Source organism: Scleropages formosus, chromosome 2 (genome assembly GCF_900964775.1).
Source record: "Scleropages formosus chromosome 2, fSclFor1.1, whole genome shotgun sequence".
Lineage (NCBI taxonomy): Eukaryota > Metazoa > Chordata > Actinopteri > Osteoglossiformes > Osteoglossidae > Scleropages > Scleropages formosus.
In genome coordinates this window covers 36,332,657-36,472,916 of record NC_041807.1, presented here as the reverse complement: position 1 = coordinate 36,472,916, position 140,260 = coordinate 36,332,657, and the positions used below count along the sequence as shown (strand labels likewise).

Genomic DNA, 140,260 nt, shown 5'->3' with positions numbered 1-140,260 from the left:
TGTGTCGGCAGGTGGGCATTAATACAGAGTTGGACCCCCTTGATGTTGTAACAGCAACCCCTCTTCTGGGAAGGTTTTCCACTAGATTTTGAAAGGTGGCTGCAGTGATTTGCTCCCAGACACAAGAACAGCAGGCACTAATGGTAGGAAACAGGTCCTGACTCACAACTGGCATTCCAGTTCATCCCAAAGGTCTTCAAACGTGGGATTTGAAATAGCCAAACAGATTAATTTGAATACATGTCTACATACTGATGAGATTGAAGTGATAACCTTCAGCTCAAAAGGCAGAAGATCTAACCTCTACTTATCAGCCACCCGCCTGCTACTGGAGGGGTGAGACAGGGCCCCTAGAGGTTGACTGTGGAAAACACTAGAAGGACACATAACATGCGCACAGATGAATTTCTGACCTCTACCAACCATGTAAAGAATGTGAATCTTGCTCAGCTGTTATACCAGCTAGGCCTTGGAGCTTGTCCACGGGTGCAAGGAACTTGACCTTCATGGCCTACATAACATATCACCTCTATGAAGCAAAAAAAAAATACTGTGCATTTTACCTGATGGGGGGGCACGGTAGCGCAGTGGGTTGGACCGGGTCCTGCTCTCTGGTAGGTCTGGGGTTTGAGTCCCATTTGGGTACCTTGTGGCGGACTGGCATCCCATCCTGGGTGTGTCCCCTCCAGCCTTGCGCCCTGTGTTGCCGGGTTAGGCTCCTGCTCCCCGCGACCCTGTATGGGACAAGCGGTTTCAGATGATTTTGTGTGTGTGTGTATTTTACCTGATGTATCCATATACTGGTTTAATAGAGAAACTGGTAGTTACCACACATTCTGATGCCGCGGCCAACAACATGCAGCCTAAACACACACACACACACACACACACACACACACACACACACACATTTTCAGAACCGCTTGTCCCATACGGGGTGGCGGGGAACCGGAGCCTACCCCGTAACAGAGGGCGTAAGGCCGGAGGGGAAGGGAACACACCCAGGACGGGACGCCAGTCCGTCACAAGGCACCCCAAGCGGGACTCGAACCCCAGACCCACCGGAGAGCAAGACTGCAGTCCAACCCACTGCGCCACCGCACCCCCTCCAGCCTAAACACGTTCATTGAAATGAAAGAGGCGATCAAACATGCGGCCGTTCGTCGCTCGGCTGCGCTCGTGTCGGCTGAGGCCGGCACACTTTGCTAGGCGCCGCCAGGTGCTCCAACCACAAACTGGCGCGACACGTTTTTGAGGAAACCGCGTGTCTTGGCAATATATACAGCTGCATATTTTACTGATGCAAATATGTGTTCGGTACATTTCTCAAGGGTACAACTGCACGTAGTCACCTGGGATTTCCTCCAGCAAGTGGATGTGTTTCATTTGAATTTAACTGTTGTGTCACATCAGGTGGAAGAAAATTAAAACACTCCTCTGCTGCTGCTGTGAGAACGTTTCCCAAGGAAGCACAGCCCCACCGTCCAAAAAAAAATGCCTAAGGAACCGGCGCTGAAAACCGAGAGCAAAAAGAGAGGACCAGATGAAGGGTTTTGACAGACCGGCAGGTTTAAAACATGACGTCACTTTTGATTTCAGTTCAGCTGAGTTCAATTCAATTCACCTTTATTGTCTGAATAAGGAGTCCGAGGTGCTGTATGAGGCGACGAGACGGCTCGGTGCGGCTCATCTCCTCCTCCCCTCCATCTCAGCACCTTTCTTCTCTCCGTTGCACACGTACCCCGACACGTGCTCCAGGGGAGGAGAAGCACTCGACCAAAGTTGGCCATGCAAGTTGGGTTGCTTATGAGTTCCAAGGGCTTTTAGCTGCCTCCGGTACAGCTGATCGCATACACTGTTTACAGCAGGAGTGCTTCAGCAGGAGCTTTTAACAGAAGAGTCTTACGTAACATGAATATTTTATTTCACATTTCATCCCTTCAAGCATTGGGCTGTTTACCTTGAGCACTTTGCTGAAGGTAAAGCAGAAAACCCACTCCAGCACCACCCGCTCCTTCGTGAGCACAGGTGTTTAACCGCTCCTCTGCCCCGACACTCGCAGCACTGCGTGGTCCCGCCAGGTACACCATTTAATATTCCTCTGAGGTCTTTCGCAGACTTCCATAGTCCTTCTGCTCAATTCATAAATTCCATCAAGAGGGCTGCTGGTGGCATAGTGCTTAGAGGCATCGTCTTGCAATCCAAGGACCCTGGTTTGAATTGCCACTCCTGCTGTCTCATCCTTGATGCTTGCACTTGTTAAATTTATTTATTTAGACCCAGAACACCGAACGAGGCTAGGGTTTGGGGTAATCCAAAAGTAGTGTCACAATACATATAAGTAAATAAAAATAGAGTTAGCCAACTGGCGACAGTGGAGAGGAAAACAAAAAGCTCCCAGTCACAGCCAAAGGGATCAAAATAAATCTCTGGAGGTCCAAGTACCAGCGGCTGCCCACATCTCCTGGTGATTGTACTGTGTACCTCGAATTGATACAGTAAAAATCGTCACGCCCACGTCCTCCCACCAAGCGGACGCACCTGCAGCGGATCAGGGAGACGGGGCACGAAAGGGGGCTGCCCCGAACATCCGGGATCACGGAACCTCATCCGAGCAGACCGCAGTCTCTACGCCAGCAATCTCCCGTGATTTCTCCCGTGTCCCTGTTTCCTTGTTTCCTTGTTTCCTCACCCATCTTCCTACATCTACCCGGTTTCCCGACCTGCGGCTTTGTTTCTGGTCCCCGGCTTTGGATTCTCCCTCGTACGACGTTTGATCCTCGGTGACCTCCTGCCTGTTTTTCAACTATTCTTTAAACCTGCTCCTTGTCTGCCGACACGACACAATAAAAATTGCACCTGCGATTGGGTCCGGTGCCTCTCTTCCTGTTCGCAAATATGACAAAAATGTCCTGTTGTGAACGCAGGTAAATAATTATGAGTACCTTCATATAAACACATACTAGTCATTGTCAAACATTTAAAGGTTTTTAAATCCGAGGCCTTATGATTTATTAACTTACTTAACAACCATTATTTACGTGCCATCGGAAGTGCCTTCATTATGTTTATTTAGTTGATACTGCAAATTCACTTATAATCAAAAACGTAATAGTCATATTCTGATTAATTTTGATTATATATAATCAGACATATATATAAAGAAACATATGAATGAATGAATGAATGTTTATCCCTTTGTCTGCGATCAAGAGTTCTTTGTTTTCCTCTCTACTGTTGCCAGCTCTGAAAATATACATATCAAAGTCAATATTTAGTTATTGTTCCAGCATCAAAACCAACTAAAGAAACATGTAATGAAGGCATTGTCATTTACGCATAATCACGGTTGTTAATAAGTTAATAAATCATAAGGCCTTTTACTTTTAAAATGACCAATTCATAATCCTCTAGACCTGTAATTTTCAGCAATGTTCAGCATGGAGACCGATGGTCACATTAAATTAAGCGAATCTGCACTTTACCCTGCAGAAAATAAAAACATGACTGTGGTACACGGAGCAGAGAGCCCTGATTAGTAGAGAAGAAGATAAAGAAGAAGCACATTAATCCGAGTCCCGCAGGAGGAGACGTGCTGCGCAGATAAGCCCCGAAAGCTCCTTCTTTGGCAGTCCTGCACTGGAGACGAGAACCGGCTTCAGCAGCATTTCTGTTTCCGGTGCCTCGGCGGCTTCGGTCGTGCGGCACAGCGGGATCCGCGCTGCACCTGTGGCGCGTCTCAAACGCAGATGAATTGCTGTGCATCCTGTTCACCGGCTGAAACGCATATTTCTTTGCCGTGCCGAGCAGATAAAATCATATTTTCAATTCTAACTGTGATTTATTCAGCTTGACTGACATAACCGAGCGATCCAAGTTCTAGACTGCAGACCGGCCCTTTAAAGGAAGGCAGTCGAACCCACAACCCTCCTTAGTTCATTTAGCTCATGCTTTTCTCCAAAGCAACTTCCAATGATAGGCTACTTACACTTATTTACCCATTTATACAGCTCGGTAGTTTTACTGCAGCAATTTAGGGTAAGTACCTTGCTCAAGGGTACTAGAGCTGGAAGTGAGACTCAATCCTGCAACCTTTGGGTCTAAAAATAGCCGCTCTAACCCCTATGCTACCAGCTGCCCTCTTATTCTTCTGTCCAATTTAAGAGGACACGGATACTAATAAGATATAAAGTTGTGTTGTTATGGTGTGTAAAATAAAACATATTTTTGGAACAACTAATATTTCCATCCATAACCGCTTGTCTAAGTCAGGGTTGCGGTGGTCCAGAGTCCATCCTGGAAGCACAGGGTGTGAGGCAGTGTGACAGTCACTCATATACACACACTGAGGGCAATTTACAGTTACCAGTTCATCTGAAACACATCTTTGGATGGTGGGAGGAAACCAGAGCACCTGAAGGAAACTGCACAGGGAGAACATGCAAAACTCCGCACAGGCTGATCCGGATTCGAACCCACGTCGAAACACACATCGCAGGAGCTGTGAAGCACCGTCGAACACAACAAACACCGTAAATGGACTTTAATTAATTGGAAATAAGGTTAAATGGAGTTGTGCTGCTGGGCACCAAAACACATTATACAGTAACAGGGGTGTCTGTATCATGTCAAAGGGGTGTGTGTGTGTGGCCAAGTGTATGATGGTGGGCAATACCAGCGCACACCTATCTATTTTGAGCAATTCTGGCCGGTGGGGGGGTGGATAAATGAACTGCTCTCCTTCTGCACTGCGGGCAGTGTCAGCGCAAATTGCAGCGATATGTCATTGTGACAGCGGGGAGCGGCAGGGACCCTCGGCACGCTGGATTTCACTGCCGCCACGAGCACACGGAGTCCTGTAAACACTCTGGCCCCACTCGGAGTCACATGGCTTGAGCCCTTGCTGAGGGCACGCTCGAAAAGTGGCAGCAGGTTCAAATCACGCATCTCAGCTTGTTGCCGTTGGAATAAATGTATTTCACCTTGACTGTACCTTCCAGTAGGTATTGCACTAGGTGACCGTACTTCCAAAGTCTCTTGTCTTTATCTGTAGTTCTGCGTCTGTTAGCGAAATGCGCTTTTGTTCGCTCTCAGGATCTGCTAAATGCTGAATGAATAAATGCGAATGCAACTATTACTACAGTAGCGGTACTATAGTATAGTATAGTACCACAGTGTATACAGTTGTATCACTTTAGAAGATTTTTTTTTGGAATTTCCGTCATCCCATCCGTCACTCTAGACGTGTATCTCGCACCAGCCCAGTGGCATTTACTGGAAACAAAGTAAAAATTATGGTTTGCGGACAGAGGAGGGAAGAGAGTCACATGACGCGTGACGGCGGCACGGTGGTACAGCGAGCAGCACTGCTGTCTCACAGTGCCTGGGTGGTGCAAAAGGATGTGGGTTTGATCCCTTCTCAGTCTGTGTGGAGTTTGCATGTTCTCCCTGTGTCTGTGTGGGTTTCCTCCAGTTGCTCTGGTTTCTTCCCACAGTCCAAAGACATGCTGTTCAGGTTCCCCCATAGTGTGTGAGTGTCACGGAGTGAGTGTGTTTCACTGAGGCATGGATGAGCGACCCATTGTAAATTGTGTATCTAGCAGTGTAAGTCTGTGGGTGCTCTGGTTTCCTCCCATAGTCCAAAGACATGCTGTTCAGGTTCCCCTGGAATGTGTGAGCGAGACAGAGAGAATGTGTTCCACTGATGTATGGATGAGTGACCCAATGTAAGTAGTGTATCTAGCAGTGTAAGTTACCTTGGTGAACAAGGTGTGTGGGCTGATAACGCTACATAGAGTTTGTTTGAAGTCGCTTTGGAGAAAAGCATCTGATAAATAAATAAATGTAAACAATGCTGTGTGTATTCATAAGGCCATCAGACCTACAAGGTGGGAGCAGCACCGTCAAAGTACGCACTCCATTTCTCAATGATCGCACAGATGGGCTCTCTTCAGAAACTGCAAAATTACAAATGTATTAATCGCAAAGAGATTTCACTCTTCGTTTCGTGCAAAGACTTCTGTTGACTATGAACTAATCCGCCATAAACGGGGTAACTAAGCAGGAGGGCAGTTACCACTAGTTTGTGATTCGCTCCTCTTTTAGGATGGATAGGAACTCATGGTTTATTTGTCACCATGGGAAGCAAGGAAATAATACCATGTGAAGCATATTTGCTTTTGCGTGTTATTTGTTATTGTTTGGGCCTCAGTCAGTGTTTGGTCTGTGTTTAGTTTTCAGAACTTTTAACTTGTTTGTTGTTCATTTGTTGTTTCTCGATTGCCTTCAAGGCACGTTTTATTTAAAATGATCAGCACGCCAAAAAGTGAGTGTTCCGGTGCTGCTGAAAAGAAAAAGACAGTGGATTTAGAAGTGAAAGATTATTTCAATTAAATTTAGTTTATTAGTATATTAATAATAAGTCATTAATCATTAGTACAGCATGAAAACAGAATACTGTACTGTATTTATGCTACTATTCTATAGCAGTGTTGTTTATATATTCTGTAATGCGTGAAAAAATATTAGGAAACCCTATTATACAATGTTGCATAATTGTTTGTATATCTTTATGTTTCAGTTGGACTGTACTTTGTTATTCTTTCCTCAATTATATAACTATTTACTTTAATTCATTATTATGACCATTATGATTTACTTTTACTTATATTATTCACCACATCATATTCTCTGTTTCGGTGTGTGCCTATGACACACACCCCTGCTGTAGAAAGTTCTAGAATACAAAGCACTCCTGTAACTAGGTACTTTTCCACTCGGGAGAGGAGGCGACCAGGCCTCAAGTAGCTTTTGTTTTGAGAACATGCCGATAAGTCGGATTCAGGCTGTTTTAGAAGACGGACGGAGGCGTGCTGGGTGCGAGTGCGAGCACACCGGACACATGGGCAAATTAATCAGTTCAATTCGTTTTTATTCCAGATGTTCAGGTGTTCACCTTTTACAGAGCGCTCTTCTCATTTGCGATAAAGCATCTTGATGAGAACTGCAACAAACCAACCGTTTAAACTGTCTTGTGCCTTGTTACTGAAACTGCAGAGAACCTCAACGTGTAAAAAAGATTAATTCCAAGAGCTCACGTGAGAGGATTTTGGTTTTGCGACGAAGCCCACTCACATCCAGGTCGACGGAACGGAACCCTGAGGACCACCTATGTTTGTGCGCACACACACACACACACACACACACACACACACACACACACACACACGCTGTCTACAACAACTTGTCCGGAGTGGGGTTGTGGCGAATCAGAGCCTAACCCGGCAACACAGGGTGTGGGGCTGGAGGGAACACGCTCAGGGTGGGACGCCAGCCCAGTCGCAAGGCACCGCTAGTGGGGCTCGAACCCCAGACCTTCCAGAGAGCAGGATCCAGTCAAACCCTCTACGCCACCACATCCCCCGGAGAAATATCTGTGAAATCCATCTTTGCATCTGATGTTCTGTTAAGCCTCTTCAAAAAGGCAAAAAAACAAGAATTCATGTTCTGGAAATCGCTGAGCTCCTGCAGAGGCGAAGGGTGCGTCCCTAATGGTCTTATTAATTTCACGACATCCTCTACGCCGTTGTTCTCTCAGACATCACCAAGCTGAATAAAGCAGCCCTTGTGTACTGTTACACCTACAAGGCGTATACCTTCTTTTGTTTTTACCTTGTGCAGCTTTTACCGGCTCTCTGTGTATCCGAGATACAGGAGAGCGGGTCTACATGAGGCGCAGTGATTTATTTTTTGTGAACTTGTGATAACCTGGTCAATTCCAGTCTGCAGATAATAGGGTGGGATACTGGAGTGTCCCGTATAGCACAGACCTAGTCGATGACATGACCACACTGGGAAGAACATGGGGACAGCTGGAACTTACCCCAAATTGCTCCAGTAACATCACCCAGCTGTATAAATGGGTAAATAATTGTAAAAACCTTAACGCTCTAAGTCGCTTTGGAAAAAAGCATCAGCTAAATGAATAAACGTAAGGAGGAGGAAGAGACCCCCAACGAACCAAAGATGAGGCATTGAGACCGTCTGCTCACCTAACTACCTTATGAAAGAAGAACAAGACTGAAACTGACAACTTAAAACCCTAAATCATATCAACCACTAATGCAAAACATCTAATATCAAAGCCCCCGCAGAACACTCACAGTAGTGAAATATGGCCATTGCGGAAGTATCGGGAATATTGACTCGCACTGCGTTTTTGCTGGAGGGAGTAAATTAGATGAAGATTAGTTAGAATATCAGACGAGTCCTGCGTAGCAGCAGGCCACATGAGGTCATTCGAGGAGAATTCATTAGGAATGCGCTGCCGGCTTGGCAGCACCGCCACACTTCATCAAAGTCAGATTTATGCAAAAGACACCTCTGCAATCCTCAATTGGCGCCGGCTTCATCATTTGCTCTCGCCCCGGCGAACGAACGCCCAGGCCCTACTCCCTCCACTCCGTTCCCTTTGTTAATAGCAGTCGGCACAGGACTCCACGGCATTACAATTAGCGACGAAAGTAGCGCAAAGCGCCGCACGCCGAAAAGAGAGGGAACGCAATAAGCTACGTAGCGTTCGTTAAACGAGAGAGCCTTTTCAAGACAGATTCATAGTGGAATGCAACTGAATTCCTGCATTCTCATATAAACAGGTTACGCCTTTTTGTAGAAAAATTTGCAAGATTCCAGGGATCTCTGGAATGCGTCCCAAGCAACTTCCACCAACGAGGGTACAGCTGTTCCCTTGTAGTAACTACAAATGATAAATTGAGGACAAGCAAATTCATTTAGCTGACGCTTCTCCCCAAAGTGACTTACAGCGTTAAGCTACTTAATTATTCACTCATTTATCAGCTGAGTAACTTTTATTTGAGCAATTCAGGTTAAGTATGCCGCTCAAAGGTTCTACAGCAGGAGGTGGGATTCACACCTACAACCTCCAGGTTTAACCACTGCACCACCTGTTGTCCCCACCACCTAAGTAAGTCTTAAGTCTACACTAAGCAACGCTACACGTGGTGTTGGATTTGTGCTTCACGCTTCTCCTTGGTCAGATGGGCTTTCAAGATTGAAACATTCGCCGATGAAGGCACATGGGATAACGCCTTAAACAGCCAAGTGGGGCGGAAGATTCACGTTATTGAGATCACCGAAAGGACTGGAAGCGAAATCTCTTACAGCTGGACACAGTTGGTGCTTCTAGTTTGTATTGGTCATCCGAGAGGAGAACGTATCTCCGGCTACAGATGGCCTCTGCTTCCTCTTCCACCGGAGCAAGTAATGACTTCATTTGATGGTCCGTTTACTTCACTGGGAGAGGTAGAACCAGTGACAACTTGTGATCCTCGAAGCCTGGAGCCAGGAAGACCTGCTAGGAGAGCCTGATAAACACTTCTCCTTGTCCATCTGGAAATCCTGCTTGCATCTCCACCAATCACCACCTCATCTTTGATCAGGAGTGTTTTTACAGAGACACTGCTCATCTGGACAGACACACAAAAAGAACCAGGAGGAACAAAGATGGAAGCACTAGTGAAAAGGATCATGAAATGCACACTAAGGTTGAGCAAGTGTGGTGAATAGAGTGGCTGAGAACCTGTGCCGAATCATTTTTGTTCATTTCTTAATCTGTATAGATTCGCCTGCAGTGCAAGTTCTCCTCGTCTAAGTGAACGATCAGTTTAACTCTCATTTATCATTTGTTAAAAAGGGAAGTGCAGTGCCTGGGGAAGTGTGTTCCCGAGCTGCAAAAAGTTAGCCCTTTTCTTTCAGCAACAGCCAAAATTCACTTATGTTTTAAACCTAGAGAACATCAAATTCTAAATCCAATCAGAACTGCTCTGAACATCTTTAAATCCCAGCTTAAGACCCACATGGACAAAATTGCTTATACATATTGACTCCCTTAGTTCTATACTGACCCTCTCATCATTTATCTTGCCATTACCTTCTTTTTTATTGTGTTAGCCTAATGTTCTTAGGACAGTGCAGTGCCTCACCGCGGTTCAAACACAGCTCAGTGAGTACAATTTGTGTGCTCCCTCAAGGTGCCCAATGGTTTCCTCCTGCAGTCCAAAGACGTGTTTCAGATGGACTGGTGACTTAATTTCCTATAGTGTGTGAATGCATGACTGCATGTGAGTGCCCTCTGATGAACATGGGTAACCTGCCTTTCGCTCTGTCCTTTGGGGATAGGTTTCAAACCACCATGATCCTGGATTGCAAAAGGGTGTATGAACAATGGAAGGATCCTTTCACTGCTGTAATATTTCCATGTTTACATAAACATCTTAGCTTCAGAGTTGTAACCTAATACTGGAATACTATGTAATAAGACATTTAATAGTTACTATACTTACTTTCTGCTCTCTGGTGGGTCTGGGGCTCGAGTCCCGCTTGGGGTGCCTTGTGAGGGGCTGGTGTCCGGTCCTGGGTGTCCCCTCCCCCTCCAGCCTCGCGTTGCCGGTTAGGCTCTGGCTCACCGTGACCCCGCTCGGCACAAGCAACTTCAGTCAATATGTGTGTGTGTGTGTGTGTATATACTTTGAAGGCCTGTATCAACTCTCTGCTTACCTATTGCTGAAAGTACAATTTGCAGTAAGCAAATAGTAAATCAAATCATTCATTTGCTACCTTTCAGATTTCTGTAGATGACACTTCAAGTTTTAAAGAGAGACAACTTTGCTTTTCCTTTTCAAGTTCAAGTTTCTTTCAGTATTTCCTTTTTTGTTCCTTTTGATTTTTGGCTCATTATTTTGACAAGATGAGTGTCTGGCTCTATGATAAAAAAAAAAAACAAGATTTGTAGTTGCTTGTGAGCAGAACATGACTACAAGGCAACTGAGATGCGTGGGTGAAGCCAAGGCCGCTCGCCTTGTCTGGTGCTTGATATCAGCAAGACCCATATTTTGTATCGAATTTTCTGTTCTCCTCAAGAGGAAAAATTCTGCCCGAATTCTCTCAACAGCATTCATACCGTGAGGGAAGCCTGTATCGTCATAGATCGTTTTAAGTTTTGCAGTGCTACCAAACTGCAAATAATTTTTCATAACGTGTTTACATACGGAAGCATTACATTTTCCTGTGTTGACAGTTACACTTCTTGCATCCTGGATTCACGCGGTCCTTGCAGGGAAAGCCCACCCCCACTTGACCAAATTTAATCCCCAACAAGATTTCGTACACCTGTCTGCTGGTTTACATAATGCACCCATGGAAACTAAGAGCACCCACTTTGGTGCTAACGCAATAGGATAAAAGCAAGCTGTTGCATTATTACAGCATATATGTTAGTATGCTGCAGGTGGAATGGCAAGTCCACCTGTCACATTACAGCATGCATTACAATGACAAAACAACAGCCAGCCCACAAGAAAACAGAAAGGAGATGAGCATATACAGAAAAAAACTGGAGGAAAGTACAAGTGTGAAAACTGTCCTGCCTGGATCCATAGCAGAGTTGAAAAGAACCATTGTTTGTTATATGTGGGATTACAAAAGGATTATCAACAGGATGGTCGCAGCTTGTTCTCAAAATAAAAGCCCTTACAGCGTTAAAAAGAGGCATTTATTAGTACGCCTCTATGACAAGCATTCAACATTGCTTCTTCCCCTTAAGAAGAACACGGGGCAAAGTAAGAACACTAATAAATTAAATGTCAGCATGTTTAGAACAGAATCCCACAACAACCAAGTTTACTCTGCAAATGCAGAACAGCCATACCTGTGGACATGAGCATTAATGAACACAAGCGAAATAACAAAAAAGCCAAAGTAAAATGGGAAGAAAAGTGTTTTAATTATTTCATTTACAATTTGTGTTACACATCTGGAGATTCCTCCAACTCTTTATTCTGGTTTCAAACATTTTTTTTTTTTCCTTAAACCAAGCATCTCCCATTCATTTCACAAACTCTTAAGAAAATTAAGAGATGCCAACTTTACAACAAACATGTCCAAAGAGACACATGAAATGCTTTAAAATACGTCATCTATTTTACAGGCAGGCTTACGAAGCCCTTCTCATGTGTATCCTGGCAACATGGTTCTCCTCCCAGGAGGGCGCTATGTTAAATGGGAATGATACGGTTTTGAAAGAGAGACATGCAGAGTCTTTCAAAACAGCAAAAGGAAATTATAGTTGCGTCAGTTTGAAGTGCTTCAGAGGTAGATACAGCTGAGCTAATAAATAAAAGACATCACCACAATATAAAAACAGACTTCTGGTTTTACCCTTTTTAAATCACAATGCAAAAACTCTCCCTTAAGCAGTAACCCTGTAACGAATAACAATTTGGTGCAAATTCTGAAAAATTAACTGTTTTTGAGGCAAAAATAATTTGACTTTATTCAGTGATTTTTTTCCCCCTCACATAACAGATAGGCTATGAAATATTTTATACATTAATAACCATCTTTGGACGCATTATTAGCAACAATCAGATTTGCTAACAAGATGTTAATGAACAGAGCTGAGGGAAAATGCTACCAAATCTGATAGCAGATATTTCAAAATAGCAGCTCTACATATGCTAACAGTCTTGTGGACAACCTACTTCATGGTTACTTCTCAGCGTAACGGTTCAGCTGTGGGGGTCTAAACATCGGTGACACTGTGCAAGTTTATATTTTTAAAAATATACCTTCAAATTAAATATCTGGTAAAGAACAAATCACATTTAAAAATAATGTCTTAAGCTGAACAGAATCTGTCAGTATCACCATGCTGACAAAAAGCAGACAAGAAAACACACTTGAAATTTTCAACGATCGTCTAAGACGACACAAAGCAGCCAAAGAGATAAGTGCCATGTTGCACTTCCATCGTTTTAGACAAGACCATTCAGATACAATGAGGGAGCACTTGAAAGTCACATTATCTGCAACTGAATTTTCTGCTAAAGAAATATATATATATCATGAATACAATTACCTACAGAATACGCAGTTTAAAACCTCATCTGACATTCCGACAGGAATAAATGTTAAAAATGTAACATATTGATTCTTCACTGAACGCATACATATCAACTCCACTCTGAAGACATGACCAATGTCAGACATTAATGCTAAAGCAATGTTGTTATAGTACAATATTGCAATTTAATTTAAGCAACGTTTTGTATATTAAAAAGCATACTGCAATAATATTACAGAGAATTCAGCAGGTCTGCATACAGTAAAAAAAAAAAAAAAAAAAAAAGTGTTAAATTCCTTGTTTTCCATTCAACCTGAGAAACAAGGGTTTGGGGGAAGTTAATGCACAACGGAGTTAAGGTAAATTACAAGAATCAGCCTGAAACCAATTACTGTAATGTATGTATGTCATATAATGTGCAACTGCATCAAGCTTGATGAATAGTGTTGTCACTCAGAGAACTGACATGACAATTAATCGAGTCAGGTGCCCATTTCATTAACTTCCCACAGCCTCTGCAAAGGGTAGGAGGAAACAGTCTCCTTTTATATCAGATACAGGAATCTGTAAGTATATATATATGCATTCTCTAGACCATTTAATTAAATATATATAATGTAGAGCTTTTTCTTAAGTATGAATATTTATCTCATTAAATTGTATGTAAAACAAAATGTGGATTAGACAAATAGCATTCATTGAAGTCATACCACATATTCATCTCATGCATTAACCAACAAGCTGGGCAAACAACCAAATGACTGATCATGAACAGATGACATGAACCAATAAACAAACCAACATGCAAGGTGTGTGTGATTTGTGGGAAACTTTCAGTAAATCAGTATTCTTTAAAATCAGACTTTTTGATATCAGTCAAGGAACAAGCTGGGGATGTATTATTAAATCAAGATCAGCATAACCTTAGTGTATAAATCCAATATATCAAAAGTTATCTAACAAGTGCACAGGGAAGGGCTCCACCCAACTTAAACATGGCATCACCTTCAAGGTCCAACATATTGCCACAGCATGCAAAATTCACCCCACTCTCTTTCCATTTAACCAGCTGCCACAGTTGAGCAACTTGCTGGATCCCACTGTTTCTCAGGGGCAGGAAAGAAACTTCACACTGGCCTGAAGATACTCTCCTGCATCTGGCTTCCTCCAGTGTCTTTCAAAATACTCTCCCTGTGCATCCTGCGAGGTCTATTCCACCATTTTTATCTGAGGATCCTATTAGGAGACAGAAGACAAAGAGGCTTTTAAGCTGATCCATACACATCCTCCTGAAATCCAGTCGTTCACTGCTGTCCACTGAAGAGGACTTTATGTGAATCTAAAACTGTACAAACTACAGTGCTGAGTCCTAATGCACCTTGCAGAGGACATCTGTGCTTTTAAATTATATCAAATGTTTGAGTTTGGGACTTGGACAATTTCATAGAAAATATTCAAAACCTTTTTTTTGGCTGGGTCTGGAGAGGATATTAGTGCTTCTGAAATACAACAGCTCAGTGCAGAACAAAACAAGCATACACCCTCAGAGCCCCTTTCCCTGCCTTGTAAAAGACCATCTCCTGATTTATACCAAATGAGATGACAAGACAGTAGTCACGTGAAAAAGTACACCCTCTTTGAATTCTATGGTTTTACGTATCAGGACATTTAAAAAAAAAAAAAAAAAAAAAATATCTGGTCCTTAGCCGGTCTTAATCAGGTAAATACAACCTCAGGTGAACAACAACACATGACATATTTTACTGTGTCATGATTTATTTAACAAAAAATAAAGCCAAAATAGTTTTTCACATATGGCTTCTCTAAGTACACCTTATCATTCAATAGCTTGTAGAACCACCTTTAGCAGCAATAACTTGAAGTAATTGTTTTCTGTATGACTTCATCAGTCTCTCACATCGTTGCGGAGGAATTTTGGCCCACTCTTCTTTACAACGTTGCTTCAGTTCATTAAGGTTTGCGGGCATTTGTTTATGCACAGCTCTCTTAAGGTCCTGCCACAGCACTTCAATCAGGTTGAGGTCTGGACTTTGACTGGGCCATTCCAACACCTTGATTCTTTTCTTTTTAAGCCATTCTGTTGTAGATTTGCTGGTGTGCTTGGGATCATTGTCCTGTACCATGACCCAAGCTTTAGCAGTTGGACAGAGGGCCTTACATTTGACTCCAGAATACTTTGGTATACAGGAGTTCATGGTCAACTCAATGACTGCAAGGTGCCCAGGTCCTGTGGCTGCAAAACAAGCCCAAATCATCGCCCCTCCACCACCGTGCTTGACAGTTGGTATGAGGTGTTTGTGCTGATGTGCTGTGTTTGGTTTTCGCCATACATCTCCACTTTGGTCTCGTCTATCCAAAGGACATTGTTCCAGAAGTCTCATGGTTTGTTCAGATGCAACTCTGCAAACCTAAGCCGTGCTGCCATGTTCTTTTGAGAGAGAAGAGGCTTTCTCCTGGCAACCCTTCCAAACAAACCATACCTGTGCAGTCTTTTTCTAATTGTACTGTCATGAACTTTAACATCTAACATGCTAACTGAGGCCTGTAGAGTCCGAGATGTAACTCTTGGGTTTTTTGCAATTTATCTTAGCATTGCACGGTCTGGCCTTGGGGTGAATTTGCTGGGACATCCACTCCTGGGAAGATTGGCAACTGGCTTGAATGTTTTCCACTTGTGAATAATCTTCCTCACTGTAGAATGATGGATTTTAAATTGTTTGGCCTTATAACCCTTCTCAGCCTGATTGGCAGCAACAATTGCTTCTCTAAGATCATTGCTGATGTCTTTCCTCCTTGGCATTATGTTACCACACACCCAAATGTTCCAGACCAGCAAACTGCCAAAACTTCTGCTTTTATAGAGGTGGTCACACTTGCTGATGATCAATTAATCAGGGGCATTTGATTAGCAGCACCTGCCTGCAACTTACCCTCTTAATTCCTATGGAAGCAGTAAGGATGTACTTAGTTTTTCCACACATGGCTTCTCCATTTTGGCTTTATTTTTGTTAAATAAATCATGACACGGTAAAGTATGTCATGTGTTGTTGTTCATCTGAGGTTGTATTTACCCGATTAAGTCCTGCTAAGGACCAGTTTTTTTTTTTTATGTCCTGATACGTAAAACCATAGAATTCAAAGAGGGTGTACTTTCATTTTCACAACTGTACATGTAACATGTATACTCTAGAAACAAGATGTCTAAAAACCAGAAAAATTACCTGTTCAAGATAAAGTTTCTTGCTGCATCATCCTGGTTGTGTCCTACATTAGTGCAAAATGCTTGCAGTAAGAGCTGAAGTCTTACTGCAATTATGTCGTTACCTGAGATTCTCTCAGATCTTCACTGGTCTCGGCCTCTCCTGCCACCTCAGATGGGTTCTTGCCACTGGCTTGCTGAAGGCTTCGGGTGACTGGTCCACCGGACCTCATACGTATTGACACTGGACCACGTTCCTCCTTCTTAAGGAGAGGATTCTGATGGGCCGCATTCTTAGATGTGACTTCCTTAGCAATAGACTTCAATTTCGAGGCTGAAGCCACGGGTGGAAGTGCTGGAGAAGGTGCTCTGGAGTGCTGCGGCACTGAGCCGTTTCCCTTTGTAATGGTTTTGCTCTTCTTGCTGAACGGAACTGAACCTGCTGGAAAGGAGGCTGGTCTGTTTGCCCGGGTCGCCATTTTGTTTTTACTCACTCGAGGCTTCGAGGAAGACGCAATGCTGCTTGCTGGGCCAAAGCTTCTAGCCCTGGTTTTACCTATGGTTGTCTGCATGATGTTGCGCCCTTGCTGCTTAATCTCAGAGTCTGCTGTTCGTCTACGCAGGTTCCCAATGTGATCGTGGGCGAGGGCCAACCTGATGCCTCCTCTCTTGCGGGATTTTTTGGGAACAGGTTTCATGGGGCAGCTCACTGTCACATGCTTTTTGAGACTTCCCGGGTAGGTGAACTCCCTGCTGCAATGTGGGCACACATGAGTCTCCTGATCTTCCTTTGGTAGAGCAGAGCTTCTCTTAATTGTGGAAACAGTCTTATTCTTGTGGGAAATTGCTTTCTGAACCAGCTGGTTTTTCCTTTGCTTAAGCACATTCACTTTCACCTTTGAAGAAAACTTGCTAAAATGGAGTTTTTTGGGTTGGCCTATTCGTCGGACTCCATTTTGTCCAGTACTAGATGCTGCAGCTGCTTCTACAGGTGAGAAGGATCCATTCTGTGTCTTTGCAAACTGTTTCAGAGGGACCGGGTTCTTCTTAGGAGTGTACCGCTTCTTGTCGCTGGCATTCGCACAAACAAAAATGTGCTTGTGCAGCTCAGGCATGTTATCGAAACTCTTGCCACACTTTGTGCAACGGATGGCTGTGGTGAACGTCTGTGGAATGTTATGGGTGGTGAAGTTGGTGGCAGAGGCCACTGAACCCGCGGGTGTACGATTGTGATATGGAAATGGCGGCGGTTTAAAGCTGGGGTAGTGCTGGTTGATTCCGAGGCGTACATTTGGACCTTTTGGTTTGCCTCCCTCAGAAGCCATGATTTTTATTATAGTATAGAGTTCCTCCGTGGAGTCATCAATTTCTTCTTCTTTAACTTCACTCAATGAACCTTCAACAGAAGGCTGAAGGGCAGAAGAGGAGTCTGTATTTTGTCTGGTTGGACCGTTGTAATTCTGAGGTCTCAGCTTGCCATTTTCTACCTCTGTATATGTACAGTTCTGGCCAGGGTGCAGGTCCTTCTGATGCTGTTGAACATTACACAGGAATGCAAACTCTTTAGAGCATGTAGAGCAAATATAGATCTTTCCAACACCATGGAGAGATGAACGGTGTTCTAGCAATGAATCTGCATTTTCAAAGAGCAGCACGCAGAATTCACACTTAAACGGCCATCCTTCCGCATGCTCTAAGATATGCCCACTCAGTTCTTTTATGGAGCAGAAAGGTTTCTCGCATACATTGCACATAAAGCTCTTGGAGAATGTTTGCTGTTGTAAGGGCTCCACTGCTTCAGATTTATCATCAGAGGCAGAAGGTGTAGTTAGAAGTGAGACACCAGCTGGATCAGCAGACTTTTCTTCAGGTTCCTTGGATGCAGGTACATCTTCAAATCCAGTGGAAGTAAGAGAGAGAGCAGAAGGTGGGGGCATCACTGAAGAGGATGGCCTTTCAGATATGACAGCAGACTGGGACGAAGCAGTTACTGATTCTGGTAATGAGGCTAAAAGGACAGGGGGTTCAAGAGACTGAGGAAGAGGCTTCTGCTGCTCTTCAAGCCTTGTCTCCTGCTCAACAGCTATGTTATTTATGGGTGATTTCACAATATTTACAGGAATGGCCACTGGAGCAGTGATAAGATTCGGTGATGACTCAATCGAAAGTGTACATTCAATAAAAACTGCTCTGTGGGTAATGTTAAATGAAGTGATGCTACAATTGCTTAAAGCTGCAGAGGATGAACCACCTATGAAAGCACATTCTGAAGAAGTGTTACCAGTTTGGTTAACAGACTGATTTGTGAACAATATGTTGTTCTTAAGTTCAGAAGATGAGTTCAAGGGCTCTGACAACTGATATAAATTTACACAGTTTACTACATCTGGCACCATAACATGGGAGTCATGTTCTGATGAAGGTGAATGTTTCCCTTCAGTAATTTCAAGAGGTCTGGGGGAAGCTTTGGGGGAAAGAACTGGGAGAGATGTTTGAGTTGGGGAATATGGTGGCAGAAGTTCTGAAAATTGAGAAAGGAGTTGTGGAGAAGGAACGGTTGGCAGAACGGGAGGTGGAGGGGTTGGAGACCTAGTGTCTGGACCACTGGAAAAAGGAGGCTGCATAGTAACAGGCGTTAATGAGGGAGGTGGTGGATGAAGTGAAAGAGGTGTAGTAACTTGTCCAGGCAGAAGTTCCTCAGCATTATGAGACTGGGTATCAGGCAAGGAAGATGTAGTAATACCCACCCCTGCTGGAGAACTTGAGGTTCCTAGTACTCCTGAATTTCTCTCTCCTGTCACCTCTAAACCGTCATACTCATTCAGCAACACTTTTTCCAGCACACTGGTGTCTGGTTTTTTCTTCTTCATTAGTGTCTGTGTAGTCAGATTTCCCTTCATTTCAAGGTCAGCTGAGCTCTTTCTGTTCATGCTCAAGTCCAACACAACTTCTTCAGGACCCTTGTTCAGTTCATCATCTCTTTTACTTACAGCACTGGACAGGTCCAGAGGCTGCTGATTGCAGGAATTTCCCCCAGTCCTCAGTGAGGGCCAGTCCACAACTGACAATCTAAAGGAGTCCGTTTCAGAGGGACTTGTAACATCCCTGTCATCTTTGCCTGACAAGCTCCAGCTTGGGGAAGTACAATGGCTTTCTAGCTTTGGCACCTTAGCAGCATGGGAGACACCTGCCTCTGATTTTGTGCAATTAGAAGGGCTGTGCTGAGGAGAACTGGGAGGAGAAGCCGTCCTTCTTTTGAACCTTCCTGAGGCTGAAGACAAGACAGTGATGGGTGGGGGTGGACCTGGTCTGTGCCCCTCTGTAATTATGGTCACAGTGGGTTTATGACTTTCTTGTGTCTGCAAGAGCTGTTTCAGTTTAGGAGAGAGATAAATTGTTTTTTCCTTCTGAAGGGCTAATGTCTCAATGGGTTGAGATAAGACAGTTCCGACAATAGATGATGATGAAGATGAAGCAGATGAGGTGGAAGACAGGGAAGACAAAAAAGATCCAGACTCCAGCTCCGTTTTGATGCTGGGTAGAAGAGGTGGAGTTGCTGTTCTCCTTTTTGATACAGGGTGGTTGGGAACCTCTTTCACTGTGCAAGCAGCTGTGTCTACTTTGAGAGCCTGACTGATTTGTTCTGGGTTGATAATAAAGGCATCCAGGCCAAATAAAGTGGCAGAGCCAGAGTCCACTTGGATTACTTCACAGTTGCTGACAGCACTAGTGGACAGGATTTTCCCATCAATGTACAAGCTAAGATTCTCAGAGATGTTGCTAGAGATGTCAACCATGTATTCCTCTTGGGCTACCTCATCTTCCGCATCCCCACTGACCACATACACTGGTGGCGGACTGGCACTGGGAGACTGCCCTGGGGGAGATGGCTTCTGCAGTTGCGCTTCTTGGAGAATGCCGTTTCTTCTGACACCCTTAGGCAGCAAGTGGCGCTCATGGATCCTGCGCTGGTGCCGCCTCATATTGGTATGTGTGCCAAACACTTTCTTGCAGTACTTGCAAGGGTGAAGTTCTTTTGGCTGGCCGTTCTCAGCCACTGCCGGTTCTTGTCGTTCTAGGGCTGTGACACCCTGCTTCTGGTCTGGAGAGGCTACTTTAGGTTCCACACCTTTTGGTAAGGCGCTGATGACAAGGTTTGCCGAAGTGGCCGCAGGGTCTGGGCCAGAACTGTCAGACGGCAGACCAAGCAGGGCTGTGGGCACAGAGACTAAACCTGCCTTTTTCACCGACGCATTCTCATGCCTTCTTTCGTGGCGTCGACGGCCAACCTGTGAACCAAAGGGCTTGTTGCAGTACCTACATTTGAATGTGTACGTGCAGCGGTTTGCAGTGGCATGGATGTGTGTGTGCCGCTCTAAGCCCTGCTTGGTGCTGAAACGCCGCTCACAGTGCTCACAGGAAAACGAAGCTGACTCCTGCAGCTCCTCTTCTGGGGAATGATCCTGGTCAACCCCTGGGTGTGGCTGGTAGGAAGCTGACACAACCCCTGGAACAAAGCTTTCAGCATCTTCCTCTTTGAGCTTCTTGAAACTTGACATTCCGTCAGAGGGCTCTATGTCAGTTTCCCCGAATCCCACCTCCATCACGGATGATGTGTTCTGCTGTGGTGGCAAACAGAACTGTCCCTCCTCTGGCTCGCCATTTTTCCCCTCCTCCTTGACTGTCACAGCTGCACACAGCTGAAGAGAGTCCTCAGGTACGCCAGCGCACAGCTCCTTTTGTTCTTCATAGCACCCCTGAGACATTGCTGACTACTGCAGGGGCGGCCGTGAAGACAGGGAAGGTTTCTCTGTCACACCTAGAGATGAGTCAGAGTACAGAACAATAGAATGTCACTTTCATTGTTCTTCAGGAAATACTAATTGTTAAATTAAACTGACATTTGTGTAAATAACACAAAATAATTCTGCAAATAGGAATACATGCATACCACACGAAAACCACACATCAGGGAAAGAAAATTATGAAATATAGCACACAAATTATAGCCACAGCTTTGGTAGGGATGGTGACTGAAATGGCATGATCTGACTCTGATGATGATCTTCATTCCAAGCAGTCACCTCACTTTGCAGAAGCCTTGCACACCTCAGAATGGCATCTGACAGCTGCTTTCTGGCTGCAGGGAAAGCACATAATCATCTATGATAACCCTCTATTCACACATACAAAAAGTTGTCTGAAAATAAACAAAATTTGAAAAAATTACAACTGATGTCTGCAAAGTTCTTTAACATCTTACATCAGCATGAGAATATACAAAACCTAAAGCTAGTAAGGACAAGGGTATGAGTACATATCACCCAACAGACTCTTCGTTTATACCAAAACAGAGCTAACCCTTAACTTTGTGCAAGGACATTTTTGTTTTTATTTCATAATAAAAATCTTTTTTCTTTTCCCCCCCGTACAGAAAACACGATAAAATTGATTTTTTATTAAGGGTCCATTTTTGCTTGTTTAAATTCACATATGCCCTCTCACATTTCTCCTTTAATATGAATCATGAGCTCTGAGCTCTCTTAGTTAACCATTAAAGAGCAACTGTGTCTATAAGAGCCCCTTTTACATATTAGGATAAGCTAGTTGAACCTACATAAACATTAAGTATGGACTGAAATTCCATCAGGTATGTTCACGCGATGAGAATGATGATAAAATAAGTCTGAGCAGCACAGTGTACACATGTCAACAACAGCATTTAGACTGGGCGTGAGGGCCATAACGAACGTCGGTTTTACATGTAAAAGGAAGACCAAAGTTCAGTCCTGGATCCCTGCATTAACAGACACCAGTTCAGATATAAGAACATCTGCTATTTGATAAGCTAGAGCTTAATTTTTTGTAGCTGCAATACAAAAAACTCCAAACCTCACTGTAGTGAACAAAATAATACCAATCAAACATACCAGCATAACAGTTCAGTCCATTATGTTGAAAGGGTAAATTCAGTTCAAGAGTATACCAACAGCCACTCTACTTCAGCCAACGAGTGCCTCACATCCTGACCGACGGGTGGTGAGAGGAAAGAAAGCAAAACCAGCGCGTTGTGTCTTTGACAACACTGCCCAGCTGTACCTGCAGACAATGCTGCTAGTGCCAACTCCTTACCCCACAGTAAACAACACAAAGCTACACCGCTATCTCACATGGGTGCGAGACATAAAGCGGAAATATCTAACAACAGAGATCTATTTCTAAAAGGAGAGAAAGCCTGAACTCTGATACAGAAATGTCCTCATATCCCTGGAAAATGTGTTTCGATCAACCCCCCACCCTTTTCCCACAAACCAGGAGAGTGACAGTAGCACATGTTGAGACGGCTTATTGTACAGCAATATCTATTTCAACTTTAAACAGGTCCAGTTTTACATTCTTTTAAGCATCCAACCAATTTCTAGAGGTGACATGGCCAGGCTGCTGTTACATTTTATGCCATATTACACATATGCTCCATAAGTCAAAACAGAACAGAGTAAAGGGGAGACTAACTGATCACAGACTTGACTTTACTAGTAACTGCTAAAGCAACTTTTTGTTTTTACTCTGGACACTTTGGCAAACACAAATGGTGTCCCACACATTCCCCAAGCAAATTGCTGCAGAGAATAAGTAGTTTCACATTATATCCCTCTGAACCGTTCCGTTAGACATGAATCTGCCATTCTTAAAATAAAATAACCTGGAAACCAGCTATGAATAAATATTTTGTGATTTTAACCATTTTGCTCTTCAACACTTGCCAAAAGGAAACAGAAAAGAAGCAGTTTACTGTACTTTAGTAGAATTCTAGCAGCTCATACAGAGCATTCAATTCGTGCTACCTAATTTCTGATAAAATGAAGACTACTAGTTAAAGGTGCTCATCTGAATGTCACATAACACACATGAACACCTTTGCCAGGTATAGTCACCAAGTTGCCCATCTGACAAATCATAGAACATATAAAAACAGCTGCACGTCTTATGCAAATCTGGACTTTTTACTAGGTAAGTAAACTGTTATTACAGTTACAGCATGAACTAACCTGCACTGTGGATTTTTCAATCAGATTTCTACTTATGTCTGATAAATTAATGATTCTATAAGGAATCACTGGATTAATAGAACCTGCTGTGTCTGCAGACATGCGTCGCTTAAGGACAGGGATACGTTCTGAGAAATCCATCAGGCGATTTCATCATTGCGCGAAGATCAGTGTACTTGCACAAACTCAGATGGTTAAGCGGCACATGACTGTAGTTAAAAATCGTTCAGATTGGCATAAGCTGACTATCTAGATTCCTGATGACCATCTGCTTCAGTGTGTTACCTCTGGGCAGATATTTAAAGTGACTCTCTGGTTTAAAAAAAAAGCCAATATTTGCATTACAGGGCAATCGCATAATACACAGAACCAGGTAGACAAATGAGACACTTCTTAACTAGGCAGTTTCTAGAGAATCAAATGATGGAGAAGTAGCTGGTCATGATGGCGTAGTTTAAAAACCCCTTGACAGTGATCACATAACCATTTAAATCACTTATACCACTGATTCCGTTTTACATTTTTTCATTTAGCAGAACTCGGATGTCTTCATCCGAGTTCAGAAATCTGGATACTTTTTTTTTTTTTTTCTTTTTGAATTTGCTGTATGTTGTTTGGTGGGCATTTGTTAACTAGGGAGATGCACCTGGTTATGTCAACCCTCTGGTTCTGTGTGTTTTGAGTGAGTAAGTAGGTAAAAATAGTTTTGGTACTATATATACTGTATGGATAGTGACCACAGCTGTTATTGAACACACAGTGTTGTTTCTGCATTGTATTTATATGTAAGTAAAGCAATCTTAATAGCCTTGTTGCCTGCTGTTCTGCTAAAAAAAAAAAAAATGCCATGTACTAAACTTAGTAGAGCGACTTGATGCAGCATATATATTACTCATAATAAACAAAAGTTAGTTGGACAGTGGTTACCGTGCAAAGAGAACTCACTGATGTCTGGTAGTAATGTATTAATAATGTGTTTCGATTATCATCAGATTGGTACCTATTCTAGGCAGTCAGACTAAGTTAATACCAGCTGCTCAGCTGTTCTTTGTTATTTTAACACACCCAACTTAACCGGTCGTCTTCTTAACCGACTGGCTAGTTGAAAAGTGCTGTTTGACAAACAGATAAAGCAGCCACCACCAGCTAGTCAACTTAACCAGGCCATGATTTCAGTGACTTTGTCCGATGTGAGTGAGGACACCACCTGAGTGAGTCCTGACAAGTTCCGACTTGCGCGGCCAAATATCCAAATTCACCAATTCCAGCAGGGTGTGTGTGGAGACCCAAGCCGTACAACATTTCCACAACCGTTTTCGGAGGTCCACAACCTGTTATGGGGGCTACCTGATATTTACTTACTAAAAATAGCCACCTAGCTTGGCCTCGGTTAGCCGCCTGCTAAGTCAGCCACGTAAGGCGCTTATTCACGCACTTCGGCAACACACACGGTGGGCTAATATAAAACTGGCGGGGTGCTTTAATATTTGTTTTAAATGGCGGTTCGACTGTCGATACATGATTAATGCGACTTTTTCACGGGGGGGAGAAAAAAAGAGGAGGCAATTCCGTGTCACTGTCACAGCCACCGACTCGAGGAGGAAAGGTCAATCCTCACACACACAGGTAGCTGACAACTCGGCAAGACCGGTTTTCGTCACCCGACAGCCATTTTGAAGCTCAAAATGCTGTTAATACAAACGGTAAAAGATGTTTTCCTAAGGGGCCGCGGTGCTGTCCGGTCGCCTAACGCCGTAACGGTCACCGCGCGCTGGTAAAACACTACACCGAACTGCTGAGGTAAATGAACAGCAACTCCTACGGCCCCCGGAAACCGCGTTTCCCAAAATTCACCCAACACTGACCGCTGGGTTCCCTACTGAGTGTTTGTCAGACTGCTCCGCTTACCTTGAGCCGCTTTTAAGTGGCTCCTTTTCCCTCGCTGACCGTAGGGACTCCGGCAGTTATCCGTCTACTAGCAGCTGCTGTCTCGGACCTGCTGTCTTCCCCATTGTACCGCACCAGCAACGCGTCTTCTGCTCCGATTGGCTGGAATGAGCACAGGAGCGCGATCCTCCCACTTCGATTGGCTGAAATGTGTGGCAGAGGGCGACCTCGCAATTCCGGTTGGCTGGAATGAGCAGGAGAAGGCGATCCCCTTTCTCCGATTGGCCGGAACTGACGCGAGAGGAATGCGAACGCGCGCCAATCGCACGCGGGGTTGCTAGACGGCGGAGCGCGGGGCGCGCGGCCCAGGGCGCGGATTCGTTCTTCACTCAGCCCGTCTGTCAGCGTGAGGTGCGGAATGTGGAAGGACCGTGGTGTGCAGCCCATAGGCAACGGAAAATCCACAAATCGACATCATTAAATTTTAAAGAAATAATTTTTGCCGAGAGATAGCACAAGATAACACAAGCTGCAGCGCAACGAGCAGCAATGGCATGTTGGAATGAAATCCCTTTGTGTGCACCAGCAGTCCTTGTCGCAGCAGCTGTTCCCCAGGCCCCTAGAACCAAACAAAGAATTCATTCAAGTAAATATTACAGCCAACGGTATGTTTTTGGTAGCTAAGACACATTGGCCAAACCGAGGCCACAGGGGCGCTCCTACATGAGGCATTTCCAAGATACTATGTAATACGCATTTGTCACCCGTCCAACGGATGTGTTAATCCTTCCACATTCCTCCTCTTGAAGCATTCATAAAGACTTCCTCTTTCCTAAAAAGAACCTCTTTCAATAAAACCCCCCGGATGTGCGGTCGAGGACGGTCGAGTCCACTCAGCCTTTGTCCCTGCCTCGACTAAACCCGTTTAAATCCCATTCTGAGGTTTCCCGTGGTGTGGAAACCCAACTGGACTCAAGGATGTCTCAGGATGGATAGTTCTGCTGGGAGCCATGTCCAGCAAAGCTTGGGAAAGTTGGAGGACAAAGAACAAGCGGATGACCAGCAACCAGATGGATGGACTCCTTTCAACACCAAAGATGCAAGTGGAGGACTGAGCTTTCTGGGAGGATTCTACTTATGTGGTCACCAAGAGCCAATTTTGAGCAAACAGCACAAGATTGACACCACAGTGCGGTCCAGTGTTTGGAGAAGCTACTGATTGGTATCGCAAAGCCCTTGAAGTCCTGCTAGGTGTTGACTTAGAAAATAAATTTTGTTTGGATTTGATATGCCACATGAAAGTTGTGTCTAGTTTCTCTCCACTCATCTTGTAGTGTGTGGTTGCAAAACCCCACCAAGGTTATGTCTTATCTCCCCTCCTGTTTGTGGTTTTCATGAGCAAGATGTCAAGGTGAAGCCAAGGTTTGGACAGTCCCTGCTTTGATGGCATGGGGTTGCATCACAGTTCTTTGCAGATGAAGCAGTCCTGTTGGCCTCATGATGTCACAATTTCTGGAGGTGCAGTAAAAGTGAACGCAGAGCAGGATACAGTCAGAATGAGGCCTTCAGCCTGCAACATCTCTCCATATCTTTGGTCTTGGTTCCCCAGAAATTTGTGTGACTTTTTTTTTTTTTGGTCAGTTTTGAGGCTGAAAGATCGTGAGATTGACCAGCAGGTCATGGCAGCAGATGAGAGGAATCCTTGGACAAAGCTCTCAGTTTATTACTTGTCTTGCAAGGCTAAGTCAAAAAGTATCAACAATAACAGTCGTTTCCACAACAATGTCGTGAAATACAGACCCGTGTCTGCAATGTTGCCGATACTTTCTGACTTTCCCTCGTACATCCCTGTATGTGTAGATTTTGCATGTTCTACCTGTGTTTGTCTGTTTTTCTTCCACATGTGAAGTTCTCTTCGTATGGTCTAAAGATATGGCTGAGGTGAAAATGGCTGGATGAAATTCTGTCTGAGATCAGTTTTTTCCCCAAGGCCATCACTCTCATGAACAGTTAACACTCCCCTATAAGTCTCCAGTCAGGGCAACAATATTCCATCATTTTTGTCATTTATTTCTTAATTATTTACATTTTTTGTATTTATACTACTATTTATACTCTTGTCTTTGTATACTCTGCAAATATGTTACTTATTCTGTAATTCTGTGTCAGCTGTTTATTGTCTGAAAATACGGAAGCATCAAGAACCACAGCAAATTCCTTGTGTGCATCAGCACACTGACCAGTAAAACTCATTCTCATTTTCATCATTTTGGATTTGCGCAGTGATTTGTTTTGGTTTACCTCAAGGAGCTCTTAATAACTGATGGAAGCAAACATAGAAAACAATCCAGATAGACTTTTTATTATTTATGTTTAGGACCACAAACTAATATTAACCCTTCTCTTCCCAACACAAATTTGTGCCATTCCTTAGTACAGAGAAGCATATTGCATTTATTAATTTAGCTGACACTTTTCTCCAAAGCCACTTACATTGTTAAGTTACTTAAAATTACTTACCCATTTATAGAGCTGGGTAATTTTACTGGAGCAATTTTAGAGTAAGTACCTTGCTCAAGGGTACTAAAACTGGAGGGAGGGATCGATCCTGCAACCTTTTGGTTAATGTTATTAGGCTGCAGCTGGGGATTATCATGGACATCTGAAATTTGACGTTTTCTGTAAAAGCCATTTTTGTTTTCATCCAGTTCCACACACTTTACATTTCCAGTTCACAAACTGCACACATCAATTCATGTTTCCCTATGCTGATGCGTTCTCTTCACCCTCCAGTTTCTGTGAAATGCCCATATTTTTCAAGCAATAGCATATGTATTTTTAGTTGTAATTTTTAAAAAGGAAATACAACTCCTAGAAATGAATATTCTTTTAGGCTACGTGGATCTGAATTATTTTAATGAATTTTTCCCAATATTTTTCCCAACAGTTCACAAGGATGACCGCTAGAGGGCAGAACTTCCCCGCGCAAAGTAGCATCTTTTGTTAAGTGCGGCGTTTCAATATTCCACCGCCAGGGGGCGGAATCGCTCCGATTCGAGATACAGTACCGATCTGTAACCTTGTTTACTGTTTTAATTTACCAGTAATTCTTCACTGTTTTCCTCAGAAGCTTTTTGATTCATCATTCCAAATAAGCTTTTTTTTGACCATGTTAATCTGATTTGACCATTTCAGCTCTGTTGTTGATGTTCAAAATCTGAATGCCATAAAACAAAAAAGTGAAAAATATGATGCAATGCTTATGCATATCCTGTAATCTCAGTCATTTTTGTAATTAACATGACTCTGTCGGAATACGCTTCATTGAAAGATGAACTGCTTGCCTAAAAACAACATGTTCAAATTCAAATTCACTTTGTAATTATACTAAATGTAACTGTGAAATTGCTCATGATCATACAGTACATGAAACCAACAGATATCAGTGTTCTAGCAATTTTTATTTTTTAATGTGATTTTTCAGCAGGGCTTTTGTCCACAACAATAATTTAGTCTTTGCCTACTTGCACAGCTGGATATTTTCTCACCATTAATATTTATACTCTTTGCAAAGGTACAACAGCACTTATTGGTCCATCCAGAATCTACAAAGTGGCTCATAATCTACATCTTAACCACAGCATTTCCTCACGTCTCAATGGTCTGTGCAGTAGGTTATTGGAAGAGTGTATCTGGAAAGCCATCAACTGGATTCCTCTGGATTAAGAATGATTTTGAGGCATTTTTACAAGAAACAGGATGAGGGAAAGAAAAACAGCATTAGTTTATGATGAAGGGCTCAGTTTGATGTGGACTGGAGACGCATCTGTGCCCTGGAGGTGTGTACCATGTACCATGTACCACGATTGCAGGGGCGTGTGGAGGCACACGCAGCAGTGACGCCACGTCCACGGAGCAAGTGGGGCTTTGTGAGCAGGACACTGTGAGCTGTGTTGTGCTCCAAGAGTTGCTGCAGTGACCCCCACGATGGGCGCCGGGTAACGACCGATACGAACGGCCACGCCGGCGGACGCTCGACGATACGCATTTGCTGCTGCTTTAACCACGCTTTTCTCTGATGTACAAAAATATAATTATTATTTGTTAATTAAGATGACACTTTTCTCAGTATTAGGGTTCTCTGCTAAGTTACTTATAATGATTTACGAAAAAAAATGATACTGCTGGGTCGTTTTTATGGTATCAGATTTAAGTGAGTGTCTTGACCAAGGGTACTACTGATTTAGTGGGATTTGAACCCACCTGTTGTGTATTATTCTGTAGGAAGTAAGCAGCACTGTGGGCAGCATGGTGGCGCAGCAAGTAGCGCTGCTGTCTCACAGCACCTGGGTGGTGCAAGAGGATATGAGTTTGATCCCCACTCAGTCTGTGTGGAGTTTGCATGTTCTCCCCATGTCTGTGTGGGTTTCCCCCGGGTGCTCTGGTTTCCTCCCACAGTCCAAAGCCATACTGTTCAGGTTCCTCCAGAGAGTGTGTGTGTTCCACTGATGTATAGATGAATGACCCAGTGTAAGTAGTGTATCTAGCAGTGTAAGTCACCTTGGTGAGTAAGGTGTGTGGGCTGGTAACACTACATAGAGTTCATTGGAAGTTGCTTTGGAGAAAAGCGTCTGCTAAGTGAACAAATGTGAACGGATTTCCCGGCAGATAATCAGTCACCTTGTTGGAGTGTGACGCCTCATGTTCAGTTACCGCAAAGTGCCTCCGTTCCGGGGGGTGAAAATTGTGTTTTTAAGCTGTTCCCACCCACATTCATTAGCAGAACATAACAGCGCTGTGTTTGCTGCCCGTGCGGAGATGACAGAAACAGGGGGGTTGGGTTCTAATGTATGGAATGGTGTTTTGACCTCTGCATCCTTGAATTTTGTGTCCAGTGAAAGACAAGAATAACAAACATGAGACAAAAGGAGTACCGATAAGATCGCATGTGTCACATGTAAATGCCCAGGTTATTATTTGTGGAATTTCAGTTGGGTATGAAACAATTACAATAAAAAAATCAAAAATGTGACTCAGAAGTTTTTGCTAAGTCAATGTCGGCTAAAGGAACAAATGTAAATGTAAATAGTGTATGAATTACACAGATATTTGTAATACTTGAAAGATCTTTGGTGAAAAGTGTCGAAAATTTTTCTTTTATTTATAAAATTTTAAATTGCACTGACAGAGACAGGATCAGTATACTGAGAATTAAAGAGAAAATATAAAGGAAAATTTATAGAATTGAAAATAAAAGAAATTTATGAATGAGGAAAATATAAATACACACAGGTAAAGTTTTATAAATACAGCATACGGACAAAGGCGTTACGGTTAGAAATATTTGGAGAGATCTTCAGGATTTAAGATCTTGCTCCATATGACAAGTTTCATCTAGCCATTATCCAGCACAGGGTCACGGTGGTCTGGAGCCTATCCTGAAAGCATAAGATGTGAGGCAGGGCATGCCATGAACAGGTAGCCAGTCCATCACAGGGCAATCGCACACATACTAAGGATATTTTAGAGTCATCAATCCACCTGAAAATGACTTTGAACTGCGAGAGGAAACCAGAGTACCTTGAGGAAACACGCACAAACATGGGGCAACCTGCAAATTCCACACAACTCGAGTCGAACTTGAACCCATATCCAACCCCAACCCCAAGAGCTGTACGGTACCAGTGCTACCCGCTGTGCCGCCGCACAGCAGACAAGCAAAAGTGCTCATTTAATAGAAGAGCATGCAGACTGTAATAGGGTTGAGTGGAAGTGTTATTGTCCGTTTTAGCTTGAGTGTGCCTGAACACCGTGTGTGTGTGTGTGTGTGTGGCCCATCAGGAAATGACTACACCCCAGGGAAAAATACTGGGTTTTGCGACAGCGCCACTTGTATGGGGAGCCCCCGGGCTGGAGGGTGCATGTAGGGCCAGTCGATGCAGGATGGTTCTGGGACTCAGGCATCTCCCGCTTTCAAAGGGCCCCATTATTCCTGGGCTGGGGGGCGGCAGGGGTGAGCGGAGCGGGCTGGTGGACAGGGACGCCAGGGGGCTGTGGTCCCTGGGCCCCTGCCTAAAACCACACGGGGGCAACGCACGGCACACAAGCCAGCACTGTGCACCTTTACGCTTTACTGCCGGTGGACCGCCGCTGGTTAACGGCTCCTTGTGGAAAGGGGTGGGTGGCAGCGGGGGGGGTTAACAAGGTGAAACTACAACGAATAGCTAACGGTCAGAAAAACCTCCCAGGGAGTGCGCCTCTCCATTTGGACCGGGAACAGTCCGGACGCTGTGTTTCTGTAACGGCTGCATGCAAAGTAAAAACATAAGAATGCATCACACCCCCAGGTGGTGCAGTAAATAAGGATACATGCTTGCAACTTTTAGGTTTCTGCAAGTCCTCTTATAATAATAATAATAATAATAATAATAATAGAAAACAGCCACCTTTGGAGTTATTAGTATTTGAAATTACTCCAAAAAATGGGTAGCTGCATGAATGGTTAAAAATGAGACCGTAAGCACAAAAAAGAATGAAATCACAGTAAGTTTCACAAGGCTGGTTCTACGAAGGCTTCAGCTTGGGATGGTCATTCTTACGTGCAGTAACATCTAGAAGGTCATCACCATGGGGAAAGACTGGGGACTCCCTTCACTGGGGAAGGAAATTGTTCATTTGCCATCAAGTTTTTCTTTAAAAAAAAACGTAAAACACGACCACAGTTTTTGTTCACGCTGTACAAATCTGCAGTACGTCATTTCCGGCAGGAAAAAAAAAAAAGCAATTGTGTTTATAGGCTTTTATTGAAACAATGTAAATCAAAAAAAAGAAAAAAAAAAAAAAAAAAAACAGCAATTAAATAAAATGAACTTGAACAATCAGGCAGCAAATGAAAAACTGAATTTTGAAGCCAGAAGCGTAAAGCTCTTATGAAGGTATTGCAAAGTCTATACAAGTCTTTAAGATATTTATAATCCAGTGCACTTGGGTTTTTAAGTGAACACTGCTTACGAAGACAGAACGTGTGAACGCAGAAAAAAGATGATTAATGTCGATTTTTCCACCTGAGCGGATGCAAGTGTTTATTAGCTGGCCAAGATCAGATACAAATGTACCTTTGTCAAAAAACCTGTGTGCTCAACGTTAGTAAGAGTCGCAATCTGTAGCCGCCGCTGAACCGCATGTAAGACCTCATGCATTGAAACGAAGACCCGAATTTAGAAGTGATCCCTGCACAGGATGCGTGGACGAGCGGCGAAGGGTGCATTGCGCCGAATGCACACGGAAAGAAGGAACGGAGCAACATCCAAGCAACACCAGAGTAAACCCCCCCCCACCCACCCACCCTCCGCGCCCGCTGTGCGTCCCGTTACATTTCGCAGATACGTTAAAAGATATCGCTGTCGAAGCTGGAAGAATGTTGCAGTAGACGAGGAAATGAGGCACGCTGCCGTGACTCACAGCCGGTGTCGAGACCGCGGTAAAGTAGAGGAGCCGCTTCCTTCGGCATGCGGCGTACGGTTTGTACGGTTGTGTTACACTTTGGTTCTAACCCACAGACAAGGCCTGACGCGCGGTGCGAACATGAAGCCGGAGGATTTAATACGTCTTTACGATGGACCGCACGCTTCTTTTCCCACCTCTGTGAGCTAAAGCAAGCGACTGGAGCCGGTACCTCCTGCAGCCCTTCTGTAAAGCGTACGTCCCCCGCACACCCTCCGAGGAATTTACCGAAAAAGATCCCTCCGATTTTTCAGGTCCACGCACCGACGCAAGCTGTGAGCCACGACGACGCCTTCCTGTCCTATCTCCTTCTCAAAGGCTGAAACACAGGTACGGTTGGGGTACGGGTGGGTGCGGGGTGGGGGAGGGGGCATTCGGTTGGGGTTGGAGCGATGCTGGCATTTCCCGTGTTCGGCGAGGCTCCACGGTAGCTTTGGGCGATTTGGGGTGCTGGACGCAAGCTCATTTAGTGACAGGAAATGACATATTTCAGTAGTTCGGCTTCCAGAACCTTGGGCGCCCTTCCTGCCAGCCTTTTCTCGCTCCTCAGGGGCTGCAATAAAAGACACACAGATCTCAGGGAGCTGAAACACGCACTTCTCACCCGGTCGAGACGCTGAAAGAGCGCAGTTGTGTTTGGAGGAGCTCAACAGAGGTGCCGGATTCGGTTTTTGTAGAGATGGACAAAATTGAACAAACGCGGGTACCCTTCTTACGCTTTTAACACGGAAACTGTCCGAATGAAACGCGTCAGCCGCACTTGAGATGTTGCGCGGGGATAGTAAAATAAAATAAAAATAAAAGTGTTTCATAAAATCCATTTTGAACAAAGAAAAAGTTGCGTATGGAACGCAGCCTCCTTATGTCACAGTTCGAATAAAATGTAAAAATTAAAGGTCTCATTACGGGCACTTTTTAAATGTTTGGAATAAAGTGAAAAATCACATCAAGATCAAAACATCACAGTTGTACATTTACACTGGCTCTTCGACACTGGGACAGAATTGACACCGGAAGCTGATTTTGTCCGTAACCCCAGAGTCACTTTAACCACCAAGTCCCAGTCAATGAGAGCTACATAATACAGCAGTCACAAGTTAAGTTCCCTGAAAACCCTCAGATCAAGCAGTAAAAATTCGAAAAATACTCTTAAACGCCTTCACCCATCCATTCTTTTTCAATACCTGTTTGTCCATCGCAGGGTTGCAGTGGTTCAGAGTCTATCCTAGAAAGACAACGTGTTCGCAAGGGTACACCACCCTTTAGATGATTCCAGAAGGGTCTGACAACTCACTTTTCCCGGACTCATTTCGCCCGTGATCTCTCCAGCTCATGTATGGTGTAAATGTTCATGCACCGCAACTTTATGGTCATACCCAGATAAGCCTTTACACAGCCGCTACTCCGCGATTGTATGTAAATGTTTGCAGCCTTTAATTTAGAGAAAAAAAAATGTAGAAAGGTGACCAGGATTCATCTATCCTGAGTTAATAGATGATGGGCAAAGTGAGTGTGGAAGAGGTGGGTTTTAAGACCCTTTTTAAACGTGGACAGAGAATCAGCCGTTTTGAGCGAGAGGGGGAGGTCGTTCCGCCACAACGGAGCCATTTAAACGAAAGTGTTGCGCGGGGGCAACAAGGGCTCCTATAGCACACACGTGGTCACCGAGGTCGCTGAGGTCACTACTGGAGGAGTAAAGTTGGCTTCACAGGGTGGTGTGTGCCGCCTCCGGGAGCTCGCCCTTTGGTAGGCTTCGGTGTCGTGTTTGTGCAGTGTTTCCAAAACGTCTGCAAAGCATTTGTGAAGGTGCAGCCGCAGCGGAGTACTTACGAATACTGCCCCATCCGCCGCACCGCCATTGCTGCTACAGCAACGACGATTGCCAGGGCCAGTAGTGCACCAACCGCAATGCCAACCACCTGCCCTGTGGTCAGGGCCCCTGGGGGGAGAGGGGGGCAGATACAGGATACGATCTCAACAATGGCTAAGGAACAATACAGCAATGGACTCAACAAAAATGAGCACGGGAAGCATTGTGAAACGGGGAGTCAGCGGCACCTTACCCTCAGTTTCCTCCACCAGCACCGTGGGCATCAACAGGAGTTCCTCCTTCGTCCCTGTGTCCTCAGCAGGAGTTGTGTGGGCATCACTGAGGGGTGCCTCTGTGACAGCAGGGCCCTCAGCAGCGTGGGGAACCGCTGTGGTGGAGAACATGCTGGGCACCTCCCCTGTGCCAGAGGTCGAATCCATTGTAGTCTCTCTTTGACCCTCAGTTTGACCGTCTGTTGAACTCTCTGTTGAAACCCCCATGGGTTGCTCAGTGACACTCCTGCTGGTTATCTCCATGACCTGCGAAGTTGCTTTAGTGTCCTCCTCCTCAGCTGTTTTAGTGGCGGCACTTAAGGCAGACTCCTCGGAAGCAGCTGCACTAACAGCAGGGCTAGTGGGCGCAACGATGGTGCCTGAGGAAGAGCGAAAGCAAGAGAACACGATGCTGAAGACAGATGTGAAGCTGAACTCGTCATCAGGGTTTCTTTGACAAACAGTCTTTGGGTGACCTTTTAATCTATTTGCATCATAACGCGCAATTGGAGTGTAGGGATAAAAGGCTTTGCTGGTACACAACCAGGAGTGGAAGCCCTGCTACTGGACCCGAGATAGTCTTTAGAGGTTCCAGCTCAGATTTTTCAAAGACATTGTATTTCAAAGTAAGAGAAGTTAGTCACTGTTTTTAGTTCAGGAAAAATCAGTCCCAGTGTCTAGGATTGAGGAAAACTGACCTCTGCCAGGCTTTCAAAAACTCCCTGTTGAAAATAACCATCTGCGAGACGGATTCCCATTAGAGGAAAAATATATTAAAGGCCCAGGAACACTGAAGCGGACCCCATTTTTTAGACAGGACTGTATTTCGTGAGTGTTTTTCCCCCAAGTCATACCCATAGTTCAGGGATTTGAGATGCCCTGATTTCCCTGTGCTGGCGCTAATATTCTTCTCAGCAACATCCCTTGGTGAAGGATTTCCACCCCTTCCTGGAACAAGCCACTCCCACTTCTGCATTTCGCCTGATCCTGTCCAAGATGGCTCGCCTGCATGCCACATTCATTACTTCATTTCCTACACTGGCAGAAAGTAACAGTTGAAGTGGTCAAGCTGCATGAGAAAGTCTAAGGGAGAGGCCTTCAGAAACAAAAAGTAACATCTATGGCAAGATGTCATACGTCTTTATACGCAGCCTATTTGCAAAAATACTGTAAACTTCAGAAGAGAACAGTTCACATTTTAAGGGATGTGCATAGAAAAAAGTGGAAGTGTTAGCTCTGAGGGAAATGGGTATGGACCAAATAAATTGTCAGACTCTACTGTACATATTATTTTGATGAAGCAGAGTATACAAATGCACAATGCATAGATACAGCATGAGTCAAATATTTGAGTACACCTACTTGAATCCAGACCCATCTGGGCTAAAAAACACAAGAACTGGAGCTCTGAGATGTGGAAGACAGTTTTACGGTCTGATTAGTCAAAACTGAGTATTTAAGATGCTGAAAGGGTAAGCATATAAGTTGTGCTTGAAAGGTTCCCACTGCCCAGCATGGTGGTGCCAGCATCATGATATGGGGATGCTTTCCTCATCACACAGCTGGCTATCTTTACCAACTTCATGGTAATCTCAGTCAACTTGGATATCATAGCATATTTCAGAGGTACGCTGGTCCATTGGGATAATATTTAATTGGGCAGTCAGTCATTCAAACAACCAAAACACACCCAAGAGTTGTACAAGATCTATTTGGTAGAGAAGGAAAGTGAAGGACAACTTTACTTAGGAATCACATGTCTGCAACTATGTCTCTCTTTCTCCTAATGCAATGCACAAATTGTATTTTCTCCGAGATGTACGTCGCTTTGGAGAATAGCATCTGCTAAATAAATGAACGTAAATATAAATGTAAACTTAATGACCTGTATGTAAAACATTGTTATGAAATAAACTCGTTTTCAGCAAGCGTACTTAAACTTTTGACCGGGGCCATAGCTACAGAAGAATAATTGGTATATGAGTCAGATGCCTGGTCGGTTATAACAAATTCAGAGAGAATGGAACTAAGATAAATGTGCATCACTGCTTATAAGATTGATGGACAAAAAGATTGGGAATGTGGTGTTGTTTAAATAGAAGGTGATAAGGAATGGGGCTCCACCTCACCAACACTTTGGAACTACAATTTGGCGGAGTGGCGCGCCAAGATAAAACAGCTCAACACACAGTTGGAACCTGGATGATACTCCTGACAGTGGATGAGAACATAATTACTCCAATGAGAGCTATTAAGCAGAAGGACTAGAAGGTGCCGGTATCTCAGCTCTGTGCTAAAAGCTAAAAGCTGCTCGACTGCAAAGTGATTTTCTACCGAATTGTGAGAGGGTTGTCGGCCAGAGCTTGGATGAAATTCTCTACCGTGTGGAGGCGAAGGACTGCTGTGGAGCAGTAAAATATCTGAAAAACATCGGAACATCAGTGGATGACGGCTGACACTGGACAGAAAATCGGGGGAAATCCTTCAGCCCCCTCGAGCTACTAAATTTTGAAGTGATTCAGCCAAAGTTAGACGCGGCTAGATGTCTATCTTGCAATCCTGCTTGGCTCCATTTATGACCATGCAGACACACTTTGGATTCTTAATTTACCCTCGACTGAGACGGGCAACAAGCAGCGGGGGGGAAACAAAAATAAGGGAAAACTGGGCCGAACACGTTGCGGTTTTATTTAGAATTTGACCAAATGTCTTCGCGGTTCCGTGAATTGTTCTTCAGAGCTCCAGCACTGAATGGTCTGGGTGCTAAAAATGACCATGAATGCCTTGTGTTCCAGTTGTCTGGCACTGGGCGATTATTCTTAGCGTCCACCTTCAGCAAGTTATCGTTTGCACCAGACGGCCGAACCGTACGCTAACGCGAGCGTGACAATGGCTGTGAGAAACAATGACTAAATGGGGCTAAATTGGACCCATCTGAGCGCTCTGTTTTTCACTACACCGACTATAACGACCGTTTGGCGATGCTCGAGTGAGATCAGCGCGCCCCAAAATAACAAACGTCCCAGAAACAATTGCTTCATTATGAGTCCGTTTCCCGCGATCGGACCCGAGTGCCGTTTCCTGTGTACCGCAGGAAGTCACGCGTGCGTGGCGTTAGAAGGCGAGACCGTCGCCCGACATCCACCCATCCTGCCCGAAACATCAGAGAACAGGTCTGACACAAGGAGCAGGAGAACAAAAAGCAGGGCGGAGGCGGAGGGCGGTAAAAGGGAGGCTGCTCCTCGTGAGTCCCTGTCTAACTCTTCGCCTCCCGCTCCCGGGATGCCTCCCTCCAACGGCAGCTGCGGTTTAGTCCCCGACCCGGAACGACAGTGAGGTATGAAGCCCTCTCTTCGACGTTCTCCTTCACAAACCAACTCGCTCCGGCGCTGCTCACTGGAAGATCGGCACGTGTTACAGGGGGTGGAGGGAGCAACGGTCCAGTGAGCGCCCAGCGGATCCTTTCCACCAGAGCGGCTCCCACAGTTTCCAGTTTACGAGGATTATACAGCGGGATGTTGAGGTTAAGCGCAACGCTGAAGGGAGCAACCGCAGATTCCCTACCGGGACTCGAACCGAGAACCATCCAGATAAAAGCTGAATAGGAGGCAGCGAGGGATCGAGGGTCCACCCATCGCTGGATGAGTGGGTGAACAATGGGTGGGGGGTCAGGGTGGTCAACACAGAGCACGAGGACCCCCGCTACAGGGAGGCTGTTGCTAGGGAGACCTGCAGTACCCCTTAGCCTTGTCCCTGGAGCGTAGAGAATAACTCTGCGCTGGACGTTATACCTGGAAGACCAGCGAAATGGAGCATTCCGCACTTATTTGAGCAACAGGCAGACACACATGTTCTTCCTTGCTAGCTTTTATGCAGAGGGTAAGATCACACTCTACCACGACAGGAGTATTTATTTTCCACTCGGAGGTCGATGCCCCCCGAGGAGCATGACATCGTAACTCATCAGCATCACGGGCCTGCGATAAAATAGGCGCAGGAAAGCTCTCCGACGTTAACGACGGGACAGTCAGCTTGTTGATGTCCGGCACCCATTTTAAAATTAAGCTGCAATTTAAACTGGACCAGCCTTTGCGCAGCTAGAAAAATAACCCGAAGAGAAGGCCGAAAGCCCTCCCACATAATTGCCACGGGGGCAATAAGACTAATGGGCGTAAACAGTTCTGTCCCCGAGAGCCGAGCCCAGTAGGCGGGTCGGGGGGGGGGGTGTGGGGGTCCCGAGGGTTCATAGGGTTCCGTTCTGGACAAGAACGCTCTCTCGTCAGGCCACGGACGGACATCCGGGCCAAGTACGTTATTAGCGTACGCAGCCCGGTTTGTAGGGGGCGTGGCCAGCGTGACTGACTCTTTGACCGACAGCTTCTGGGGCGTGGCCTATGAAGAGGGAAAGGCCGTGGGTTAAAAATAACGTCCCACCCACTCTGACAGGAAAGCCTGATATGCTGCCAAAGATGGGTATATGTGAAGGGGGGGCATGTCCAAGCGCCGGGACGGTTCAAGGGGCGCCAGTTCCTGCTCAGATGACACAATTTATAAAAAGAGTTTTGTTCTATTAATACACGCGCAGGCAGGCAGATTGGGCCGGTGGCCCGCAGAGACGGAGAAGGGTCTCGCCGGCGACCGAGTCGCGGACGGCCCGCGAGGCCCGGCGCTCCGGGGCGGCTCTCGGGGAGCCTCCCTCTCGTAACCAGGCCAAGGCAGACACACCAGTCGCACGGCGGCATTACATCACCGCCAGGATGGCGTCCACACCCACACTCCCGTGGCAGACATTCCCTCCAAGGTTACGCGGAGGCTGGGAAAGCCTCAGAAGACCCCTCTCTCGGCACGCCCGGAGCCAGGCATCCTTGAATTAGATCTTTCCAGACTTTTCCGCACCTTTTCCGTTCGTCGAGAAGTCGGAAAAACTTGCGGAACGCAAAGCAAAAACCGCAAAAGCAAACATAAAGGGAAGACAGCGAGAAATATCCAGCCTAATCATATGAAATTCAGGGGGGGAAAAAATGTAAAATCTTTGCATCTCAACAAATTTTGGATGATGGAGTGAGTAGGCTGGGGGGGAAAGGAGGGCCCACTTGAGTAACAAGAGGGCAGCGTGGATCAGACAGTCATTCTCAGGGACAAAATCTCAGTGATGGAAGCGCAATGGGGGATCGCAGAGGACCAAGCGGGATGCGCGCAGGGAGGAAATTGCAGAAAAAGGGGAGAGAAAATGAGGAGCGCAGGCAGGTTTCACCGAGCGGCCACTTACTTGCTCGCGCGATTCCATGGAGCGGCCCGGTTAAGACCATCAGCAGCAGCAGGGTTTGGATCATGGTGATGGACGTCTTTACTCGCGGAGCCAGCCAGCCAACCAACCAACCAACCTCCCGGGCACAGGAGGAGTCCGCCAAGTCACGGAGCACCGGGCCTCAGCAGGGGAGAGTCAGGATGGGGTTCGGCGGGTAGGCAGAGGTGCGCGCGCACACATACACACACACACACACACGTGCGCTCACACACTCGCACACAAGCTTTTCCCTCGCAAAGTTTGTTCGGATGAATCTCAGTCAGACGCGGTGCAAAAGGTGTGCCGGAATCGGTACGGACGGAGAACGAGTGAGAGAGTGTGAGCGAGCAACTGTGTCTGAGTGTGTGTGTGTGTGTGTGTGTGTGTGTGTGTGTGTCGGGGGGGCGGGGTCGCCGGTTCAAATTGGTCTGACACACATCTCCAGTCCTGCCTCCTGCTCTGGCCAGACCTCCAAGGCTAGAGACAGTCCTTACGCAGCTGACATCTAATCCAGCTTCGCTGTTCCCACTCAAGAATGCTGTGAAGTCCACAAAGGGAAGGGCACGTAACGCACGCGTCAGGTGATTCAGAGCAGACTGGGCTCCTTTTCCCACCGCAGGAAAAGGGAAAAGGAGGGAAACGTTTCCAGCCGTCTGTTCATACCAAATGACATCTTCGAAGAGGAATTCGCATCGTACCCAAAGAAGAAATCTGTTTCAACCTCAACGTAAATCCACCCAGATCCCCCAAAGCCATATTTAGGGAAACTGTACACCGTTCGCTCGGTGGCAAGACGTTACCGAGTCATAACTCCAAACATCTGTAGCGTGTTTTCTGCTGAGCTCGAGTAAAATCACAGTATAGAAAAAAATATATGAAAATATTATTCCGTATAGGAAGCGGCGGGGTTCTAGATGCACAGTTATTACGTTTATGAAGAGATTCAAGTGTGAAGATGCTGGACACAAGTGATTTGGGTGCTCTTAACCAATAGTGACACCTGCTGGAAAACGCTGTTAAAGCAGCATAACTTGAAAATGATCATTCACGTCCATCCATCCATCTATCCATCATCAATAACCTTGTATACTGCACGTACACTGTAGTCCAGAACCTATCCTGGATACATAGGATGTGAGACATGGTACACCCATGATGGAGCACCAGTGTGTCACAGATTAGTCACACACATTTATTCACATACTCATGCGTCTAGACATATTAAGGGCAATTTAGAGGCACCCCTTCCCCGAAACGCATCTGCAACGTGTAAACGCGCAACTCCATCAAGGCTGAGCCACATTCGAACCCATGGCCGAACCCTCCATACAGAAGCTGCGAGGCACCAGCACTACCTGCTGCAGAACTGTGCTTCCCCCATGTACTCAGCAGACTGTTAATTTATTGAGAAGAACTGAAACTGAGCAAATGATACGTGAAAACAACCATTAAACACTGTAATTTTCACTTTGTATGTGAAGCCTTTGCCTGTTCTTATTGGTAGAGCTGCATTAAAGTGGAATTACGGCATCATTCGTGTTGTTGGATAAAGGTGACCTGTCTCGGTCCAGAAGGGGGCGCGGCGGTGCATCAGGTTTGGCCGGGTCCCGTTCTCTGGCGGGTCTGGGGTTCGAGTCCTGCTTGGGGTGCCTTGTGATGGACTGGCGTCCCGTCTTGGGTGTGTCCCCTCCCCGTCCAGCCCTGCACCCTGTGTTGCCAGGTTAGGCTCCAGTTTGCCATGACCCCACTTGGGGCAAGCAGTTTCAGACTCTGTGTGTGTGTGTGTGTGTTCCTCAGACGAGACCTGATGGGCAGTTCCCTTAAAATTACAATGAACATGATAAATTCACAGAATTCAGCCCCAGAAAAACACAGTGATTCATAGCCTGTTAAAATACTAATGCAATGAATGCAGGTTGACTAAGTGGTTCCACAAAGCATGATCCCCAGGGGACCATATGGATCAAATATTCTGCCTTAACTTCAAAGTACAGGTGCACTGGGTGTGTACGATGATATATTATATAACCTGCAAGGAAAAAAAAATCACAGATCATTTGCTTGCCTTATGAGCCATGAGTCATAGTCCCGTACGAACACAGAAGCAAAATTGCCAACCTCAACGTCAGCACCCCAAACGTCTGACTGTCTCTATCTGTAGCCCTCAAAAAAACAACGCTGCATTATTTTGTTAGTCACGATTTCACCTGAAACAGGGCTTTGAGCTGTGGAACGAAACCAGAGCTCCTGGAGGAAACTATCACGAACACAGGGAGCATTTAAAGACTCCACACGGATGAATCCGTACCGATGACCCAACCCATAGCTCAGCAGCTGTGTGGCACTACTGCTACCCGCTCTGCCGTACACTTTCTCGTTCACGCTCCACGATGACGCGCTATTCCCTACCCTGCCCCACGATGACATCCTCTAGGCTATCGTTATCGACGATGGCAGTCTGTTGGTTACTACTACGACTGCATTGCAATGGCTGCTTCTCTCCATCGTTACATCCTTATGGCTGCTAATCACTATAATGATATTCTAATAGCTACCACTACTCTTTATGACATCCCATTGGCTACTGGTCTCAGGGATGAAAGTTCCAATATCTATGAGGCCATATAACAATAACCTATAGGCTGTTGCTTTATTACATGTGAACGGTTGCCACTCTCCTCTTGGCTACCCTACGATCACGCTGTAACAGGTGCTACACTATGCAGCAAATGTATACATGTAAATGCATGCAACACAATGCAGCAAAACATTTTATGTGGATTTTTTGCATTTTTCATTGTTTTGTTAGATTAAGCATAATTTTAGTATTACTTTGTACTACATATCAGTTTTTAGAAAAATATTCTCCATTCAGGGGGGTGCGGTGGCAGTGGGTTGGACCAGGTCCTGCTCGCAAGTGGGTCTGGGGTTCGAGTCCCGCTTGGGGTGCCTTGCGACGGACTGGTGTTCCGTCCTGGGTGTGTCCCCTCCCCCTCTGGCCTTATGCCCTGTGTTGCCGGGTAGGCTCCGCGACCCCGCAGGGGACAAGCGGTTCCGAAAATGTGTGTGTATTCTATATTCTTGAAATGAGAAAATTATGGCAAATTTTCGCATCGGGTTCCAAACACCAAATATTCCAGTACCTTCTATTATCTGATGCTTTCTAGGACACACACACCGACTGAAGTCACTTGTCCCAAGCGGGGTCACGGCGAGCCGGAGCCCAACCCAGAAACACAAGGCACAAGGCTGGAGGGGGAGGGGACACACCCAGGACCGGACACCAGTCCATAACAGGGCATCCCAAGCGGGACTTGAACCCCAAACCCACCACAGAGCAGGCACAGGCCAAGCCCGCTACGCCACCGCACCCACCTAGATGGATGTATAAAATTGTACCTGTGCTGCTCAGATACTGCACCCCCATCCAACACCACCATTTGTGTTCGAGTGCATTTTGCTGCCCTCTAATGGAGGAAAATGGAAATTCGAGGTTGTTTTCGCTACAGAGCCGAGAAATTTTGGAAAACAAAACACACACACACACACACACACACACAAAACTACAAAAGAGATGCAATCAAACATATATAAACTAGAAATTATATCTTTGAAAATTCATAACTTAGATGTTAGTAACAACCAGAAATGCAATGTACTTAAAAATATACTCCCCCACTTTAAAATTATTAGAACCTATAAATTCTTTAAAGCGCACATGCTTCGTCGCCGCCGTTTCCAAGACAAAGATACTTATTGAGACATATTATAGAACCAGTTAAGACCTGGGTTGGTTTTCAGTCTGACCATTTTCAGGAGCAACTGTCTTATATCATAGTAGCAGACACCAAAAATTAATCACAGATACAGAGAGCACTTGGCACAAAATTCCACAGTGAAGTTAACATTTTATTTCTGCAAGTGCCATTCATGCATATTAGGCAGGGGGTCGCAATGACACCTTGAGTAATTTTACAGCACTAAACTGATAAGAGTTGCTGTGTCATTTTATTGGACAATCCAGGTAATAAACCGTGCAATAACGAAAAAGAACAAATACAACAAATACAAGATTTAAAGTAAAAACTAAATCAAAACTTTTTGCGTAGAAACACTGAAACATAGACCGTAGGACTGCATTACAGGTAAAAGGTAGTGTCACACAAAAAGCCAAAGCATTTTCATCACATATATACAATATAGATATATATACACACGGTATCATTTTCGAAATGAACAATAACAAAATACTCTGTATCCCCTTCCGTTTCTCAGTTTCTGAATTCTACCTCCTCCCATGATGCAATACTCAGTCAGAGAGAGAAAAAGGACAAACTAAAAGACATATTTACAGTAAGCACAACAACACACCAACACTGAATAAAATAGGCCCCAGATTTCTCTTTTAATGTAATGAGGCATTTTTATCCCCCATAATCTTTTCCCAACCAATATTCATGTATTAATATTTTGGTATAGGAAAAATGAATTTGTTTAAAATCACAAAATACACACACACACACAAATTTGAGAATCACAGTTTAAGAAATGGGTTAATTCTTTTTTTTTTTTTTTTTTTAAACCAAGTATCTCTGTTTGACACACCAATATTCTCCCTCTACATTCCCTTTTCCTCTCACCCCCGGCGGTCTGCGAAAGCCTGTATTGTGCAAAAAACAGTAGCCTCGCCCCATCCAAGGCACCGAAGGAGTGGTCTTCTTTTGCGTGTGAAACGGCCTGTCGATGCCACCGTTCACGTCGACGATCACACTCGTTTCTTGGCACATTGAGTCACATGCCCTGTGCTTACAGTTTACACAAAGTTTTTGCTATTTTAACTTCTTATGGATATCATTTTTCTAGCATCCATAACTGCACTGTAAAGTTTATCAAGGAGCTGGATTCTTGGGTTGCCTTACAACTAGGAAAGATCTGGAAGGGCTTTATTCGAAACGGTCTCACTTCCTACAATCGTTTTCCACTACGAAAAAGTTTTCTCGTTTGCTTGTGGACTGTGTAATACTGGCCAATGCAACGGCTCTTTGAATATGGCAAAGTTAGGGATTTTCAAAAACACAAATATTTTACCATTTATTTTTCAATTGTATTTTCTTAATCACACATCTAAAATTTCAGTCTGTTGGGGAGTGAGAGCAGCCTGCAATTCCACACACAGCCGTTAGGTGACAGCAAAACACACCAAAACAGAATAGAAGTTCAACAACAAGCTTGTAACACTGAAAGGGCCGGATGGCAAATTCTGAACATATTTATGAGATAAACTTGTCAACAATCAGCATTGAACAAGAGGTTCTGCAGAATATTTATATTTTATTTTCAAACATTTTAAAAGAGTTTTGATTTTCTCAGAGTTTGACGTTAATAAAAATCTTTTAAAATTTATGCAGAAATCTCAAAGACTTCTACAGAACCGATTCTATATTTAAATTGAGCAATATAGGGATTAAACTTTAAGACTAACAAATAAATTAAGTTACAAACACATTTCTGGTCCAAATTATGTTTGTAAGGCAAGGAGCCAATGTACTGCGCCTTTGTGCACCTTTAAACAGCTTACCTTTGAGACAATAGGATTATAAAAAGCATATGAAAGAAAAAGAGGTAATTAACCAGCATTTGATAGTTCAGCACCAGCCAAGTTCTGTAAGACCCAATGCAACAGAAGTTATGGAAAAAAGGACCAGAATGAGCCAAAAGCCACAATAAAGATAAGTACAATAGCTTAATGTCACACTTACAAACAAAACTGTTTTAGAAGAAAGGATGAATCACTAGTGGTGTGAAAGACAAAGTGCCTGTTCTGATTTGACCAATTAGGAGTAACAAAATTAACTACAAGTACAGAAAACTGTGAACTTCATAAACACGCTTGCTTCGTTCGAAAGTAGATGCTTGAACGCTGAATGAAATATCGAAACTGTGGCCTGGATTCCGCTGCAAATTGCGAGAGGAGGAAAGCGCATGCTCTGCACCATTTCGTCGTGCCTGCCGTAACGGGTTCTCCTGTTCTCCTGAATCCAATCCCAGTGTGCTTAATATAATAATCCCAGACATATTAAAACGGATACAGGTCCTGTGTGCTCACTGTTAATGATTTTTCAGCAACACTGGCACAAAAGGGAAAGTGCAAAAGCAGTAACCATTTGGGAGTGAGGTTGCTGCATGTCTGGCCCCAATTTGGTGACTCAGACACGGTGAAGATAGGTTGTATCTTGCGCCTATTGACAGGACAGCATTCACACAATGTCCAAGCACCGATGAGACCTGGTAAAAGAGGACTAGATCACACATACGGAAGTTTGACATCCGAGCCATCCCGCACACTCCACTGAGCGGTTAAAGGGTTTGACCGGGTCAGAAATGGAGAGGAAGAGCCGAGAACAGGTGCGCGTTAACGCGGCATCCAGATGCACTTCCCCTCTGACCTTGAAACACACAATGCAAAACAGCAACAGCGCTACACTCTGAGAATGAGGGAAAAAAAGAGGGAAAGAAAAAGCAGAGAAGCAAGAGCGCAAGTCGAGGTCGAAGGGCACCAGCAGAGGGCGCCAGTGTGCTTTCAATAGCAAAGCAATTCTCTTAGACACAATAAGCCTCCACTGGGATGACTGTCTTACTCAGAGACCCCCTGCCTTTCTGGCCATTTATACTAACCAGTGCTGAATAATTTTCTTTTATAATCTTATTTTTACTTACTTATTTTTTCCCATAAATGTTGATTCTATAAACCACCAGAAGACAAAGACATAAAAAAACAGGAACAGTAGGCTCATAATACAAGTAAACCTCGCTTTACTAATCCTTGCGTTACCTTTCAACTGGTCTGTCTGGGAGAGTACATTACTTTAGTAAACATTCCTTTTGTAAAGGTCAGAAACTTTGTTATAAAAAAAAAAAAAAAAAAAAAATCACACCTCACAATCACATTTTAAGGGTCGCCCCGCTTTTTAGGCATAAGTCGCACCTTTCTGCCACACTCCCGCTTTCAGCACTGGCTTTGGACAGTCTGTTGCTATATTTGCTAAATGAATGCATATATGAAATCTTTTGCTTATGACTATGACAAAGAATTTTCAATGTTATTACCAATTTAAAAAAAAAAAAATGCTGACAACCTTTCTATTTTCCAGGCCAAAAATTGTTGTTATTCTTGTGATTATGATTTTTTTTAAAGCTGATGTCAATGTCCAAAGTGACTTACAAATGTTATCATTATTATTTACTGATTTATGCAGAAAGATATTCTTACTGTATCAAATGAAGGTTAATAACCTTGATCACAGATACTACAGCAGGAGTGGGGGTTTGAAGTGGGAACCTTCAGACTGGAGCAATGGCTCTAATCACCACACCACTTGGTGGCCTTTTAAATTAAACTAAGTAATACGGAATAAACCAGATAATACTAGTATACCCATTATTATACATGCATGATGCCTGATATTTTAATAAGCAAAACATGATTTAGTTTGTCTTCCCATACAATATTGCAGTTGAGTATTGTTACACACATATCTCTTCAATGTTCGCTGAAATGCTAAGTATTTAACCTCCCTCGGCCATAATCGCATCACTGCAGCTTGTCTGCTCAGCGCGCAGTGAGCAAAGCAACATTTGATTCACCACAATAAGGACTCCCGCAGGAGGCTCAGTCGAGTCAAGAGTTTTGTCGGGTTACTTTGCAGCAAACAGGGTAACCGAGGCTTTTGCATGTCCTCCTACTGATCATCAATGACACATTGTGTCTGAAAAAATATAACACCTTATAAGTAAAATTACTCATCGGCTACCTTCTGCTTGATCTCTCCAATGGATGTGCAAGTGTCTGCAGATCACGCTCACGCGTGCGCACACAGCCGGAATTGTTGTCGAAGTGCACAACGGCGGTGCCCGTTTATTGTCAAGCAGAACGTACGGCGCACGTGCACGCCAGAACGAGTGTGGCCTCTGACTAAAAATGAGACAAATATAGCAAACTGACAGACATGACCCTTTGACCGAACCAAAATGAACACATTTCTTGCTTATTAACTGATAAACACAGTGTGTCTTGGGAGTATTTATTTATATAGGCTAAGGAAAAGTGAGCAATTTGGACATTTCACAAAGGAAAAAAAAGAAAAATTTTGGCTTATTAATTAATATCAGTATGAACCCTTCAGAAAGTCCTGCAATCATAAGTAATACACAAATGTAAATATAACATTAATACTGCAATAACTCCCAAATTATTTTTCTTTCTTTCTTCTTTCTAAGATCACCTGTCCAGGAACACACACTAGGTGGTGCTCTAACCCACATTCTTAGCACTACTGGTCAAAAAAGCTGACCTGTTTCCAAATGCCCATCAGGGTCAGTGAAATCACAGTCTCTGTGGGGTCAGATAGATTGTAAAACCGCTTACCCTGTTCCACTACGGTTGTGCTTGCATAAACCTGCAGCCTAATTAACAAAACAGTGGAAATCCATGTGGTTACCTTTAAAGGTCAATTGAAGCAAAGCCTTCATTCGCTCTTCTCTTGGTTCTGAGTGTGTTACACTTTTTACCACTTTGGGCATGTATGTCACTCTGGATAAGACCATCAGCTAAGTGAAGATATGTGAAATGGAAATGCAGAAAGGGATGCTAGGTCACAGGTCCCATGCGGTTGGTTACACTCCCACCGCCACACACACCTCCCTGAAAGGATGTAGCGAGGGACAGCGCTGAAGCGAGAGCATGGAGGTCTGTGTCTGGGAGCCCATAATAGGGCAATTACACTAAGAGTCGCTCGGTTAGGGAACCAGGAAGGTTAAGGAAGCTGATTCAGCAAAAAACCATGTGACCTGCCTGATGTTACAAAAGCGATCATTTAAACTCTCGCCCGACTGAATATGATTGTCTTCTAAGTGGCTCTCTGTTGGTCTTGCGTTGATGTGTAAAGGGGGGAGCGGGGTCCAGAAGCTCCGCCTCCAGCTGTCTTCCTCTCCAGGCCAGGGACAGCCCATCCCGGTGCTCTTCAGCCCCTCCTCCTCCCCCGCACGGCTCGTGGCCACGCCCACGGCACAGAGGCCCTACACAATGGAGTCCCAGTCAAAGTCGTCCTGGATGTCGTCGACGGCCATGCGACGCATCTGGAAGCTCCCAGGTGGAATCATGTGGGGCTGGTTCATCTGTGCGTGGTGCCCTGGGTTGTGGGGGGGGGAGGTTTATTGCCAAAAACACATAACAGATACGCACACACACATAGCAGAGCAGCCAGCAGAAACACACTTGGATCCCTGTCTCAGATCTACTAATCTCCAATATTTCTCTGGATTTATCTGGGGCCAATTGGAGAGGCTCAGTACCTGTCAAGGTTGGACCTGCGCTGCTCATAGGAGGCATGTGTGGGTAGCCTGGAGGCCCCATCATGGAGGACATGTTTTGCCTGGAGTCCATATAGAGATTTCCTAAAACAACGAAGGTGAAGATCAGAGGGCAAGGTGGGATTCCGACACCAGTCTCTATTTAATGTTTTATTTGGTATTTTTTACTGAATTTCACCCCCCCCCACTTAACATCCAGTGCTGACCTGTATTTAGGTGCTGGTTCGACTTGCCGAGATGCATTGATCCATGACACACGGGGTTCTGCACTGCCCCCGGTGGCGAGATAACGCCAGTGCGCATGAAGAACTGATTTATTGACGAGCAGAGGTCCGCGACCTGTGCAGGGTCCAGGGACCAGTTATTGAGGTCGGCTTGTCGCATGCTCTCTCTCAGCCCTGGTTTAAAAGACACAGATCCAGGATCAAACGCAGCGCAGCAGGATTCCCACTCACAGAGCACATGAGTACAGATACATCACACTCGCATTTTACGTTTACCTCTAATCGTGTAGCCGACCACTGAGACCCTATGTCGGCTTGTTCAATGAGTATGAATTCATTTGAATTGTCTTCACTGATGTCTGCTGCATTTCCAAATACATAAATATCAAGAATCATATATTTGGATGAACGTTTTGCATTGTGTACAGTACATAAGAGCTACTAAAGAGCTGAACGAGTAGAGGCAGTTATATGGTATTAGCTATTAATGAAAGGACACTGCTTTGTGTTATGTGTAAATTTTTAACTATTGAATTCAGCTGTGAATTTTTAATGGGATCTGCTGATATTTTAACATAAACAGGCATCAATTTCAGGAATCAGAAACATGGGAAATTTTACCCTGAAACTAATAAAACTTATAACTTGGAGTTACGAGAATTCTCTTACGAAGGGCTTTTCAGGAACACGTTACCTTCGTAAAGTAGGGGAAAACGCTATTAAAAAAACTACTTAGCTGCACTAACAAATACTACTACACAAATGGAAAAACTAACATTTATTAAAAGATAAACCTAACTAAAATATTCACATTCCATTGTGCACCCCCACTGAGCTCTTAATTAATCGGGGGCTGTGTGCGCTTGATTGAGAACTGCTCTGCATTTGACACATCGTCAGAGAGATTTGCTCCAAACTCAGCACCTAGAACAATTAATTCATTGAACAATTCATTAATCTTAATGAAACCGAATACTAATTTGCATTGCTAATTTGTTTAAGCAGCATAAACGAACAGAATTATTCGGAGGGACATAGTTCATTTATGTCGGTTTTTGTTAATTGTTTTATTTATTGGTCCAAGTTCAGTATATAGAGGAGGGGGAAAAAAAAATCATTCATTTTACGTGACATTTACAGGGAATCACTTAATGAGTGAGATGCTAAAGCCAATCAGAGAGTCTCAGCCAGAGTGGGGAGTCAATGTGATTCAATTAATGACTGTTTCGGGTGACAAGAATATTAAAATCATACAATAGCAAGAGACGCAGCTTTGCGGGACCCGTGCACCAAACATGAGATATACATAAATGAGTGAAAACAGACGAAAAATGGATCTTGCTCAGTTATCATTGAGCAGACCCTGAGGGACGACCCGAACTGCACTAAGACCACAACATGATTCGCTCATTTACTACATCCTGCACTAACCAGTCAGCTAATCTATGAGGGGCAGCAGGTGGCCTAGTGGTTATACCCATCACCTTCCAAACAAAAGACCCATGTCATGGTAATTAACCCTGAACTGATACAGTAAAATGACTCAACCATATAAATGGGTTAAAAAAGTAAACTGTAACTAGCCTAGTGTACATACCCAACAATGTAACTCACCTTGCAGAAAAGCATCAGCTGAGCGAATAAATACTAACATTTTTTCTTAAAACCCTTTGAGCATTCACGCAAACCATCACTGAACAAGGAGCATTGAAGATCATTTACATTTATTAACGCATCATGATGTTATGAAACCATCATCAATTAAGCGTTAATTAAAAATTATTCGGATCCAGAGATAAAACGAATTTTGGTAGAGGTCCATGTACGCGACAATACCTTGAAAGGGCGAGAGGTCGACGTCTGCCCAGTTATAGCTACTGGCGATGCGACAGCTCTCTTTCAGTGCATCGAGGTTGGTGTACCAGTCAGAGGGAACACCTGCACATGGGAACACATACAGCACCTTCTGTTACACAGCGGTTAAAAAAAAAAAAAAAAAAAAAAAAACACTTCACCACTAGAAGACAGTATTGCTCTGTAAAAGCCTATTTCCATAAAAACCATTTAAAAAATGTACACGTTACTGTGCTATGAAGTATGAAGTGTATTTAACTACAGTGGGTCCTATTTATCCAGCAGTTTCTCTTTTAATCCAAAAGCCCTCCCATTAATAATAAATAAAGATCAGACAGATTCGTTTTTCCAACAGATGGTTAAAAAAAAATCCCGAACGCAACCGAAAGTAGTCCAATGCAAGACAAAAAAAAAAAAAAAAAAAAAAAGAAAAAAAAATCCAAAAGTCAGTCGAAAGCAGTTAAAAAGTGTATTTCAGCATCCACGGCAGCAAGAACTGCACCTCAGCTCTCTTCGCAAACATGGTTGCCTTCGAGATTTTCACAGCATTCGCTAATGTTTTCAGTTTAATTTTTTTTTCGAACGATAGCTCCTCCTCTTAAATGTCCACGGGAGGACTAGACGTTAGTACAGTGCATTTTTTGGCAGAGATGCTACTTACTATTCTAGTAATGCAGCAGTACGGTAAAACAGTTCAGTAAACATACTACGCAATATACTTCAGTATCGTATGTGGTCACTGACTGTTCAGCACAAGCCACTGACAGCACTCTATGGGTAGTCACACACATTCACATTAAGAGGTATGCTATCTGACCGGTCACAGGAAAATATGCTTGTTGGATAAAGAGAACCCACTGTACAGCAAACTAGCTAATAATCTAAGGACTAATAATGGTTTTCAGACTACAGCTAGGGAATTACCTCCCAATGCCCTCAACCACTGATCCAGGAGCTGCCAAATCTGAAGCTTTCACTTACATAAAAAAACAAAAACAAAACTATCCTAGGGTTAGTGCTCGGCGGCAATGAGAAGTTAAGTTGATTGATAAGCACAAATGATTTACAGCCAGCCGGAGCGGCAGCCTTCGCTTACCCGAATTGCAGGACATCGTCTGCTGAGCAGAGTGGTGGGACTGGTGTGATAATGACTGATGCTGGTGGTTCTGATGTTGCTGCTGCTGTTGTTGCTGGGAGGAGTGCCGGTTGTGCTGCTGTGCATGCTGGGATGGGTGTGTCGAGTGCTGTGCGTGCTGAGAAGGGTGCTGTGAGTGCTGCTGTTGTTGAGAGGGGTGCTGGTTGTGCTGCTGTGCATGCTGGGAAGGGTGCTGTGAGTGCTGCTGCTGCTGCTGGGAGGGATGCTGGGTATGTTGCTGTGTATGCTGGGAAGGGTGCTGTGAATGCTGCTGAGAGGCATGATGGTTGTGTTGCTGTGCATGCTGAGAAGGGTGGTGTCCATGCTGCTGTGCATGCTGGGAAGGGTGCTGAGAAGGATGCTGCCCGTGGGGAGATCCGCGAGTGTTCTGGGCCTGGAGCTGGGCAGCGTGGGACATTGGCACTTGGCCACCACTATTAGGAGCACCGCCTTGGCTGCTGTGGGGGTGGGAGGTCACGCTCCTGCTGGGCGAATGCTGGTAGGGGCAGGCAGCATGGGGAGGCTGTGCACCATCTGGCGGCATGCCCATCATACCTGGCAAGGGGTAGAGAATACAGCCATCATCACCTCTGTGCGCATATACACCAACAGCAAAGGGTTTGAGAAGACTTGCTGGAAACTCGCTTCTTTCATAATTGACAACATTTCAAATTAAGGCCTTTGAGTTGTTCCTCACTTTCTTTCTACTTAGATGGGTCTTACACAACTTTAGGGCGTCTTTGGGTTGCTGGGGAATGACGAATTGCCCAACTAGACGCTATGATCTCAAGTATGCTATGATAACCATGCTGGTTGAGATTGCCATGGATTTGGGAAAGATCGACAACTCCGTTACCAGCAAAACAGCCCCACATCATGATGCTGCCACTTCCATGCTGGACAAGGGGAAACACAGAAGCACAACTCATGGGCTCACCCTCTCTGTCTCTTATAAATATTTGACAATTAGCCCAAATATTTAATATTCTAACTAATTGGTCCATAAGACAGACTTCCACTCCCAAAATGTCCAAATTATGTGCACCTTTGGCCCAAGCAGGAGAACTCAACTTTGACAGGTACTCTACACTTGCACATACCTGTCACTGCTACATTCAATGCCCAGGAACACTTATCCGGGGAAATACAGCTCTGAAGAGAATGCAGAGCTATATTATAAACACATTTTTGCATTAAACAACCAATTACCCAACAACAGAACCGGTTATCAAACATTCACGGTCAGCAAGGAGCAAAGTTTCATTTAAATATCCTTCAAGAAAATGAAGTGTACACAACGAGGGCTGCAGACACAAGACAGAGAGACAGACACCCACAGACAGTGTTTTATTAGGTTTTACTCAAAAGCTCAGCTAACAGGGGGTGGAGTGTAAAGGTTTAGACGGTGGGGAAAAAAGCGGCACGTTTCAGATTATTGTGACATCTCACAGCCAAAAGACACAATGTGTTAATGCCGTTCCCAGTAAATAAACAGCATCACATATTACATACTCTAAAAAGACCCGACATTTCAAGGGTGTCTTAATTGGATTTGAGATCTAAGCCAAGACTGCACAAATCCATTTGCAGGCCAGACAGACTGTGGTTTTCTTCCCGCCGTGAGTTCCTTAAAGGATTTCTGGCAAGAAATTCTGGTGACTCAAAGCATTTCTGTGTCACAATTTTATAAACAAGGATTAAGGAGGTCAAAGACTCTTACACCCAATGTGATTTTGCCAGAGCATCTACACAGATATAAAAAGTTAACTCGGTAAACTTTTACTCTGGCACCCTTTATTACATTTTCACCAAGCGTCTCAGTTAAAGAAACATTAATACTGTGTAAACATCAAATGTTGACGCTGCGATTTGTTGATTTTCTAGACTGTTTTATGAAAAGTTCATGCAGATTTATTTATTAATTTTGCTGATGCTTTTGTCCAAAGCAACTGTTAATCTTAAGGTGCTTACAGTGATTTATACAGCCTGTCAGTTTACTTTGACCAAGGATATTATACCAGGAGGGTGGAGTTGAACTGGGGTCCTTTCAGTGGAAGGCAGAGGCTCGATCCACTATGGTAGACACTACCATTTCTACTGCAAACCTAGAGTTTCTTACTATACCATTTTACATATTCTGAATGAATTATGAAGTGTCTGAATGTTCTGTCCAGTTGAATATTACACATTCAGTGTCAAATATTAACTGCGCCATTATAAATTATTATGTGTTGGCATTAAACTTACATGTTACCTGCATGCCGTTGATGGTACAGTATGTATTAGTACTGCTTCTTGTAAAAACTTAAAATGTACGGTACCCAGGTAAAGTGCACGTGGGCAAGCTGGCAAAGACCTGTCTGGGAGGAACTACATGAAACAGTGTAAGCAAAGCAACCCAAAAGCATGCCCCTCCTCTGGGAAGTGGTGCAGAAGTGCGGAGAAGGCACATCCGCTCCTGATCAAACTTGTTAATCGGATGCTTTGTGAAAACAAACCAGTGTCCTGCGAGCGTGCTCATGCCTTTCAGTAGGACTGATAATGCGGTGAAGTCTTAGTTGTGAATCAGGCAAACACTAGAGCTTTTAGAAGCGTCTCAAGCCTTGGATAAGCACACTTGTGGCCTCTAGATCCAAGAGTGCAACTAAATCTCAATTTCTGCATCATGCTTTCCTTACAGTGGAAAGCAGGCTAATGGTCTCTTCGCACTATATTATGCACTCGGTGTGAAACATTTAATTAAACGCCACCAAAAAATACTGACTTGCATGGGAGGAGAGAAACCGGTGCTACTCAGATGTGTTTGAGAATAACTTCCTCTCGGCGATGAACCTCTTTTTTCCCCCTCAGAGAGACAGGACACAAGGAGTTGAGTCATCACTGCATGTGGGCAGTTGAATACACTCACCCTGCTGGCTGAAGGACTGCTCAAAGACGGACTTGTAGAGGCTGCGGAAGGAGGCGCTGAGGTCCTCGAAGTCCGAGAAGAGCGGCTGCTTGTCTCGCTCCACCATGCCGTACTGTGGCTGCGGGGGCGGCTGCTGCGGGAGGCTCACGGCCTGGGACACGGGTTCCGGGTGGCCGCTCACCTGCGCGCAGCGGGAGAGGCGATCAGAGAAGCGCACGTCTGTCAACCTACCTCGCCCTGAACTTTGACCTCACACAAACGGCACTCTCACACTGTGGCCCGCAATTAAAAAACTAAACACCGTAAGTGTTTTTTGCACTTCAATTCTACCCTTTTTCTACAAGCTTAATGTTTATAATAGAAAATTTTAACTGCAACAGCATTCTTAAAAAAATGCCCTGACTTTAATGGAAGACAAGTTCTAAGCATCCAGAAGGTTCTCATCTTCACTGCAGCACTGTGTTGGCTCACTGGAGGGAAACGAGGGCTTGCTTTGCTGCAACAGGACAGGGTGTCACGTGCATGCGCCCGGGACATGGGGACACGTGTATCTCAAGGGAGGGACACACAGCTGACGACGATTATGTCTCAGAGAAAACGCCAAAAGCAATCATGTTTAAAGGGCAGTTTTTCAGATATCACCTCTATGGTCAAATGAGTTGTAAATCATCACAATGTCAAACGTGAAGTCCAGCTGCACACAGTTTTACGTGATCGCTTCCAGGAGCCAACATACGTATATATCTATATACGGCGATAATAAAACAGCAGTGCAAACAGGTTCACGTGGGAGTATTTTAAGGAAGAGCGGTAGACTGCACGCCAGGGCCTGAAATGTATTGACTGAAAGAGCATCTCTAACACTAGACTGTACCACAGATTAGGGACCCTGAAGGCTTTACTGAAAACAGGTGATTTATTTATTGTAGCAATCATAATCCCACATCAGGTGATACAGTGTGTTATGCCTTATATACGCTCAGTTCTGATAAATAGGGCTTAAACCTTCAGAGACCTGTTCAGTAACCAGTAAATTCTTAAAGTCTATCCTAAACTTTACTGGGAGCCAATGAAGTGACCGAAGAAATGGTGCAATAGATAGTACCCGAGAACTGGTGAAATATACAAATATACTTTATACTTATTATAATGCCTACTGCAAAATTGTAAATTTCTTGTAAATAGGGAATAGTGGTGTTTGGTGTTCCGTAGAGTAAGACATTAAAACCGTCTATCCTGCTATAAAGAAATGCATGGATTGTAATTTTTCTGTACTCCTAACATGCACAAAACCTATCCAAACAATAACTTAAAGAAATACTACAGGACAGATCATGGGCAAAATTATTCCTTAATTCCTAGCCGATTCCACAAAGGTCAAGTCCACAGGTGATCTATCTCATCAATCTTATTAACTCCAAGCAGTATGGACCCACAGAGTTCAGAAACTGTTTCCAATCACGCAATCTTCAATCTCAGAACACAGGTTTGCTTTGACACCTGCAGTGTCACTTAGTCATGCTAGATATGTGTCAGGATAGGAAGGAAAATTAATTTTAAATCATTGTATGAACTTTTGTAGAAGTTACATATAGAGGGAAAAAAATGCATTGGTCCCAATACCAAACCCTGCAGAACTCCACATTTAACTACAGACACAAACAAGGTGACAAGAGTTGTCAGAAATCTGCAAGAGTACTGTCTGATCTGTTGTGTCAAAGTGCTTTTATCCATGATTTTGATGAGACCAATCCCCTCTAGGTGGATGTTGGCCATTCCTTTAATAAGACTGCTCCAAAAAAAGCATCCCAGCGTACTTTAATGCTTCAGACTGCAGGGACCTAATATCATTATGCGCAACCATAATGGACAACCAAGGAAACAACTCCCCGACACGTAATCAAATCAAATTGAGCCCTAATGTCAGAAACCTTGGCCTCAGGGAGGCGTTTTGCTGAAACTGTTGGAGAGAGACAAATAGAAATTGTAACATTTCTAAATAGTCACAAAAATTAGCACTTTATCTGCAAAAGGCAAGCTGTTGAGCGTGGAAAACCCTGGTTTGTGTTCGAATTAGGGAGCGGTGTGTAGCGACACTTCTGGGGTCAGCAAGAACAACCGCAGCACCACAAAGAGCCAAATTAACTAAGGAGACCGAGACGAACACATTTCTGGTCCGGTACAGATGCCGACTGCTTAATCTCAGTTAAAGTTTTAATGCAGTCCTCCAACTGACAATTTACCCACCAAGTAAGTTCTATCAACCGTTTTTTGGCAGGTAAATAAATCATCTGTACTGTCAGGAGGGTAAAAAAAAAAAAAAAAAAAAGTATATGCTGCAGGACACATAGAATAAACAGACACTATCCTAAAAGAAGGCTTCCGATATCTACTAGGCCACGCACCATCTGTCTGGGATTACAATTACGACGAAGGGGCTGGAACACTGGCTTCTCCCCGGTAACTCTGCAGTTTGTAGTCGTCGGGCTTTTACTAGCGTCGAGCTCAGGAAGCGTATGAGCGAAAAGTGTTCCGAGAAAAGCTGAAACTTAGACGGAAGACAAGCAACGTTTCAGAGAAAGTGGGGAAATGATGCGGTGCCCCTTCCCTTCAAGTTGTTGGAAAAGCATCGGCAATGCTGAAAATCAACTTTGTAACCTGTCTTTCTTGGCATTTGCAAAAGCAGTTGGAAAATGATGGTAAGCTCACCATTGCGTCTGTTTGCGCCTCTGTGTGAGCGAATAGAAGTGGCAGGGATGAGCAGATGGAATATCATTTCGTCAATTTGTTGCTGGATGGACCGCAGCGGGTCCTGGCAATCTGCCAAAATGGCTGGTTATAGACGGCAAACTCCAGTCTCTAGTCTAAAAGTTGATTTTTGACAATTACCATGACAGCTTTGCAACACTCCCAAATTATAAACAGCTAGTTATAATGGGTCTTGGTGTTTTTGTTTACCATAAGCTGCCAAGAAATTTTTCCAAGACGGAAAGACAGAAATTACTCCCTCCCGTTTCTCGACCCAATTTAGCCGCCCCACAAACGGCTGTCGTTCCTTCTGCACTCTGGGAAGAGTTTTTCCCACTCGCACGCAGCCCCTTTCAGCCTGTCATGCTGAGCCCCACGGTAGAGAATGGCCCATTCCAAGAGCGACGACCTCGGTCCACCAGAGCAGCAGCTGGAAACTTAGCGGTTGAGAACATGGACGTGTGACCTGAAGGCTGGCCATTCAACCCTCTCTCCCCGTAACTCTTGCGGAACAACTGAGCAAGGCAGTTGCTCTGAATTGCTCCAGTATTATTATTTTCCATCCATTATCAATAACTGCTTGCCCTAATGCAGGGTTGTGGTAGTCCAGAACCAAATCACCTGAAATGAATGTGGGAAGAAACGAGCACTCAGAAAACCCACACAAACAAGGGCCAAATTTGCAAACTACACGCACACCGAGCCAAAATGTACACCACGTCTGAACTCAAATGTTAGGTTTCTACACTAAGCTACTTAGAATGATTTGCCCATTTATACAGCTGGGTAATTTTTTACCGGAGCAATTCAGGGTATGCACCTTGATCAAGGGCACAACAGTAGGAGCAGGGATTCCGACTCGGGTCTTTCGATTCCAAGGCACCAGCTCTAACATTACGCTACATGTGGCCCTATAAATACCACATACAAATACCAAGCTGCATATATGCATATATATATAAATACTTCAAGTCTCCTTGGATAAAAGCGTCATCTTAGCAAGAAATTAACAAGAACAACTAACGCACGGACGTCACAGGCGCTGAACCTGCCCCTAGGGACAGTTTACACAGACATGCTAGGGTAAGCGCGGGACAACAGCTAGAGTCCTTGAAAGCTGCAGTCCTGTGGGCCTAAGCATACATTTTAATTAGCGCCTAATTCTACACCTGAAACAAGCAGAGGAGTAAATTAGCGATTGCTTCAATACAGCAATCCAAAGCAGAGCAATCCAGGGCAGGATTGTAGTCCCGTATCTACAGGAAGCAGGCAAAATCACTTTATTCCACTCCAATGACGCTGAACCGCTTGGTCCCGTCATTGAAAACATCCAAAGTCAGCAAAGAGAAAGCTTTAGAATGTATTTATTTACTTTATAATGACGTGATCCAGTCTGGGTTACACATCCCTTTCGGAGACTCAAGAAAGCAACTTCTTGTCGCACTTCGGGGGACTTTAACCACTACGGTGCGATTTGCTAACGCTCAATTTCATGAATTGACACTTCCTGCCATAGGAGCCGATGTGGCGCTCTTGGTGCGCAGGGGGGTAAAAATACTGCTCATTTACTTTGGTCCACTGCTATTTTTCTTGTGATGTTTCTTCGTGCTGGGTGGGTGGAATGTCAGGGGTCAGTTTGATATAAAGCTCATTGTATCTTTGCCTCTGCCTTGGCTCAGCAGAAGTGAAACCTGCATGCAAAATGGTCTTTTCAAACAGGAAACCATCAGAAGCTGCATCCTCTTCTGAGTCCCACCCAAGACAAGTGTGCACTCAAACATCAGACCTACACTTATCACAGCCTCTTCTGAGGTTGAATAAACAAACAAACAAAACATTTCCCTTATGGAATTCGAAAGACCAAAAGGACCTCTTGCTCTGGCCTCAGTGTTATGGAATGATCTACATTTCTCACTCAGAGCTGCTGAATCCCTCTCAAGTTTCAAATGTACAGATTCACTTCTCTCTAGATTTCCTATGAACTCCATAAACTTAAATTACTTCATCTGCCACACCTACCCTTGTATTTCCTGTCAACTCCATATGCTGCCACTCATGTTAATGTCACCTGTTTAAAAAAAAAAGTCAAATTCCCTACCCCATTCAACATACCGCTGCCCATCTAATGTATGCTGGTTCACATGGTTGCATCAAACAAGCTGACTGTACTTTGAGCATCACTTGTCTATTGTCTGTCTCTCCACCTGCTGGCAAACTGCACTTTTGTTTACTCTGAGCTGCAAATTCCTTTGTTGAAAAATGTCTACTAAATGTATAAATGCAAATAAATAATTTAATTAATTTAAAAAAAAAAAAAAAAAAAAAAAAGATAATACCTACCTGCTCTTTAGAAGCAAGCCCTAAAGCCCAAGCACACACACAGAGGCGGACGTGTCTGCACAAAAGCAAAGGCACACAGGCACATGCACACAGGACATAGGACATGCAGCCAGAGCCTGACGTTGGGCTGCAAAGGAAGGACGTGAGGAACACACGTGAGGGCGTCGTACCGGCGTGTAGCTGTGCACGGTGCCCACACTGTTCAGGTTGACTGAAGCCAGGCTCTGGTCGGACAGGCTGTTATTAAGGCTGCTGCGGGGGCTGTCGCTTCCGTCCTGGTCAGTGTTGTACAGCGCTACCTGGAAGCACAATCGGCCGTATAAGCGCACTACGACGACACATGGAATGACAATCGGCCACATTAGCGGAGAACAGAGCCACCTGGAATGACAGTCGATACTACAGCGGTACCTGGGCAGACAACGAGCCTTATAAAAGTCAGGCATAATGACGTGTGGCTGTCACATAATAGCACCAAGGAGGACAAACTGCTATTTATTAACAGTACGCTGGAAACATCCCCACCTCGATATGGGTTCTGCATACTCGCGCTCTACGGCTTTAAAGGTACCATCTTTTATAGTACATGATACCGAATTGTGCTGAGGATATATACGAGAGACCTTCAGTGAAAATGGCAGGAGAACATCCCGGAGCAAAGTTGAACAAACACAGCGAGATAAATTGGGGAAAGATTTATGACAAGTATTACTTGAGTACGAGTCCTGAGCAGACATTCCAAACAAAGCTAAAAAGACAAATGTACGAGCGGTAAAACATCAACATGTACATATCGTGAATACCACCGTAGCAAGAAATGTTTTTGAAGGAACCCTAAGTGGACATTGAATAAATAAAAATCACAGAACAAAGCTAACAGCACTATTTAACTTTAAAAAAAAAAAAATAAATAAAATCTGAGGACGGCTAGGGTTCAGTTACATATTACACAAGACAGATTGATTTGATTTCACGATAAAAGCACTTACGTATGGTTTTTTTTCTTTTTTAAGTAGGATATAATAACTAGGCTCGGGAAAGATACTGTACGTGATTTAAGGAAAACCATCAGAAACAATTATATCGCAGTGTTTTCCAGGAACTAACAACATGTTTTGCGTGGGCTACCCAAAGCATATTCTTAAGTGAAAGTGACAGATTTAGAAACCGATCGGCAACGATTCCAAGATGTTTAAAACTCCACTCAGCAGAAATGGCAGCAGCATAAAGGATCACGGTTTGATTTCGAAGTCAATCCCTCCAATCGCCTCTAAGTAGCTGATGATAAACTATTATTGGCAGTATAAAAAACACAGACTTCTGCTTTCTGTCGGTGGAAAACCTAATTAAATCCACGATAAACAAACAAGCTCACAAAATGCGCACTGAACTCAAATGAATCACAGATTTATGGTGGGCTGTGAGAAAATAAGATAACTTAAAAGCATTAAGATTTTATTAATTTCTTGCTTCGCTGATGTTTTTAAATCAAAAATAACCTGTAACAGTGTATCCATTTCTATGTCTGGGTGCTTTGCTGGAGCAAGTCAGGGTGAGTATGTGTCCCAAAGAAACTAAAGCAGTATCAGGGGGTTGGGTTTAAACCAGCAACCTTCAGGTTACAAACACATGTGCTGTGTCACAATAATGCCATCGCAACATGCTTAAAAACTATTTTAACTTAATGCGTCTTGCTGCACTGAACAGCCGTGAAAAATGGACAATACGGTGCAAACGCCGGTTCCATGTCTATTTCAGAACCCATTTCTGTTGAACAAAAGAATGCAGGAAATCAGTTCCAGTGAATAACTAGAATTTCAAAAATATCTGAAATGAATGAATGAATAAATAAATAAATAAAATAAATAAAGGCTGTGATCCTTGCAAAGACAAAAAGAACTAAACTTGCTTAATGACCGTCTGCCGGCATGTGCGAGGGGTAGCAATGGGGCAGAAAACCGGAACACGTTCCCTTTATCAGCTACCTGTCTGGTTCCTATTTCGCAACTCCTTAAAAGCTGTCACGTCGAGGATGTTCAAGGTCAGAAGAGGCCAGCGCGTTCAACGTTTTTAACCGTGCCTCCATATGTCACACGTGCATCAAGTGCTGTGTGTCATGTTCCGAGTAGTTGCTTATTACAGAAATTAATGGATTAATTGACTAAACATAGGCATGTATTGTATCCTTTGCAACAACAGAAAATAAATTTGAGGCATCATATTAATGTGCCCAGGTCGCTGCTGCATCTGTTGCTAGGCAACTGACAAAAGCACTTTACCAGCGTATAGAATACCAAATTCTGACATCAACGACTGGGTGATTCAAGAAGGAACGTGGATTTGTCCATAATGCAGATAAAGCACACAAATTACGACAGTTTAAAAAACACGGCGATATTTTAGAACGTACGTTATTTTAGACGACGCCGTCCGACAGTAAGGACAACACATACGGCTAGGCTGCTAGAATACAAATGTTGACATGAAAAGCTAAATTTGAAATTTATAACAACAAAGGAAAAACCACCGTGACAATGGCAGCTCGGGATGCAAAGCAATTTAGTGGCATTAGTCGCCGACGCGGACGGTCCACCGCAACGCCAGTGACTTCAACCCAATTTTTGTTGACAAAATAGTTAAAAGCTCAGCTTTGCTTTTATCCTCCAGCCAGTAATTTACCGCGATGCAATGCTATTCAGAAGAAATGTGGGGAAAAAGCAGGCAGGTGCAGAGAGCTTGGCTGCATGAGCCGTGAACATTAAATCGCAGCCCAGAGCAAACGCGTTCCGCAAGCGTGTGGCGGCGGCCCCGCTGTCCTTCCTGGCCGACACCTGAACCGTGGCTTTAATCTGCTGCTAATCCAGCTGCTACATGTCCGCAAATCCAGGATGTAGCGCCTCATTTTCCTGCTCCCTGCTACGCGCGCTAATCATAGTCGATAATTCGTTCAGTAAGAAATCTGCACAGAAAAGGAGTTAGAGAGCATACATCCAAAAAACTAAACTAGTATTTCCATCATTCCGTTATCAACAACGTCGTGTGCAATGCATGGTCACGTGGTGTGGAGCCTACCCTGGAATAGGGTGCGAAGCAGGGTGCAACCTGGATGGTACACCGGTCCACTGCAGGGCAATCACACACACCCACTAAAGGTATCTTTCACTCTAATAAAGGTCATTTGGAGGCCACTTCCCCTGGAACACATCTGCGGTAGGAAAGCCACACAAATAAGCGGGGAAACATGCAAACGCTACCCAGCGGGAGCCTGAGCTGAACTGACGCTCGCTCCCCGCTGCGCCACCGCACCGGTCATGCAAAGATACGCAGCCAAAACGGCACGAAAACACCTCAACGTTAAAGGGAATCCCAAAAAGAAGAGTTCGCCCAGAGAACGTGAACAATGGCCAAAAAAAAATTATATTAAAAAAAGAATTACAGCTAAAGCACACAAAGATGATACTAAGAAATCATAACAATATTCCGCACAGGAAAATAAAACAAAATTAGTCTGAAGAGAACAACAATAATAATAACAAAGAAAGAAAATAACTTAGTGGTCAGCAAATGAATACCTGATTTCTTGTGGGGCCTTTTTATTTAATAAATTAAAAAAAAAAGAAAAAAAAAAAAGAAAGAAAACTCGTTATGTTCTTCACTGCCAACTTCTTTATGCGCTCCAGAGAGCGAGGCTCTTAAGGGGAGCCTAGAGCTCGCGGGAGTTCGAAAACCTCATTTAAATTTTGACACAAACAGCGACACAGCGTTAAAAAGCTGCCAGCTCCGGCGTCGCATTCCCGCGATCAAGCAGACCGAGGCCCTTCATGTAGGAGAAGTCGGCAAGGCGGCAGACAGACTGGCGGAGAGGCGCGCCGCGCGGCGAGTCCCTCCGCAGCAGGCCCCTAGCCTTACAGCGCGCCACGCAACGCTGGGCTGGTACCAGTTAACCGCACACAGCGGCAAGATGAAAACGCACAGCATTATTAAATGGCGCTATGCGGAGCGCGCGCCGCGGACGGAAGCCGGGTACCTTGTTCGTCACAGTGTTGATGGCCAGGGTTGGAGAGGCACTTCCAGGCATCATGCAGTCCATTCCGATGGAGTCCGAGTCCAGGCTGTACGGAGTGGAGGCCTGCGAGGGTTCGGGTCGGGATTTCGTTAAACGGGCACAGGAGTCTCGCGCACAGCCCAAGGGTAAGAAACGTGCAACTACGAGGAAACGAGAGGAGAGCAGCAGAATCCCGTGCACGTGCAGGAAATGCTTGACTCGCAAGGAATGCCGTTCCGACGACCTCGGGTCGGAAATCGCAAGAAACCCGTAACTTATACCGCATCGTATATTAACAATTATACATATTAACTCACAAATACACAATCAACATGCATGAATGCTACGTTGTATCACAGGACTGTTATATTTTTTGACTAACTTCACATATTCTTCGCATTAACAGAGTAACATAAATGCAGTGCAGTTATTATTATATTTTAAAACTGCTGTATTTTCCCTTCCGTTTCTAAACCTGTGTTCTTTTGCTTCTTCTTTTCCTGCCATCAATATTCCCTTTTTCCCTTGCTAGGCCCTTTAAATAAAAAAGGATTTTGCAGGCAATCACAGAATGTTAAATGTTTTGTAAATGAAATTTTTTTTTTTTTTTTTTTTTAATTTAAATGCAATCGCCGATTGACACATTGAGTCGATCGGAAATATGGTGGCTTGTGGCAGCATGACCGTGATGATGTTATCCCACAGCAGATGGAGCAGTCAGCATTAGACGTTATGACCATGGGGATTTAAAAAATAATGTAAGTTTAATCAGATGGCCATCGTCATTTCAGGTGGTAACAAGTTGCATATGTATGTTGTAAGTATTTAAAAAAAAAAAAAAAAAAAAAAATTAATTACTTTCAGTGACCAAATGGAAATTTGGTTAAAAGCATATAACAAACAGCTCAAATTTTCACCTAAGCGAAATGTTTCATTTACCCCAAGGCCCAAATACAAGGAGGACATTACTGAACTGACTACTAAAAATATTCATAAGTTATTTTCCTGACCCTTAGAAAGAAAGAAAAAAAAAACATCACTTAAATACAACTAGAAAATTAGTTTTCAGACATCTAATCAATTTGCAATTAACCCAGCAAATGTATAGGAAAGAATAAACTCATCAGCTTAATGAAAAGACACAAAAAGTGCATAAATAGGTACGAGTCATACAGAAATATTAATAAACTACCAGAGTGCAATTTACCTTTATTTAGGTCAAATTAAAAATAATTTGAAAAAGGGATATGAAACGCAAAATAAATAAATGAATGCAACCACTTTTACTTGCCGGCTTTGGTGCCGGCAGATAACTCCAGCATGCCTGTCTCGGAAAACTGCTTACTGTAAGAGGATTGCCTTACAACAATAAGATTTTTTATTAGCGATAAAAACGGAAACATTAAAAAATATATAAATCATAAGTCTGCATTTTCATGTCCTGGTTTTTTTTTCTAATGGAAATAAGGAAGGGCCTTTGAACCGAGGAGAGGAAAAGATCAACTGAGAGGATGAAAGGGGGAGAAAGGGACCGAGAAAAACAGAACAAAGAAGTCAAAAAAGAAAGAATACCTGTTTCAGCACCTCACGTTGCACTAGTTGCACAGACAAACTTATTCAAATTTTAATTCTGCTTTAACACCTCTACTGTCTTCACAGCCTGCCTGACATCCTGCGTCAAATGGGTTTATATCTCTACATCGTCTTTATATCATGCGCCCAGCTGATTTTAGACCTCCACAGTCTTTAGACTTCCCGGCATACCCCATGCAGCTGGTTTTACACCTCCACCATCTTTCTAACCTGTGTCCAACTGGTTTTACACCTCCGTCATCTTTCCATCCGGTGTCCAAGCTGGTTTCACACCTCCACTGTCTTTCCCAGCCTGTGTCCAACTGGTTTCACACCTCCATCACCTTTACATCCGGTGTCCAAGCTGGTTTCACACCTCCACTGTCTTTACATCCTGTGTCCAGCTGGTTTTACACCTTCACCATCTTTCCATCCGGTGTCCAAGCTGGTTTCACACCTCCACTGTCTTTCCCAACCTGTGTCCAACTGGTTTCACACCTCCATCATCTTTCCATCCGGTGTCCAAGCTGGTTTCACACCTCCACCGTCTTTACATCCTGTGTCCAGCTGGTTTTACACCTTCACCATCTTTCCATCCGGTGTCCAAGCTGGTTTCACACCTCCACTGTCTTTCCCAACCTGTGTCCAACTGGTTTTACACCTCCGTCATCTTTCCATCCTGTGTCCAGCTGGTTTTACACCTCCACTATATCTACATCCTATGTCCAGGTGGTTTTACATGTCCACTGTCTTTACAGCCCGTCAGACAACATGCGCACAAACTGTTTCATACATTGCCATCTTTCCTCTTTAATTTGGTGGGAGATTGGATAGACTGCACTTTGGCTGAACACACACCGCTTTCTTTACTGACAGCTGAGAATGGAGAGAGCCACGTTGCACAACCAGCAGTGGTAAAAGGCCTAACGGATCAAAACAACTATATCAAAATGGCACAATGGTGGTGTCAAAAAAAAAAATCCTCCGTGGGTGCCTACATACCAGAATCTAAAAAAAATAATGTTACAGTATCATGAACACGCAATATATGTCCTGAGTGTTTCCTACGGAGGAGTCCTGTCTGCTCCACAGCATAAAAAAATGAGAGAATGTGACCTTTGAATTAATCTTATGGGAAAAAGCAAAGGCTGAAACAGAAAACCAGTGATGGACAGGATACCACTATTTAGGAAGACACACGATTCAGGATTTCGGAGACTTGAAATGTTTCAGCTTTAAAAGGTAACAGCTTCAAAGTCAATCCAAATGTGACGCAAGCTTTCAAGTGACTACCCCTCCGGTCAGAAGACTACCCCGGAACACCAAACCAAATACGACAAGCACAAGGCCGATATAAAGACAAGTCCCGGAGCAGAAAAATAAGTTAAAGCGAACGCCGAAATAACCGATTGAGTTTAAAAAAAATTTATACGGCTCAAAATGACTAATGAGCGCTCTGGGAATGATTCATTCCTAATTCTGGCAATGGCTCTCAGGTGCAGAGTTCAAGCAGGACAGGGACACGCAGCGGGGCTTGGAAGAGAGAGGAACGAGAGCTGGATGTGACAGGTTTCCCCGGGGACGGACGGACGGGATGCAAAGCAGAAAGGCCGACTGAGAATGCGCGCATTTTATTTTCCCCCTTCGGCAGAGTGAATTGATTTCAGCACTGTGCCGCTGTACAGTGGCGTCACTGGGAGGGTGCGGACCGCATCAAGTGACACCATCATAGGGAGTGACACCAAAAGGACATTTTTGTGCAGTGTTTCAGCAGAAATGTATTGTTTTTTGAAACGTATTATTTGTTATTTTAAAAAATATCCCTGTAGTTAAGTTATAATACAAAAAACATTTCTGTAAGCCCAGCTGACATGTATCAGTATAGCTAGAAGGGTAAAACACCGTGCTACTTTACTTTTTGAACCTTCCAATGCGCTCCGTTCGCACCTCTCATTATCACCCAATCACAGTGACGCTTTCAATCACGTGGTTTCGTCTCCACGCGCTACGAGCACGCGCTCTTGTTTTCGTCGCCGCTGCTGCTGTTTTCTATTCGCTGATTTTGTACGATTTTTTGGTGTTTTAGCTACAATATTGTGGCAATTCATATTTGTGACCCTATATCAATAACGTTAAATAACATAAGTTCTTAAACGTTTTTACTTCGAATTCTGTTTTCTTTCCGAATTTTCACTTTAACCACGTAAAACTATGTAAATGTGAATACACTTAGACTATGCATATGATATCGTAATTTAAAGGTGTAATTTTAATGTTTACGTCACTACTATTGCCGTTACATTCAGCGATATACGGGAATTAGGATTTACGAGGAACATTAGTACAAAAAACATTACTACGGATCCTGTATGGTCTGGTATAGGGGGAGGTCCGTGGGGGGTGGGTGACACCATGAGTTACCGCACTGGGTGACACCAACCCGAGTGCTGCTGTACTCAAGAAACGGGAGTGTCGTGGCTACTGAAATGGACGATGACCAACACCAGCTAGTTTTAACATGCGCTTGTTTATCAAGGCAGCAAAAACCGTCATGCTTAAGGTCCTGATTAAATGAACGTAATCCACTATCGAGCAATTTGCAGATCCTCCCTCCCGTCGAAAACGGGAAGCGAAATCCCGAGTTTTATCTAAAGGGAGACAGCAGACATTTCATAAGTGAGGCTGGGGAAAAGTGCAGAAGCTCACAGAGATTAACCTCCGGGCACTTTGCGACTTGTGTCTGCTGCAAATCTAAATCCACCATCCCGATCCGCAGGGGGCCGCGGGTCTGCTCTTCTCTCGGTGACAGGCAGTCGTGGACTCACAAGAAGGGCTCAGACATGCAGCAGAAAGAGGCGCTTTGACCTGCGATCATCCTCCTGTCTTTCCGCCGAGCTGCAACAACTGCACCGCCGCCAGGCCGCTTTCCCCCGCGACTCCGAGACACGACGGCCCGGGCGCATGTCCCTCGGCAGAGGGAGAAAGGGCAACTCCGGCTCCGCGCACAGCGAGTCATGCAGGTCAGTGAGCAGGAATTATCATCTCAATGCAGCTCATGATACTGCTAAAAGAACGAAATGTCCTCGCATGCAGATTGACGCCATTCATTAATAATGAGGAACCCTGCTTTTCATTCTGCTGCTTCCTTCTGCGACTAAAGATTTATTCATTACCATAAGAGTTTTCGAAAAATAAACTACTGTGAATTTTAATTTTTTTTTTTTCTTCCAAAGGCAGGGAAATACTAATGTTTTATATTACTGAAAATTCATCATTGATAACTACTTATCTAGTGCAGGGTCGCAGTGGTCCGGAGTCTATCCTGGAAGCACAGGGTGTGTGGAAGAGTACACAATGCAGGGCAATCTCTCTCACACACACACACACACACACACACACACACACACACACACACACACACTCTAAGGACAATTTAGAGACAGCAGTTCACCTAAAACACATCTTTGGAGAGGGAAGAAACCTACATAAACAGGGGGACAACTCCCAACTCCATACAGACTGACCCAGATGTGTACCCATGTCATGACCCAGCGCAAGAGCTGCGAGTCACTAGTGCAACCTGCTGCACCGTAGTGCCATCTAATAGAAATATCACAGGCTTACTGTCAAAGGAGTTCCTGCAATTTTACCGTTTCGCCACTTGAAATGAAAGCATGCACTTGATGTCATTGTTTTCTGACCATTTTGGAACCCCATCCAATTACTTTATAGATTACATTATAATATTATTTATTGTCTTGCGCAAATGGTTGGAACAAAACCCGTACGACGTAAGGAGCAAAACCGCCACACTGCGCAGCAGCGTCATGTTTCAATCCACCTTTCCTACGACAAAACACAAATACATTCGAACGCACGGAACGAAGTGAATCGGATTCCTAAATACATTCTGATCAAATTAAAAGTGACTTCAAGCCATTCGCGTGGAAAATCACGCGGACGTTTCGTACTTTCAAAGCAGCTAATGTGGCACCTACTACCGGGCACCTCGGACAACGCAGCAGTAAATTGAAGTGCGAATGGGATTCTACGTAATTATCTCTGGTTGTTAGATATTGCGATAAGAGTCCATTGCAAAAACACATTACTAACAATCTAACAGTTATTTCATACCTCTGTGAACACTCTTTTGGGGGGAAAAAAAAAAAAAAAGAGAAAGGTAAAACTGCGGGAAAACACGAGCCCATAAATTCAATTGTAAACGGTGCACACACGAACGCCATTGTGCCTGTAATCGAGTTTTTCGCTCTTAATGACAAAACAAATCTACAGAGAGATTCGGTGCAGCAGAGATGTCACCAATGCGAAGGGCCTTTACAAAGCCGTCCTCACCCCCGCCCCAGACCCCACGCACTCACCCGCTCAATGGATCGCGGCCTCTTCTTCGACCTGGCGGGCAGCGCATCTTCCTTCGGGTTCGTGTCGATGGCCCAGTAGGAGCCCTGGGAGCACACAAAGTGTTCATTAACCACTCACCGCACGTTACATACAATGAATGATCTTTCGCTCATGGCTGAGCCCTGGAGAGTTAGCCTTGAAGAACACAATTCTCTACCCCGTGCCTCTTAATTCCCTCCCCCTTTTTTTTCCTTTTTTTTTTTTTTTTAAGAATACGTATTTATACATCCTTGTAATGAAGTACACAGTCTATGCATAGGAACAAATCAATACACTTGCAAACCTCAGCAGTGATAGCGATTATTTTGGGCAGCAGCTGAAGTTCACAAAGGATCTGAATAGGCCAAACTGGGAACTTGGGAAGAGCACTAATATGAACAGAAAGCATAAAAATCCCAAGTAGAATATAATGATTCTCTCATTCCGTACATCTCGGCGAGAGCAGAAAGGGTCCAAAACTGAAAGTTACACCGGTTCTTAATTTTGGCCCTGAAATGGTGGAATGAGCTCCTCCGATCTCCCACATTCAAGAAGGGTTTCAAAACCATCTCTTTCAGACTCATTTCCCTGCAGAGCACCTGACAACTTCATCAATTAGATAAGCTATTTGCCAGCTTCATAAATCCAATAAGCTACTCATATATCACTTCTTCAGCTGTCTATTTGGGTGATGTGTGTCAGTTAATGGGGATATCAGTCCAACAAGTCTTGCGTCCATAATCATGTGTCTGCATCCGAAGTTCTTTACTACTGAGGCCCTTTTGTTTGCTGCCAGCTACATAAACGTAAATGTTTTCGTTAAAGTCTTTAAAAACAAATCCAACGTGTCCATAAACTCGGTGAATGCACGAAGAATTAGCCTTGTTCAAGCCGACTAATTACGACTGGAATGGAGTCTAATGATCGACAAGTACTTCTCACCCTAAGTACCAAGCGGCAGAGCTAATGTGCGTGAGAAGATACACCACTTGATAGACATTAAATCCTCAGACATCAAATGTGCTGAAGTACAGAATCCCCAACCCTACACCAGACATCCCGGTTCTTTAACACAACGTAAAGTTTAAATCTCCTACGATGTGCACTCTCTCCGCACCAGTTGTATCGATTCTTCCTTGCAGCTAGAGTCTCTCCAGGTGTGAGCACAGCTGCGGTAATCAGGTAAATAATGCGGTAACTCACTCTATCGTATGGGACTGGAAGCCCTAAACCCAGGACTGAGTCTGAATTATTTATATTTCCCTTTCTCGCAGTTGGTTTATTTTATTTATTTATTTATTTTTTTTTTACAGCTGTTGAACTTGCAGTAAAATCCAGGTAGAATTTCCACTTAAAAATATATTAACATTTCTAAAATAATTTTCTAAATTTAGTATATAAATCCTGAAAACCCTTTACGTTATGGGTTATATAACCTAGCCCAAGTCACTCGAAATACGCAGTGATTCTGCAGGGACACGGACGGACACCATCACCCATCGGGATGCATGTCGGTGTTGCAGACAGTATTGATGCATGGACTGACAGAAAATATTATTAGAAATTTACGCTATTTGTTCAGCAGACAGTTTTCTGCAAAGCTATGTGCATCTCGGGGTAAACAACACTGCAGTTTACAACAGACAAAGAACTCCAGACAGAGACAGAGGATTATGAAAGCACAGTTGGCTTGAAACCGCCGTTTTTTTGCACACATTACACAATTAGCTACCTATTCAACCGAATCAGAAAATACAAAGATGATCATGGCAGATTTCGGAATGAAAATGAACTTACATCAATTATAATTTCCATAACTTTAACCGAGTAAACAATTAGCAGGATTATTCACGGAGTTAAAACTTTCGAACAAAGCAAAACGTGTGGTTTTTTTTAATTTAAATACTTACTATTCATTTTAGCTACATCAACTCATTTAGCACACAGCTTGCTTCAAAGTGACTTTGGGGGGGGGGGGGGGGGGGGGGGGCAAACCAATACAGACTTCGAAAGCCTTCATGAAATAAAATTTTTTGAAATGTTCTTTTTTTTTTTTTTTCTTTTTAAAAGTTCAGGCATGGCAATGTTTTTGCGCTAAAAACACGAGCGCAGTCAGGCGACGATGAACGTAGCTGCTAACCCTGCTCCAATAGAACACAAATAATGGGCACATTCGAGCGCAAAGCACATCGTCTCATGCATCTGAATTCCTTTCCCTATCGCCCCCACAACAGCTATTCAGTCCATCGTCGGGCACGAACGTTGCGCTAGCGGCCCGAGAAGCGATGCGGTAGCTAGCTAATGGTGCTTGTGTCTTTACTACATGTGTACGTAGCTCACGTGACAAAAAGAGAAAAGAAAAGCAGGACATGACATTTAAAAGCATGAATATTAGAAGCTGATCGGAAGCGAAGATCTGATTACTGTAATATTGTGACTGTTGTGGACGTTTAAGTCTAACACGGCAGTGAAAGTAACTTGAGATGAAAATTGGAGAAGCGAGAGGGAAAAAAAACTTGAGCCGAAGAACATTTAAATGCTCACACCGAGGGCAGCCGGTTGCTCGACCCCAACCGAGACAAGAGAAACCCCATCTAGATCCATCTCGAGGAATACTTAAAAACAGTCAGCTGGTGGCAAAAAACTAATTTGCCAAGTCTTATAACTAACCAGGAAGTCTTTGACCTAAAGTGAAACCCCATGAGCCATATGAAAAAGTTATGAAGCCGTTCTTTTTATTAAAAAAAAAAAAAAAAAAAAAAAAAAAGATTAATCACTAGAAGCCGTGGTTTGATGCAATGGTTGTTTTCAGGCTTGTTTATTTATTTATTCCAATCAGAGCGAGATAAGGATGAAAGGGCCGTACTGCTCGACTGCTCTCAGATTAGGCCAAGGCGCTGCGAAATAAGATGAAGGATGGGTATGAAGAGGCCGAACGTGGCGGGAGAGGATCAGGGACGCGTTGACTGCCGTCTGCCCCACCCATGTGCCCGATGCGCCACCTCAGCCCTGGGGGGATGCGCCGCACATTACAGCTTTCTCGTAGAAACGGGCAAAGGCTCGTGCTACAATAACGTATTTACAACGTTTTTAACAGCTCCGGGAGAGTGGGTCGGAGGATCACCGAGCACGCCTGCGAGAGGGTGCGAAAGCAGCCTGGCAATCCACCAGCATACATTAAATCATTAGTGCTGGGAGAAAATTAAATAATAATAATAATCTTAAACTTGACTTTTCAGGCTGGAGAGCAATTCTTTGAAGGTTTCTCCTGGGGAAGGGAAAGCATCGATTGAGAAGCGGAGCATTCTGGATGGGCGCGTGCCGGCCACGCGTCTCAAACCAAATCCTGGCGGCGAACGAGGTCCCCCCCCCCCCCGCCAACCGCTACACAGCGCTTCCCTTCAGCGTCAATATCTGAGAATTTCCGGCAAAAACTCGGCATCAGTATTCAACCTGCACGTTACACCTATCGTTTGGTTTATGTATGTGTGATCGGTAAGTTTAAAACACACGCACACACACACACACACACACACACACACACACACACACACACACACACACATCCCAGGCACAAACGGTGCGCGAGGCCTACCCTGTGCCAATGGGAAATGCGTTCCTCCCCCTCCTCGCCAGGGTCTCCCGCTCGCGGGCGCCGGCGCCTACATCCATCATCTCCAACATGAGACCTCTCACAACACGCAGGCCTCGTACACACTTCTCGGGTACGATTACAAATCCCTTTAACGCGCCCCTGTCTCCCGTTAACCCGCTAATGGTTACAGCTCCTCTCTGTTTTACCCGGCTTCCGTGACAGAAAACAATAACTTTACGCCGCATTACTTTACATTTACAATACCCCCATAAGCACACCGTAACAAGGTGCTTAAAAATAAAAGTGTCGAAGCATTGCTGCAGAGCCGTTGTATCCATAATAAAGGTATTTATTCAACATGCATGGATGCACTGAGTGCCCAACTTCACTAATGACTTTTAAAGGCGGATAAGGACGTGTACTTTTAGTGATGCGGCGTCTAAGATACGAGCCTGATTTTATATTAAGGCAATTCTGTGTTCCGTGTCTCTACACAAGCATCATTATCGAATGTGTGATCGGTGTTGACTGATATCCACAGACTGCAGTACTTTTTTTACAGCCCCCCTAATTCTTTGTAAATGGGGACTTTTTAAATATCTGAAATACTGCTTCTTTTATACACAATTGTAACCACATTTTTTTTTTTTTTTTTTTTTAGATGTTGCTAACTATTAATTTCCGTTAAACTAAGTCATTCACCGTTTTCACAAGGGATTTTTTTAATGTATTAATTTATTGTTCAATATTGTTTCGTCTGTAATTGCTGTTTTCTTAAAGGTAATTTATATAGGTGTCTCACGTTACAAAAAAAAAAAAACATTACAAGGTATTTACACTACCTAGCCTATTGTACAAGCAAATTCTAAGCTAAAAATCATAATTATCAGCCAGTAAAAGGTTTGTATATGATGTCCTTACCAATGCTTCATTAGTACAGTATCAAACGTTTTATTATATTGCTACAACTGTCCTTTGAATCGTATCCTAGCTCTAACCATAATGCAGCAGAAAAAAACAGATTTTTTCATGGACAAAGACTTTTCCCTTAACAGGGATATTAAAATCATAAAAGGGAAAGTTACACAAAAATAGATCTGCACATTTTTTTGATAAGATGGGGGGGTGGGGTAGTGTGGGGGGAGAGGGCACATGTTTAAATAGGGTAATACAAGGCACATTGGCCTAGTCATGTTTCACTCATTTTGCATCAGGACACACTGATCTGACATCAGCCAAAAAAATGTGATATTATGAATTATAAACCTTTACTCAGCTGATGCTTCTCTTCAAGATGACTTACTACATCAAGAGGGACTCAAATCCAGATCCTTACGATGCAAAGCGATGGCTCTAACCACTACGTCATCTGCAACCGCAACATCAATATTACTATAGTATTTATTACACTGCTGGATATAAGGAAAACAATCAATCAGTTTCTGAAACGTACTGCCTGGAAACATACATTAAGTTAGCAAACGCAATGATGGGTAACAAAATTTCTATTACGTCGATTTTTTTTTGCGTTTTCCATTCCGTTTTTCTAGATTAAGCATAATTTTGGTGTCAGTTCGTACTATACGTCAGCGTTCAGAAAAATATTTAACATTCTTGAAATTGAGTGCAAATTTTGACGAATTTTGCCACTGGGTTCCAAGCACCGAATATTCCATTATCTTTTAGGTTCTGATGCTTTCTAGAATGTTCCACTGCCTTCTAGAATTTTCCAATGGTTGTAAAGTACCACAGTAAAAGTGACACTATAGAAGAACTGGTGGTATTTTTGTAATCAGTAAACTTTAAGTAATCATAATCAACAACAAAAAAAAAAAAAAAAAAAAAAAAATCACATAACTAAAATCTTTGAAAATTTTGTTGCGTTATATAAATAGGTCACTGGTTTTTGAAGTGTTTTACATGGTCAAATCAAGAACTGAAAGTTATTTAGGTGTTTCGCAGTGTTTTATAGTGACATTTGGGGAAAACCGTAAAAATTATTTATTTTTTCATTTTAATGGGAAATACGCTTTTTGTCATCTGAAACGTTGGGATCCGCGCCGTTGTCAGGAACGGATCAATTTCGTTCATCCGGGGACTGCTGTCAATATTCCGATGCGGGGGCGACAGAGCGAACATACTCTCCTCTGTTACTCTCCTCTTATAGCGGGGCTTCAAATGATGCGTGAGGGCGAAGTAAAGAGTCGACTCACCTTCCCGGGGTCGTCTTTAGAGCGAGGCACTTTGAGGAAACACTTGTTCAGCGACAGATTGTGCCGAATCGAGTTCTGTGTGGAAGGAGAGAGAGAGAGAGAGAGAGAGAGAGAGAGAGAGAGAGAGAGAGAGAGAGAGCTGAGAAAAACAAGACATGGCCTTTCGCTGGGTCACTCAGCTTTGCTGTAGTTCCCAGAAATAAAAACGCCGCACTGAGCTATTAAAAAGAAAAATATATAAACCTGAGAAATTAACATGCAAAACCACACCAAAGCGCACACACAGCATCTGAATGGAACGATTGCTCTGAATATATATTTTTTTTTTTTCTTATTTACGACTAAGGTTTATAGATAGACCAACATATAGAGGTAAATCTCAAACTTTTCAATACCGGCGCTGCATTAAATCCCGCGCTGCTGCCTTAATGCCGTTTGCAGCGGCATTAATGAGAATAACGCGAACGTGGCAGTCGCTTGTCTTCGGAAGAGGTAGGCTGGCACAAAGGTTCCCTTGCCGCCGACACGCCGCTTTACAGCGACAGCTGGCAGCGCTGAAAAGGCCCTTTAAGCCGGGAGGAACGAGAAACCGGCCTAAGGTTGCGTCTCACACACACACACACGCACACACACGACAGCAGAGAAGCCCACAAAGGAGAGCTGTGAATAGACGCATGCTCCGACAAACACATTCATCGGCTGGACGGAAATCATTCCCTCTTATGAATACCTATTTGCGATACATAGTTTACACACAAGGAGGGTGGATTAAACCAACCTGTTTAAAGACGAGAGCGAATTCAGCGCACAGCTGCGCCTACCGAGTTCCCTGCTCTGCAGGGGGTAACAGGTGGAGTGGTGGATGGAAGGTCCCGGGTTCAAATCCCTGCTTCTGCCATAGAGCCCGACTGAGATCCTTACCTTGAACTGGTACAGTGAATATTACGCTGCTGCATAAATGTGGAAATAATGAGTAGCTTATTGTACAATCCTAATGTATTAAGTGACTTTGGACAAAGGAATAACAAAAATGAATAAACACAAACTGTGTTAATATACATTACAGATAACACTGTTGCACTGGCCGCAGTGTAGTTAATGCACCGTACAGCTGGTACCACGGTGATTACAGATATGGTCTTATGATCTAAAAGCTCACATCTTGGGAGACGACTCTCCCGCTCTAATGTAGAGCGTAGCACTTGAGCTGTGTGACTGACTGCAGTCTAATCACTGCGTTTACTCTGTCCATCCACCCGTTACCAGTAATTGTTCATCTGGTGAAGGGCTGCGGTGGTCCAGAGCCTATCCTGGACACAGGATGCGAGAGGGGGTGCGCCCTAGATGACACTCCGGTCCATTAACGGGCATACACAAAGACACACACGCAAATGCGGGCAATTTATCATCACCAGTCCACCAGCAATATGACTTTTGACTATGGAAAAGAAACGCACATGAACATGGGGAGAGCATGCAAACTCCATGCACACCGAGATGGATTCAAGTGAAAGTTGAGTAGCACTGCTGTCTCGCAGCACTTGGGTGGTGTGAGAGGACATGGGTTCGTTCCCCGCTCAGTCTGTGTGGAGTTTGCATGTTCTCCCCATCTCTGCGTGGGTTTCCTCCGGGTGCTCTGGTTTCCTCCCACAGTCAAAAGACATGCTGTTCAGGTTCCCCCGTAGTGTGTGAGTGACAGAGGGAGAGTGTTCCACTGATGTATGGATGAGTGACCGAGTGTAAACAGTGTATGTCTCTCTCACACACACACACACACACACACACACATACACACAGTCTGAACCGCTTGTCCCATATGGGGTCGCAGGGAGCCAGAGCCTAACCTGGCAACACAGGGCATAAGGCTGGAGGGGGGACACACCCAGGACAGGATGCCAGTCCACCGCAAGGCACCCCAGGCGGGACTCAAACCCCAGACCCACTGGAAAGCAGGACCCGGTTCAACCCACCGCGCTACCGCACCCCCCGCAGTGTAAGTCACCACAGTAAATAAGGTGTGTGGGCTGATAACACTACATAGAGTTCGCTGGAAGTCGCTGGAGAGAAAAACATCTGCTAAATAAATAAATGTAAATGTAAGTCCGAAATCACAAGCCCAGGCGCTGTGAGGCACCTTTAAATAAAGAAATAAAATCAATTCACACAAATTCCCTCTTATTAAAGCAGTTATTAAGCTGAAATCAGGATATACCAAATGATTTCAGCAGTAAGAGGCGTACAAGGACCAACGGGAGTGCAGTGGAGAACATGCCTGACAGACAGTAGCAGAGGCACAGAAATCATGTAGAACCCCCCACCCCCCTTTTTCCACCATCACCACAAATCCCCTCCCTGGGAGGCTGGACCCCAAGCACCCCCTCGCCCGACGCCTGCGCTCACTCATCCATCGGAAGGCGGTAATTAATTTCACTGGGCAACGGGAGACTGCGGGTGTCTTGGGGGGGGGTGAGGGTGGGGGTGGGGGGTGTAACACGCCTCCTTTTTTTGGCGCGGCCGCAGCGGGGAAGGAGGAGCAAAACCGATAATGGCCTAATAATAATGAAGACGTAAAACCGGAGGACATGAATAAGGCATGAAGGAGTGATGAAATGGAATAAATCCAGCAGGCCCTCCTCGCGTGTGCTGCCTGGGTGGGGAAACAATATCTAGAAATGAAGCAAACACAGACCACACAGCCACACAGAACTGCAATGTTATTTATAGTTTAATTAAATTTACTGCCATTGCATTTATTTATTTCCATCCACGTGTCATTAATAGTCGCTTGTCAAATGCAGGGCCCTGGTGGTCGGGAGTCTATCCCAGAAACACTGGGTGTGAGGCAGGGTACACCCTGCATGCGGTGCTAGTCCATCACAGGGCAATCTCTCGCACTCTCTTACACACACACACACACACACACACACACACACACACACACACTACAGACAACAGTCACCAGCTCCCTTGAAATGCACGGCTTTGGACTGTGGGAGGAAACAGGAGCACCCTGACGAAACCAACATGAACCCATAGAGGGAGAACATGCAAACTCCACAGAGACTACATGGGATTCAGACCAGGCGCTGCTCTACCTGCTCCATGACACCATGCCACTGTCACCTTATCATTTCAAATCTTATGTTTTATTTTATCATTGCATTTCGTTTGCGCAATAGAACTGGCACTTTTTAACCAAAGCGAATACACCCACTGCAGGGTACAACAGTCGGACCCCTGAAGGAACTAGTGGGGTTCTAAGCATAAAGCCACAAATCGATCCTTGACAGCACTGAGTAAATCAAGTGAAACGGCAGGGGGAGCAGTGGTTAGAGCTGCTGCGTTGCAATCAAAAGACGCCCATTCAAATCCCACCTCCTGGTGCAGTACCCTTGACCAAGGTGCTTACCCCGAATTAATGCAGTAAAAACTAATTTGGAGAAACGTGTGAGCTGAATAAATAAATAAATGTACACCTGCTGCCTTGCATTCAAAAGACCCAGGTTCGAATCCCCACCCCTGCTGTAACACCTCTGATCGAGGCATTACCCACAACTGACACAGCCAAAATTACCCTATAAATGAATAAATAATCGTAAGGAGCTTAGAGCTCAACCCGAATGTTGCAAGCAGCCTTGGAGAAAAGCGTCAGACAAATGAATAAATGATAAAGTAGAAACCATCTCGAATCGGTTGCTGTGTGGCGAAGGCCATCGGGCCGCTCGCTTCCCCGCGGTTTTTCCTCCCTGCCGAACGCGCTGGAGCCGCACGGGTTAACCAAAGGAGAGACGCAACGGGGGGAGGCAGGATGGAGGAAAAATGCGCTGTGGGTTTTTATAGAACGACAGAAGTCACCTGGAGCGATGCGCCGCGACGGCCGCAGCCTCACGTCGGCGAGTTCCAGGCGCCGGAGGGGGATCTAACCTTATTACGAAACGTAATGCTTGCGCTGCGTGTCACGCCTCTTACAGTACATTCCACCGCCTCATTAGGGGGCAACATGTAATCAGGTTAATGATGGCGGAACCTCCCAGTAAAAGAAAATTAATTAATTTTAAAAAAAAAATCAGAACACAAATCCGGACAGTCTATGCCCGGCACGGTAGGCTTTTCACCTCACTGCGTGGTAAAAGCAAATCCAACACCGTGGTAAAAGCATGCAAGTAAAACACTGGAAATGCATTTGCGGACCTGCAGTATTAACGTAGAGAGAGCTACTGAAATGCAGCAGTGATGCATGAGAAGCATTAAATTAAAGGACAGACAAATTGCAAGAGATGTTCACACATCTATCTTCAGTGCAGCGGGGTGTACAGGTAGCTATCGAACACACACACACGCACATCGGAGAGAACAGATCTCGCAAGGCTTTGGACTCAAGTGGACTCGTCGAGTTTATCACTGAAGAGTCCCTCATCCATCACATTTTGCAGCTTTCTTATTCTATTTATTTATTCATTAATCCAACTCCTTTCTCCACAGCGACCTACACTGCTGCGTTTGTACGCTAAGCCACTTACACTGATTTATCCATTTGTACAGCAGGGCGATTTTTACCGTGTCAGTTCGCGGTTAAGTACCTCGATCGAGGGGTCTGCGGTGAGAAAGTGGATTTAAAACTCTGTCCTCATCAAAAGGGGATGCCCGAACCACTACGCCCCCTAATGTTAATTAAAAAAAAAAGCAATACTTTAAAAAATAAAACTGTCTATATTACAGGCAGAAGGCAAAAACCAGATCAATTTCGAAATCTGCCTTATTAAATCGGGGTCGGAGTCTTCCAACGGCGTTTTCATTTGAAGAGTAAACAAAGTGCCGCTGCTGTGGATAAAATAAGGTCGCCAGGCATTTGGAGGCAAGGATGAGCTGCTGGACTGGAAATTTAAGGGGCGAAAACGCACGACGGAAAAGGCTGCGTCACCGAACTCCTTCGGGTGCGAGACGAGGGGAGGCGCAGACCCCGTGGCCCTCACGGGACGCAGCAAGACAGCCCTACCCCGTGACAAAAACAAAACAATCCCTCAACTGTCATCTCAAGGCTACAACCTTCACCTCAGAGCAACGAAGTTGGTTCAGTCAAGACTGCTGCACCTCGAAGCTTTCTGGGAAGCGGAGAGACAAGTAAGGCGACAGCATTTAGAGCCATCGCCTTGGAATCAACGCATCGGGATTTGAACACAACTGCAGTAGAACCCTATGACAGGCTACCAAGGTACTTCGAGGTTGGAACGGTAAAAATACTGCGTCGTATAAATGGTCAAACGACTGCAAGCAGTCTATAATAAACAGTAAGTCACCATGGACAAAGGTGTCAGATCAACGCAAACGCACAGGGGGTCCCTGGCGTACCACGTGCATTATGACAACCTGGACTTCGGGCGGCCATCCCATCAGCCTCGTTATATTAAGTCCCCACATTTGGTCATAACATCCGAGGATGACCGTTCCATCTCCTGTACGATAACAGATGCCGGACGTGCTGCCAAAACTCAATGTGTTTTTATTATTCGGGTCGCAGTCGCCGTTCGGGCATCCGGTAGCCACAGTACTCTCTTACATACAGGCATTCCTCGGATTACGAAGGAGCTCCGTGTCCTCGGTCTGTCCTTAAATCGGATTTTGACGTAAGTCGGAACAGCTAGGTATGGTGGGCATCTAACGTCAGTTTGTCAAAATGTTTGTTTGAGTATATCGTACAAAATGTTAACAGCAACGCGGTCCGACTGAAAAGAACGAAGCCTGTCCTACCTCGGGTCCGTGAGCCGACGAACCGCTGTAGATGTGCGATGTTTTGATGCGCGTCGGAAAGTAGTGCCGTTTGTTATTACGAATCACTGTATGTAACTTGAATTTTTTCTATAGTAGGCTTTACGGGGGGTGGTTCGTAACTACGGGTTGTATGTAAGTCGGACGTTCGCTTCCCGGGGGCTGCCTGTAGATAAGAATATTTAAGAAGGGGGAAAAAAAATAAATATATAGGAACCAAATATAGAAATAAAAGTGAAAACTGCAGCGCAGCATGAAAACATAATGTATGCTCTACAATAATACCTCGCCCTACGTTGTTTCGTGTTGCGTCGATTTTGACTGTCGTTTTTTTTGTTAAATATATGTGGAAAAATACAATTCGTCTTAAGTCGAATTGTTAAAAATTTAAAAATCACTTAAAAACAAAAAAGTGTAAAACCAAATAAAAAATAAACGTTAATATATATAAAATATCTTGTAATCAATAAAATAAATTAAAAGCTAGAAAATAAAAATATCGTCTTACTTACCTGCCGTTCAGCGCCGATAATTTCAAGTTTTTTCTTTACTTTAGCATTAATTGAAGTGTATACACTTAAGGGGAATGCTTATTAGGGGTTTATAGGAGGTCTAAAACGGTTTTCTCAGGGTTATTTCGTTTTCCGTCGTTTTTTTTGACTTAAGTCGTGCCCTTTGGAACCAATTAACAGCGTAGGGCGAGGAATTACTATATTTAAATTATATGTATAAGCTACATATCCTTATGTAAGGCCTTGCATATTACAAGCTGTAATGATGCTACAAACGTATTTTAACTTATTAATGCATGAAATCGGTGAAAAACATATAGGTGCGTTAATTGTTTATATGTTCTTGTGGTTTATGTGATGTGGTATAGTTGCAACTTAGGCCCTTTGAAGCAGAAGTGCGCTCTAAGTTGAAGAGTGGCAGTGAGTGAGTGAGTGAGTGAGTGAGTGAGATCGTGTGTGAGCGTGCGCATATGTGTACTGCCAGAGATGTTCCTAACGTGGCCCTTGGTTTAGAGCTGAACGATAACAGTAAGAGAACCTGCTGTAGCGCTGCCGGTCCGAAGGAATGCGCGCGACGCGCCGAGAGAAAGGTCTCGATGAGTAACGGCCGGCACTTTCCTCAAGCGCTAATCTTACCCGGGGCTCCGGGAATTACACACATTTTTAGCAACATATCAAATTACTGCGTGATTCTTCTTGGTTTTTAACTGGGATTTTAAGTCTGTAACTATTTGCTGCGGTAATCGTTTAGGGCGAAGCGGTACGAAGCGCTGCGGGGGGGGGGGGGGGGAGATTTGTGACGTGCAGCAGCCGAATTCCCAGCCTCCTCCCCCTCCTGTGGCGTAACCAGCCCTACGTTCTTTGAAAAGGAACAATATATTGGTTTGTCTTTTGGGCAACTGGGGGCAGTAGGAGCATTGACTGTTACCTTACATTAATTCATTAAGCAGACACCTTTCTCCAAAGCAATTTCCGATGAACTCTATGTAGTGTTATAAGTCCACACACCTCATTCACCACAGTAACTTACACTGCTAGATACACTACTTACACTGAGTCACTCATCCATACATCAGTGGAACACACTCTGTCACTCACACACTATGGGTGAACCTGACCAGCATGTCCTTGGACTGTGGGAGGAAACCAGAGCACCTAGAGAACATGTAAACTCCACACAGACTGAGCAGGGATAGAACCCCCACATCCTCTCACACCAGGCAGGCACTGTGAGACAGCAGCGCTACTCGCTGTGCCACCCTTCCCACTGAGAGTTCGAATCCCTCCACTTCTACAGTGCCCTCGATTAAGGTACTTACCCTGAACAGAAAAAAAAAAAAAAACACTTGTATAAACAGGTAGATCGGTGTAAGTAGCTTAATGTACAATCCTTACATTATAGGTTGTTATATTGGAGAAAAGTGTGAATTTAAATAATGTCAAATAATGACCTTTAAGAGATTTCGTCTTGCTTATCGGACACAAAATATGTCGTATACAGGGGTGTAAAACATGCGGCCCACAATAACATTAGTAAATTAAAAATATACATCATAACTCCTCCAAATTCTACTGAATCATGACAGAGGCACTTAAAAACATTCACTACCCCTACCGCAATAAACACATTTTTAAATGTCTCAATTGAAAAATTTAAGAGTCAACACGTCACTTATCTACCTCCCTCGAACCCATTGCCAATAATGACTGGGCATTTCCCAAAAAGGTTGGGCAGCATCCACTGAACCGCAGAACCCACAGAGATAAATACAGTTATAATATAATATTAATGTGAAAATGACAGGTCAACGTGTAGCTTGCAGCCCTACTGTAACATGTGTTTTAATCACCCAGTTTGGTTGTAATGCAGTGACTAAATACGTACACACACACACACACACACACACACACACACAGTCTGAAACCGGTTGTCCCAAGCAGGGTTACGGCCAGCCAGAGCCTAACCAGGCAACACAGGGCGTAGGGCTGGAGGGAGAGGGGACACACCCAGGACAGTACACCAGTCCATCGCAAGGCACCTCAAGCGGGACTCGAACCCCAGCCCCACAAGAGAGCAGCACAGGCCAAATCCGCTTCGCCACCATGCTCCCCCCCCGCAATCAGTAAGAAGAGGAACGCAATTTACATAATGCAAACTTTTGCCATTTGGGAGTAACGTGACTGATTTCTGAAAACCGAAACTTGTGTCAAACGTTTTTGTTGTATTTAATATTTAATTCTGATCAAAAGTATTACTGTAAAAACATGGTAGCTCGACGTGACGAGCGAAAAACAATCGCTGCAGTTTCCGAGCGAACCTCTAAGAGCGAGAGCGGCTCTAATGCGGGAACAAGTTGGGTGTTGTGACACAGTGAGTAGCGCTGCTGTCTAACAGCTCCTGGGTGGTGCGAGAAGACATGAGTTTGATCCCCGCTCAGTCTGTGTGGAGTTCGCACGTTTGCCTCGTGTCTGTGCGGGTTTCCTCCGGGTGCTCTGGTTTCCTCCCACACTCCAAAGACATGCTCTTCAGGTTCCCCCATAGTGTGTGAGTGACAGAGAGAGTGTGTGTGTGTTCCACTGATATATGGATGAGTGACCCAGTGTAAACAGTGTATGTCACCGTGGTGAATAAGGTGTGTGGGCTGATAACACTACATAGAGTTCACTGGAAGTTGCTTCGGACAAAAGTGTCTGATAAATAAATGTAAATGTTAAAAAAGAGCTTTGAAAGAAACAAAAGCCCCAAAAAACATGTTCTTCAATATTTTCATAGGCTTTACCAATTATTACCAAGTTCTGCAATATCTTCTCACTTAACTTCGGGTATGACGTTGAGTTTCAGTCGCTGATCATTACTGCACTCTGTGCGCTGCCCCGGCTCCATTTTTCCCTTTGAAACGTATCGTTACTATGCAACTTGCCGTAACAGGATGATCCATGGGAACGCAACTGTTGCGTTACAGCGCAGCACACTATTACTGTAATACTATGGTACTGGTCACCACTCAGTCCCGACAAACACGCTTGTGTCCCAGTGTGCTGTAAACACGGCATGCTGGGAGCTGAAGTCACCCTCGCCACTGCCCCCACCCCCGCATGCTGTGACAGGGTTACACCCCCCCTCCCCCAGGGACAATATAATCCACTTAGCGGTGTGAAGAAGGAATGATCTGCGGAGCGAAGGGATGAGACCTCTTCTTCTGCGCTTATTACATGCGTGGCATGAAGCCCACCTTGAGACACACCACACAGTCAATCCTGGGTTCTCAATGCGGGACCATCTCTCTCTCACACACACACACACAGGATCTCAGGACCCTTCAACACTCTTCTACACAGCCAGTATCTGGGCTCACATCACAGCTACTTCCTGCTAGAATTTATAAAAAAAAAAGAAAAAAAGAAAAAAAAAAAAAAAATTTTTTTTTTTTTTTTAAACCTAACCAGCAGCTTTGTCCATGGCAACTTACAGCGGTAGGTGTATGCCGTAAGCTACTTACAAAGATTTACTCAGTTTTACCGCAGGGTCATTTTCACTGTATCGATTCAAGGTCAAGTACCTTGACCAAAGCTCCCACAGGAGTGGGGATCTGAACCCAGCTCCTTCGACTGCAAAGCGACAGGTCTAACCCCTGCACCACCTGCTGTCTGATGAATTTAGTGCCAAAATTTAAATAATATCACACAAGTGAGTCAATGCACCGAGGTGTGAGGGAGGCTCTCGTTGTCCAGAGTACCACGGGCCAGCGAGAACCCCATGACCCACGAATTCTGGGTTCCTTAAACCCCACCCTGCAGAAACATTCCCCAAACGTCACAAAATCTGGGTCGTCTCTGTAACGTTCAAGGACAGCAGGGGAAAAGAGGAATGGCACGCTGCCCAGACAAGAAGTTCTCTACATATTGCTTAAATGGGTTACACAGATTTGCTCTGTCATTCCTAACTGCGTAATTATGCGGTCGACCGTGGCCGTTGTGGTGACGGAGACAAGGGGCACGATACTGAATCGTAAAGTTCCGGGCTCCCTGCCGACAAACAATTTCGCTCTTTCTCGGGTCCAGATCTGGCTGTTTATTATTTTAGAAATAAGCTTTATGGTGAAATTACCGAGTTAAGTTTGACAGACGGCAAATATGCAACTCAAAGTGACGTTTCTATGGAGTTGGCAACATTTTCGTGGCGTTGGCTAGGGAACTCATCGGGTTGCCATAGAAACGGGTCACGTTCATTCATTGTTAGCTGGGAATAAACGCACGCCAGCCTGATCTTTTTCCATTTTTTAAAAAAAAAAAAAAAAACAACTCCAAGACACGCCAACGAAACCCCACTGAATCGAGGACACGGCTCGCCAGCAAAGGCCGAACCCCAGCAAGCAGCGCAACGCTGATGGAAACCTGCTGCTGCTTGGCTGGGTACGGCCTGCATTTCACATAAAACCCTTTCAACATTCATCAGAATGGCATTTCAGACCGCAGAAAACGATACGTTTATGATGTAATCTAGCGCAGTATTCCCAGAGTAAAGTACCGGTCTCGCAAGCATTTGATTTTACACTGCCCTGAATTTGTACCATTTTGTAGTAAGAGTTGCTCAGTCTGTACCAGCGAGACGCCAACTTTTATCTCGTAATCACCGTTTGCTTCGTGAAATAATGAGCTGCGGGTCGAACACACATGCTCACTCGAGGTACAACTGAAGGAGCTCGACTGACATGGCAGAGAACGGTGACGACCCAAAGGGTGTGACCTTTACGCTCAAATTCCGCTTTACGCCTACGGCATTTCGAACCCTCGCCCGGAGCGACCGTAGAGGAGGAAAAACCCAAAGACCTCGATGTCCATCCTCTCACAGAAGCTGGGATGAGGCTACACAGCAGGTCTCAATACACCGGGAGATACTTAGACGTAACTGATTCGAGCAACAGGACGTGTCCCTCTGCACTGTAATCAGACCGGGGTCTCCATCAAGGACGGGATGACATCTCCTGTAAAAAAAATCAAAGTAGAGTCCCAAACTCTTGGATGTCTGAGGAGTATGACAGCACCAGTTAAGTTTAAGATAAGTAAACTTCATGGTTTTTTTTTTTTTTTTTTTTTTTTTTTTTTTTTTTTTAAGGGCAGCACAGTGGCAGAGCGGGTACTGCTGGTATCCCACAGTTCCGAGAGGGTGTCACTGAACATGGGAACCTGGGTGGTCACATTTCTCACTAATGTTGATGGACAGGACTGCAAGCTAAAAGTAAGTGAGCTAAGAAAGTAAGTAAGTAAATAAATGAATAAAACTATTATAAGAACTTCACCCGGTGACAGGTGCAGCTTTTTCCCCAGTTTACGAAGGCTCTTACACTACAGACAAAGTAAGAATTTTAGCCATGCAGTCCAGTCATTACCTGCCACAACACACACACACCTTCAAATTAAAGGTTACTGCTTTGATTTGCAGTGGACGGTCATGATTTATTTTACCGCGGTAAATGAAAACATTTTTTCTGGTTCTGAAATGGCCATGAAGAAATGGCAGTCCAGTGGAGTGATACTCTCCATTATTTCTCTCCGAGGCAGGAAGCTATAGGCAACAGCAGAAAGTAATGAACAAACACAGTGGATAAAAGAAAAATCACGGTGTCGCCGAATTAAAAGAAGCATTTTATTTCCGAAAAATATTTCCATCAACATGCAATTAACTTTCTTACACAAATATATCAAAATAGTAACAAAAATCCATGGGCGATAGACGGGCATTGGATGCCAACAGTGATTTTACCAAAGAATATTCGTTTGCGTACTCTATCAGTTCACCCTTTCGTCTGTTGTTTGTCTGCCTCTTGCCAAGGATTGAACGTTTTCACGCGCAATTGTGTGCACTGTCAATTTACCATACACTTGTTAGCTTCTGCTATTTTATAAACTCAAAATTGTTGTGATTGAGGTTTTTCTAAAAAAAAAAAAAAAAGACTACCTCATTGACAGCACCTCAAACAAATGTCTCTGATTGGCCCCCCATTGAGCAGGGGGCTATAGAAAAATAAAACAAGCTGAAATAAGAAAAAAGAAAAACATGCTGGGGCAAGTTACTCAGACATCCATCGTTTACAGGACTTTGGGTTTCTGTTAGAATTACTGGCACACGGAACCATTCGATAAATAAAGGCACCATTTACATTTATTCATTTAACTGACTTTTCTCCAAAACCACTTAGAATGTTAAGCTACTTACAGTTATTTATCCACTCCTAGAGCTGGGTAATTTTTACTGGAGCAATTTTGGATGCGTAGCCTTGCTCAAGGGTACTACAGCCAGTGATGAGATTCGAACCTGCAACCTTCGGGTCAAAAGGCAGCAGCTTTAACCCCTATATTACCAGCTCTCCCCTGGATCAATCTCAGTCATCATTTCTGTACTTCCAGCCAGAGTACAGCTTTTTCGCTGGTTAATTCACCCACCGTAAACCAGTCAGACAGTGTAACTAACTGTCCGGATAAAGACACAAAGCGAACAGTAGGAAGCTGAGGGACAATGCAGACCACCAGTGGACCGTAAGGTCCAGAACCCAACATCTAAACACAGTTCACAATGAAGTCACATAAATGAGTCAACAATCCTTTAATAAACTATGGGAGGGTGGAGGGGGGGGAAATTGCTTTGAACGAATTAACCGAGACAAAATACATCTCTCAATTACCTGCGCTGGCAGAAAATAATGGGATGTTTTTTGGGTAGCCACAGGTCAAAGGTCAACAAGTGAAATGTTTGGCAGCTCTTAAGATCAGTACCAGGGGGTCAAATGGGCAAGAGCAGCCCTCAGCGAAGTAAAGCAGGCAATAGTAACGTAACTGCCTGATGTTCTTGTGAACCTGCCACATGGGAAAGCTGGTAGTGTAGAGGTTAGAGTTGCTGCCTTTGGATCCAAAAGTTGCAGGTTTGATTCTCCCACCTCTGGCTATAGTACCCTTGAGCAAGGTACTTACCGTAAACTGCTCCAGTAAAAATTACCCAGCTGTATGAATTGATCTAATAATTGTATGTAGCTTAACACTGGAGAAAAGCATCAGCTAGATGAATAAATGAAGTCAAAGATCACACTTGCAAACCTGTACTCCTACTGACAGCAAAGTAACCCAAACAGAACTGGGGAAAAATGGCTCGTCTTACTTGAATCTCGAAAAACGATTCAAGTCGGAAATAAACGCTGAAGAACAGACACAGTTCATAAAGATAATTTCATTATTCATTTAGCTGCCGCCGTCCGTCAAAGTGGTAGGTTTGTACACTAAGCCACCTAATTGTGAAGCAGGGTAAATTTTACTGTAGCAGTTCAGGTTAAGTACCTTGATCAAAGGTACTATAGCAGGAGCAGAACTTAAACCGGTGTCCTTTACGTGGTAGGCGACGGTTCTAAAAATGACGCTACCTGCCTCCCAGAAACAAAAATGCGTGATATGCTCAACCGTCGGGAATTGCACAGAAGCACAGGAGGACCGCGTGTAAACCGAAAGGGTTAACAACAAACTGAAAGTTGCCCTGGAAAACTGCTTCCACAAGTAGAGCGAAAACAGTCTTCAAAACAACTTAACCAAAGGGCCCAAATTGGAGGGCTGGCAAGCGGCTGAGGAGGGGGGCTAGAGAGACGGGGAAAATTTAATTAACCTTTTAGGCGCCCTGGAAAAAGCTGAAGAACCAGCACGCTTTCCCCCTTCGAGTCAATTTCCTGTGAGAGTGGAGAGAAGCGCCGCCGCCTCTGGGAGCCCGGCTTCCGGGGCCACGTAATTACACTTATCTGTCGTGATTGACAAACACAATGGGATCTTTTTCACATGCAAAACAATTTTATTTCATTATCGTCTCAGGTTTTGTTCACACTCCTTTATTTTTATTTATTTATTTATTTTTTTTTTTTTTACATCCCATAATATGAATCGTACAAAGAATCAACCAAAACATACCTGCGACACTTTCTCTGACGGCCAATGTTGTTCGGCGATATAATTAACCGTGATAAAAATGCCCGTTCAACTGAAGACGTCCCGTGTTTGGAAAAATCATCGCTCCTTTTACTTCTCGTTCAAAGAAACATTTCATCTCTCCGTGCAACAACTGACCGACAAGTGAAAAGGAGAAATTCCTGACCAGCCTGTGTGATTTAAACCAGAGGTGCAGTCAATTAGCTACAGTACATGCAGAGCGAACAAGTTCTTTTATTCCAAGTGCACACGTGTGTGCTGTGTACAACTTGGTACTCGCAATGAATTGTCGTTCATCCGTAAGCCCAGGTACGAGAGCATCCTCCCTTGCTCCCAAAAGAGGCGGTCTTGGGTGACGGGGGTCTCCAGAGCGGCCCGGACCAACAGCAAGTCACTCGGCGTCTTGGACACAGGTCCTGCGAAGACTGACCCCACCTTCACCAAAGCCCTGAATCAATCAATCAATCAAATCAATCAACTGAAGAACGCAGTCATGGACCAATGGCAAATTTATGAAAATACATACTTTTTTGGGTTTCATTCATGGAACCCATGTTGGTTCCAGGACTTTGATATTATAAACCATTACTCCATATTCCGGGGGTGCGGTGGCGCAGTGGGTTGGACCACAGTCTTGTTCTCCGGTGGGTCTGGGGTTCGAGTCCCGCTTGGGGTGCCTTGCGACGGACTGGCGTCCCGTCCTGGGTGTGTCCCTTCCCTCTCCGGCCTTACGCCCTGTGTTACCAGGTAGGCTCCGGTTCCCCGCGACCCCGTATGGGACAAGCGGTTCTGAAAATGTGTGTGTGTACACTCCATATTCCATGGAGTAAATGGAGGCTTTTACCTTATCAATTGAAGGAGAGAACCCTGATCAAAGTTATTACAGCACGAGAGGGTTTTGTGAAGCGACACCTCTAACCACTACCCCCCAATATTCTCTCTTACTCTCAGAATTCTCACTGGAATATTCATTACACACTAGGCACAATTACCCTAGTACCCCCTAGGACAACATTCTCACCTTTCTCACAACCCAGTTCAAATCTTTGATTTATGAGCCTTCACAGTATCATTGTAAGTTACATTCAAGGGTTGCCAGACAAGGATTTTCACCTTCGCGTTTCGCCAAAAACACCGTGTGCCATACAGTCACCGTGTTATTTCCACATACAACCAACAGACAAGCGGCGGAGCAGCGAGAGCCGTCGTCTTACCTACGGAGTTAGAATCCCTGCTCCCACCTTAGTACCCATCAAGGTACTTGCCCCGAATCGACACAGTATAAAAGAGTAAATACTCAACTGTACGCCAATTAGTGTAAAGGTATGAAAATCTGTCGAATAAATAATAGGTAACAATATAATAACAATAATCGGCATTTTGCCACACCAGAGGCTTGCGGACTGAGATGAGACATTAATGGCTCTCAGAGAGGGCCAGGCTCACTTTACATCCCAACATGAAGTTCCAAACCTCAACGCCCGAACTGCGACAAAGGAAAAATCATCTCGTTTCAACTCCACGAAACAAAACGCACACTCTGCATAAGTGAATCACTTATTTGAAGACAGGGAGTGTCTGTAGTTTAAGTCCTTTTGAGGATAATTATGAGCTTGCTCCCGACAGAAAAGGCATCCTAAGCACATAAAGGAGCATTATTATACATTATTTTGTTAGCTCTCGTTGAGAAGAACAAATACATTTTTATTTGCATGCAATTTGCACATCTGTTTGCACAAACTTGTCGTCGCCATTAGATGCAGCGGGAATGAAAGTGATGAACAGCCATAATTACTACAGCGCTGTTACTACACGTCACTTGAAGAGGGGAGGCAAGATTTAATTCAGCCGGTTAAATGAACCTCAATGAGGTGCTCGAGAGAGAATGTCTGTACACCTGAGTTTTTAATTAAATTCCTGATGGGTCCCGCATCACACATGTTATAATGACAGAAACTCATTCAATAACCCTTGTCCATGTGAGGACCAGAACCTTGAAAGTGCCCCATTTTATTATAGCAGACAACAATACAGTCATCCAACCAATCAAATTTCATTTAGTGCATCAAATTATTTATAATCGAGTTCACGTAAAGCACAACACAGATGGACTGTCCAACGGGAATGATACGCTAAGACAGCAAACCCCATTTCTCAACCTGTGGAACAAGTGAACTGATTCCCCGACCACTCATGTTGAGTTTACAACCTGGAAATCAGATTAAATATTTTACACGCTAAAGCAAAAACGTGAGTGACCAGAGCTCTCGGAGAAAGCGATGAGACAGGCCGACATTAGCTGAGGCATAAAGGGCTGAAAACATGTGAAACACCATGAATGTGGGTTTGGGATTAATGACACCTGGCTGGAACGGCAGGACTGGAGAGGAAAGTAGGGGCGTGGCCACGAGACTGGAACACGTTGAGTTAGGTGTGGCCTGGGAAAAGGGGCAGGGTCAGGGGCTTGAAAAGGCAATATGTGGGTGTGGCCTAAGAGGAGGGGCATACCCAAGACCTTGGAAAGCCCAAAGCTAGGTGTGGTCTAAGAGGAACAATGGGGCAAGGAGCTTGGAAAACCCATGAGTGGCTACAGACTGAGAGGAGGCCATGGCAAGGGGCTTGAAGAGTCCACAGCCGGGTATGGCCTAAGAGGAGGAGTATGGGAAAAGGTCTGGAAAGTCTAAAGTAGACTGTCATTCCCTTCCTACTGGGACACAAAGTGCTTAAAAAGCCCACAGTTGGGTATGGCGTGGTGTGGTATGGTCAGGAATGTGGAAATCCCACTGGTGGGTGGGGCAGAGAGCTTAGGAACACCTAGAGCTTTGTGAAGTCGGGACCGTTAGGAACTGGACCATAGATTTTTTTTAAATTTTCCTTCATTATTTTTGGTCTTTTCACAGGTGTCTAACCCAACAGAAGGTGCTACGCTATTCAGTTTCACACTTCTACCAAACAGACATTCCAATATAAGAAATTTATTCGAAGAACTGGTTCACTGCTGCGGTAGCACCATCTCCCCCAGGAAATGAACACGCAACCTTTCGGTAAGACTAGTTCCTTAACCGTGACACCAGCCTGGACCCACACATAGACCACTGCGTGGACAGCGGTCGTCGTCGGCGAAGCAACAGCAAATACATTGTCGCCAGATGAACCGCTTCTTTTTTACCACGTATCGAGGCCTGTGAGAAAGTACAGCACACAGTACACCTGGGACACGTCACCGGAAACCAGTTAAACATGAGCACCCTGAAGCTCTACGGAAAAATGTTCACCCTGGCTGAAGGGAGGGAGGGTTTCCCCGGATCGCGCTTAGCAGAGGGTCTCCGATTAAGCACCGTTTATCCACCGACAGCACCGAAGATCGACATGTCAGCACATTTCTCTCTACCTTGGGAACATATTTCTCCTTGCAGACTTTCTAGAAAAAAAAAAAAAAAAAGAGAGTCTGAACTACTGAGGGATTAACACTATCTCTGTAGCAATTAAGACCGTTCACGAGAAAGGATTTCACACAGCTTTCAAAAGCTTTGAGCAGCATTCAAATTAACAAAGCTCAACGCGGGAAGGAAAAGACAATACTCCGTACGTGTCTTCGTGGAGAGCACCGAGTTAGGAGTTGAATTCAAACCGGTTGAAGGTAACGAACAAGAACACCTTCTTTTACGAGTAAGGTTCCAAAAATCATAGTACACTAAAAATCAGGACATGTTAATATCGATTAATACTGCGGTTTATTAATTTGTGCTGCAGTAAAACTAAGAAACCAACTGAAGATGGGGACACAAAAAAAAAAAAAAAAAAAATCACCTTCACAAACCTCCCATCAATGGCAGTTGACCGACTGGTGCCATATAGAAGTGAAGAGTTCGCCATCTTTCTACTGATCGCCAACTCCAACGAACATCAGCTAAGAGCTGTAAACACAGGGGAAGCAGGCTGGATTAAGGTGGTCCAACACTCATTTTCTTTTTAGGTGCGTTCTGCTGCCTACTTTCGGCTGAGCGCGGAAATACAGGCTGTTTTCGCTGCGCGAGAAACTGTCGAACATGGACCGATGAAGAAAATACAATTACTAAATAAACTGGAAAGTCCATCTTCGAAAATCCGTTCCTCGAGCGTTCTTGGCACGAGGAGCCAGTACAGTGTGGGTTTCAACGGTTATCTTCAAGAAGCACTACGCAGCATTTCAGAGCCCGTCCCCAGGTGACCTCATCACGCTACTTACAGATTATTACGTATGATAACAGCTCCAGGCCCGGACCGTCCGACAACCGCGGTGAATTACACAGCTCAAACATCGCCTATGGTTTCGAGCTTTCTTCAGAAATACGGCTTTGATCAATGCTGCAGATGAAGAAGGTCACATCGGAGGGCCGCGTCGGTCCGCACCACGGCGCCACAGGAAAGCGATTCTTGAAGGGAGCGTCAGGCAACATTGACGCTCTTGCACTTCGACAGACTCAAGTTGATACTGCAGAAGCACACAAAGCCAAGATAAAAGAAACCAACCCCCGCCGTGTCAAACACAGCGCGCCGTAATGCTTTCCGTTTCGTTGCATTTCCCTTTCCGCTCCACTCGCCTCCCAAGAAACCGGCTCAGGAGGTTTAACGTGGAAAATCTAGGGCAGTAGGTGGCATAGTGGTCCAAGATGCCACATCTGAACTTGAAGGTTGCAGGTTCGAATCCCAATCACTGTTGTAACACAGTAATACGTCAATTAGTTCTGTTGATGTGCTCTTGAGAAATAGAGTGCTGAATGGAACAGCTCTGGTAGAGGTCATGAATTCATTATTTTTATTTCATAATTTTTTTTTTTTTTTTTTAAATTTCCATCCATCCATAATCAATAACCAGTTGTCTTGAGCAGGGTTTAAATATGGAAATTACAATAAATTACTCAAAGGGCTAAATACAAGAACGTTACAGTGAAACAGGGTTACAGGAGGTAACACTAATCAAAGTGACTGATCGAATTACCCAGAACACAGCAAAAATTACCCAATAGCATAAATGGGTAAATGACTAGGCAGGTTAACACTACTTCACTTTGGAGAAAACTTCCAGTTAAATTAATAAATGTAAATGTTAGAATGGAAAACAAACTGTGTAAAAAGCATGTATACAACTCAAAGAAACTATAAGCAACGCTTGACATTTCATTTCTACCACGATTTGGTAACAGACTGAAGAATGCCCTCAATACTCTCCACCAAATGCAGCCCTTACGAAAATACAAATGCAAAAGTACTGCACCCCTGTTAATCGTAAAAAGAGGAAGCGTAAAAACTGGCAAATCATCACTATCTTGAACCGGAAAGCTAACTACGCGGCCCAAACTCCCCGGAAACAGCAGCGCTGAAGGAGCCCCAAAGGTTGACCAGGCGCTCGTGAGTTTGGATCTCCGAAAGCCAAGCGCCGCTCCTTGTCGCCCGCTTTTCATAACTGTCTTTACCCATGAAGACAAACACTAATAAGAGTAGATGTGGGGTGACAGTAAGTGAGGGCAAACTGCAAGAAAACCAACGGAGGACCAACGGTGGACCAACGGAATAGGACCAACGGTGCAGATTTCGCTCCAAGCCGCTCGTTTTTACGAGGAAAAATCCATCGGCTGTGGGAGACCGAGCAGGGAATTCCCCGTTCGCCTTTTGTTTCCGTGTTATTTTTAACACGCCGCACTCGAGCGGATCGACGCGGCGCCGACGGCAGCTCTCCCCGGGGCGCGCCGGACAGGTCGGCACGCGTCCCCGACACCTTCCGCACAGGGGGCGCTCAGCCGCTCCGATTCAGCTCAAGGGCCACGCACAGGCTCACCTGCACTGGGATCACAAACTTTTGTACACGTTTCCAAGGCGCGGATATAGAATCGTTCTCGCCTGCAGGTGGGCAGGTGAGCGGGCTCCACACACACCTTCCCCATACACACCTGCGCTTACCGCACCCGTTTGGCCCGACCGGGATCCTTCGCACACGTATTCGCGTAACGCCATGCTGACGCATCTCACCCCCACACCCCATCCCGAAAAAAAAAAATATTTCGGAGACAGCGGCTATCAATATTTCCAACCCGTGGGCTGACAGACGTCTACTTAGACGTAAAGCAAGCTCGCCCCCCCCCCCCGCCCCCCACCCTGCTGGCCTACTTACAGCGCCCCTCCCGCCACCCGCATTATCATACGGAGCAGACAAGCGCGTGCGCTGGGTTGTAAATTCCGTTCGGCCGTCGTCTCAGGCGGAGCAGCGGCTGGAGACCAGACGCGCCTCCCCCCCATCCCACACACACACACACACACACACACACACACACACACACACACACGTACACTCGCCCGCAGCCTCACTGGCCGTCCTCCCCACTCGTGTCCTTCCCCTCGTTAAACTTGTACCTGCTCCTACTTCCCTGTTAACACGGATACCCAACCCCCAACCTCAAAGAAAGCAAACAGCACAACACCGAAGGGTCCAGACATCCTTCCTGCTGTCAGGAGGACCCCCCCTGTGTGCAGCTGAGAGCAATCACCTTCCCAGTGATTAGCCGGCGTGCACTTCCCTTTGATGCGCGATGCCGTCGGGGCACCGCAGTCACAGTGGCACGGCCGCACGAGGCTCCATGCAGCTCCACCTCAACCCTTTACACTTGTCAACATGCCGGTGCCCCCAGCTGTACAGCACGGCACTCATCTACTTGGGTCCAAGTGGCAGAGTTGGCACCGCTTGCATATTATTATTATAATTATCACTATTATTATTATCATCATCATCATCATCATTCATTCTTACCCACTTTTATTAACCTTTACTTCTCATTGCAGGGTCAGAGCAGTCTGGAGTCTATCCTGGAATCAACAAGTGCAAGGCTAAAAAGGGTCCACCCTGGACAAGACACCAGTTCATCGCAGTATTATTACATTTACATTTATTCACTTAGCAGATGCTTTTCTCCAAAGCAACTTCCAATGAACTCTATTTACTGTTATCAGCCCACACACCTTATTCACCGCAGTGACTTACACTGCTAGATACACTACTTACAATGGGTCGCTCATCCATACATCAGTGAAACACACACACACACTCTCTCTGTCACTCACACACTATAGGTGAACCTGAACAGCATGTCTTTGGACTGTGGGAGGAAACCAGAGCACTCGAAGGAAACCCACACAGACACGGAGAGAACATGCAAACTCCACTCAGACTGAGCGGGGATCGAACCAATGTCCTCTCGCACCACCCAGGCGCTGTGAGAATGCAGTGCTATTACAGTTATTATTATTACTACTACTACTACTACTACTACTATTACTACTACTATTCAGTCACTCAACCAGTCACTCTTTTGTTAACCACTTGTCTTAATTTGGGTTGTGGTGGACCGGACCCTATCCTGGAATTGCTGAGCCTTGAAATGGAACGGGTATACTCCATTTGAAATGCCACTGCGATGCACTATTATTAACAACAACAACAACAACTCACTCAACCCTCTCACAGTCCAGGTTGTGGTGGACCAGAGACTGTTGCAGAATCACTGGGCATACAGCTAGAAAAAGATATAACCTGGATAGAACGCCAGTCCCACTGCAGTAATTTTCTTCTTCTTAATAATAATAATATTAGTTCAAGTCAAATCACATATAATTTACCCATTTATACAGCAGGGTATTCATACAGTCTCAATTCAGGGTAAGTACCTTGATCAAGGATAGCGTAACAGTAGCTGTAGGAATTCGATCCCAGTACCTTCTGATTCCATGGTGACACCACTAACCACTAGGCCACCTGCTGGCCCTAAAGGAGTAAAAAAGCGCATTGCATGAAATGGAATTTAAATTACTACCATCATCATCATCATCATCATCATCACCACCATCCACCGCAAACAGGAAGCCAGGAGGTTAGGGTTTCAACCCGCTGCAGAACAGGACCCCAAAACAGGTTTGCAGAGAAGCAGAGTAACTATGTAAGGGAAGCTGAAAACCCAATTAGTGAAACTAAAAAGACCACATAACAAAAGATAAAAACCCAGTAAAAAAATTTTTTTTTTTTTTCGATGCACTGCTTAAAAATAGCATTTCCAATAATACATTTTTTAAAAAGAGAGCCTGTGAAAGAAATTTTTATGCGGTAAGCATCCCTAATAGGTACCCCGCAGGTTACACAAAGTGGAGCACAGCGGCCCAGAAACACCTTTCACAGGCTTTCCACGCAGCTCGAAAGACACCTGTCCATAAGGGTTTTTATTTATTATTTCCACTTTTATTCAGATTTAATAAGGCAAAGGGTGGTGGGGCAAACAAAACCTCACCAAGACAGAGAACAGAACGATTGTTGTGTTAATTAATCTGCTTTTTCAGACACGTCACCGCCGTTCAGTCTCCCGGCCCTGCTGTGTCTGCAGGTGTAGCCGGCAGCCAACGCGGTAAACAGCGCATTCATTAACTTGAGGAACGGCGCCGTGCATCACGCTAGCAGCGACACGTTTCCGCAATCTATTCCGCAACGCTCCAGCGTTTACGCCTTGTTTGCGAGGGTCTCGAACCTCACGCGTTGGGGCACGGACTCGGCGCGCGTCATTTCAATTGAGCGCAAAATCGAACGGGAGACCCAGAAGGGTGCGGCTCGTTTCCGTCAAGCATTGCTGTCAAAAGCTACGATGAAGATGTCAAGTTTCATCTCGTGGCATAACGCGGTTCTCGGTCGCCGATGCGACACGACTGCTAAAATTAGGGGGCGCGACGCCGTGCTTTAAATGGGAGAATTACGACGCGCAAAGCAACGCGCAATTGGATACTGAGAACGGGCAACGCAAGATGTGAGAATTACATGCATGTTGCGGCAAATCTTTGGACTGTCCTCCTCTGCGCCTCCTGGGAAAGGCGTTCTCTCTCTTACCATCGTTAACGCTTCTCCAACTCAGGGTCGCCATGGTCCGGAGCCTATCCTAGAGACAGAGGGTGCATGACCAGCCATGCATAGGGACAGCTGGTAGGGTTAAGGTTAGAGCTGCTGCCTTAAGACCCAAAGGCCACAGGTGCACCCCGCCCGCTATAGTACCATTGACCAAGGTACTTACCCTCAATTACTCCAGTAAAATTACCCAGCTAAATAAATGGGTAATTCCATTTTGGAATTTTAATATGATAAGTCGCTTTTGCGAGTACATGTAAATGGAATCCCTGGAAAGGAAATGTGTTCTGTAACTGAGAATTTCATTGCACAAACTCACTACCCAGCAAGCCATGCTGTAGGAGGGTATTTCTACAGTGCAGCGTGACCTTACTTAAGAACTGGGACCATTGGCTTCCCTTGCTTAAGGCCCTTAACTTGCTGCCAGAAAATAGGGTGTAGGGTAAGTGAAAAAGGAATTTATTATATTAACTTCTGGGAAAATGTGTTCAGCCCACTCATCTTCGGACGGCCCTTTACACTTCCCCAATCACCTTGAAAGACCGGAAAGCTACCAAAAAAGGCACTATTAAAGCACCTAAACCTGAACTTTCAGTCATTAAGCAATTAAATCATTATATAACTTTGGTGGTACGAAAGGACTTGGGCTTGATCCCTGCTCAGCCTGTGTGGGGATTGCATACTGGGTTCATCCAGGTGCTCTGGTTTCCTCCCACAGTCCAAAGATGTGTTTCAGGTGAGCTGGTGATGAGTTGAGTGAGATGAGTGACTGAATGTAAGTAATGTACTGTACTGCAGTCTACCTCGCACTCTAAGTCACCTTGGGTGAAACAGGTGTCTGCTAAATACTACATAATCATTCTGCATCACTTTGGACAGAAGCATCTGCTAAAGTAATAAATGTAAACTTCACCTAACAAACAAGTATATTAATATCACGGACAATGGAAGCCATTGTCAAAATCATGGTGACAGTCACAGATTACAATTTATTGCAGTTTAACCACTACTGAAGATAAAATAAATGAGCGCCGCGCCACTTGTTGTTGGCAACACCTTGCCTTAAGGTGACGTTCTGGAGGAGGAATGCTGTGCATTTTGGTTAAGAGACTAAGGAGAATAAAGAGGAGGAAGGTCAGACATGAAGAATGAGCCCAAAAAGTTTAGTCTTCCTCACTATAAGGAACCATCGCACGCATCTGTGGTTTCTTAATAAATAAAATAAAATAAAATAAAAAAAATTTAAAAGGTTAAAAAGGATAATAAAATGCAGTGGAGGTTGGAATGACGGTACAGTGGAAAGCACTGGTGCCTCACAATTCCTAGGCTATGTTTTTGGATTTAGGTTAGAATCTGGCTCAGTCTGCGTTTCCGTGTTCTCCCCATGTTCACAAGGGTTTCTTCCGATCACTCTGGTTTCCTCCCACAAAAACTAATAATGTTGAATGTTCTGTAATCCAGTGCAGGTAGCTCCAAACCATTACATGTATTTAGCAGACACTTTTCTCAAAAGCAACTTCCAGTGAACTCTATGCAGTGTTATCAGCCCACACGCCTTATTGACCGCGGTGACTTACACTGCTAGATACACTACTTACGCTGGGTCACTCATCCATACATCAGTGAAACACTCTCTCTCTGTCACTCACGCTATGGGTGAACCTCAACAGCATGTTTACGGACTGTGGGAGGAAACCAGATCACTCGGAGGAAACCCACACAGACACGGGGAGAACATGAAAACTTCACACAGACTGAGCAGGGATCAAACCCACATCCTCCCACACCGCCCAGGCGCCGAGACAGCAACGCTACTCGCTGTGCCACCGTGCCGCCCATTAATTCATTAAATTATGATGCAAACTTTAAACCATCAGCCTCTGAGGACCGAGTACTTTCAGATTTATCTTAAGATCCACGCCACGTGTCCAACTGATTTGAAGCTTCTGCTTCTTCGGTCGGCGACTGAAACCTGAACCTCCTCCGTTATAATTGTCAGTGTTCTAAACGTACACATAAACTGACAAAAATTCAGTTTCGTGGGATTTATCATTTCCCTCAATTCCTGGTTCACCTATTTATTTATTTTTTGGCTCTGCGCTGCACTTGTCATGAGCATCATCATTATCAGATATCAACTGGACAAGCGCATTACATTTCACAATGTGAAAAGCAGCACTTTACTCATCTGAAAAGTGAAATGCGGATTTTTCCACCTGCTGTCAGGGGTGCACAACCGCCTACTAATTAGCAGCAGAAATCAGTGTCGAATGCTCCTCGCCTTGGAGAAGAAGAGCTCAACCGTGGTCCTCGAGGGCCGCGGGGTGTGCCGCCTCCCGCCTAAACTCACCTCTTAATTGCTTTATTTAAGTTATTCTTTGGATAGCAGATCACCTGACCCGGTCTTCTGAGGGTTCGATGAAGAGCCACTTAAAAATGCATTCGGAAACCTGCAGCAATATGACCGTAGAGGACCAGACTGGGGAATAACCTGCTTAATGAGGGAAACCAGACGGATGGTAAACTGTCTGGTCTCTTACCTTCCAGCCACTGCCAGCCTCTCGATAGTAGGGGAAGTTGTCACAGATCCACTGGTAGATCTCACTGAGGGTCATCTTCTTCTTCGGGGAGCTGTTGATGGCAAAGGAGATGAGGCTGGCATAGCTGTAGGGTGGCTTGCCATCCCGGTGCTGCTGCACCTCCTCTTGGTCCAGCACGGCGGTGCCGCCGGGGTCCAGCAGGGCGTTCTTCTTGGCTACACCCGGCCCGTGGGCGTGCGCCACGCTGTCCGCCTTCTGGATGGCCGCCCGCATGGTGAGCTGTGGGAGCCAGTCCATGGAAGTCAGGCTGCTCTCCAGCTCTGACGTCATGGTCACTGCAAGAGCTGGCACTGCCAAGGGGGCGGGGCTGGAACTCAATGGACCACTCGGAGAGAGGCGGAGCGGGGCCAGTGGAACGTGCGGCTTGCCTTGACTCACCAAGCTTCTGCACTGTCGTAATGCGGCTGTAGCCTGGAAAAGACAAACCAAAGATGAGCCCTGTTATTGGCTTTCTTTTTTTCCGCCCAAGACAAAATAAGAGAGGCATGGTAAAACGGTTATGAACACACACATAACAACCTGCTGGGGTCACCCAAAACTTTTTAGATACCCTATAGATCACTAATGAAGAGCTCGAGTGAAAAATCTGATCTGCAAATTCACTTTCATCTGAAATTTCAGGTTAACAGCTCGTAAGGTTAACAGCTTCTTGCTGAAATTAATCTGAAGCATGTCAAAAAAATGCAGCGCATTAGAGAAGCTGTACTGTAATTGGCGCTAATGTACAGTTAGCGGTTTCCTCTCTTGTGCTCACTTTGATTCTATGAGTTTTTGCAGTAGCGGTGCAAAAATGACTGCCAAGCCACCTCCCTCCTCTAGCCACCAAAACTCACAATCAACTTTTTTGTTCTCGTCACCCGACGAGTACAGTGACAGTTCGCTACAATATGTTGACTTGTTTATTTTAAATTGTCTGCACTTACGTTTCTAACAGATTTTACTGTTATGCACATGTCTGCATCTACATCTTCCCATGTGTGGGTGCAATGCTCATTTGTAGTGTTTTCTGAGATGTACAACACTTTGGAGAAGTGTCTGCTTCATAAACAAAAGTAATTTTAAGTGCTGTAATCATGGGTTGATAGGTATACGGCTGTTTTACGGTGTTTCAGCGATATCTGGGAAAATTTGATGTTTTCAAATGGACTGGAACGTATCATTTTTTCCCCAATTTAAAATGAGTGGAAATAGGCTTTCCAGTACATGAAATTTCAGGAACAGGTTAAATCCATAAACCAAAGGATTGCTGGATATAAGAATTAGCAGAAAGTACATATTTTTTTTTAAACACACATTTAAAAATTACAGTTCAAAACAAATTACGTCATAAACTTGAACTGCGTTAACATAGCAAAAAAGTGGCTCTGACGTAGATGGTGTTGAGACATGCAGAAAAGCTGCAGCTGACAGCAGATGGCGGTGCGCTGAGAGCTGCCGCCCTGCAATCCAAGGACTCGGGTTCAAGTCTCACCTACCAGCACAGTACTATTAATCCAGTTACTTGTCCTGAATTGCTCAATAAAAGTCATCCTGTTGGCAGCAAGGAAATCACATTAAGTAACTCGAGTGTTTAAAACTAACACTGTATGTTAGTTTGGAGAAAGATGCAAATAAAAATACATAAATAAGGGGTAATAAAGGCTACAAAATTCCCATCACCTGCACGGTAAGAAGTTGAATAGGCGCATGCAATAGAAGGCAGAGCTGAGTTCATCTCAAGCATTTCGATGGATTAATGAGACAGAGAGGCATCTCACAGGGTGCATTCAAAGCTAAGTTGGAGGATCATCGGGCGAAGCTCCCACTAATGCCCAACACATGCCCTCGGAGGGCGCTGCCAGCATCGAGGCGCTCTCCTCGAGCCTCCATCGCTGCGTGCCTCGACCGTGTCCTCGCTGCAACTCGATCCGCGCGGTGACTAAATCCCGAGGAATTCTTTTCACAGCTGTCAGCCAAAACGGAGAAGCGGCCGAGGCGAAATTCCTGCTCTGTAGGGATTTAAAGCCCAGAATCCCACCATTCAGCGTAAACAAGCGTGCATCTGTTGCGAACCTTCCCACCTATAGTCTTTTAACCAGGGAGCTGGCAGTGCCAGTAAGCAGGCTGATTCCTCCAGGATTTGTGTGCGTTCGTGTTCGAGCTCCTACTTTAGAGGTGGGAGATCCAAAATCCAGAGTAAAACCTCCAAAACATCCCTGCAATGATGCCTGTTGGAGTATCATAAGCTCCATAACACAGATATGATCTGTGACATTTTGAATCATGTTTGAAATTATTCAGCTGCTTGGCAAAATCCAAAGTGTCTTACGTAACACAGCACGATAGAATTTTAACAAGCTCGGTATTTTTGCCTAAGCGATTCAGGTTAAGTGCCTTCTCAACAGTACGATGGCAGATCCATTCTCACTTGGGCTTCACACTTATTGATCTAGGCATGAAAAGGTAACTTTTGCTAATAACCAGCAACTGAGGCATCAAACTCACTTTACCGACACCTGATTTTATTCATTTCTTATTCCTGTGGTCCAAAAGCCTGTAACATTTTGTACTTAATAAACTGCCAATTTATTAAGCTGTTCTGTACTATTAATTGATTTGAATTAACCACAACAGCTGTTGTGTTTTACCTTGTTTTTGTGGGAGAAAACTGCTTTACACTAACAAATCACATGGTTCCTAGGTGTGTAAACAAAGCTGTTCAAACCATCTTACGATTTTTTTTTGGTGACTTATGCACTAAACCCAAATCCACAAAAGTAATTTGCATAATGCAGTGACTATCTTAGCATTTACAGAGATGTAAAATTAACAGTATAAATTTAGAAATTTTTCCACACTATCAACTAAATGCTGAGCTAAAAACCACTGACCGCTACGAGTAACACGACAGTAAATGTCCTGAAAAATGCCGCGTTACCATTTGAGCTGTGACAGCCTGATCCGAGATTCTGGGTTTAAATCCCCATTTCGCCTGTAGTACCTTTGATCAAGGTACTTACTCTGAACTGATACAAATGATCCCGCTCCATAAATGGGAAATTACCTTAATAAATGGCTTATTGCTGTAAGCCGATTTGAAGAACAGCATAATCAGAGCTCTAAATTTTTTTATTTTTTTTTATTCTTAGTCCACTGCACTTCCTCCTACAATTATAACTACAAAGTTCACGCAAAGTTCACCCAATTTTCCTTTAATTTCAATTTGCAGTTATTCCCAGACTTTTCGGTAAACGCCGTCAGCCACCTACGACCGTCGAGTGTCCGTTTGGAGGGAAAGGGCAGCCCGTGTGACTCCTCCCACTACTGTGACGCAACCAATCGAGAGCCGCTATGCAGGAGGGCCGAATTCTGATTGGCGGAGCCGCACGGCCTTCACCGCTGGCAAAGATTCATAGAACTGGATTGTGCCAAGAACCAAGGAATCCCAAAGCATTTCTCAGCCTCATATCAGCGGAATTGAGCCAGCACAGTACAGCCTGCTGCAAACGTCGCCTGGACACATTTGCAGAAAGGCGTCCGCATTCCGACACTTACTGCGTCCTTAATAGAGGTAAATGCATGAGAACAGGCCCACGTTAGCTCTTCTCCAATCTCACAACGTTAAGTTGGTACCCTGACGAAAATACAATTATTTACCCATTTATACAGCTGCATAATGTTTAGTCTATTGGTTTAAGTTTATTCATTTGACGGACGCGTCTCTCCAAAGCAACGTACAGCTCAGAGGAAACAAAAGTGCATTTCACTAGCAGACGCGGAGAGATTATAGATGCAGACACATGATTCACAGTCAGTCTAATACCACCGTTTGACCAGCACACGTTACACAAGTAGAACTGATAGCGTACTTTATTCATGTAAACAACTGATGTAATGACAGCTCATGGAGCAGACAGCAGATGAGGAGAGAAGTGGGTCGTAAAGTTGTTTTTTGAGACCCTTCGTGAATGTCGAGAAGGATCCAGCAGTGCTGAGGGACAAGGGAGCTAATACCAGTACAGTGGAGCCAGAACCAAGAACATTCAGGCTTTTGATTTTGGACCTCTTGTGCATGAGACTACCAAACAGCCAGAAATGGAGGAGCGTAGCAAAAAGTATCAGTTTGAGGTAAGCGCCTTCAACAAGGGTACCGCACCAGGAGCAGGGATGTGAACCTGGGACTTTACCATCGCCAAGGTGACAGGTCTAAAAATTACACCACCTGCCAGTCAACTGCGCAGGTCACTTGTTTTGCCTCGATCAATTCTACGTGTACCAAGATTATTTGCTTTCAGTGAACGCAGATGACTGGGTCATTCCAGAAAATTCTAGATGCAGTTCGTGCACCAAATGGTCAGCCATTTAAAAAAAAAAAAAAAAAAAAAAGCACATTTATAAACTACGACAATTAAAAACACACAATATCGAGCTTCAGGAAAAGGCGTGCAGTAAGTCAAGCCTTTCCATCGCAGGGGGCCGAAAGCGATTCATCTTCGGCGGCGTTACGCTGCCTTAATCAACATGCCGCGAATGCTTGAATGGAAAGACTGGGGAATGCAAGGTAAAGTATGAGTGGGCTTCGCGCATTTCAAATGTGAGCTGCAACCTTCCAGCATCGGTAATTTCAAACGGTACTTAACCTCGACGGCAAATCATCGAGGTGAGCGGCGCGCGCTCGTGTCAGATTCTTTTGAAAGCGTGGCGCTCGCGAGCGTGCCGACAAGAGCCTCAAGTGTGCACAGGGAAAGAAGGATAACGGGCCATCTCAACAGCACAATACAATGACCGACGAGCTGTAATTAGGCTGTTAAAATCGATTATTTTTAAAGTGCTGCAGCAACGCAGGGGGAAGGGGGGGGTGGAAATAAATTAAAAAAAAAAAATACATAAAAATCAAATTCTAAACTGACTGCACAGAAACTTTACTTCTGTGGAACTGAATAATATACTGTAAGTAGGCCTGCATAACGTCGCTTAAATATTTCATGAGCGGTAAATCCCCTGAGAGAGACCGACAAATATCTTGACTGTCAGTTTGGCATTTATTTGGGGAACACTCAGGGGAAGGGGGGGGGGAGGGAAAAATACATTTGGATGTTTCACAGCTCATTGCGGTTTGTCATTTGTGAATAAGATGCACTTCCTGCCACAGAGGGGGTGGGGGGGGGAGTTCTTGGCAGTACCCAAAGTCCTGGACTCTACTCTTGATGTCATGCCAGGCAGTAGCATCAGATTTCCACAAAATAATCCATTATCTTCCTCGAACTTCTGATGATTCTTCAGAAGAACGGCAGACGTCGTCAAGCAGAAATCGATCCCTTTCTGCTGCACGTAACTAAAATTTGGAGCAGGATGCTATTATTTTGTCAGGCCCGTGACACCTTAAACATCCTGATTCGGGCGAGGTACGTCAGTGCAACGGACCGCCTTGGTATCATGTGATTAATCATATCTGGTTGATGCACAAAGACTCATCAAAAAGATTACAGGAATAAAAATGCCTGAACTGCAAGTATGGTTTAAATAATCTATTCTCAAAATACTTCACATATTACACATGTATGGAAGGACAGCGTGTAGCAAGGGTGCTGCAGACATCCTGGGCTGCAGGTTTTGATGTGGAATCAAGTCCAGCTCAGTCTGAGTGGAGTTTCCACCTTCTCTGCATGTTCGTGTGGGTTTCCTCCAAGTGCTCTGGTTTCCTCCCACACTCCAGACATGCGTTTCAGGTGAACCGGTGACTAATCCGCTCAGAGCGTGTAACAATTTTATGGTGTGAACCGGCACGTCACGTTGGCGCACGCAGCCCCGCAACATCCGAATTAATTTTTAAGGCGTCCTGCACAGTCAGGTTCAGTTCACCATCCATCTCGAAACCTCATTTTCATCAAGTCTCGCAATTCTAGAGAGATTTCTGCTCTTGCTTTGGAGCCCGTTCGAGCTGCACCCAGTTGCTTTCCTGTTGTTCTCGTTTCTCGTCGCGTCACAAATGTTACCAATTTAGCATAATGAATCAGAGCGTACCGCTCGAAAATGCAAACCTTTTTTTTTTTTTTTTTTTTTTTTAAAAGGGCAATGGGGGGGGGCGGGGGGGGGGGCGGGAGTTACTGTAATTACACCAAGGCGGTCAGAACAAAAATCCAGCTGCCAGATCCAGCACGGGAGCAAACACCGAGCCGGGGAGGGGAAACGCCCTCTCGGACGCGTGAGCAAAAGGTGGGGACCCGTGGCAGACGGCGGAACCCGAAGCCAGGGTGTCATTAAGGACCCTGAGCAGAACCCTGCTGCATGGTGAGCGAGGCGGTGCCGCAGCCAGCGCCGGATCTCGCATCTCGCAGAGATCGAGTTGGCTCCGCGATGCCAAGATTGAGCCTCCCTTCCAGGATCCGCATCGCATCTGAAGGGTTTAGGACAAGATTCACGACCGACGTAAGGATAGTTCAAGCTCAAGTTTGTCATAGGTACAAGTACCATGTACAAGTATCATGAAATTCTTCTTGAAGCGTTTCCTGTAACGAGGCCCGGCCGTTGTACCCTTAAGAGGTGCAACGAAACCGTATTACGCTGGTAAAACAGAGTGTGAAACCATCAGTTGCTGCCTAAGCTCTCTTGAACAAAAAGGTCCGCTAAGAAACTTTAACGCTTAATCACAAAGTGTGAAAGTGGTACCGAAACGAAGCATCCGCCATCTCTCTGCTGCGGGGAGGAAAAAAAAAAAAAAAAAAAAAGACGTCGTTTGGCCAGTTGGGGGCTGTTGATTCTCAAACACCCCGTGCTGAGGTGGGGTGGGGTGGGGTGGACAGGGGGCAAAATGCGGGCCGGGAGCGGCACACCCAGACGCCGGCACTGCCAGCTCCTCGAGGATCTGACTAACATTCCAGCACATGTGGAACTACTTTCTCCTCCCACATGTGCACTTTCCTCCATCGCCGTTGTTTTTGTTGTCCTCGATAAACTTCTCTTTTCTTGCCTTGTTGATTACCACGCACGCACGCGCACACACGCACGCGCACACACACACACGCACACGTTATTGATCCAGCCGCCCGTCCACCACGAGATGTTTACTTAATGACAATCTTGATTCGCTTCATTTACACTGATCCCGCGATGAGTCGGCTCATCAATAACTTTTTGTTAACAGACCACTGCTTTTAATATGATAAATGAGTTTAATAAAGCGCTATTAAAAGCGCGCAGATGGGCTTTCGCAGTCTCGGCGGAGGATCAAAAGGAGATGCCCGTTTGACTGCGGTCTTTGTGAAGAAGGAACACAAAGAGGACCGTGAACTCCAACTACAGTCTGTGGGGTTTGGAGATCTAGAATTACCCAGCAGGACTCCTCCCAAACCACAGTGCATCCATGCGCTTTACCTTTTCCGCTACAAGGCTACAGTCCCAAATGTGGCCCTAAATGAACAAACAAACAAACACAAAAAAAAAAAAAACCCCACATCAAAAAGGGCCTGAAATAATTAGGGTAGAATTACATGTACATTTACATTTATTTATCCATCTGACACTTTTCTCCAAAGCAACTTAATGTTAATCTACCTACAATTATTTATCCATTTATACAGCTGGATAATTTTATTGAAGATATCTAGGCTAAGTACCTCACTCAAGGGTACTACAGCTGTAGGTGACATTCGAACCTGCAACTTCTGGGTCCAAAGGTAGCAGCGCTAAGCACTACGCTACCAGCTGACACTTCTCCAAAGTGACTTACAGTTAGGTTGGTACATTGCGCTACTTACCATGATTTACCCACTGTTACAGCTGGGTTTTTCTTTTTAAACTACCAACAGTGGGTAAGAACTCCAATCAAGGTACTACAGCAGGAGCAGGGACTAAAACCCGTGTCCTTCGATTGCAAAGTACCACCTGTAACCACTACATCATAAACCACTAACCAGACACAAAGTCTACAGAACTTCGTTAATACACTTCTGGCAGTCTTACAAATACGGTACGGTACCATACCGACAAGGGACCCCCTTTATGTTTACATTCATCAGCCTTTTGCTCAATGTCAAACGTGGCTCCAGAGTCGAAATCTTACATCTAACGTGATTCGCCCAATTTGCACAGACACTTTGAACATAACCTGCGCGCTGCACCTTGGAGCAAGGACAAGAGTGCGAGCACAAACAACGCACCGACGACAACTCATTAGAAACGACAATGCATTTTAATTGGTTTATTTAACGAAAATAATAATGCACTGTTCATGAGTTCAACCGGCCCACTTCCGTTGACACCCGCAAATGCAGGAGGATCGGGGCGGCAACATCCTACAATATTGAAACGTGGGCGCTGGCCGGGCTGTCAAAAACAGGTCCAGGACGCCGACGCGGCTGGTTTTACGTACGGACACAAATGAACCACTTCACTGGGATCTGACTGAACATTCACACCGTCAACTACCTAGACATTCCGGGAGTTTCCAGGATAGGCTCCAGACCACCACAACCATACACTATATTACTCTTTACTAGCAGTTACTGACCACTGCTGGCTGGCTGGAAGCATACACGCACACTATTAACATTTACACTTATTTATTTAGCAGACGCTTTTGTCCAAAGCGACATACATGTCAGCATCTCATTTAGCTGACGCTCGTCCAAAATGACTTATGCTGTAATATTAATGTACCTACAATTATTTGCCCATTTATACAGCTGGGTAATTTTACTTTAGCAATTAGTAATACCTACTTTGCCTAAAGGTACTATAGCAGGAGACGGGAATCGAACCTGCGACCTTTGCATCCAGAGGAAGCAGCATTTGCTATTATCTGAATTATGAACAAATGAGTTACAAATTTCCAACATGTGAACATTTTATTTTTCCCCACTTTATTAGTTTTATGAACTACACATTAAGTACCTGCGCATCCCAATCTCCCCTTCCGTTGGCGTAACGCACTATTCTTGTCAAACTCAGAAACATACGTCGCTTTGGACAAAAGCATCTGCCAAATGAGTAAGTGCTGCCTTTAGACCCAAAGGTCACAGGTTCGAGTGCCACCTCCAGCTGTAGTACCCTTAAGTACGGAACTTTTCCGAAACTGCTCCAGTAAAATTACCCAGCTGTATAAACGGGTAAATAACTAAGCAGCTTAATACCAAGTCACTTTATAGAGAGTCAGCTAAATGTAAAAGTAAACGTAAATGTAGCGGTAGAAACGGGACCCCAAGAAAGTACAAATATATCGGCATGCTTAGAGAAGGGGCAGAAAGCAAAAAGGAGCATCTCCTCACAGGTATGATCATGGAGGTGTGTCCAATAAGTTCCTAAAGGGTGGTTATGGCCTACAAATGCATCAACAAAACTGCTCCCAGATATCTACAAGGCTTGATCAACCGCTACACCTCAACCAGACGACTACGCTCTTCCACATCTGCCCGTCTGATGGTCCCATGCACGAAAGGTAAAGCACGGAGGTTCTCAGTTCCGGCTCTGTTGTGGCGGAACGACCTCCCCCTCTCCCTCAGAACTGCCGAATCTGTCCACATTTAAAAAGGGTCTGAAAACTCACCTCTTCCAGACTCACTTTGCCCATGATCCTTTAAGCTCATGTAAGGTGTATATCTTCATGCACCATAACTTTATGATCATATTCAGATAAGCCTTTACCTAGCTGCAACTCCTGTACTGTACACAAATGTTTGTGTGTCCCCAAAAAAAAAAAAAAAAAAAAAAAAATGGTCGCAATGTGATCGGGAATAGTCTATTCTGAGTTTTATGGAACTACTCGTGTGATGAACATTGGTTCATATGGTGGAAAGAAACTAAGTTTACTTAAGAATCACATCTATAACTATGTCTTTCTCCTAATGTAATGCACAAATTATATTTCTATGAGATGTACATCACGTTGGAGAAAAGCATCTGCTAAATGAATAAACATAAATGTTAAACTAAACCCTTTGGTCGTCCACGTTTGCACAGAGGACTTCATGTGAGGACCGGAATATGTCAGGGAAATAACCCAATTCAGTAAGTCGGGAGAGAGATGTCTATATTACACCATTTACAAACCGCTATGCAGTGTAAAAGTTGGAGAAAACTAAGGTGAAACGTTGATTTCCGGTCCCGACTGCGTTCGGCAGCTGACAAACTGCGGAATGTGCTGGACGAGCAGGAAGAATTTAAAAAAAAAAAAAAAAAAAAAACAAACCACGTTGCTCCAAGACCACGTCCCAGGAGCAGAGCAATGGGTTCCATGAGCCTCATCCCTGAAACTCACTACATCGAGACTTAAAAAAAAATAAAAAATAAAAAAAAAAAAAAAATACTGTGATGAGTCCTGGAATCTGCCCTCAACCAGAATTCGGGCCACACCTCACGCCGGGACGGTTGAACCGCGGCCTGGGTGTGGCGCTGATGGAGAGCGCGCCACGGCCGCCTCGGACTCATCCGCTCCAGTCGGAGAGGTACGCACTCGGGGCGAGGGAAGCGTTTGTTCGCTGCAGAACAAACAAACAAACGGAACCAGACTTGAAGAACTCCTCAATAAACACCCTAATGACTCATCCGCAGCCCGAAAGGAGCCAACGGCGGCGACTTGCGCATCGGTTGCTGCTAATTAAGGGTTTCATGGGTTGGCGCGAAGGATCCTGCGGTCAGAGAATAAATAATCGAGGAGGTCCACAGCTCCCCGCAGCCTGGGACACGTCCACTTGAACACCAGTATTTCCAAGGGTGCAGCTCAGCCGGTCAAATTCTAACGCAGGCCTAAAGCAGACCGTTGCAGGATGGACCGACCGCTGGACAGACGGCTCCGGAATGACAAATCTGACTCGGTTAATGGCGAAGGGGGGGGGGAGGATTAACGTCGTCAGTTTCCCTCGCTGTCAGATAAAGAGGCGTCTGTTTCCTCAAGGACAAGGTGATCTCCCTCCGCTTCCTTTCGCAGGCAGCGCCGCGTCTGCACGAGCCCGCCGGGCCGCACGTCAATCACCGGAAGGCACCTCCCCTGTAATTAACCTGCCGATCAGGCGGCAGCGCGTGGGCGTCCGAGACAAAGCAGCCTGAGCCCGCGTTCCCGGCGACAGTGTCACGCGCTCGGCACGCGCGCTCAAACGGAGTGCGAAAGGTGCCGTCAAACTGCGGAGAACGAGGGGGAAAAAAATTAGATGCTCTCAGTGAAATGAATCACAATTGTTTTGTTCCGATTCAAAAAGTTGGTGAACAGCTTACGTATTCAGTGCGACAATTTCACTCTAGTTTGGAGCGACGACCCATTCCTGCATTCATTACGCAATGTAACAAAAAATGTATTGGGTCAATTTTTTTTTTTTTTTTTTTGCATTTTTGTTAAATGAATCATACTTTTGGCACTGCTTTGTACTATATGTCAGTTTTTACAAAAAATATCCACATTCTTGAAATTGGTCAATTTCGGCACTGGGTTCCAAGCACAAAATATTCCAGTAACTTTTAGGCTCTGATGCTTTCTAGAATGTTTTGGTACTTTCTATAAGGCAACGCAACAAAATTTCACAGTCTTGTGCAAAACATATATTACATTTATTATTTATTCGTTTATCAGACGCTTTTGTCCACAGCGATGTACATCTCAGCAAAAGTACAATTTATGCATTACATTAAGAGGAAGAGACATAGCTGCAGACATGAAAGTCTCAAGCAAACCTAGTTTGTTCCCTACCACTTGCTGCACCGAGGTTCATCGTTCAAGTAGGTGCATAAGACAGACAAATCCCGATAGCGACACCAATTTCTTTTTTTTTTTTAATTAAATATCATAAGATACACAAATGAGTAGTACAATACCAGAGTAATGGCTGAATAAAGGTTGTATCTGGTCTGAAGCCTATCCTAGGAACACAAGGTATGAGGAAGGGTACACCCAGCACGAGATGTCGGTCCATGACAAGGCAATCACACACAGACGCACACGCACAGATTCGGTTATAGTCATCAATCACCCTGAAACATGTATGTGGACTGTGAGAAGAAACCAGAGCACCTGGAGGAAACCCTGGCAAACATGGAGAGAACCTGCCAACTCCACACTCTCTGTCCAATGTCTGAACCGACTTCTCAGGAGATACGATGCGCCAGCACCTCTCACTGCACCAGCACGCTGCCGGGAGCGCAATGGTTCGAGCTGCTGCCTTTGGACCCAAAGGCTACAGGTTCAACTCCCAACTCCAGCTGTAGTACCTTTAAGCAAAGTACTTACCCTACACTGCTCCAGATAAAAAGAAACAGCTATATTAATAGGTAAATAATTATAAGGTACATTGAAGAAAAACATCAAATAAAGTAAATTCAGCATCACCGTCAGGTACCAAACAGTCCAATGATTTTGAAATTCCACTGAAGAGACAAATTCACATATAATATAAATTACCACGGAAAATACAACAGTATTTAATAGAGCACATGTACAACAACAATAAGAATAATTTAATTAAATTACATCAGTATCATAAACACGCTTTTAAAGGCCTGCCAGCTTTAAAAAGATCAAATTAGCTCAGAAACAGTGAAGTCTATTATAATTGATCCAATTGATTCTAATCAGATTATTTCAGCTAATCCTGATTTTTCTTCTAATCCTGATTATTTCCTTTTTAATCCCGATCCAGATTCATGTCTGCTGCGACAGCATCCCGCAGGACAGGTAAAATTTAATTAACCTTTTAAGAACAGCAAGGCTACGGACGATGTGAAGCGCGATAATGCGTTACGGCAAACCGCCGCGCATAAGGGACGTGGGGGGAAAAGCGCCACACCAAGCGTTCCAACACGACCCTATGAGAAGGTGACCGCACGTGTTACAAAGACCTGGAGATACTTTCCCGTTAGAAAAAATGACCTCCAAGTGAGCGGTAAAGAGCTCGGCACAATGACCTCATGCATTATGAGGACAAGGGTGGGAATAAAACCCAGTGAGAAACTGTGCAGGGCAGGAAAAGCCGCCATCGGAGCCGTTTTACCGCAACATCTAGGGCCAATGGAGGTAGGAGGCATTTGGTGTCAAAAAATTAAGTCATCACACAGAGCGAAGGAGGAGAAATGCCACCCCGAAAATTACATCAGCAGCAGGGAATATGACTGGTGAAAAATTGTATATTGTAAATTAATAAAAGCATAACAACTCAGAAGTCCTTTCGGGCACTTCAAGCTACGCAAGAACAAATTTAAAAAAAAAAAAAAAAAAAAAAATCACTGTCTCAAAACAAGGATAAATCAGTGAACAATGTTTGTCATCTTGTTACTGATCATCAACACTGAACACCACACAAAAACTAACTGTAAACACTGCGGAAGCAAGCTGCATTGATCCAAGTTCCACACTCCTGTTCTGTTTGGTTGCTCTTTACTGCCACCTAACAGCTGGTTGTGGAAGTGCAGCTTGTTCTCCTTCCACAAGACTTTTTTCTTTGAAAACAGACCAGTGAATAACATGCAATTTTAAAAAACTGAAAAATGTCTCTTTTTGAAGTCTCACAACTTGAACACTTGCAACTCAGGAACCCAGTGTGTCTTTCTGTGGCCACTCTAATATGGTCAGGGTCCTTAAAGTGCTATAAGTACGAAAAAACCGCCATTATTCATAAAAAAAAATCATTGGGAAAAATGCAAGCTTTTTTCTTCTTTAAACTGAAAGTCCTCTCATTCAAATGCACAGAAATAGCAGAAACAGTCAAACACCTGTACTTTGAGGGTAGACTTTGCTGTATAAAACTGTTCTTAAGAGAAACCCTGCTGGTTCTGCTGACAAGCAGGCAGGCATCCCTGACAGCGCTGCTGGTCAAAACAAGAGGGGAATTTTTATTTTTTTTTTTATTTGAGTCACACCTGCCAAAAATCAAAATCCCCATCTGAAAGCTTATAACCTTCAATTTAACGCTGAACCATTGTGTCACACAGGTCCCGTTGCAGTGTGAGTCCTTATACTATTCCATTGGACCAAGTCCCCAAGTCACCAGCATGGCTGGGGTGTCTGAGAAAGAGCTCTTTTCCGAAAGGAAGAAACTCCGACAGTTATTTACTGAAAGTTGAATCATACCGACCTTTTCCAAAAGGTTTTTGTTTGCCTTTAGCGTTAGATCCAACGCAGGTATGAGCAGCGGCAGGAGGGAACTTATTGACTGCTGAGGACAATAAAACTCGACATTCCTCACCCATGAGCACCTGAATATGAAAGACACACTCAGTGTGGACAGGAGATGATGAAGGAGAGAATGAGAAGAGAGAAATGTCAACAAAATGCCGTTCACCACCCAACTGCGTTTCGGGCGAAGCAAAGCAACCGTTCTCCGTGAGACCCACAATCCAGTGCCAAATGACACCGAAAATAAGCGCAGAATGGTCGTTGCGAAGTCCACCTCTTCGAAAAGGACATCTGGCCACTTCGCGAGAGAAATCAAACACCTTTCAATCAGAGACACAAACTAACATCTTGCACCTAAATTTGGCTGCCAGCTCTATCCAAAGCAACTTACAAACTAAGGTTTGTACGCTAAACTACTTGCAGTGATTTGCCCATTTATACAGCTGGTTAATTGTCACCACATCAGTTACATTTATTTATTTAGCTGACACTTTGCTCCAAAGCGACTTACAATATTAAGCTACCTACCATTATTTGCTCCAGTAAAAGTTATCCAGCTCAATAAATGGGTACTTTAGGGTAAGTACCTTGCTCAACGATACTACAGCAGTAGGTTACATTTATTCATTTAGCTGATCCTTTTCTCCAAAGCAACTTAAAATGTTAAGGTTACAATTACTTACCATTTACAAAGCTGGGTAATTTTACTGGAGCAATTTTTAGTGCAAGTTACCTTACTCGAGGATACTATGGCCGGAGGTAGGGATCTAACCTCCGATCTTTGGACCCAAAGGCAGTAACTCTAACCACTACGCTACCAGCTGTCCCACAAAAGAGTCCACTAATGCTGTGGGCCTCACAGAGATTGAATCAGCCAAAAGTACAGCGGTTTCTCAAGAAACCCTTCTGAGGAAACATAGTAGACACCTAAGGTGGGTAAGTGGTGATACAGGAAAAAGAAAAATACCATTCTTAGCAGGTTGAAGTAGCCCTCAACAAGGTGCCTCTGCCAGCATCTACAGATCTTTCTCAGGGGGCACCAGGATTTGAACCTAGGACCTCTTAAGCTGCAGTCAAACGCTCTTCCGCTGAGCTATACCCCGTCCCCACAGGTGAGATTAAAACCAGCACAGGATCCAAAGGCTGCAGCTTGAACCACGACACTACCAGCTACCCCTATAGTTCAAGGGCACTACAGCAGTTGAACTTCAACAGCAAGGTGACGGCACTAACCGTTACGCCACCTGCTGCTTCTATATTTGTGGCACAATTATAGAACGCTTGCCTCCAAGATGCAATTATGTGTTATTTGAAAGCGGTGATACTGTGGCTGCTCCCCCCCCGTGCTGCTGAAATTACCCCAGGAACCAGGGACAGTCATGACAAAAGTTCAAGCTGAATTCTACAATTCGGCAGCAATGCTTCACATTTACCATGTCGACCACAGCATCTCCAGGGGGAGGAGAGTTAAGTGACTCAAATGCTCAACACAGCATAATTACTGTGACCCAAAAAAGTAAGTTGCAGGCTTTCCTGTGTTGTGCCAGTGACCTTATTGCTGTTCAATTCTCGAATTAAAAAAGAAGAAAAAAAAATGCTGCTGAAAAACAGACTAAAAATAAAAAAGCCGCAACTCAGCACATACGGAATTGTTTGTTTTCTGTTCAATATACTGTACAACTGCTAAATATTGCAAGTACGATAAATAATAAATAACATTGTAAAAATTATTAGTAAAATATTTAATATGTATATTTCCTGTTTTCAGGGAGACTTTTTAATGATGGTTACTATTTCATGATATTTGAGCAATTTAAAATTTTCTGAAGTCGGAACACAACCCTTTATAGCGTATGCAAGATTATTTTTGGGGACACGGAAGCAGCGTGATGGAACTTCCAAAGTTTTACTTCGGATGTCTTAATTATTTAACAACAGCACACGCATCAAGCCCCTGGCTGCATCGCTATGTGTGGACGACGCTGTGAGAGGCAAAGGAAGGATTGGACCCAAACAAGCGTTATCGCCTGCACACGCTGATGTTGCAAGAGATGGATATCGCATTGCAGAATCACTTTTAGGATCGGCAGATAACCTCATTACGGCGGGGGGGGGGGGGGGCTGCAATTTACTTTTATTACATTTATTTAGCAGACGCTTTTCTCTAAGGCAACTTCCAACGAACTCAATGTAGTGTTATGAGCCCACACACCTTATTCACCAAGGTGACTTACACTGCTAGACACACTACTTACAGTGCATCACTCATTCATACATCAGTGGAACACACTCTCTCTGTCACTCACACACTATGGGTGAACCTGAACAGCATGTCTTTGGACTGTGAGAGGAAACCAGATCACTCGGAGGAAATGCACACAGACACGTGGAGAACATGCCAACTCTACACAGACTGAGCAGGGAATCGAACCCACGTCCTCTTGAACCACCCAGGAGCTGCTAGACAGCAGCGCTACTCGCTTTGCCACCGTGCCGCCCATTATTAACCATTATATGGCAGACATCCTTTGTCAAAGGTAACTTACACAGTTGCATTTGTATAATAAGCTACTTACAGTCATCTACACATTTATAGAGCAGGGTAATTTTTATTGTACCGACTCACGGTCAGTACCTCGATCAAGGGCACTAGAGCAGGACCAGGGTTTCCAACCAAGGTCCTTCAAACTGACAGCTGAAACCGCTAACTTAACCACTTCCCCAAAAAACATGTAGAAACACATCTGGTGGGTCCCCAGCTTACGAACTTTCAAGCAACAAACTTATCTTTACAAACGTTTTTTTTAGATGTAGCCAGCATAGCAATTCAAATCCCCACATCTGAGCGTCACCCAACATACGACAGGCTGCGATTACTGAAAGTGCTCTCGAGTTTTTGAAAAGAGAGGAAGGGCCAAGAGAAGGTGAAGAAGCTGCAGGTGCTCCAATGGCCTCTACACCTACCAGTTTTGAGTCGTCAGTGAAGTTCCGCCTGTCCGTTATCCACCACCTCCATGTAATACCTCCAGCTCTGACTTGAGGAGCATTTCTTGTCTGCAATTCAAAGTAAATAACATACAAACTTTATAAAATTTCACATTTTTTTCTTATTTTATTTTAAAAAAGGAGGGGGGACTCTCAGAGCTACAGTCTTATTCCTTATTGTGCCATCGTTTTTACACCGTGCAGCAAATACTCCTGCCGGGGCGCTGCCGCCCTGGCCGAGCGAGCGCGCCGGTCCCCTACGCCGCTCCGCTCCCGTCTGAAGAGCCCTCTAGTTTCATTCCCGCCGCTGAGCTATCCGAGTTGCTGGCATTTACAGTTACTCACGTAGCAGGCACTCTTCTCCAAAGCGACGTTCAAGTTCAAGCAAACAGAAGTGCGTGTCACATACAACACCGATACAGATACAGACACGCAATTCTCGAAGTACTCTCACCTCCTCAGCTTTCGCAGGCACACGGCACACCGGCAGCTGCATACGGAATCCACGACGAGGCCTCGGCCCACTCCGCGTCACGTTCGGCTTACAAACTCGGAGTAACAAGCCGACTCTCAATCCCAGTTAAGTGTGTACTTAGGGGACCGACCGTAAAACCCTCCGGAGGCGCCACCTCACGAAAAATGTTTTTTGATATATTCCTAGGATTTCGAAAAAGTTGTCCAAGCTCCACTCCCCAACATGTGGTATCTCTTAAAAGTATAGATGTCCTATATAACATGCATTAGGACTCAACGCTACAGCACGTACAGATTGGGAGGTGCACTTTAAAACACAATGTCCTCTAGAGTGGACGAAATGAACGCCCAAGCCTACGGAGGATATGTCAACGTAACAAGCCGTGTGAGGCTGATCAGCTCAGCAGCAGCTCTAAGTGCTGAGAAGCCTTTTGAGAATACCGGATTCTTTACCTTGGCAAACTGTTACACGTTTTTAAGTAACAACACGGTACTCTCGGAAAACGCACGCACTTGAAGGCATTTAAACTAAGTACGTGTCTCGTTAAGGTCATCTGCCTTGTCATTTATCGCTTGGGGATCGAGAAGGTCTTCACCAACGTCAGGAGATCATCAGCATAATTAAACTCCCCATAAGCATATATTCTTAATTTGATTGTCATTTCAGCTTCTTTGACCTCCTGACTAACAGGCAACGCTGACTGAACCTGCAGCCAACTGGGCACTGTGCTGCTCGCATGTGGTCCTTCCTGGGCACATGCGCACAAGCTCATGTCCGGGCGGGGGGTTTACCCATTAGGGTCTCTGCTGCTGGGGTGTTCGCTCAGCTGGGCGCGCGGCTGTCTCCACCCGGAACCCTGCCGAAGAAAAGCCTTTCAGGTCCACAGGAGCCCAAGTCTCCGCATTTTAATTGGCGGGACTGAATACAGAAAGAGCAGCGATGGCATCAAATGTACCCCCCCTTTTTTTTTTTTTCCAGAGGAAACGGAATAAATGACTAAATAGCCACCCTGGAGCGTGCAGAGCCGCGGGGGGCGTTGGATTGGAGGGACCGCCGAGTCGGACTGCCGATGTGTCCGAGGGAGGCGGGCACTCGGAGCTGTCAAAGCGGCGAGCAACGCCAATCACATTTTCTTAAAAAGCAGATTGTGCAGGAGGACCACAAAGTCGTGTCCGGCAAAGAAAAGCCTCGATGGCCCCACATGACACAATGGCTGCCCCCCCCCAGGGAAAATTCTACACGATCACAGATTAAAGCAGTGTCCCCTCCTCCAACAAAACAGGCAGGAGTTCTGCCTGACAACCTCCTCCCTGTGACTCCAGAAGTGGGAACAACTTTCATTTTAAAAGAAATAAATATTGAATCAAAATCACTCCTTCAAAGCGCTATTGCACAAGCTGGGGGGAAAAAAAAAAAAAAAAAACTTGGTGGTTTCCACGCATATGTGCAGACCCAAGCGCTACCACGGCAGTCTTGCTGAAACTCAACACGCACGGCTTTCAGAAAAAACATGTATGATGTGAAATAAAATCAATTTCCAAACTGCAGTGCAAATAACACTGCTAGTTAGCAACTTAGATGTGATCTCTGTGTGCGATACATTTATACTTATTCATTCAGCTGATGCTTTTCTCCAAAGCAACTTATAACGTTAATCTACCTACAATTACTTACCCATTTATATAGCTGGGTATTTTTTTTTTTTTTTAAAAATTAGAGCAATTTTAGGGTAAGCACCTTGCTCAACAATACTACAGCCAGAGCTGAGATTCAAACCTGCGACCTTTGAGTGCAAAAACAGCAGCTCTAACCACTACGCTACCAGCCGCCCCCCTAATAAATAAAGACGAGAGGGAGACGCTAAATGGTATATGACCATGAACAAACAGCCTGCAAATATCTGTAAATTATCACAGCAAAATTCAGTGATATATGCGAAAAAGAAGCAGGACACATTTACGGTGCAGTGTGAATAGTAGCAGGTGGTGTAGTGGTTAGGGCTATTGAACTGAGGTCAAAGGAACTGGGGTTGAACCCATGGCTCCTGGTGTCGATACAGTAAAAATTACTCTGCTACGTAAATAGGTACATTATTGTGAAGCTGATTATTTAACATTGTAAGTCGGGAGTAAAGTGTCCACAGAGTAAATAACTAAACGATTACAGTGTGAAAAACAATACATGGTGGCACAGTGAAGCAGCAGGGAGCACCGGTACCTCAACTTTTGGATTGAGAGTTTGGACATGGGTTCGAATCCAGCTCTGTCGCTGACGAGACCGGTGTTCTCTCCCGTGTTTTTATGCGCCTCCACGTGCTCAAATTTATAGACGTTTCCACGGGGCTGATGACTCTTAATCCCCCCTGGGATAGACTCCGGACCACCGCGACCCTGCACTGGAGAAGCAGTTACTCATCATGGATGGATGAAAAACAATTCCAAAGACACAGTGGGCATGTTAACCACCAAAAGGTGTGCTATGCCTCTTGGGTGGCGACAGCGGAAATTAAAGACAATATGACAATAAAAATGTGTATAAAATAAATAAAACGGAAATGCTCAAACGCTTAACGACAAGGAACGGCTAAGCTTTCCACACGGCTCCGTGTGTCCCGGTAACGCATATGCCCCGCCCTGCAGGCTACCTGTGCTATGTGCTCGCCTCTCTGCCAAGAGCAGTGAAAATCTCTGCCCCAGACGGAGGGGCAATCGGTCTATCCTGCCTCCGTTCGTGCCGCGGGTGTAAACCCTGATTGACAGACAAGATAAGCAGCCCCAAAGTCGACTGACAGAAGGAGCGAAACAAATCTGCATATTGCCACGGGCGAAAATGTATATCAGCCCTCAAAGCCTCAACATCTGAACGAAAAAAGAAGAGGGGGGGGGGAGGAAAAAAAAAAAAAAAAAAAAAAAAAAAAAAAAAACCTCAGAATTGGCTCGCGCAGCCAAAAATCCTCCGACTTGCTTCCAAATCTTGAGGTGTGGGCTAAACAGGCTGTAAATGGCGACGCCTCGCACACGGAACACATTCCACCCGACGACAAGACGGCGCTACGCCCGCTGCACTGGCCAGCGCTCCGATAAAGTGCCGCTTTTCGGAGAGCGGAGCCGCCGCTCGGCATTCATCTGGCATCGTCTCAACGTCCTGCACAACCCGAGGTTTTTCGACACGGATCCCGTGTTAAAAAGCACACGTCACGTTTCCAATATTCAACGGGTGGAAACACTTGAACAGCAAGGGAACTTGGGCAGCAGATAAACAGAGAATAGGGTTAATCCTTACAACCTGAAGGCCCCTGGTTTGATTCCCCCCTCCTGCTCCAGTACCCTCGATCAAGGTATTTATCCTGAAATTACAAAATACCATGGTGCATAAACGGAAAAATCACTGACGTCAATTAGAGTACAGAAGCAGCTCTGCTTGTTCCCGTGGAAAAACGCACCGGCTAAATAAAGGTTAATAACAGTTCGCTGCTCGTCTTCAAAGCAACGCAAATCATCAAAAAAAAAAAAAAAAAATTCAAAATTATCTGCATCAATGAACGTTTCATAATGGTTCAGCAATGCGTGCTTTGACGGCTCTTTGTCACACCGGCAATGCGCCACACTACGAACGCACGCAGTGGTGTATGTTGAATTAAAAGGACACGCGATATGCGTGGAATCCCCATACGACGGTATTGTGCGGAACTCACATCTCCGCAAGATGAACAGCAGCCCATAAAGCAATGGGGTAGCAGGTAGCACCACGTCAGCATAGTGCCAGAAGGTGACGTAGTGGTTAGATGTACAACTCAGCCCTCAAAGGTTCCAGGTGTAAATCTCACGTCAGACCGCGGCACCCTTAAGCAAGGTACTTACCTGAACTGATACAGTAAAAATGACCGAATCGTATATTTGAGTAATGAAATCTAAGTTGCTTTGGAGAAAAGTATCAGCCAAGTAAATAAATGCAAATACTACAATGTGTCCCACTATTCACGCAACCCTTCAACAAGCTGTGCATCGATTCAAGCAATGCATGCAACTGATGGGGATACTGTAAATTTCCCCCTAGATGGTACAGAGGTGGGGTAGTATGTGCTGTAGAGTAAAGGTCAACCCATGGCTTTTACCACAAGAGCCAGTACAGAAGTGATTTACCTTTGCCTTCTTCCACACATGTCTTTGGACTGTGAATATGTGGTGAACACGCAAACTTAACAAACCTTGAGCTGGATTCGAACCCTCGCCCGTATGTGCAGCTCAGGCACAGTGAGCCACCAGCTCTACCTGGAGAGCCACTGTTCTGTATGGTATAAGAAGGTATTATATTCAACATACAAGTTTTACTGATTCTTTTCCAAAGAAAACATCAAAAAAAAAAAAAAGTTCCAACATCTGAATAATTCAGAAGTAAAATCCATAAGTCGAGTTGGGATGTCGGGGTAAACGGACCGTTTACATCTCAGGCAGAGCATCTTGCGCTGTAAAACGCAGGTTAGGCACTTCCCGAGCCTCGAACCGGCAACCTCGCGTTCCTCCGACCTCCCCGGGAGACCGAGGAGCAGCCGGTTCCGCCGGCAGCGCAGAACGAAAGCTCGACTCTCGCTCCGCACCCGCAACGGGGGGAGCCGAGCGTTTCGTTTGCCACGCGACAGCATGGGACCGTGCATCACACAGCGCCTCCTGTGGCCTGCTGCTCCCCCATGCAGCGCAGGAAAAACTTGTTAAAAATTCATTCATTTCCGGGGGGGAGGGGCGGGAAAAAAAAAAAAAGATTAGAGCACCCAGCCAAAGAAACCCAGAAGCTGGGTTTTGAAATGATATTAATAATAAAAACTGCTCCCAAAATTGAAACAGAACTGCGATGGTGTCGAACGTCACAACACACGATACGTGCGGTTTGCTCGGGGTTTCCTTAGCGATGTTACCGTAATGCCACTTCTACCACCACTAACCGCTGGTCGCAGGTCCAGCTCATTAAGCACGATTCCATCTTCTCTCTACAATATCAGTCTGTTCGTAATTAGAACGCCTTCCTCAAATGTAGAGAAACTGAGCGGGGGGGTTTGGGGGGGGGGGACTTTAGCATACAAAACGATACTCTTAATCCTCTGTTCCTGTCACAGTGAGCCTTTAAACATAATTCAAAGACGCGGCGCGTTCCCCTACCTTCGCGCATCAGCCGCCGGCTGTCTGCGAAATGGCCTCGGACGGCCGTTACTGTAATTGCTCCGGCTCCCTCCAAATGAGGTCCGCTTAAATTAAATTGTCCCTTTTGATCTTCCTCACAGACTCCATAACGCTCTGAGCTTGGCTCCTAAAACGCAGCCTCAATGAGTCTGACGGTTTTCGCCGAAGACCTGGTCGGTGAGCGGCGGACAAGCTCGAGGTGTCAACCCGCACCCCGAGGACGAACTTGACAGCCACTTACAAATAATACAGCGCATTAATAGCATCTAAACATCACATCAGCGGCAATCTCGGACTTAGAACCACCCGGACGTACGATGGCCGTCCCATCAACCTCGTCGTGTCATCTTCGGAGTCTCAACGTCAAATGACGACCGCTCCATTCGTTATACGATTACGTCAGCCGGCCGCTCCGCCGCAAAAAAACCACATTTCCTATCGACCCAGTCGATGTCTCAATCGACGAGTGCGTTTCATTTACACGAACGTTTGTTGTATTTACAGGGCGTTTTTTTTTTTTTTTGGGATTCTGTTCCAAGTTACTTTTAAATAAAATGTCTACCAAGCAAAATAAGTGCTCCGGTTGTGCTGAAAAGACAACAGATTTAGAAAAGAGTGAAAATTATAGTGCAACAAGGAGATATTATAATACGAATATGGAAAATTATAATATAAACACAATAACATCAACGCACGAAAACAATTTTACAAAGCCGTATTATACAAGTAGCAATCACGCCTCTTAATTGTTTATATATCTTGACGGTTTAGCGTAGGAGTTAGAGCAGCTGCCTTCGGATTCAAACGTTGCCGGTTCAAATCCCACCTACTGCTGTAGTACCCTTGAGCAAGACACTTAACCCCGATTTGCTCCAGTAAAAATTACTCTGCTGTATGAATGGGTACATAATTGCAAGTAGATTTACTCCAAGTTACTTTGGAGAAAAGCATCAGCTAAGCGAATAAAGAGAAATTTAAGCGACAAAGCCGCGAAGCTGCAGTACACAAGGCACCTCCACCCGCACGGATGGGCGAAGGCGGACGTGTAACATACAACACAAGGCACGCGTGTCGAAAACCACCGCGAAGGTGTCAGCGAAACCGCTAAAAAGTGCTGCGTAAACAGTGCGAGTAAAGTGCAGCAGAGGTCCACAAGATAAACTGCAGAGATACCATCAAACACTGGGGCTCCACACCTAAACACAAAAGGTCCCTCGGGCAGGTGCGACACGTAGTGCTGGTGCCTCACCACTCCCAGGTTCTAATCTGGCTCTCTTTATGGATTTTAGACATTCCTTCATATTCGTGTGGGTTTGCTCCAGGTGCTCTGGTTTCCTCCCACAGTCCAACAGCATGCGTTTCACGTGAACCGGTGATTCTGCCTGTAGTGCGTGTCTGTGAAATAAACTGCTGCGCTCCATAAATGTGTGAAAAATTGTATGTAGTTCCATAGAATACATCCAGAACCGTCACCAGTCCTTCAGCGCTCCGAGGTCACAGGCTGCGCTGCGAAGAGCTGGACTACTAACACAGTGCGGATGACGGGGATCAAGGCGTTGGAACGAACGCCCTCCGTCCCTCAGAGCTGCTGAATTCCTTCCAGCATTCAAGAAGGGTCTGGAAACCCATCTCTTTCAAACACATATCCCTCCTAATCGTTTTTTTAAAGCATTCCATCGCCGTGTCATTTTTTTTTGGCAAAATGTCACAACAAGCCTTCAAGCGATGGTCCCAAACTTTAGCCACGCAAGACCTGCGTTCGGCTTCAACTCTTTTTCCCCTTTAAGGACGCAGTAAGTCAGCTCACCTGAAGCTCTCGAGTGGGAGCGTCAGCGTTGGGCTCCGCCGCATCACAGGAGACGGGGGACACGGACTTCGCCGGGGTCTCCATGCTCCGTTGTTTCTGACATTCTCTCACAAAATTCTTTCACAATTTTAAAACCGTTCAAGGAAAAAACTGCCCTTCGGGTTCACACCGCGGTACACACATTCATTTGGAAGACGCTTTTCTCCACCCGTGACGCATGGCTCAGAGTAAACAAAACTGGATTTCACAACAGACAAAGTGCTTTAAAGGGAAATGTAAGATTAAGGCACGGCTTCTTTGCCTGATACCGCCACTTTGCTGGAAACCATTATTCACATGGCTGTCAATACAAGTGACATTCAAACAGCAGACACGTAGGCAAAAAAAATTAGCAAAGTATTCCATCGCCATGTTAAGTATAGTACTATAGAATACTTTTAGCACAAAAGTATTAGGAAAGATATGTGTTTCAAAGAGACGAGTTTCCAGATTCTTCTTGAATGCTGGAAGGGATTCAGCAGCTCCGAGGAACAGAGGGCATTCATTCCAACACACCAATTCCTAAACTGCGAATAGGTGACCTGTCAATTCTGAACATCTGACAGCTACACCTGTACTGCAGAGAAAAGAATCAGGTTTGATATGCTGCTATAAAATCTGAGGACCGAGCTTCAAATTCATTCTCTTGCCGTTACCCCTGAGCAAGGTATTTACGTATCTTACTGAGCTGCTCAAGTTAAACCTACTCAGCTGCACGAACAAGTTAAATCATTATAAATGGTGTAACGGTGAGTCACTTTGGCAAAAAGGTCAGATAAGAAACATAAAATGTTAAATGGCCTGTTTTACGAGGGTAAGAAAAAGGAATCGCAGTAATTTCAGTCTGACCAGATTCTATCGCTGCGGACGCCTTTTTTTTTTTTTTTTTTTTGACTCGGCTTCTTAGTATCCGGGTGACGCTGACACTCTAAACGTGCAGCACTTGAGAAATACTCACAGCTGCCTTCGTGACCCTAAGAGGTACTGTATTTCAGAGGCGTATTCGCCCTGCCGGCAGAGGCGGCTTCCTGTGCTCTTGGGCTTCTTTTATCGTATAACCAGGAAGCTACGTTGAATCGAATCCGCCGCATATACAACAGCTGGCTGAAACACAAAAAAAAAAAATAAAAACATTAAAACGCTGGCAGGATCTCGCTGAGCGGTTTGTCATCGCTTGACACACGTGTGCGCTAAATGATCTTCGTCTCTAGGTGTTCTCACAGACCCGCTGCGGACCGCCGACGACAGCGCCGTAAGCCCAGCGCCACTCCCTCGACCCCACGCACTCAACGCACTTGTAGCCCCGAGCAAACTCATCTATGGGAGAGCTGTCAGAGCGTTAAAATCACGCAGACGGCAGAGAGACGCGGGGAAACGGGCGTAGCGAGGGGGGTGGCGCCAGGCCTACGTTGCGAAAGCAGGTGAGCGCCGAGCGCACTGTGCGAAACACAGTAAAGTGGCACTCAGGGCTGAATCGGTGTTAATGAGCCACTGGGGGGAGGGGAAAAAAGATTTAAAACACACACACACACACACAGGCCATGCTGATGGACCGGCAGGGACAATTTCAGAACAGTATTTCACATCTCTATCGTATCAGCGGAGCAATTAAACATCAGTCCACCACTACAAAAAAAAAAAAAAAAAAGATGAGATGTGTTCAGGCTCCAGCGACACGCACCGTGGCATCTTCACCACGGTTGTCATGAATCGCCGCTCGTCCTCAAACCTTCCACGACGCAGAGAGAACCAAAAATTAATAAATACCCATCAGCTCCTAGTCAGGTCACTTGGAGATTCTGAAGTGACGTCCATAAACGTCTGCGGGAAACCGGCTCCGTTAACGGATCAAGCGTCGTTCCTCCTCGTGTTCCCAGGTCGGCTTCACGACCCGCCGCCCTGAAGCTGACCTCGAAGCAGGCGCTTCCCGGATGCGCCACGCAGCAGGGTGCCCAGGCACGGCCGCTCGGGCAAGAAGAAATCCCACGAGCCATGCATAGAAGAGTCCCGCAAACTGTATGGTAATCGGGTGCTAAAGGTCAGCGATGATTATTACTGGAAATGAGTCATTTAGGATGCATCACTTATTGCAATGCAGGCACTCCGCCCCGCTTCCTCTCGCGGATCCCAAAAGCCGCACATCGACGGGAGCCAAAATGATTTCACATCTTCACACATTTGTACGCATTTCTCATTGACGCAAACAAAGAGCAAGCGCATTCCAGTCTCCGTTTCATACCGGGAGGGGAAAACGGCAAAGGGTTCAATACGAGATGAGCGAGTGTTAATTTATCTGGGCGACCAAACAACGCCACCGATGTTTTTCAAAAAAAAAAAAAAAAAATAATAATAATTTTAATTTATTTTTTTTAAAAAAAACCATGAAATGTTGGACATTTACCATCTTAAACAGGTAAATTTGCTTTCTACCTGTCATTCATTGACAGTCACTTGGACAGCAATGTAGTGCTACTGTGGCGCAGAGCCTATCCTGGAAACACAGGGTGTCCATAACATGGTAATCTCTCTCTCACACAAAACACACACAGGGTAATTTAGAGTCATCTGTTCGCCTGAAATGCTACTTTGGACTGCCGGAGGAAACCAGAGCACTGGCAAGAAACCCCTACAAACTGGGTGGAGTCGGCACGTTCTCTCCAATGAGTCGGAATCTAACGAAACGTGCGGCTGAGGTGCCGAGGCACCAGCGCTACCCGCTGTGTCACCATGCTGCCCACTTTCCGCATCTCATTCAGCAAAATCTCAAAGATGGTCTTAAAGATGAAAACCACCTGAAGAGGAGCTGGAACAGGACCTCCTTCAAAGACACTGAAATGTTGACAGACCCCTCTTTCTCAACATACACACAAAATCTAAAATTAATCCACATCACAACCTTTTCTTGAACCCCTTCCTCTACAGGGCGACAAAACAGTCCATAAAATCAGTTTCATTCTTTAAAATTATTCTACACACGCTTGTCATTAAATTCTGGGACGAGGTACAATACCACATTTTATTCTTAATTAAAAGGAAATCGGAGAAGACGCTTCGACAACACATTACAATTTTGTTTCGGCCAAATAAATCGTTATAGGGCTGAATCACCAATGGGGTGGGGGGGTCACTTCCAAATGCTGCAGTGATGTGGCGTGGCCTCTCCACGGGATCTGCAAATACAATCAATACCACGGAACACGGGGTGTGATTTCGAGAAGTGACATTTGCATCAGAAATGCAAAAAAAAAAAAAACACACACAACTGATTGAACGTGTGTCACTTGCTCTTTTCCCCTCTCATTTAAGTGTTCCATTACAATAACAACAAAAAAGCAGTGTGTGCTGTGCCCTGATTAGGGCTTTAAGGTGATTGCGGGGAGAATAAGGAGAATAATTTAAACCCTCTCCGAGAAACGAGCGGATCGCGACATCACCAGTCACCGAGGGGATACGAAGGGTCGCGTCTGCCGAAGAGAAAGTAAAACAAACGAAAGTATGCGGGAGAAGTTACACTTTCTGCAGTATCACAAATTATTTAAAACGGACAAGAGGAAATAAAATAATGCGCCGTTAACACCGACGCCCTTTAAAGCTCGACTACTTATGTAACGGCAAGTGGAAACCCTGGGAGGGAAAAAAAAAAAAAAAAAAAAAAAAAAACACTGCGTAGCGTTCAACAATATCAGAAATAAACATTCAAAACCTGTCGCTTCAGAGTAGGGGGCAGCACGGCGGTGCAGCAGGTAGAGCTGGAGCCGCAGAGCTCCTGGGCTGTACACTGAGAAGCGGGTTCTAATCCAGCTCAGTCCGCGTGGAGTTTGCACGTTCCCCCCATGTTCCCACCGCCCGGACGTGTGCGTCAGGCTCACCGGCCATTCCGAACCGCTCGTTTCGCGCGAGTGTCCTGGGAGGAAGTGGTCAACTGTCCAGGAAGTACCCTCCCTCAGGCCCTGTGCTTCTGGAATAGTCTCTGAACCACCACGACCCTATGCCGGACAAGCGATTATTGATAACGGATGAAGACTGCAGAGTATCTCAGAATATCAAAATGTTGTCAGCTATTTAAAAAAAAAAAAAAAAGAAAAAAAAAGTGAAATATTTTTAAAAACATATTTAAAAAAACAACAAGCTGTCAAAATCTATTCACGCAGAACGACCAACGTGAACGGCACTGGATACTGTCGTGCAATGCACTTGAGGTTGAAAAAGCGAAATGCTTTACATACGCTGCGCATGTAAAACTATTTTCCAATTAATGGCTGCTGACACGTTCTTTATCTAAATCTCGGCTTCCGAATAACTCAAACGCACGACATTCATCCCGGCTCCATTTTGTCCAATTCCTCGTCGTGCATTTAATGAAGTGCGCCGGGCTCCGCGAGCGATCCGCCGAGAACTTCCACAAAGGGCAATCAGCACAAATTGTGGCAGCTGTTCTGCAATTAAAAAGTCAAATTACTCTCAATCAAGGCCGTTTAAGCCAGCGTAAAAATTCTGGCATCAATAACGTGAAAAAAAGTCTGTTCAGGCAGCTCTCATCTTGATGGGAATTAGCAAAATGTCCAAATAAAGACCCTGAGATCTGAACTGGAGGAGCAGGAGGGGAACGAGGGAATGGGGGAGGGGGGACGCTCTCGGTTCTCCCATATTCAAACATAATAACTGCATTGCTATTGGAGCCCAGACAACCACCACGCTTCTGCCTAACTCTTTCCGGAAGTACTGAGACAAAGCCAAAAAAGTATTTTAAAAAAAATCGTGCGTACTCAATGTTTTCCCGCTCAGCATCGGCGCTGAGAAAATGTTTCACCGACTCATAGGTGTGTATAAATTGGCTTTTACATCGAAAAGTAAGAGAGTTGCCCAACACGCAACTTAGCAGTTCTCGTTGAATGGCTTCCTGATGAGCCCTTCCTTGTCGACGTGCACACGCTGCGTCTCGCGCAAGACCACGATCCACGCGGGGCCTCCCGCAGCTCCTTTCAATCGCTCACACTACAGCCATCTGTAAAAGGCAGTCTCATTTCTTGGACCTTCTGTAGAGGACCAGCAGGGGGCGCAGTGGTTGGGGGGGGGAGCAAGGTACTTTTCCTGAATCGACACTGTAAAAATTAACCAGTGGTACAAATGGATAAGTAACTTCCTTTCATACGCAAACCTAGTACTACTAATGACCTTGAAGAAAAGGGTCAAATAGCTGATAAAACACCAGATTCAAGCAATGAATACAGCACTTCTTTTGTGCTCACATAGAGCAACGATTAGGGCAACGGTTAGAGCCACCACAGTGCACGCGATGGGACAGGATGGGTCGGGGTTCGAATCCCTGCTCCGGCTGCAGAGGCCTAGCTGAAGTTACTTACCCTGAACTGACACAATGAGAATTACATGCTGTATAAATCAGAAAATCATAAGAAGCTTAGGAAACAAACCAAACATTACATTTATTTTAGAGAGAAACGTCAGATAAATTTTCTTTTAAAAGGAAAAAAATAAAAACGAACACAACTCGGCGTTTTAGCTCCAACAAAAAAGGTGGGCACTTCTCCCCGCAAGGACCGAATCGTTAAAATTTCCGCCAGCCCCCGAGTTCCAGCGCCTCGTCGCACTGATCTCACTCGATCGCCGACCGCTCGTCTACGATCGCGACTGATGCAACGCACCGAGACGATACCGGGTTTCGCCGGTTCTGATAGAAACAACATCTAACCTTTCAAATGAGCTATACGGCCCATGGGCAAATGCTGGATGATGTAATCGGTGCCAATCCAACTAGAGCCACCCGCCTGCCTGCCTGCCTGCGCAATTAATAACGTGTCCCCAAAACATCTCGCCGCACCGCGAGGACCCCAAAATATCATCTGCCGCCAAAAACAGTGCCCCCCCCCTCCAAAGCCCCCCGACAAGCTACATGCTACCGAGATGCAGATGAAAATCGTGATCGCTTCCAGAGCGGCTTTGAAGAAGTGCGCAGCTGTAGCCCAGGAACGTAAAGAAGGGGAGCTACGGACACAAAGCGGATTCCCGATGAGAACGAGGGCAGGAGCGCTCACCCCCCGCGCCCCCCGAGCCGCCCTCCGAGCTGCAAGTCCTGACCTGGCCGCCCTGGTTGCGGGCCGCCTCGAGGCGATACTTTCCAGGCCCTCCGCACGGGTAGAAATCACACACATCGCCTCCACTTACATCCACAGCCCTGCGGAGACGGCTTAATTCCCGTAACGTTATTGCTCCTGAACGGCGAAGCGCCGCTCGGATTTCCCGTCCGAAACACACGCTCCCCTTCGCCGCAAGACGAACGTTTCCTCGGCGCTGCTCCGCGGTCCTTCAGGAGACGCAGCCCTGGCGAACGAAAAATATTGCAACGATACGATCTGCAAGGGGAGACCGCATGAGACTAGCGTCCCTCCGTCTTACAATCGTGGCGAGCAAAACCACACTAGGAGTAGAGAGCAGGATCCGCATGTGACGCCGGACTCATGAAGAGTCATGAGGGGCAGCAGGTGGCGCAGTGGTTAGTGCCGCTGCCATGCATTTAAATAACAATGGTATGATTCCAGTCTCCTACAGCAGACTACCACAGCAGTACCCTTGATACTTACCTTCAACTGCCATTTACAATTACTAATACTGCAATTTTAGAGAAAAATCAACGAGCTGTATAAATGAGTAAATCGTCGCAAGCAGCTTAACGTTCTGCCACTTTGGAGAAAAGTGTCAGAATTAAAGAATTAATAATAAAACACCTCCCTCTAACCCAAGTCCGAGTGCCACAAATCACCGCAGCATCTTCAACAACCACCTAATCGTCGGGGAAGCTGGCAGGCGAGCGGTTAGCCTTTCGACACAAAGATCGCGGGTTCGAATCCCACCTCCTGCTGTAGTACCCTTATGAAAGGTACTAAATTTTAAAAGAAGAGAGCCTAAGTTGTTTCAGTAAAGATAGTCCAGCTGTACAAACGGATAAACAATTGTCAGTAGCTGAACATTGTAAGTCACTCTTGGAGAAAAGGATCAGCTCAATAAATACACGTAATCAGCAGCACCTCGTCTTAATAAAAACCCTGAAATACCTTCTGGACCTGCACTATACAGGGATAACATACAAAATACCAGTGAAGTCACCAAAAAAAAAAAAAAAATACCACATTGCTTTATTTGACATCTGTGCCTCCGCCGCAAACGTCCCTTTCCACGTACGGCCGATTTTGAGCACGAGTTTTCCGATGACGCGCGGCTCCCGACTTCACCCCGTTCTTCCGAAGCATGAATCCTCATCTTTCCCACTCAGCTGCAGTAAAGAAAGGCTGAGGTCACACGTGCGGCGAAGGACACTCCAGTACTGTGCCACGTTGCGCGGAGACATCCATCACGAGATGACAGCAAAAGCACAATAAAAAGGAGTGAGGAGGTGATGATGGTAACAGCAGGTGTTACCATCACACGCCTCCCCACACGCACACAAAGTCAACAACAAAGGATCACATGTTGAGGCAACAGGGTTTCATTGTGGCAACGGACATTGATCATCGATCCCAACGTTGTCACCCCCCCACCACCCTTCTTCATGGACCAGTACCACGGCATCAGTGCTCATTGCCAAGGTAACGCGGAGACGCAATCAATCAGAACCTGTCAGAGACACAAGCGCGGAGGCGAGCGCTGCGCGCGCGCCCCCGAACCCGCCTTCCGCGTGCGGCTCTCTCCCGGAGCTCGACAGTACACGCACACACCTGCGGGGCTGGACCCACCTGGTCCGCGCAACTTAGTCCTCGGCGCGACTCGCGCATGCTCTGGACCTACCTGCCGCGCGCGCCACCTGGCTCGCGCAGCCCCGCCGGCACGCACGTGCAGTCCGGACCCGTCCCCCCAGTCCGCCGGCGGTGCTACGTTCTCTTCTCGCCCGCAGCTGAGGAACTAGCCGGAGACCTGTTCGCCAACCGGCAACTCCCCGCCCGCCCCACAAAGAACTTCGCATCTTAAGTTTACCAGATTTTCGGCGTGGACGTGTGTGTATTTTTTTTTTTTTTTTTTTTTTGTACCTAATACGCACTGTCTCTGTGCGTTTTGGCGGGAGCTCCGGCAGACGCGCGATGACAGGTCTCGTGCGAATGTGCTCGCCTCAGTGTCACTCAGTGCCAAGGCCGTTAGTTAACATGCCACACGCAGCACCGCGGGTCGTGTCACAACGATAACGTCACAAACAGCAAAATATCAATTAGCGAAAGAATCCGGGACGCCCTCGCCTCGCACACACAGTCGAGTCGGCGCGCGCGTCTCCGCCGCCGTGCACCTATCTCCCAGTTACAGTTCGGCTGTGCAACAAAGTTGAGCAAGCGGCCAGCTGCGTGGCCCGCCACGCGACAAGCGACGCGCTCTCGTCTCGCCCACGGAGAGCGCGCAGAGCCTGCCGTCTCGAGCGCGAGCACTTGTGCGCCCCAGAAGTTCGGGGACAGCGCACGTGAAGGCCTGTCCGGCCGACGTCATCGCCGGGCTCCGCGGCATTCCGCTGCCCCGCGGGGAACACCCTACCGTCAGGCCTCTCGCGCCAATTCCCGCGCACTTACTCCAGACATGTTAAACGTGCGGCGCGGTGCGGCGCGCCGGTCCGGGTTCAGGTTCACGTTCGTGCACGAGTAGCAGTCAGTCACCACCACCCAACCCAGCCCGACCCCTCCCCTTTTGCACCTTGATCTTCACCCAGGGGGGTCTGAGCTCCTTGCCCCCCCCCCGGCGCTGACGCGTCGCGCGGTTCTCCCAGGCGCGCTGGCTTCCCGCTAGCCGGCGTGTCGGTCAGTACCGTCCCAACGCTGAGACACCTTTCCCCCCGGTCGACTCGCGCTCCACAGCGAACATCCGGGGACCCGCTCCTTCGCCGAAACGCCCGGAACTACTTTCGAGCAGCACATCCCAGATCCCTCCCCGCAGCGCACATCCGACTAATATCGCATCCACATACGCAAGATTAAGTAGATCCCCGTTTTTCTTTAATCGGTGGCGTTTGAGACTGTTTTAGAGCTCAAACGTAACGTACGCGTCAAACGCCACAACCAGTATATCAATCCGACGCAAGCCATTATGGCCTAAGCAAACAATGCATTTATAATGGATTTACACGTTTTCGTCCCGACCATTTAAAACGTGAAATTAACATCACCATTTGCTGAAATGTAGGACCGTCTCGAATTTCATTGCTTTTAAAATACATCAGTCCAATAACTAACAAATTACGGTTATTTAACAGACGAAAAATAACATTTATTCATTTCACAAGCGTAGCTATATGGGGGGGTTGACTATCTTGCCGCTGAAATAATGCACGAGTGCCCACTAGTGGCTGAACGAAGAACTGCAACGATGGGGGTGGACAGTTTATTAGAAACACACATTTCTGAGGATCAGACAGTTGGAAAGGAGCAGAACCACAGCTTCACTCCTTCTTGGAATGCCGCCAGGCCAATCCTGAACTGTGTGTAGAGGGACACGGCACCGTTATTCCAAATGCAAAGCCAGTTCTCCGAGAGCACACCTACCGTGCAAGCTGGGCTCCGAAACTTCGCGTGAAGGTTCTGTGATGTTCAGATCTGGTCACTGGGCAAGAACAGTGGGAGGAATTTTACATCAATATATTCCATAAACAACCTTTAATCCATTAAGCGCCATGTATCATTTTGGAATATGGAGGAAATTGTGAGAAAACTGTGCACCTGCTGTCCTAATTGGCTCCAATTCCCTGGTCATTATATGACCAAGCAGAGAAATCATTGGACTCATTAATTCCCGCAGCAGCGATCTCCATATCGACACCGATCCACCACCATGTTTAACAGCTGGCAATAAGCAATATTGTCTGCAGACCCTCTTTAACTCTCTCTACGCAAATCCCTCTTGATGCAGGAATAAATTAAAAGATGACTAATTAGGCTATACTATTTCACTCCCTAATGAGTCTAAGACTTGGGTGCAAGTGGGTTCTGAATTCCAGCCGCCGTATGAAAACCAGCTTGGTGAAGCCTGCACCGCGTTGTTTTTGTTCAGACTGGGTCAGGGTTGTTTATTCGGTGCCGCAGTAATATTCAAGGCCTTTGTATTGTTGTTTTAAGGAAGCCTCCTGTTACGAGTCCATTTATCCCCGTCAGTGAGCCTTGCCTGCAACCACTGTTCTCTTCTGCAAATTCCATCATCCTTTCCTTTCACGTTGTCATGACCTCATGATTTTTTTTTAAAACTGCTCTCCTTTTCAGATTTTAACATTTTTTACAACTTTCTGACTAATGTGTCTGCAACTGGAACACTATTTGGCTTATTTCAGAGCACTATTGATTTATTTATTTTTTTTCTTTTAAATAAACACATAATAAAGTGCTGCCCCAGACCTTTTATACAGCTGGCATGTACTGGCACTGGTCATCGGTATTCAGTTTATTATGACTCACCCACACATACCTTTCTTTGTAATTTAGATGCTTCAAAGATCAAAAACTTTTTCATGCGGTGTTTCTAATATTTGTCCTACCTGTATGTTATGTTTTTGAATTCTTTATCATCTGTTGTATTTTTACTTGCTTAAAACACACTTTTTTCCAAGCCACTTATTTAGTTTACTATTTACATACACGGTTGGATATTTTTCCTGAAGCAATGACCTTGGAGAAAATGAAAGCTTGGTTCCTCTGGGCCCTACTTGGAATATATTGTGCAATTTAGGATAAATTCATAATCAAATCAAAGTACCTGAAATTGTGCAATTTTGAAACATTATAATGGTAATCCAGCATCTGTCAAAAATAGGTATCCAAGACCATCAAACAGGCTAATATGAATTAATATGTATGATTGCTCAGAGGACTGATGCTGTCATATTTAAATTTATATGTGGGACTAAAATAAAATTAACATGAAATTGTTCTGTATATTAAATTAATGTTTGCAATTTGAGATAAGTACTTTGTAAATGTGGCTTATGTACAAAAGAAAGAAACTTTTTTTTTTCAGTTAATGTTTTTTCTCAATCTTAAAAGTACAACATTAAATGTTATGAATTGGTCCCATCATAATTTAATACATATTTGAACCCTTTTAAAATGTATTTTCATCTTTCATCCTTTTTTCATCTTGCATAGATTCTAATTTGCTTTAAAGGTGCATCTATGCTTTTAAGAGCTAAAATTTCTGGTCATCTTTGTCAGGCAATATACGTATTTAAATACATGTAAAAAAATATAAATTTGCATCCTTGGATGGATGAATATCTTCTATTGCTGCATTATAATACTCTGGGAAAAATTTGCCTAGATATGGCAGAATGCTCTCTAGACGCACTGAAACGCACACCTGCGAACTGAAATGACCTCAGTTAAGTGTCAGACTACAGCACCAAAACAAATTATCCAAATTGTCACTGAATTGAAGGGGTTTTACAGCTTCTACTTTATTTGCATTTATTTATTTAGCAGACACTCTTCTCAAAATGACACTCGGTAAATACCATGTAGTAGCATTTAGCCCACACCCTTACACCCAAGGGGGCTTAGAGTGCTAACATACACTACATACAATGAGTCTCTGATCTATACATCAATGAAAAAACACTCTCTTCTCACACATTACAGCCAATTTAAAGTCATCAATTAACTTGAAAGCATGTCTTTCGAGAGTGGGAGGAAACCAGAGAACTCAGAGGGCACACACACACATTTTCTGAACCGCTTCTCCCATACGGGGTCGCGGGGAACCGGAGCCTACCCAGCAACGGGGCGTAAGGTTGGAGGGGGAGGGGGCACACCCAGGACGGGACGCCAGTCAGTCGGAAGGCACCCCAAGCGGGACTCAAACCCCAGACCTACCGGAGAGCAGGACCCGGTCCAACCCACTGCGCCACCACGCCCCCTAGAACCCGGAGGAAACCCATACAAACTCAAGGAGAACACGCAAACCTCCACATAGACTGACCAAAGATCAAACCCACATCCTCTCCCACCATGCAGGAGCTGTGAGACAACAGCACTACTTGCTCCATCCCTGTGCCACCCAAATGGATGTCTGTATTAGTTTCACTACTATTTGAAGTTTTCCTCCAAAGCAACTTGCAATGATTTACTCATTTATGCAGCCAAACCATTTTTACTGGAGGAATTGAGAGTAAGTACCTTTCACAAGGGTATTATACCAGGAGGTGGGATTCAAACCCATGACCTTCAGATCCAAAGTCATTCGCCACTGTGCTTCTCAAAATATTTTATTTGCATAGTTGGCCTTTTCAGGCATTTCCAGTGTGTGGTGCAGAGCAGAAACAGTATACAGTGTTTAAAATTATGTAGTTGAATTCTCATGATGTACAAGGGTGTAAATACAGTAATACAAGAAAAAAACTTTATTATAAATATTTTATCTACCAATCCCTGCTTAGAAAGACTGCAATTCAATGTCCAAAGGCAGGGGGCGCTTCTCTCCAAAATGCCTATACAAGACGCTCTACATTCACTAGAACTGAGTCTTTTAAGCATTTATTTTATTTTTATTCACGTAAGACTTACAGAAAAGTAAGAGTAACAAATCTCGGGATGTTGTCAGAGGGTCAGTTCCCATGACAAAAGTCCTTAATTTCCTCTACAGAATAGCCACCAGGACAAATTGGCAAGGCATCGAAAGTAAACTACGGAATTTTCTATTAATAAAAACACCAGCAAGTATAAATTAATTTTCTAATGTGCAAAAAAATGATTTCAGACAAAACAAACTCAACAGGGATACTAATTTTAAAAATAGCCTTGTTATGAAAGCAGAATTGTGTGTATAGGAACAACTTCACACACGTGGAAAGGTTTGATTTATTACAGCAAAAATGTACAGTAATGTAAGCAAAAATGAAGAAAGAATATCAAAGCATCTCGGCTATCAACATTTTGTGTTGCAAGTGGCCTGTACTGTATTATTATTTTCATTATTATTCTTTATTGAGCTGACACCTTGGCCCAAGCAGACCTATGGGAATAGGGTAATACAAATCAAAACTGCACTTACAAGGATGCAAGATAACCAGCTGATAAATGAAATATTGCTGCGACCAACATAATCGATCCAGCACAGAAAAATCATTTAATAATGCAATATATATTTCACATGGCACCCAGAGTGACGCAGTGTACAGACACAGTGATAAAAGCCAGAAATTCACTTCTGTAAAAAAGTTTAATCAGGTCAAAAATCTACTCAAGTATCAAGTTACTTTGACTCATTGAATTTTTTTTAATGTTCTGATCCACTAACAGTATTAGCACGTACAAGGTACAATTTTAACTCATGGGAAATATATCTACACATCTCTTCAATAATGTAAATCTCATACAACGTGTTACCTTCTTAACAAGTTGTTAGCAAGCTAGACACACAACTGTAGAAGAGCAGCAACTTACTGTAACCTTTCATATAGTGAGTGTGACGGATGTTTTTCTCCCAAGAAACTTATATTAAACTGCTTACAATTATTTATTCGTTTAGCTGAGCAATTTTTACTGGAGCAATTCAAGAAAAGTACTTTGATCGACAGTACTACGGTAAGAGCAGGGATTCCAGCCTCGGAGTTCATGTACATTGGCATCCTTCCC

The 140,260-nt window shown here is 44.8% G+C and overlaps 2 protein-coding genes and 1 non-coding gene across 14 annotated transcripts; all 3 read right to left on the bottom strand.

Annotated features, from left to right (window-relative positions):
* Nucleotides 1-13,222: 13,222 nt before the first annotated feature.
* prdm2a (PR domain containing 2, with ZNF domain a) lies at nt 13,223-25,202 on the bottom strand. 4 transcript variants are annotated; one of them, XM_018736593.2, is made up of 4 exons: nt 25,097-25,202; nt 21,224-21,279; nt 16,265-20,958; nt 13,223-14,155 (listed from the first exon to the last, which is right to left on the bottom strand). In XM_018736593.2, exons 3-4 carry the CDS (start codon nt 20,903-20,905, stop codon nt 14,129-14,131), a joined length of 4,668 nt encoding a protein of 1,555 aa, XP_018592109.2. In that variant the 5' UTR covers nt 20,906-20,958; nt 21,224-21,279; nt 25,097-25,202; the 3' UTR covers nt 13,223-14,128. The 4 variants fall into 4 exon arrangements, with proteins under 4 accessions (XP_018592109.2, XP_018592111.2, XP_018592110.2 ...); XM_018736595.2 differs by having other exon boundaries at nt 21,229-21,279; XM_018736594.2 differs by lacking the exon at nt 21,224-21,279.
* A 21,970-nt stretch (nt 25,203-47,172) lies between these two features.
* Nucleotides 47,173-135,518, bottom strand: LOC108924920 (forkhead box protein J3-like). 9 transcript variants are annotated; one of them, XM_018736569.2, is made up of 13 exons: nt 135,342-135,518; nt 102,481-102,513; nt 102,043-102,392; nt 76,349-76,423; nt 70,522-70,605; nt 64,553-64,654; nt 60,696-60,824; nt 55,438-55,618; nt 52,491-53,084; nt 51,377-51,478; nt 49,523-49,714; nt 49,299-49,400; nt 47,173-49,135 (listed from the first exon to the last, which is right to left on the bottom strand). In XM_018736569.2, exons 3-13 carry the CDS (start codon nt 102,370-102,372, stop codon nt 49,023-49,025), a joined length of 2,004 nt encoding a protein of 667 aa, XP_018592085.1. In that variant the 5' UTR covers nt 102,373-102,392; nt 102,481-102,513; nt 135,342-135,518; the 3' UTR covers nt 47,173-49,022. The 9 variants fall into 9 exon arrangements, with proteins under 9 accessions (XP_018592085.1, XP_018592086.1, XP_018592076.1 ...); XM_018736570.2 differs by adding an exon at nt 119,141-119,230 and having other exon boundaries at nt 102,043-102,513; nt 135,342-135,434; XM_018736560.2 differs by lacking the exon at nt 135,342-135,518 and adding exons at nt 119,141-119,230; nt 126,618-126,751 and having other exon boundaries at nt 102,043-102,513.
* Nucleotides 117,208-117,279, bottom strand: trnac-gca (transfer RNA cysteine (anticodon GCA)). Its single transcript has one exon. It is a non-coding gene; the product is annotated as a tRNA-Cys (tRNA).
* Nucleotides 135,519-140,260: the final 4,742 nt, after the last annotated feature.

Excerpts from the sequence above, each read along its gene's own strand:
- prdm2a (XM_018736593.2), bottom strand. The coding sequence starts at position 20,905 with ATGTCTCAGGGGTGCTATGAAGAACAAAAGGAGCTGTGCGCTGGCGTA. Across the intron at positions 14,156-16,264 it reads AAGATCTGAGAGAATCTCAG|GATCCTCAGATAAAAATGGT; the intron begins GTAACGACATAA and ends GTCTCCTAATAG.
- LOC108924920 (XM_018736560.2), bottom strand. The coding sequence starts at position 126,701 with ATGGAGACCCCGGCGAAGTCCGTGTCCCCCGTCTCCTGTGATGCGGCG. Across the intron at positions 76,424-102,042 it reads AGGCTGGCAGTGGCTGGAAG|AACTCGATTCGGCACAATCT; the intron begins GTAAGAGACCAG and ends CCTTCCACACAG. Across the intron at positions 60,825-64,552 it reads TCAACACTGTGACGAACAAG|GTAGCGCTGTACAACACTGA; the intron begins GTACCCGGCTTC and ends TTGTGCTTCCAG.